At 37.7% G+C, this 144,179-nt stretch overlaps 2 protein-coding genes and 2 long non-coding RNA genes across 4 annotated transcripts; 2 read left to right on the top strand and 2 right to left on the bottom strand.

Annotated features, from left to right (window-relative positions):
- Positions 1–38,248: 38,248 nt before the first annotated feature.
- Positions 38,249–50,677, bottom strand: LOC128639582 (calcium homeostasis modulator protein 1-like). The gene is made up of 2 exons (XM_053691717.1): positions 49,767–50,677; positions 38,249–39,959 (listed from the first exon to the last, which is right to left on the bottom strand). The coding sequence occupies exons 1-2, from the start codon at positions 50,313–50,315 to the stop codon at positions 39,483–39,485; spliced, it is 1,026 nt and encodes a 341-aa protein (XP_053547692.1). The 5' UTR covers positions 50,316–50,677; the 3' UTR covers positions 38,249–39,482.
- An 842-nt stretch (positions 50,678–51,519) lies between these two features.
- On the top strand, positions 51,520–127,093 carry LOC128640102 (uncharacterized). The gene is made up of 3 exons (XR_008399290.1): positions 51,520–51,766; positions 126,048–126,200; positions 126,731–127,093. It is a non-coding gene; the product is annotated as an uncharacterized LOC128640102 (long non-coding RNA).
- LOC128640101 (calcium homeostasis modulator protein 1-like) lies at positions 69,224–80,621 on the bottom strand. The gene is made up of 2 exons (XM_053692445.1): positions 79,788–80,621; positions 69,224–71,034 (listed from the first exon to the last, which is right to left on the bottom strand). Exons 1-2 carry the CDS (start codon positions 80,334–80,336, stop codon positions 70,570–70,572), a joined length of 1,014 nt encoding a protein of 337 aa, XP_053548420.1. The 5' UTR covers positions 80,337–80,621; the 3' UTR covers positions 69,224–70,569.
- LOC128640103 (uncharacterized) lies at positions 100,289–101,509 on the top strand. The gene is made up of 3 exons (XR_008399291.1): positions 100,289–100,342; positions 100,840–100,893; positions 101,324–101,509. It is a non-coding gene; the product is annotated as an uncharacterized LOC128640103 (long non-coding RNA).
- Positions 127,094–144,179: the final 17,086 nt, after the last annotated feature.

The following is a 144,179-nucleotide window of genomic DNA, read 5'->3' as shown; positions in this document are numbered from 1 at the left end:
TGCCTGAAAAGAGGAAATAAGGACTTCAGTCTCTCGGTTTTGACTCAAATAGGACAGCCAAATGGTTTCTGTGGAGGCAAATGAATAGCTGCTTCAAAAAGAAAAAAACAAACGATCAAAAAACACTGTACATAGAACATTTAGGAAAGGCCTCATTAACTCCAGTCTGCCCCTACCTGTGAGAGGTCCTCAAGTTTGCATGCTGACACCTTTACAAGTCTTCAGTGATCTCTCATACACCACAGTAGTGATATTGTGCTCACAGATTATTCATGCAGTATGAAAGCCTTTCTTCAGGAGATGAAGAGTGCTCTATATACAGGGTAGCCTCTCCTTACAATGCTCTGAGGAAAAAAAAAAGTCAGATATGCCTTAAAGGGACAACTTACTCCAAATTGTTCTCCCCTTTAATTTGTTGCCAATTATCCACTTTACCTGCTGGAGTGTATTGAACTGTTTACAAGTATTTCCTTTACCCTTATTTTGGCATTTTTTAAATAGTTGATTTAGCCTGTGGTATCCCCACCTATTCTGAAACTTTCTGGCCTTAGGTCCAAGCTATAGATAATCTGTGTAAACCCAGCCAGCAGAATAAATGATCTATTCTATTTTATTAGGTTGTGGCTTCAAAACACAAAATCAGCCAGTTCATATACACAAATAAACCTTAATAAACAAATTCTAATACATTTTATACTCTGCAGCTGGTAAAAAAAGTAAATTGGAAACACATTAAGTGAAAAACAATTTTATAGTATACTGTCCCTTTAAGTGCCTCTGACAAAGTGGGGAGGAGCCCCACAAAACGCGTTAGGCCACGGCCATATTGACATACGCTTGGAGCTATTGGACACACAGCGTTCTAGCCGGCTTATGAACAACTGTAGGAGTCTGTTAGCAATTAGCGGTTTGTACACCCTTGTGTATGTTCAAAGAGGACACTGTAAGCAGCCAGAGACTTGGATTTTATGTCACAACCCTGGGGTATCATTACGGATATACGGATGTAAAGGTGAGCAGCACAGCTGTTCCTGCGGACACGCTAACTTTGAAGAGAACCGAAAAAGAGACTGATACTCTGGGTCCGTACATAGCTGCATTGGTCCTTCCTTTGATGTGCCGTTTTCATTCCTCATATGTTTAAGGTTAAAGAGTGTGAGTGTATTTTTATTGTGTGCAATTAAATTTGTTTTTAATAATACTACTCTTACATCAGTCCCTTGCGCTCCTGTCGCCTTTTTGTATGTTATCTAGCACCGCCCTCTCCTGCCGGTGTGTCTATAAAGGAGCTGCAGTGTGGACTGTAATACAACAATCAGGAATTTGGGAATTGCGCATATCCTTTTTTATATATATGTAAAGCCTGCTTTTGTTGTTAGTATAATTGTTGATGCAAGTATACACTCTCTGATGTTAGAGATACATGTTCCATTTCTATGGATATTAGTGGATAAAGGTTATAATTACCATCTTTTTATATAGACTGTGCATACCAGGAAAGTGTATATACTTTGTAATATTTAAAATTGGGGATTTATTTTATTTTATACTTATAACTATACTATTTATGCAATTTTTTCTGTATTTCCTACAAGTGGCGCTTTTTTAGTAGCAGACTTTAGTGTCTTGCAATAATTTACTGTCCCTTTAAGTACTTTTAAAACACCAACAACAACAAAAACAAACAAACCCCCCCCCCCCACAAACACCATCACAAAGAGAAACAGTCAATGCAGGGCATGAGGGTGTGTGTTAAAATAGATAAATCTTACTTTATTTAAAATCACAAGCTCTGAATAACAAAAACATAATTTGGGTTTCATCTCCCTTTAAAAATGCTCTTTTTTGGATCATTTAGATTAAATGAGTATCCCATTACCACAAATAGTGTACATCAGGACTTCTGTTGTGGTAAGACTGCTTACTGCTGACTACTGGCTGGGCTTGAGGGGGAAACAGCAAGAGCTTATCTTATCCTATAAAGTTAGGATCTCTTTCCACATGTTAATTAGTCTCTGTAAAATCATGAGACGTGGTAGAAGTTTCTTCTGGTTATGGAATATGCAGTGTAAGGTCATTGGCTCCAATTAGCTGGTGCTCTGGGACCACCTTCAGATTATAGATGTGTAAGCAAAAAACACCAAACTACACAAATAAGAATTGAACATTTACAAAGCAGGTGTCCTTCATTCAAGATGAAACTATATTTTAAAACAGTAAAAAGGCAAAATAGCTCAGCATTCATATTCTTGGTTAGGTCAAGGCTCCACCAACTTCTAGAATTTTGCCTGATTCCTAGCTTTCTGGTTTATTCTCCCTATTTATATACAAATTCCACGGTCTGGCTACTACATTTTAAACAGATTTGTTGACCCCTGGGTTAGACAATACTGATTTATAACAGTATGTATACTGATAGTCACATGATCAGCCTACAGGGAAACATTGAGATCAGCCAATAGGATTGAGCTCGCATTCTATTGGCTGATTGGAGCATCAGCCAATAGGATTTTTCCTACCTTAATTCCGATTGGCTGATAGAATTCTTTCAGCCAATCGGAATTGAAGGGACGCCAACTTGAATGATTTCATTTAAAGGAACCTTCATTCGTCGGTTAGTCGTCGGCCAGGAAGGATGCTCCGCGTCGGATGTCTTCAAGATGGAGCCGCTCCTCGTCGGATGGAAGAAGATAGAAGATGCCGCTTGGATGAAGACTTCTGCCCGGCTGGAGGACCTTTTCTGCCTGGATAGGACGAAGACTTCTGCCTGGCTGGGTGAAGACGGCTCAAGGTAGGGTGGTCTTCAAGGGGTTAGTGTTAGGTTTTTTTAAGGGGGGATTGGGTGGGTTTTAGAGTAAGGTTGGGTGTGTGGGTGGTGGGTTTTAATATTGGGGGGTTGTATTTCTTTTTTTACAGGTAAAAGAGCTATTTGTAATTTAGTATAGGGTAGGGAATTTTAATAATTTGGGGGCCTTTTTTATTTTATTAGGGGGCTTAGATTAGGTGTAATTAGTTTTAACTTCTTGTAATTTTTTTATTTTCTGTAATTTAGTGTTTGTTTTTTGTACTATAGTTTATTTTATTTAATTGTATTTAATTTTAGGTAATTGTAGTTAATTCATTTAATTTATTTAATGATAGTGTAGTGTTAGGTGTAATTGTAACTTAGGTTAGGATTTATTTTACAGCTAAATTTGTAGTTATTTTAACTAGGAAGCTATTAAATAGTTATTAACTATTTAATAGTTATTGTACCTAGTTAAAATAAATACAAAGTTGCCTGTAAAATAAAAATAAATCCTAAAATAGCTACAATGTAATTATTAATTATATTGTAGCTATCTTAGGGTTTATTTTATAGGTAAGTATTAAGTTTTAAATAGGAATAATTTAGTTAATAAGAGTAATATTATTTAGATTTATTTAAATAATATTTAAGTTAGGGGGTGTTAGGGTTAGGGTTAGACTTAGGTTTAGGGGTTAATAACTTTATTATAGTGGCGGTGACGTTGGCGGTGGCAGATTAGGGGTTAATACATTTAATAGGCTATGTGGGCTATGGCGGTTTAGGGGTTAATACTAGAATAGGTTTATTGCTGTGTGGGCTATGGCGGTTTAGGGGTTAATACTAGAATAGGTTTATTGCGGTGTGGGCTATGGCGGTTTAGGGGTTAATACTAGAATATGTTTATTGCGGTGTGGGCTATGGCGGTTTAGGGGTTAATACTAGAATAGGTTTATTGCGGAGTGGGCTATGGCGGTTTAGGGGTTAATAGACTTTATTAGTTATTGCGGTGGGGGATTGCGGTTGACAGGTAGATAGACATTGCGCATGCATTAGGTGTTAGTTTATTTTTCCAGGCATTTTCGGGAGTTACGGCTGCCTTTTATGGCGAGGTAAAAATGGAGTAAGATTTCTCCATTTTCGCCACGTAAGGCCTTGCGCTGGATATTGGATACCGATTTACAACACAATCCCATGTTAGCCTATGGGAGTAAAAATTGCGAGCGATGGGTGAAATATACGGGCGTAACTTGTATGCTACGCCCTATATGTGATACCAAAACAGCGCAAAAACCGGTGTCGCGGGCGACACTGCATATGTAATGGAGGCCATAATATCCCTTCAGATAATATTTTTAGCACATAGCCCAAAATCTGTGAATGTCAGTGCTGCATTTTTTCACTCACTAACTTATTCGCCACCATTAAATTTCCACTCGCCAATGGCTAGTAAAGAGTAGAAATGTTGAGCCCTGTATATATATATATATATATATATATATATATATATATATATATAGAAAACAAAAGTAGAAAGCACTCACTGGACTGTAGACAGCAATGTAAATCAAATAGAATTTATTGTGACGTTTTGGGACCAACAACGTCCCTTCCTCTGACAAACAACTAGTGAGAAAACAAACATTTATAGACCCATAAAACACTCTCCTAGGTGAACTGCCAATGAAAATGTGCCGTGTGCCAAACAGAAATGAGCCGTGTGCAAAACAGGCATAGCTCCCTATAATTAGGGTTAAAACAATCATGACATGGTGAACAATATATTAAATGTGTAAATGTACATATATATATATATATATATATATGTGACTCTACAGGGAGTGCAGAATTATTAGGCAAATGAGTATTTTGACCACATCATCCTCTTTATGCATGTTGTCTTACTCCAAGCTGTATAGGCTCGAAAGCCTACTACCAATTAAGCATATTAGGTGATGTGCATCTCTGTAATGAGAAGGGGTGTGGTCTAATGACATCAACACCCTATATCAGGTGTGCATAATTATTAGGCAACTTCCTTTCCTTTGGCAAAATGGGTCAAAAGAAGGACTTGACAGGCTCAGAAAAGTCAAAAATAGTGAGATATCTTGCAGAGGGATGCAGCACTCTTAAAATTGCAAAGCTTCTGAAGCGTGATCATCGAACAATCAAGCGTTTCATTCAAAATAGTCAACAGGGTCGCAAGAAGCATGTGGAAAAACCAAGGCGCAAAATAACTGCCCATGAACTGAGAAAAGTCAAGCGTGCAGCTGCCAAGATGCCACTTGCCACCAGTTTGGCCATATTTCAGAGCTGTAACATCACTGGAGTGCCCAAAAGCACAAGGTGTGCAGTACTCAGAGACATGACCAAGGTAAGAAAGGCTGAAAGACGACCACCACTGAACAAGACACACAAGCTGAAACGTCAAGACTGGGCCAAGAAATATCTCAAGACTGATTTTTCTAAGGTTTTATGGACTGATGAAATGAGAGTGAGTCTTGATGGGCCAGATGGATGGGCCCGTGGCTGGATTGGTAAAGGGCAGAGAGCTCCAGTCCGACTCAGACGCCAGCAAGGTGGAGGTGGAGTACTGGTTTGGGCTGGTATCATCAAAGATGAGCTTGTGGGGCCTTTTCGGGTTGAGGATGGAGTCAAGCTCAACTCCCAGTCCTACTGCCAGTTTCTGGAAGACACCTTCTTCAAGCAGTGGTACAGGAAGAAGTCTGCATCCTTCAAGAAAAACATGATTTTCATGCAGGACAATGCTCCATCACACGCGTCCAAGTACTCCACAGCGTGGCTGGCAAGAAAGGGTATAAAAGAAGAAAATCTAATGACATGGCCTCCTTGTTCACCTGATCTGAACCCCATTGAGAACCTGTGGTCCATCATCAAATGTGAGATTTACAAGGAGGGAAAGCAGTACACCTCTCTGAACAGTGTCTGGGAGGCTGTGGTTGCTGCTGCACGCAATGTTGATGGTGAACAGATCAAAACACTGACAGAATCCATGGATGGCAGGCTTTTGAGTGTCCTTGCAAAGAAAGAATATTGGTCACTGATTTGTTTTTGTTTTGTTTTTGAATGTCAGATATGTATATTTGTGAATGTTGAGATGTTATATTGGTTTCACTGGTAAAAATAAATAATTGAAATGGGTATATATTTGTTTTTTGTTAAGTTGCCTAATAATTATGCACAGTAATAGTCACCTGCACACACAGATATCCCCCTAAAATAGCTAAAACTAAAAACAAACTAAAAACTACTTCCAAAAATATTCAGCTTTGATATTAATGAGTTTTTTGGGTTCATTGAGAACATGGTTGTTGTTCAATAATAAAATTAATCCTCAAAAATACAACTTGCCTAATAATTCTGCACTCCCTGTATAAGTGTAAAATGTGAGTATAACTGATAGCCCCCAAAACATGACCGATCTACTACAGGCTGAAATAAAATCCGTAGCGCACATATGGTGAAGACAAGAACAACAAAAAGCCTGATAGGTGGGATATTACATACCCCCATTCTTTGATTGGCCAGACAAATTAGTCATCCATAACCACGTCTGTATCAATATTACAGGCCAAGTGTAACCATGGAGTGCATTGTGTAGAGAATGCCAACAAATGATCTGATGGGCTAAAGAGACGCCGACAAGCACGTCACACCGTAACTTACAACAACAACTCGGGCGGTTGCCCTGGCAACCAATGTAAACAACTCCGAGTGCAATAGTGGCCGAATATCGCCGCGTCTGCGTAAGCTCAGTCACACACTACAGCAACGCCGTAACTCACACCCACTCGGGTAGTTGCACTGGCAACTAATGTAAACAACTCTGTGTGCAGTAGTGGCCGAATCTCGCCGCGCCTACCCAAACACAGTCAAACACTACCGCACCCGAGGTCCAACCACATTGCCTACCCTATAGGAATAAGGCCCTGACCAAGGATTCACAACCAAGCTGAAACATGCTGAAACATCGCCGTATCTCCCTACCAATCAGATTGCTGCAATCCGCTACTCATCCGACTAAAAGGCTGCCATAGCAACCTGCACATACACATCAAAACACGATCATGGCCTCACTCTGCACTATGTACAACAGGACATAAGGGATCTTAAGACTCCAACCTGGCCACCGCGCTAGAGGTACAAATATGTGGTTATAACAATCATAATATGAAGGAATCCACACCAGTGAAAATACAAAATAGAGTTCTACAGCATAGATAAATCCTACACAGGTCCATCTGCTATACACTAGCATGTGACCACAGACCTATTATAAGAGCTGCACAAACTGACAAACGCTAGGTAAATTGTCATAAGGAAATAAAAATAAAAATATATATTGATAGACCCTCCCAAACAAATGTCAAAATACCTAATGTACATAAAAAGGAATGTGCCACTATACTTATAAGCGCTTACCCAAAAGTGCTTACCCATAACTAACACCATCTAACAGTTGTAAAGGGAACAACAAACCCCATCCCCAAGATAACAGATATATAATCCGTCCCATAAAAAGGACAAGCACAATCTACAAAAAAATAATAAAAAAGTAATAATAGAAATATACATGGAATGAAAGTGTGACCCCATAAGGAATACTCAAAAATGAGCCTACCCAAATTGGCGGTTCATAGTTGAGACGTGAACCCACTATACAAATAATGCCAAAATTTGGACCGTATAGTTCCCCCTAGGGAAGCTATATATGTCATAAATTAACGGCCACCAAATCCTAAAGATGACAAAAACATATTCACATTCCTAATGTGGCAAAAGCCACACTACCATACATCAGCCACATGTGGTAACCAAATCCCATACTAGTAAAGACACCTCACCGTCCTACAGCGATGTATTGCCAGGACCGTAATTAATGTATAGGGGGCACATCAGATATACTAAAGAATCATAGTGTGTGTGACAAGTGTAGTAACATATAACTATCATAAAAACAGGTTAAAAACATAACACACCTCATATATATACGTGTTGAAAGCTAAATTGATAAAAAACTGATGATAATGGAAGAATATGGAAGAAAATATACATGTTCAAGACTTAATTCCTGAAACATAGAGAACATGAGACCCTATTTCGGGACTAGTAATGCAACGACAAAAGACTAAAATAAACCAAATTAAACTAAATAAGTATAACTCAAGAATGGGAAGTGAACTCTCATTCCTTCAACTCAATTTAGTGCTGAGTCATAGACACAGGATCAATGGATCAATGGACTCTCATAGGACATGGTCCTTATAGAAAGTTCTGCCATCCCGTCTGGATGTTAAGGCCTCTCGGGGCCAGTGTGCATAGTTCATGAATCCAACGTGCTTCTTTTTTGAGCAAGATCTTGGCTCTGTTTCCTTCTCTTCTTAAGACCTACAGGACTTTATAAACTGATCCAACCCATCAATTGAAAAGACACATTGATGAAAAACTTGACAGGTGATGTGAGACGGGAAGTATTACCACACAAGAGCAGAAATTCTTGAAGAGGGATTATCCGATAACACCTATTATCTACACACTACCGAGCTATACCGGACAGAAGGGTATCAAATATATAATAATAGATTATCTACAAAATAAAGAAATATATAAAACTCGCTACAACCATAGTTTTTAAAATATGTACACAGTATCCTAATACAAAAATTGATTACTTTGGTCAGAATTTACATAAAAAATAATAATTATGTGGTTATAATAGTACAAATATTTAATATAAAGAATTTAGTGAATTATATTTAATTAGTCATAATAAAAGTTAGTGAATGTTTTCTTAAAAATATTTTTGTGTAATATAAATTAAATATGAGTCTAAAGCTCTTTTTTAAGAGGACCTCATAATAGGTTCCCTCTTGCAATCCTTAATAATAATAAGTGTAAGTGTTAATGGTGAATCAACCTTAAAAGATCTAACGGCTAGATTTAAAGTTTTGCGGCCAAAGGGGTGCGTTAGCTACGCGTGTTTTTTCCCCCGCACCTTTTAAACAACGCTGGTATTTAGAGTTTTCTGAAGGGCTGCGTTAGGCTCCAAAAAGGGAGCGTAGAGCATAATTTACAGCCACTTCAACTCTAAATACCAACGTTGCTTACGGACGCGGCCAACTTCAAAAACGTGCTCGTGCACGATTCCCCCATAGGAAACAATGAGGCAGTTTGAGCTGAAAAAAAACCTAACACCTGCAAAAAAGCAGCGTTCAGCTCCTAACGCAGCCCCATTGTTTCCTAAGGGGAAACACTTCCTAAGTCTGCACCTAACACCCTAACATGTACCCCGAGTCTGAACACCCCTAACTTTACACTTATTAACCCCTAATCTGCCGCCCCCTGCTATCGCTGACCCCTGCATTTTATTATTAACCCCTAATCTGCCGCTCCGTACACCGCCACAACCTACATTATAGCTATGTACCCCTAATCTGCTGCCCCTAACATCGCCGACCCCTATATTATATTTATTAACCCCTAATCTGCCGCCCCCAACGTCGCCGCTACCTACCTACACTTATTAACCCCTAATCTGCCGACCGGACCTTGCCGCCACTATAATAAATGTATTAACCCCTAAACCGCCTCACTCCCGCCTCAAAAACCCTATAATAAATAGTATTAACCCCTAATCTGCCCTCCCTAACATCGCCGAACCTAACTTCAAGTTTTAACCCCTAATCTGCCAACCGGACCTCGCCGCTACTCTAATAAATGTATTAACCCCTAAAGCTAAGTCTAACCCTAACACCCCCCCTAAGTTAAATATAATTTAAATCTAACAAAATAAAATAAATCTTATTAAATAAATTAATCCTATTTAAAGCTAAATACTTACCTGTAAAATAAACCCTAATATAGCTACAATATAAATTATAATTATATTGTAGCTATTTTAGGATTTATATTTATTTTACAGGCAACTTTGTATTTATTTAAACTAGGTACAATAGCTATTAAATAGTTATTTACTATTTAATAGCTACCTAGTTAAAATAATTACAAAATTACCTGTAAAATAAATCCTAACCTAAGTTACAATTAAACCTAACACTACACTATCAATAAATTAATAAACTAAACTACCTACAATTATCTACAATTAAATCAACTAAACTAAATTACAAAAAATAAAAAAAGATTAAAAGAATTTTAAACTAATTACACCTACTCTAAGCCCCCTAAAAAAATAACAAAGCCCCCCAAAATAAAAAAATGACCTACCCTATTCTAAAATAAAAAGTTAACAGCTCTTTTACCTTACCAGCCCTTAAAAGGGACTTTTGCGGGGCATGCCCCAAAGTCATCAGCTCTTTTGCATTTAAAAAAAACATACAATCCCCCCCCAACATTACAACCCACCACCCACATACACCTAATCTAACCCAAACCCCCTTAAAAAACCTAACACTAAGCCCCTGAAGATCTCCCTACCTTATCTTCACCACGCCTGGTATCACCGATCCGTCCAGAAGAGGGTCCGAAGTCTTCATCCTATCCGGCAAGAAGAGGACATCCGGACCGGTAGACATGTTCATCCAGGCGGCATCTTCTATCTTCATCCATCCGCCGTGGAGCGGGACCATCTTGAAGCAGCCGACGCGGATCCATCCTCTTCTTCCGGCGACTCCCAACGAATGAAGGTTCCTTTAAGTGACGTCATCCAAGATGGCGTCCCTTGAATTCCGATTGGCTGATAGGATTTTATCAGCCAATCGGAATTAAGGTAGGAAAAATCTGATTGGCTGATTGAATCAGCCAATCAGATTCAAGTTCAATCCGATTGGCTGATCCAATCAGCCAATCAGATTGAGCTCGCATTCTATTGGCTGATCGGAACAGCCAATAGAATGTGAGCTCAATCTGATTGGCTGATTCGTCGGTGGAAGAAGATGGCTCCGCGTCGGCTCGTCTGAAGATGGCTCAGCTCTGCTCCGGATGGATGAAGATTGAAGACGCCTCCTGGATGATGACTTCAGTCAGATGGAAGACTTCTTCAGCGCCTCTTGGATGAAGACTTCGGCCGCTGCGGATCTCCTCTTCTGTTCCATCGGTGATCGGCTGGCTGAAGACGGCTAAAGGTAGGATGATCTTCAGGGGGGTAGTGTTAGGTTTATTTAAGGGGGGTTTGGGTTAGATTAGGGGTATGTGGGTGGTGGGTTTTAATGTTGGGGGGTTGTATTTTTTTTTTACAGGCAAAAGAGCTGAATTCTTTGGGGCATGCCCCGCAAAAGGCCCTTTTAAGGGCTGGTAAGGTAATAGAGCTGTTAACTTTTTAATGCAGAATAGTGTAGGGCATTTTTTTATTTTGGGGGGCTTTGTTATTTTATTAAGGGCTTAGATTAGGTGTAAGTAGCTTAAAATTGTTGTAATATTTTTTAAATGTTTGTAACTTATTTTTTTTATTTTTTGTAACTTAGTTTTTTTATTTTTTGTACTTTAGCTAGTTTATTTAATTGTATTTAATTGTAGTTATTTCTAGGTAATTTATTTTATTAATTTAATGATAGTGTAGTGTTAGGTTTAATTTTAACTTAGCTTAGGATTTATTTTACAGGTAATTTTGTATTTCTTTTAGCTAGGTAGTTATTAAATAGTTAATAACTATTTAATAACTATTCTAACTAGCTAAAATAAATACAAAGTTACCTGTAAAATAAATATAAATCCTAAAATAGCTACAATGTAATTATTAATTACATTGTAGCTATCTTACGGTTTATTTTACAGGTAAGTATTTAGTTTTAAATAGGCATAATTTATTTAAGTATAGTGTAGTGTTAGGTGTAATTGTAACTTAGGTTAGTTTTTATTTTACAGGTAAATTTCTCTTTATTTTAACTAGGTAGCTATTAAATAGTTAATAACTATTTAATAGCTATTGTACCTAGTTAAAATAAATTGATATTTGCTTGTAAAATAAAAATAAATCCTAAGATAGCTACAATATAATTATTATTTATATTGTAGCTATATTAGGGTTTATTTTAAAGGTAAGTATTTATTTTTAAATAGGATTAATTTAGTTAATAAGAGTTATAATATTTAGATGTATTTAATTAATATTTAAGTTAGGTGGGTGTTAGGGTTATGGTTAGACTTAGGTTTAGAAGTTAATAATTTTATTATAGTTGCGGCGGTGTAGGGGGGGCAGGATAGGGGTTAATAAATTTATTATAGGTGGCGACGGTGTAGGGGGGGGAATTAGGGGTTAATACGTTTAATATAGGTGGCGGCGGGGTCCGGGAGCAGCGGTTTAGGGGTTAATAAGTTTATTAGAGTGGCGGTGGGCTCCGGGAGCGTCGGTTTAGGGGTTAATACGTTTATTATAGTTGCGGCGGGGTCCGGGAGCAGCAGTTTAGGGGTTAATAAGTTTCATTATAGTTGCGGCGGGGTCCGGGAGCGGCAGTTTAGGGGTTAATAAGTTTATTATAGTTGCAGCGGGGTCCGGGAGCGGCGGTTTAGGGGGTAATACATTTATTTAGTTGCGGCGGTGTAGGGGGTGCAGATTAGGGGTGTTTAGACTCGGGGTACATGTTAGGGTGTTAAGTGTAGACATCTCCCATAGGAATCAATGGGATATCTGGCAGCAGCGAACATGAACTTTCGCTCTGGTCAGACTCCCATTGATTCCTATGGGATCCGCCACCTCCAGGGCGGCGGATTGAAAACCAGGTACGCTGGGCCGGAAAAGTGCCGAGCGTACCTGCTAGTTTTTTGATAACTAGCAAAAGTAGTCAGCTTGTGCCGAACTTGTGTGCGGAACATCTGGAGTGACGTAAGAATCGATCTGTGTTGGACTGAGTCTGGCGGATCAAAGCTTACGTCACTGAATTCTACTTTTGCTGGTGTGTAGGGCTTGATAACTAAGACGAATTAGCCTCGCCACAAATACGCTGCGGAATTCCAGCGTATTTGAGGTTGACGGCTTGATAACTACGGGCCATTGTCTGAATTCCATATTCCCAAACTCTGATGAACATTTGGATCACTGGCTGAGTTAAGCGCTGATAGCCTGCCTGCTAACTTGCACCTTTGTCACATTGTTATACGGCTATTATTGATATACATTTACATAGCTGAAACTAAGAAGACACTATGGGGGATATTTATCAAAGTCTGGCGGACCTGAATACGCTCTCCGTATTCAGCATTGCACCAGGAGCTCACAAGAGCTGCTGGTGCAACGCCGCCCCCTGCAGACTCGCGGCCAATGGGCCGCCAGCAGGGAGGTGTCAATCAACCCGATCGTACTCGATCGGGTTGATTTCCGGCGATGTCTGTCCGCCTGCTCAGAGCAGGCGGACAGGTTATGGAGCAGCGGTCTTTGTGACCGCTGCTTCATAACTGCTGTTTCTGGTGAGTCTGAAGACTTGCCAGAAACACGGGCCATCAAGCTCCTTTCGGAGCTTGATAGATAGGCCCCCATATCAGATACCTTTTTTTAACGGCCTTTGTTAACGGCCTCATTGTGAAATATTTCCTTTTAACTTCCTCATTGTGAAATATTTCCTTTTAACGGCCTCATTGTGAAATGTATTAATTTGCATTTGGTATATTGTTTTGCACCTGATATATGGCTAAGATATATGGAAACAGAAACACTCACAGGAGGTAAAATTTCTACACATTGCCATCCCCTAAATTAACAGTGTGAGGATAAAAAAAATAGCAGAAATTAAGAGATCACTTTTTAAAGAATCATATTTGTAAATGAGCAAATAAAAATACTTATGTAAATTCAAAATTGTACATTATTGATCTGTCAGAAAGGGTAGCTGAAGAAAAGTACTTTTGAAAGGTTGACATATGTTTGGGTTCCCCCCCCCCATTTTCCCCAACCAAGAGCACCACTTCAAATATGTCAGCTGTACTTATGGATTTTGAAAATGCTGTACTCTATATGGTCTTGGTGGAACCTTAAGCTGTGGTACTCAGTCTCATACCATTAGATCTGGTTAAATGAAGGATTTAGGCTTGTTTGTATGTATTTCAAAATTAAGTCAGCTATAGTGTAAACTGAGCAGTGTTAAGTTAACCTGTCTCATTTCAAACACTGAGCAATCTTAGCCTGAGAGTACAACATTTTATGCAGATGTAAAAATCTTAGATAAAATGCCTCCTGGCATCTGGAACATCCTCACATAAAGGGGCAGTAAACTGGAATGTAATTAAAACATATATATAAATTTAAAAAATCATATCTGCCAAAAGGGCACCTACGATTTGTGTATTGAGGTGCAAGCATTTCTGGTTTTAAATATAGAATTTCTACAGCATTGTCAAATAATCATAAATACACTGCTGCATATTGCTTAAAACATGTGTTTTTATGGACCCCTGGCCCCACCATACAGCCATACAACTACCACACTGAATTTACAATCTGAAATTGCACAAATAAATAAAAAAACATTTACTAAGTAAGTCCTACTTACTCTTCAAATGAAAGTGACATCTGACTCAGGCACACACTGTACAAACTGAAGTGCCAAGTCTGTCTCACACTGTGCATAGTGGTTTAGTGCATACTCAGAAATCCTCTCAAATGCTAATGCTTTACTCCTTGTAATGATATTTCCCTACGCTCAATAGCACTCTGCTAAAGCGCCCTCTGGTGGCTGCCAAAATGTAAACAAAAAAATGTTTTTAAATAATAGTTGTGCTTGCCTCATGGGGCCCCCCTGGCCCACTGGGCCCCTGACAAGAGTCACCGTATTCACCCCCTGATGGCGGCCCTGCGTGAGAACCATTCAGGAAGGATTTTTTGTTTTAAGCCGCACGTTCTTTACACGCATCATTGCAGGATACAGAGTAAATTAGTATTTCAGTTGTTTTAATTAACCGTTTGCCATTTAAACCAAACAAAGACTACAGAATGTAACAAACTCTCACCTTAGTTTAATTTAATTATATGTAAATAAATTGATCGTGCTCTGGTCCATTGAAAATGTTTTTCAGTAAAGGTTAAAAAAATGTATATGATCAGATAGACTTATACCTTTATCTCATATGAATATGATTCTTAAACTTCCTCCCTCTCATACTTCATTATTTTTGTTTTGTAAGCTTTTGCATATGTGTCTCCTATTTACATATCTAGCTTACAATAACCCAAGATAGAATTATTGCAATAAGATATACAGAAAAACAAAACATTTATTTTAAACATTGTCAAACTAAAGTGTTTATGTGTGAGTTTTGCATGTAAATGGGTGAACTGTGAACATGGTACTGACCTATGTAGTTACTAGTTTTGTGGGGTATTTATCATTTTATATTTCATCTTTTTCTCATAGTCAGAAAATACTTATCTGTTGTGTGATCTGGAGAAGAGACTCCAATTATTGCAACATACAATTTAATACATTGCTTTGTCAGTTCCAAGGTCTGCAAATAAAAAGAGGTACCAGTAGATTGTAATAAAATAAACTAAAATTAACAGAACACCTCCCAAATTTTTCTTGCATAATTAATAATGCATCAAATCAATAACTACGGTCCCTCTATACCCCATTGCCTGCAGCCCTTCTCCAGAGCTTCCAGTGGCTGCCCCTCCATGTATTGTGTTTTATTAAAGGAATAGTCTAGAACCAGTGGTTCTCAACCTAAGTGACGTCAAGGCCCGGTAAGTTTTAACTGGACCTGTCCAGGGCCCGGTAAGCATCGGGAGTGGGTGTATATATATATATATATATATATATATATATATATATATATATATTTTTTTTTTTTACAGTGGTTTAATTATGTAATAATAATTGGGTATCAGTGGGATCTATATAAATATCCCACTGACACCAATGAATTATCATAAAATTAACCCACTGTAAAATATATATATATATATATATATATATACATACACACACAAACATTGCATATGGATCCCACTGACACCACTGATTTATCATATAATTATAATATATATATTACTGTGGGTTAATTATATGCTAATTCATTGGTGTCAGTGTGATCCATATATATATATATATATATATATATATTATACATACACACACACACAGTTTACACATACACATTGCTTTCCAGTGGCCGCCCTAAATATACACATTAGTGTCAGTGGCCATAATTATATGTCATTGGTGTCAGTGGGCTTCCTTACCTGTGAGCCAATGCGTCATGCTCTGCACGCTGCTACTCACAGTCTCTGCACGCCTCACAGTGCGCCACTACCCGATCACACTGCGCAAACAGACATGAGCAGTGGCACTCTAATAGGCCCGTCCGAAATTTCGGAGATGTGTAAAGGCGGGCCTGTCAGAGCGAGTTGACTAGGAAAAGAGAGGACGACGGCACTACTGATGCTGTGTTCCTGATATTATTGGTGTCTCATGTGTGTTAAATATACACGTAGAGACAATAGATAAATAATGTTTAAGGAACTAAGGTGCTGTACATTAGAAGACAACAACTAGAAAAGCACAATTGCTGAAAGCAATTGAAAAGAATGTACTTACATAGCACTCAACAGCATATTTAGGGCTAAGTACCGTAGGTGAAAAGAGCCCGTAGAAGGCTGATTTAAAACTTAACTTTTATTGACTTCTAGTAAAATTCAAAACATGGTTAAAAATATCAGCAGATGTGACCCGGAACGAATGGGATTGCTAGGGAGTGGAAACGTGGACCTCCCTAATCCCAGTGTGTTTAATATTGAACCCCTATATGGTCTCCTAAAGTACTACCCTGTGCCTCAGGATAAAGTGGATGAGGGTGAAAGTCAATTGTATTATGAGAATGCCCCCACTATCACTCTCTGTCTGAGTCAGGGGATCTCCACTTTACAATAACACCTTCTAAATTAAATTAAGAGGCACAGTTGTCTAAAGGAGATGTGAGCTAGCCACAAATATGATACTATAGGATAGGCTAATAAATACCCTGATAGGTAGAGTACTCCTATTATTAGTTAATCTGTGATTGCTGATAGAATTCAGCCTCTCATGTCTTCTATTTTGACTTGTATACTCTATTGGAGATGGTACTAGGAATACCTATATCTTGACTACCTATTTGTCTCCGTTTGTTCAATTAGTGTGACACCTGTGTAGCTGTTTGCCACTGGGAGGTGGATATGATTAAAGTGGTTAGGTCCGAGAGACAGTATAAAATTTAGGCTGGACAAAGTTTCCCTAGCGGATGGGAAATAGTCCAAATGGTCTCCTCTATAAGTGTTCCAGTTAGTAGAAACGTAATTCCCAGCAGGGTTGTACTGGCTATGTCCCCACAATTCTATTATTTAAATGTTACCTATATTGGTATAATAGTGTAGAGGAGTGCTTGGTGTAACATACTTGGTATAGTGGAACTGGGTGGGACCCTGGCACTTTAACCATATACCAACCTAGGTTGGTTTATTGTTCTCAGGTAGCGGTGTTGTTGTCAGAAGAACAGATTATTGTTGGAAACCGCTATTGTAATGCAACCAGTATTGCCCTAGTTTTGGTCCGGTAAATTATATAGCTTAGCAAAAATAAAGGCGTGACCCGGATTGCTACTAGTATCTGTTTTCACAGTTATATATATTAGACAGATATCTTGCACTCTAAGATCGTGCCGAGATTTAAACCTTTATTTACAGTTGAAAAGGAGAAAACCGTGTCAAAAAATAATGAAAACAGTGAAAAAAGGGGTGCAAAAAATGTATATTAAATTAAATTCATTTAGGAGTGTCGCTTATTTTAGGAAGGAAGTGACCAAGAGATTAGCTACATAATAATAGCCTAGAACTCTAGGTTCCTTCATTCTAGACTATTTTAGGTTGGCTTAGGTGGACATATATCCTAGTTTGTGCCTTAGCTTTAATAATGCGATTAATCTTAACCTATTATACATTATGTTTACTTTAGTGGTAAATAAAATTGTTCCTGTTGTGTATTAAGGAGATTTGCTCTCAATTTCCCCTTTTAGAGTCATGGATTGTAAACCCCCAGATTTATACCTTCATTAATGTTAGTGTATATTAATTTATTAGTTGTCTTATCTATTATCTCAATTGAAACTCAAAGATATTAGATTTTTATAGAAAACAGAAATAGTTGTTCTGTTCATTTAGCCCTTTGGGGTGTACACTGTCAAGTAGATATATCCATCTACATTCAGCTCTGAGTAGGGCCTGTTCCAGATTACCCCCTCTAATGCCCAAGGATATCTTTTCTATTCCTTGGCATTTGAGTTCTCTTGGATTGGAGTGATGTCGTTTTAAGAAATGAGATGCAACAGAAGATATTGTTTTGCCATCCTCCTGGTCTTTGGCAGCATTCTTAATATTTCTTATATGCTCCTGAACTCGGACCCTCAGTTGTCGGCTGGTCATCCCAACATAGATTTTGGGACAGCTGCAAAATAAAGCGTATATTATACTTTCTGTGATGCAGCTGATATAATTTTTCATTTTGTGAGTGTGACCAAACCGATCCTGTATCAAGTCCGTCTTGCGTACGTGCTCACATATAGAGCAAGTGCTGCACGGAAAAGACCCTGCCCGAACGGCAGTTCTGGTTTTAGCCAATTGGTAGTGGCTGTGGGATACCATATTTTTAATGTTCTGAGTCCTTCTGTATCCTATCTGGACTCTGTCTCCCACAATAGGCTTTAGATCTTGGTCTAGGGTTAGTAAATGCCAGTGTTTATTTAGTATGTGATTAACTGTATGGATCTATGGGTTGTATGTAAGGATCAATCTGACTTGTTCATCCTGTTTTTTGATTTTTTTGCGCAGTAAGTCCGAGCGCTCAGTTTGGATTGCCCTGTTTTTGGCTCTTTTGATGTTCCTTTTGCTGTACCCTCTGTCCAGTAATCTTTTTTCAAGTAATTCTGCCTGTTCATTAAATAGTTGTCGGTTACTACAGTTTCGCCTTATTCTTAGGAATTCACCAACAGGCAATGATTTAGTTGTTCCGGGGGCATGGGAGCTATTGCTGTGTAGAATACTATTGGTTGCTGTTTCTTTTCTGTAGAGATTGGTTTGTATTCGTCCTTCTGGGTCTTTGAATATATTAAGATCTAAGAAATTTATCTCAGATTGACTCATTGTATACGTCAATTTTATGTTTAAGTCATTCTGGTTAAGATTCTGAAGGAAAATATCTAGTTCCTCTCTGCTCCCCTCCCACATAAACAGAATGTCGTCTATGTAACGGATCCAAAAGGGTATTTTGTCTGTCGCTGCTGTATTGATATCATTAAATACCACATGTTTTTCCCAGAATCCTAAGAACAAGTTGGCGTAGGTAGGGGCACACGCTGTGCCCATCGCCGTGCCTTGGACTTGGAGGTAAAACTGATTGGCAAAAGTGAAAAAATTGTATCTCAGGACAAATTCCAATAATTTGAGGATGAACATGTCATGATCTTCCTCTTCCGCGGAGCCTTGAATGAGAAAATATTGTACTGCCCTTAGTCCCTTGTCATGTTCTATGGAGGTATATAAGGACTCTACGTCCGCCGTTACAAGCCAAGTTTCTTTTCTGGTGTTGATATTTTCAAGCCTTTGTAATACCTCCATGGTATCTTTGACATAAGAGGGCAGTGTCTCCACAAATTCCCTCAGTCTGTGGTCAACATACTGGCTGGCTTTTTCTGATAAGCATTCATTACCAGACACGATGGGTCTTCCTGGAGGGTTTGTTATATTTTTGTGAACTTTGGGGATGAGGTAAAAGGTGGCCACTTTAGGATACTTGACTGTAAGAAACTTAAACTCGTCCGCCATTATGATTCCCTTGCTGTTACCATCTTTGATGATGTTATTGTAGAGTTTACTATATGTCTCACTGGGGTTGTTGAACAGTTTTTGATAACATTGTCGATTTTTCAATTGTTTTTCCACTTGTTTTAGGTACATCGATAATGGCCATAGGACGATGTTTCCACCTTTATCCGCCTCCCTTATTATTATGTCCTCCCAGGACTTGATCTCTTTTAAAGCCTGTTTTTCAGTTGTTGTGAGATTCTGTTGTGAGTATTGTGTTTTTAATTGTGAGATTTCCTCACAAACCACTTGATTGAATGTTTCCAATTGTGTGGATAAATTATATTTAGGTACAAATGTCGACCTAGTTTTCAATTGGCTTCTCCAGGATTTAGATTGTGGTTCACTGTCTTGTAGTAGACTTTCTAAGTCCTGTAAACTCCTCCTCTCATCTTCTGATAGGGTGGGAATCATAATGGCGGACGAGTTTAAGTTTCTTACAGTCAAGTATCCTAAAGTGGCCACCTTTTACCTCATCCCCAAAGTTCACAAAAATATAACAAACCCTCCAGGAAGACCCATCGTGTCTGGTAATGAATGCTTATCAGAAAAAGCCAGCCAGTATGTTGACCACAGACTGAGGGAATTTGTGGAGACACTGTCCTCTTATGTCAAAGATACCATGGAGGTATTACAAAGGCTTGAAAATATCAACACCAGAAAAGAAACTTGGCTTGTAACGGCGGACGTAGAGTCCTTATATACCTCCATAGAACATGACAAGGGACTAAGGGCAGTACAATATTTTCTCATTCAAGGCTCCGCGGAAGAGGAAGATCATGACATGTTCATCCTCAAATTATTGGAATTTGTCCTGAGATACAATTTTTTCACTTTTGCCAATCAGTTTTACCTCCAAGTCCAAGGCACGGCGATGGGCGCAGCGTGTGCCCCTACCTACGCCAACTTGTTCTTAGGATTCTGGGAAAAACATGTGGTATTTAATGATATCAATACAGCAGCGACAGACAAAATACCCTTTTGGATCCGTTACATAGACGACATTCTGTTTATGTGGGAGGGGAGCAGAGAGGAACTAGATATTTTCCTTCAGAATCTTAACCAGAATGACTTAAACATAAAATTGACGTATACAATGAGTCAATCTGAGATAAATTTCTTAGATCTTAATATATTCAAAGACCCAGAAGGACGAATACAAACCAATCTCTACAGAAAAGAAACAGCAACCAATAGTATTCTACACAGCAATAGCTCCCATGCCCCCGGAACAACTAAATCATTGCCTGTTGGTGAATTCCTAAGAATAAGGCGAAACTGTAGTAACCGACAACTATTTAATGAACAGGCAGAATTACTTGAAAAAAGATTACTGGACAGAGGGTACAGCAAAAGGAACATCAAAAGAGCCAAAAACAGGGCAATCCAAACTGAGCGCTTGGACTTACTGCGCAAAAAAATAAAAAAACAGGATGAACAAGTCAGATTGATCCTTACATACAACCCACAGATCCATACAGTTAATCACATACTAAATAAACACTGGCATTTACTAACCCTAGACCAAGATCTAAAGCCTATTGTGGGAGACAGAGTCCAGATAGGATACAGAAGGACTCAGAACATTAAAAATATGGTATCCCACAGCCACTACCAATTGGCTAAAACCAGAACTGCCGTTCGGGCAGGGTCTTTTCCGTGCGGCACTTGCTCTATATGTGAGCACGTACGCAAGACGGACTTGATACAGGATCGGTTTGGTCACACTCACAAAATGAAAAATTATATCAGCTGCACCACAGAAAGTATAATATACGCTTTATTTTGCAGCTGTCCCAAAATCTATGTTGGGATGACCAGCCGACAACTGAGGGTCCGAGTTCAGGAGCATATAAGAAATATTAAGAATGCTGCCAAAGACCAGGAGGATGGCAAAACAATATCTTCTGTTGCATCTCATTTCTTAAAACGACATCACTCCAATCCAAGAGAACTCAAATGCCAAGGAATAGAAAAGATATCCTTGGGCATTAGAGGGGGTAATCTGGAACAGGCCCTACTCAGAGCTGAATGTAGATGGATATATCTACTTGACAGTGTACACCCCAAAGGGCTAAATGAACAGAACAACTATTTCTGTTTTCTATAAAAATCTAATATCTTTGAGTTTCAATTGAGATAATAGATAAGACAACTAATAAATTAATATACACTAACATTAATGAAGGTATAAATCTGGGGGTTTACAATCCATGACTCTAAAAGGGGAAATTGAGAGCAAATCTCCTTAATACACAACAGGAACAATTTTATTTACCACTAAAGTAAACATAATGTATAATAGGTTAAGATTAATCGCATTATTAAAGCTAAGGCACAAACTAGGATATATGTCCACCTAAGCCAACCTAAAATAGTCTAGAATGAAGGAACCTAGAGTTCTAGGCTATTATTATGTAGCTAATCTCTTGGTCACTTCCTTCCTAAAATAAGCGACACTCCTAAATGAATTTAATTTAATATACATTTTTTGCACCCCTTTTTTCACTGTTTTCATTATTTTTTGACACGGTTTTCTCCTTTTCCCCCCCAGACAGAGACCCACTCTGTCACCCACATTAACCTGACACCACATCTATTCATAATATACTTTACATCACCTCTATTTCCTTAGAAGCTCAGTCGAGCTTTTAATTTAGGATCCTATGTAATTTCACTGTCTAGGCACAGTAATGTTTAAATTAATAAGAATAAAAGTTGAACACATTTGTCACTCAGTGCGGTTTGCAGTATTGCAGATTACCTTACTATAGCAGGACCAACTAATCGAGGAAGTGAACAGCCTAACCCTTCTAATGATAACATCAAAAACGCTGGCTCAGATTTTTAAGAATATAGAGTCCGGAACCGATTGGTATCTTTAACCATATGTACGTTACAACGACTATATTTGCAACTATGTTTATTTGTAGACCATGTCCTGTAAATTAACCCCGGATTTTAATTTTCTCCCTTCTGGCATTTTCATTGTTAATTCAAAATCACACATATACATAAATATATAAGAAGCCCATCCGACTATGTTATAACTTGGAACGAATGATTTGAAACCCCCTCGGCAACAAAAAACGGATTAGTATATCCTAGTTTTATTCATGAAGATATAGAGATGCAAATACACATTCATCCAGCCCTGCAAATAGTATTACGATAACGCTATGCGGGTACGAGGGTTGAAACTAGTACGTGACACAAGTACACACCTCCGTAGCAACCTATCGAGCGCAAGCAGGGAGGAACCAATCAGATCAGCAGATAAGGGACAAGCCCCTCAGAGACCGGCCAATAAAAAGCCCCTTGAATGGCGGGCGCCCCACCTTTGACAAAGCCGTTTAGGCGAAACATGTCAGGGCCACAGGAGACTTTTTCTCCCTTTTAAAACTTTACAGCAGTGTGACTTGGTGATCGAATGGTTTATTAGAATTTAATTTAAACCTGTATGTGTGTGAGAGTGCCTGATCAAAAAATACTTTTGCGCTAGAACCAATACCCTGTAGTTTACCTTACCCTACTAACCCATAACTTCCAATTGTTAAACGGTAGTTAAAACCAGTGTGTAGCCGGAGATGAAATTTATTTTTAACTTCTAACTCTCAGCTTAGACCTGTAACCGCTACCTGTATACCAACAGGAACCGGGTTGCATTTGTCCACATATGGATACTGCTTCACAGTAAATTGTATCTGGGGAAAAGGGGCGAATATCTCCCTCTTAGACATACGAGATATCTGCACTAGCAGCCACAAATAGTGCATAACCGATAACAGTAGTAACTTGGGGAGTGAGCTAGAACTATCAAATGTTAAAGATTTAAAATTAATTCTCTCCCTGGCTATGCTGCGGTATGAATTACAATACAGATAAAACAGTCACTTCAACTGTAAATAAAGGTTTAAATCTCGGCACGATCTTAGAGTGCAAGATATCTGTCTAATATATATAACTGTGAAAACAGATACTAGTAGCAATCCGGGTCACGCCTTTATTTTTGCTAAGCTATATAATTTACCGGACCAAAACTAGGGCAATACTGGTTGCATTACAATAGCGGTTTCCAACAATAATCTGTTCTTCTGACAACAACACCGCTACCTGAGAACAATAAACCAACCTAGGTTGGTATATGGTTAAAGTGCCAGGGTCCCACCCAGTTCCACTATACCAAGTATGTTACACCAAGCACTCCTCTACACTATTATACCAATATAGGTAACATTTAAATAATAGAATTGTGGGGACATAGCCAGTACAACCCTGCTGGGAATTACGTTTCTACTAACTGGAACACTTATAGAGGAGACCATTTGGACTATTTCCCATCCGCTAGGGAAACTTTGTCCAGCCTAAATTTTATACTGTCTCTCGGACCTAACCACTTTAATCATATCCACCTCCCAGTGGCAAACAGCTACACAGGTGTCACACTAATTGAACAAACGGAGACAAATAGGTAGTCAAGATATAGGTATTCCTAGTACCACCTCCAATAGAGTATACAAGTCAAAATAGAAGACATGAGAGGCTGAATTCTATCAGCAATCACAGATTAACTAATAATAGGAGTACTCTACCTATCAGGGTATTTATTAGCCTATCCTATAGTATCATATTTGTGGCTAGCTCACATCTCCTTTAGACAACTGTGCCTCTTAATTTAATTTAGAAGGTGTTATTGTAAAGTGGAGATCCCCTGACTCAGACAGAGAGTGATAGCGGGGGCATTCTCATAATACAATTGACTTTCACCCTCATCCACTTTATCCTGAGGCACAGGGTAGTACTTTAGGAGACCATATAGGGGTTCAATATTAAACACACTGGGATTAGGGAGGTCCACGTTTCCACTCCCTAGCAATCCCATTCGTTCCGGGTCACATCTGCTGATATTTTTAACCATGTTTTGAATTTTACTAGAAGTCAATAAAAGTTAAGTTTTAAATCAGCCTTCTACGGGCTCTTTTCACCTACGGTACTTAGCCCTAAATATGCTGTTGAGTGCTATGTAAGTACATTCTTTTCAATTGCTTTCAGCAATTGTGCTTTTCTAGTTGCTGTCAGAGCGAGTGTCTGCAGGTTATGTCGGGTCGCTGCCCACCAGCAGGGCCGTCGCGGCCCGGTAGTTGAGAAACACTGGTCTAGTCAAAATTAAACTTTCATGATACAGATAGAGCATATAGTTTTAAGCAACTTTCTAATTTACTCCTATTATCAATTTTTCTTGGTATCTTTATTTGAAAAAGCAAAAATGTAATCTTAGGAGCTGGCACATTTTTGGTTCAGCACCTGAGTAGCGCTTGCTGATTGGTGGCTAAATTTAGACACCAATCAGCAAGCACTACCCAGGTGCTGAACAAAAAATGAGCTGGCTCCTAAGATTACATTTTTGCTTTTTTTAAATAAAGATACGAATTGATAATAGAAGTAAATTAGAAAGTTGCTTAACATTGCATGCTCTATCTTTATCATGAAAGTTTGATTTTGACTAGACTATCCTTTTAAGCCCAGGTGTTAAAGGGACAGTAAACACCCTGTAATTACAAGCTATTTCAGTTGTGTTGCTATAGAATAACACACCAGCAAAGTCTTAACATTTTTAAAACAAATTAACATAATTTTACTACAATTATTTTTCAATAGGCAAACTCCACCCACCATTTGCTTTATTTAGAGGAATCAATCTGGGCTTTAGTCCACAGATAGAACATAAAGGTAACAATGAGCGCCTAAACGTAAGGCTAAGGTAATCGAATTGCCTAAAACTTAAAATTATAAATTATTGAATAATATTAAAAGGAATAACATTTAATCTACCCACACATAAGAATAAAAATATATAAAAAACCTTAAAAATATATATAATAGACAGATAGACAATTCAATCATGGATCCATGTGACAAAATGAGCTCATTAGAATTAAAGTTAAAACCAAATAATAAAATCCAGTCCAGACATATGGAGTTTAAGTCTATCCCTCTTAGTAAAGGAATGGGTATAAAGGCCCATTAGAAGGCCGAAACGCGTTGAAAATATATGGTAAGCCTATTTCTAATATTACACATTGTTCTATAGCATTATTGCACTATTGTATTCTTTTTGCTTTTAGGTTGAGTACAAAGGAAGGAGATTTCTGGATAACTCTGGTCTTATCTCACCAGGTTTCACTAAATTTCACACCACCTCCCTATAGATAGGGACTCCTAACATTTTTTACATTTTTCAAATACATTTTTTTATATATTTTTTAGCACTCATTTTTATTTTTATTTTTTAAATTTTTTTACACCTAGGAATTTTTTCACTGTTTTTGTTTTTGTTGTTTTGTTGTTTCACAGGAGTATAACAGTTTCCCATTTTCACTGGATATCACTTTCTAAGGATTTATCTATCCAACACAGAACTTTTATAACATAACATTCCCCATTCCACATAACATTCCCCATTCCTTTACTAAGAGGGATAGACTTACACTCCAGGGGCGCGATCCGATATCGATCGCAGTTTGCGGCGCAAGCGAGGGAACCGGCGTCGCCCGCAGTTTCAGCTCGCAACTCGAGCTATCCCATATAGGTCGCCGTCAGATGCTAACGTGCCGTAAGTCTCACAAACCAGCGATGTCCAGAAATCTGCGTAAGTACAAATTTCTGGCGTCGCCAGTGACTTGCGCCACGTTAGAATCTGCCGGCGCCTATAAAACCTGACTAAAGTCTAAAACACCCGCACTGTCTAACACGCCTCCCTAACATAGCCCGCACTGTCTAACCCTCTATCCGCTATCCCCCCTCACTAGCCTAACAATAAAAATGCTATTAACCCCTAAACCGCCGCTCCTTTACCCCGCCGCAACCTAATAAAATTATTAACCCCTAAACCGCCGCTCCCGTACCCCCCCCGCCAGCTATATTATATCTATAACCCCCTAAAGTGAGCCCCTAACACCGCCGCCATCTATATTAAAATTATTAACCCCTAATCTAAGCCCCTTACACCGCCGCCATCTCTATTAAAATGATTAACCCCTAATTTAATCTACCTACCCTGCCGCCAGCTATATTATCTATATTAACCCTAAGTATATTATAGTTAATATAGGTATTACATTATATATATTAACTATATTAACCCTAATTATATTAGGGTTAATATAGTTAATATAGTTACTATAGTATTTATATTAACTATATTAACTCTATCTAACCCTAACACCCCTAACTAAATTTATATTAAATTAATCTAATTAATTTATAAACTAAAATATTCCTATTTAAATCTAAATACTTACCTATAAAATAAACCCTAAGATAGCTACAATATAATTAATAATTACATTATAGCTATGTTAGGGTTAATATTTATTTTACAGGTAAATAGTTAATTATTTTAACTAGGTATAATAGATATTAAATAGTTATTAACTATTTAATATCTACCTAGTTAAAATAATTACCCAATTACCTGTAAAATAAATCCTAACCTAAGTTACAAATACACATACACTATCAATAAATTAAATAAACTACAAATATCTATCTAAAAATACAATTAAATAAACTAAACTAAATTACAAAAAAAAACAAACACTAAATTACAAAAAATAAAAAAAAGATTACAAGATTTTTAAGCTAATTACACCTATTCTAAGCCCCCTAATAAAATAATAAACCCCCAAAATAACAAAAATTCCCTGCCCTATTCTAAATTAAACAAATTTCAAAGCTCTTTACCTTACCAGCCCTTAAAAGGGCCTTTTGTGGGGCATGCCCCAAAGAATTCAGCTCTTTTGCATTCAACAAATACAATCACCCTCCCCCCCATTACAACCCACCACCCACATACCCCTATTCTAAACCCACCCAAACCCCCCTTAAAAAATCCTAACACTACCCCCCTGAAGATCTCCCTACCTTGTCTTCACCACACCGGGCCGAACTCCTGATCCGATCCGGGCGATGTCGTCCTCCAAGCGGCAAAGAAGAAATCTTCCTCCGGCGACGTCTTCCTCCAAGCGGCAGCAAAGTCTTCATTCTTCCGGCGGCATCTTCAATCTTCTTTCTTCGCTCCGCCGCCGCGGAGCATCCATCCCGGCCGACTGCTAAACTTGGAATGAGGTACCTTTAAATGACGTCATCCAAGATGGCGTCCGCCGAATTCCGATTGGCTGATAGGATTCTATCAGCCAATCGGAATTAAGTTAAAAAAATCTGATTGGCTGATTGAATCAGCCAATCAGATTCAAGTTCAATCCGATTGGCTGATCCAATCAGCCAATCAGATTGAGCTCGCATTCTATTGGCTGATCCAATCAGCCAATCAGATTGAGCTCGCATTCTATTGGCTGTTTCGATCAGCCAATAGAATGCGAGCTCAATCTGATTGGCTGATTGGATCAGCCAATCGGATTGAACTTGAATCTGATTGGCTGATTCAATCAGCCAATCAGATTTTTTTAACTTAATTCCGATTGGCTGATAGAATCCTATCAGCCAATCGGAATTCGGCGGACGCCATCTTGGATGACGTCATTTAAAGGTACCTCATTCCAAGTTTAGCAGTCGGCCGGGATGGATGCTCCGCGGCGGCGGAGCGAAGAAAGAAGATTGAAGATGCCGCCGGAAGAATGAAGACTTTGCTGCCGCTTGGAGGAAGACGTCGCCGGAGGAAGATTTCTTCTTTGCCGCTTGGAGGACGACATCGCCCGGATCGGATCAGGAGTTCGGCCCGGTGTGGTGAAGACAAGGTAGGGAGATCTTCAGGGGGGTAGTGTTAGGATTTTTTAAGGGGGGTTTGGGTGGGTTTAGAATAGGGGTATGTGGGTGGTGGGTTGTAATGGGGGGGGGGGTGATTGTATTTGTTGAATGCAAAAGAGCTGAATTCTTTGGGGCATGCCCCACAAAAGGCCCTTTTAAGGGCTGGTAAGGTAAAGAGCTTTGAAATTTGTTTAATTTAGAATAGGGCAGGGCATTTTTGTTATTTTGGGGGTTTATTATTTTATTAGGGGGCTTAGAATAGGTGTAATTAGCTTAAAAATCTTGTAATCTTTTTTTTATTTTTTGTAATTTAGTGTTTGTTTTTTTTTGTAATTTAGTTTAGTTAATTTAATTGTATTTTTAGATAGATGTTTGTAGTTTATTAAATTTATTGATAGTGTAGGTGTATTTGTAACTTAGGTTAGGATTTATTTTACAGGTAATTGGGTAATTATTTTAACTAGGTAGATATTAAATAGTTAATAACTATTTAATATCTATTATACCTAGTTAAAATAATTAACTATTTACCTGTAAAATAAATATTAACCCTAACATAGCTACAATGTAATTATTAATTATATTGTAGCTATCTTAGGGTTTATTTTATAGGTAAGTATTTAGATTTAAATAGGAATATTTTAGTTTATAAATTAATTAGATTAATTTAATATAAATTTAGTTAGGGGTGTTAGGGTTAGATAGAGTTAATATAGTTAATATAAATACTATAGTAACTATATTAACTATATTAACCCTAATATAATTAGGGTTAATATAGTTAATATATATAATGTAATAACTATATTAACTATAATATACTTAGGGTTAATATAGATAACATAGCTGGCGGCGGGGTAGGTAGATTAAATTAGGGGTTAATAATTTTTATATAGGTGGCGGCGGTGTAAGGGGTCAGATTACGGGATAGATAAGGTAGATGGCGGCGGTTTTAGGGGCTCACAGTAGGGGGTTAGTTTATGTAGATGGCGGCGGGGTCCGGGAGCGGCGTTTTAGGGGGTAATAACTTTATTAGGGATTTGGGGGGGGGGGGGGATCGCGGTTGACAGGGAGATAGACATTGCGCATGCGTTAGGTGTTAGGTTTATTTTAGAAGATCGCGGTTGACAGGGAGATAGACATTGCGCATGCGTTAGGTGTTAGGTTTATTTTAGCAGCTAGTTTAGGGAGTTACGGGGCTCCAATAGTCAGCGTAAGGCTTCTTACGGCTGCTTTTTGTGGCGAGGTGAAAATGGAGTAAGTTTTCTCCATTTTCGCCACGTAAGTCCTTACGCTGCATATTGGATACCAAACTGCGCGGGTTTGGTATACCTGCCTATAGCCCAAAAAACTGCGGGCGACGGCAGAAATATACGCGCGTAACTTCTAGCTTACGCCGTATATAGGATACCAAATCCGCGCAATTCTTGGCGTCGCCGGCTTTTGCGGGCGACGATTTTTATCGGATCGACCCCCAGATGTCTGGACTGGATTTTATTATGTGGTTTTAACTGTGATTCTAATGAGCTCATTTTGTCACATGGATCCATGTTGATATATTGAATTGTCGATTTGTCTATTATATATATATTTAAGTTTATTTTAGATTTTTATTCTTATGTTTGAGTAGATTAAATGTTATTCATTTTAATATTATTCATTAATTTATAATCTATCATTTTAGGCAATTTGATTACCTTACAACAAAGCCAATTAGGGACAGATTTGTAGCAGCAATTTTTTCTTTCATGGTTTAGACAGAGCATGCAATTTTAGACAACTTTCCCATTTACTTAGTTTATCTAAGGTTCTTTGTTCTCTTGTTATCCTTTGTTAAAAAGCATACATAGGTAGGCTCAGGAGCAGCAATGCACTACTATCTGCTGATTGGCAGCTTCACATAAATATCATTGGTTTACCTGATATGAGCAGCTAGCTCCTAGTAGTGCATTGATGCCACTTCAACAAAGGATACCAAACGAATGAAGCAAAATTGATAATAGAAGTAAATTAGAAAGTTGTTTAAAATTGTTTGCTCTATCTGCATCATGAAATAACTTTTTTGGGTTTCAACTACACATTTTATATTAAGATCTCAAGGAGGTATTTACTGTCTTAAGGGTTTATCACTATTCACCACAGCAATTGACCGCTAACCACTAAGAATCCCATTGCAATAACCCTCAAACTGCTACTAAATCTTTTTACCCCCTGTTAAAATTACGATTGCAGTTAACGTCTTAACTAATAGACCTCTAATATTATTGACCCCTTAACTGCCATAAACACCAATGCAATCAATCCCCTAACTGCTAAGACACCAACTATAGTTAATCCCCTAACCACCAGAACAACTACTAACCAGTAAGACCCCCTGTCACGAATACCTCAGGAGTTAGCTGAGAAGGGGTTAATTCTGCTTAGTTGTGAACTACAGGGAGTGCAGAATTATTAGGCAAGTTGTATTTTTGAGGATTAATTTTATTATTGAACAACAACCATGTTCTCAATGAACCCAAAAAACTCATTAATATCAAAGCTGAATATTTTTGGAAGTAGTTTTTAGTTTTAGCTATTTTAGGGGGATATCTGTGTATGCAGGTGACTATTACTGTGCATAATTATTAGGCAACTTAACAAAAAACAAATATATACCCATTTCAATTATTTATTTTTACCAGTGAAACCAATATATCATCTCAACATTCACAAATATACATTTCTGACATTCAAAAACAAAACAAAAACAAATCAGTGACCAATATAGCCACCTTTCTTTGCAAGGACACTCAAAAGCCTGCCATCCATGGATTCTGTCAGTGTTTTGATCTGTTCACCATCAACATTGCGTGCAGCAGCAACCACAGCCTCCCAGACACTGTTCAGAGAGGTGTACTGTTTTCCCTCCTTGTAAATCTCACATTTGATGATGGACCACAGGTTCTCAATGGGGTTAAGATCAGGTGAACAAGGAGGCCATGTCATTAGATTTTCTTCTTTTATACCCTTTCTTGCCAGCCACACTGTGGAGTACTTGGACGCGTGTGATGGAGCATTGTCCTGCATGAAAATCATGTTTTTCTTGAAGGATGCAGACTTCTTCCTGTACCACTGCTTGAAGAAGGTGTCTTCCAGAAACTGGCAGTAGGACTGGGAGTTGAGCTTGACTCCATCCTCAACCTGAAAAGGCCCCACAAGCTCATCTTTGATGATACCAGCCCAAACCAGTACTCCACCTCCACCTTGCTGGCGTCTGAGTCGGACTGGAGCTCTCTGCCCTTTACCAATCCAGCCATGGGCCCATCCATCTGGCCCATCAAGACTCACTCTCATTTCATCAGTCCATAAAACCTTAGAAAAATAAGTCTTGAGATATTACTTGGCCCAGTCTTGACGTTTCAGCTTGTGTGTCTTGTTCAGTGGTGGTCGTCTTTCAGCCTTTCTTACCTTGGCCATGTCTCTGAGTATTGCACACCTTGTGCTTTTGGGCACTCCAGTGATGTTGCAGCTCTGAAATATGGCCAAACTGGTGGCAAGTGGCATCTTGGCAGCTGCACGCTTGACTTTTCTCAGTTCATGGGCAGTTATTTTGCGCCTTGGTTTTTCCACACGCTTCTTGCGACCCTGTTGACTATTTTGAATGAAACGCTTGATTGTTCGATGATCACGCTTCAGAAGCTTTGCAATTTTAAGAGTGCTGCATCCCTCTGCAAGATATCTCACTATTTTTGACTTTTCTGAGCCTGTCAAGTCCTTCTTTTGACCCATTTTGCCAAAGGAAAGGAAGTTGCCTAATAATTATGCACACCTGATATAGGGTTTTGATGTCATTAGACCACACCCCTTCTCATTACAGAGATGCACATCACCTAATATGCTTAATTGGTAGTAGGCTCTCGAGCCTATACAGCTTGGAGTAAGACAACATGCATAAAGAGGATGATGTGGTCAAAATACTAATTTGCCTAATAATTCTGCACTCCCTGTAAGAACAGTTGTTTGTTTTTTTAAAATAGCTGTATACTTCCTCCAAATGTTATTGTGTATGCATTGAGTCAATCTGTCAGCTCCAGAGATACCACAGTGCTTCTCCCCCATATCTTAATGAGGTCAATAAAAGGACATTGGTCTAATGCCTATATGTATTTAAAGACAGGGGGGTTTCTTAGCCCGCCCAGGAGGGTGTGGTCAGGCAACCTGATCTATGGAAAATAGGTATAAGAATCTTATTTTTCAGCTATGAGATGTCATTCTTACAAGGGGAGCTGCTCTACAGGGTAAGGACCATTGCTTTCATGCCAGCCCCTGGCACAGATCTTGGAACTAGAAAAGTATTCAGTCTGTTTTTCTCCCTTTTTATTTTTAACCTGTTTGCGTGTGTTATTTTATTTGTAACAACTTTTTATTAATAATGCATTGTGCATAATATTTTTGGCATAATTTGGCCTTTGTCTAATAATTGAACCACGTTACTGAAAGAGACTGGAATATTAGAACTGTATAATTTAGGTTATTTTCTGCTAAATTGTACTCATAGAGTTAATGTGTAAGTCTGGGTTTTTCTTAGGATTTTCCCTTTAATAAATCCTAAGTGGTGGCAGATAAGATATTGCAGTTAGTTTAGTGTGGGTGGCATTAAAGGGGAGTTTTGGGGCATTTCTTTTATGTCTAGTACAGACTGGAGAGTGTGGTTAACCCTTGCACCCACTGAACTAAATCACAAGCTGGCCTGGTGTGGTTAGATTTTGACCTATTAGTGAGAGTAGAAGGGGTCTGATAACCCTTTCTGTGCCAAATAAGTAACTGGCGCAGGGTTGTACAAGAGACCATGTGTAACTATGCCCAGATATGTGCTGAAGGGGAGGGGGGGCAGGGTGTGTGTGTGACGCAGCCTTTACCTGAACCAGACATGTTTGTAGGGCCCTGTGAAAATATGGGAGGATGCACTGACAGAGAGAGAGAGAGAGATGAATGAGAATGACAGTCTGTTGGTGTGTGAACCAATCATCCCTAAGTTCTAAAAGTGTGTAGAAGTAGTGCCAGAGGGGGAGGGCCCCTCTGTATCAGTGGTGACCTGACAGCAGTCTGCCCATATTAGGGAGCAGGGGGTGCTTCAGCCTGAGGACCCAGGGGAGAACACTGATAAGGAAGGTGGGGGGCCTCAAACAGCACAGCCACTAATAATTGGTCAGAGTCAGGATTTTCAGCAGGCCCAGGGGACCGATCCCACACTAGAGAAGATCAGGGACCTAGCTAGGCAGCTGCCTGCTGACTCTGATAAAGAGAGAGTGTACTGGGATAAATGGAGGTTGTACTGGGACTCCATTCCAGTGGAGGGACAGGATCCCTGGCTAGCTGAGAGACAGTTAGTGGTACCTAAACAGTTTAGAGCGCAACTGTTGGGAGTGGCCCATGAAATTCCTATGGCAGGACATCTAGGGGTACAGAGAACCAAAGCCCGGTTGTCCCATCACTTTTATTGGCCGGGGATGGGTACTGATGTTGCTAATTATTGTCGCTCCTGTCCTGCATGTCAGAAAGTGGGGAAACCTGGAGAGGTGGGACGTGCCCCTTTAATTACCCTCCCCATAGTGACTGAGCCCTTTGAGAGGGTGGCTGTGGATATAGTAGGGCCCCTAGCTATCCCAAGTAGTTCAGGGAAAAGATTCATTCTGATGGTAGTGGATTATGTGACCCGATACCCAGAGGCGGTGGCCCTGTCATCTATCAGGGCTGGCTGATGCTTTATTGGGTATCTTTGTAAGGGTAGGTTTCCCTAAGAAAATGCTAACTGATCAGGGCACGCAATTTATGTCTGGCCTGATGCAGAGTCTATGTAAAAAGGTGCAGGTAGAACACCTAGTGACTAGCCCATACCACCCCGAGACCAATGGCTTGTGTGAAAGGTTTAATGGGACCCTGAAGCAGATGCTCAAAACCTTTGTGGAGTCACAGGGGAAGGACTGGGAGCGTTACCTGCCACACCTCCTATTTGCTTATAGAGAGGTGCCCCAGGAATCCACTAGTTTCTCCCCCTTTGAACTCCTATATGGACGCAGAGTGCGTGGCCCCCTTGATCTGATCAGGGAGGAGTGGGAAGGGAAATTGGGTGCTCAAGAGACCTCGGTAGTAGACTATGTAATAAGGTTCAGGGACAGAATGCATAGTCTTGTGGGGGAGGTACAGGAAAACCTAAAGGCTGCCCAGTATAAGCAGAAGCAGTGGTATGACCGGAATGCCAGAGAGAGAGTGTATCATGTGGGACAGAAAGTGCTTGTTTTAATACCCATGAGACAAAACAAACTACAGGCTGCCTGGGAGGGTCCATGTACTATCCTAAAGAGAATGAATGATGTGAACTATGTGGTGTCTCTGGATGAGGAGGGTAAAAGGCAGAAAATCTATCATGTAAATATGGTAAAAACCTATTATGACAGAGAACCCATCGTGTTAACTGTGTGTAGTTTGCCTGGAGAAGAGCATGAGACTGACCCCCTTGTTGATTTACTGGCCCCCACCAGAAAAAACAACACCCTAGAAGCTGCCCAGATTAGTGCCCACTTAACTGGGGATCAGCGGCATCAGCTGTCTGAGGTGCTTAAGCCTTACTATAGCGTGTTCACAGGGAAGCATGGCAGGACACACTTAGTCACACATCATGTAGATACAGGGAATCACCATCCCCTCAGACAAACAGCATACAGGGTATCCTTGCAGGTCAGTGCTGACATAAAAAGGGAGATAGAGGAGATGCTAGAGCTGGTAGTGATTTGCAAGTCCCACAGCCCCTGGGCCTCCCCAGTAGTACTAGTCCCCAAAAAGGACAAAACCACTAGGTTCTGTGTAGATTACAGAAAGCTAAACTTAGTGACTGAATTTGATGCCTATCCTATGCCTCGCATAGATGAGCTATTGGACAGGCTAGCAGGGGCCAAGTTTCTTAGTATCATGGATCTCAGCAGGGGATACTGGCAGATCCCTATGACCCCAGAAGCACAAGAGAGGTCTGCCTTTATCACTCACATTTGGGTTGTATGAATTCCAAGTGATGCCCTTTGGGATGAAAAATGCCCCTGCCACATTCCAACGGCAAGTTAACCACTTATTGGAGAGGCTAGAGGGGCAAGTTGTTGCATACCTGGATGATATTGCAGTGTTCAGGGATACTTGGGAGGAACACCTCACACATTTAGCCAGTGTATTGGACCGAATAGCTACTGCTGGGCTAACTATAAAACCAGATAAGTGTCAGCTGGGCATGGGGGAGGTCCAGTACTTGGGTCACCTGGTGGGAGGAGGGGTACTGCGCCCCAAGCCAAGTGAAACTGAATCCATAATGGCCTGGCCCACCCCTAAGACAAAGAAACAGGTTATGTCCTTCCTGGGTACTGCAGGGTACTATAGAAAGTTTGTGCCACACTATAGTACCATAGCCAAACCCCTAACAGACCTTACAAAAAAAGCCTACCTCAAACAGTCAAATGGACCCCTGAGTGTGACAGGGATTTTAATTAATTGAAAATTGCCCTTACGGACTCCCCTATACTACAGGCCCCTGATTTCCACAGGAGATTCGTAGTGCAAACGGATGCTTCCAACCATGTGCTAGGGGCTGTGCTGAGTCAGGTGGATAAGAAAGGTGAGGAGCACCCCATTGTGTACCTCAGCAGGAAATTACTTCCACGAGAAGTGGCATAAGCCACTGTGGAAAAAGAGTGCCTTGCTATAGTTTGGGCCTTGCAAAAGCTACAGCCTTATCTGTATGGATGCCAGTTTACAGTGATAACTGACCACAACCCCTTAAACTGGTTACATAGGGTAGCTGGCTCAAATGGTAAACTCCTCAGGTGGAGCCTAGCTCTACAACAACATGAGTTTACCATCCAACATAAAAAGGGCAGTATGCATGGTAACGCTGATGGTCTTTCACGCCAGGAGGAGTGTCCTCTTTGATACGCAGCTGGAGTGGCTTGTAGCCACCCTCTTTTGCGTCTCTTATTGGGGGAGGTGTCACGAATACCTCAGGAGTTAGCTGAGAAGGGGTTAATTCTGCTTAGTTGTGAACTAAGAACAGTTGTTTGTTTTTTAAAAATAGCTGTGTACTGGGTTTGTTTGTGTTTTCTTTGATGTGCCAGAACCCCTCATAAATAGTTTCTAAAAAAACCTTCCTCCAAATGTTATTGTGTATGCATTGAGTCAATCTGTCAGCTCCAGAGATACCACAGTGCTTCTCCCCCATATCCTGATGAGGTCAATAAAAGGACATTGGTCTAATGCCTATATGTGTTTAAAGACAGGGGGTTTCTTAGCCCGCCCAGGAGGGTGTGGTCAGGCAACCTGATCTATGGAAAATAGGTATAAGAATCTTATTTTTCAGCTATGAGATGTCATTCTTACAAGGGGAGCTGCTCTACAGGGTAAGGACCATTGCTTTCATGCCAGCCCCTGGCACAGATCTTGGAACTAGAAAAGTATTCAGTCTGTTTTTCTCCCTTTTTATTTTTAACCTGTTTGCGTGTGTAATTTTATTTATAACAACTTTTTATAAATAATGCATTGTGCATAATATTTTTGGCATAATAAATAATCCTTTTATTAAGTTTGGCCTTTGTCTAATAATTGAACCACGTTACTGAAAGAGACTGGTATATTAGAACTGTATAATTTAGGTTATTTTCTGCTAAATTGTACTCAGAGAGTTAATGTGTAAGTTTGTGTTTTTCTTAGGATTTTCCCTTTAATAGATCCTAAGTGGTGGCATCTTAGATATTGTAGTTAGTTTAGTGTGGGTGGCATTAGAGGGGAGTTTTGGGGCATTTCTTTTACGTCTAGTAAAGACTGGAGAGTGTTGTTAACCCTTGCACCCACTGAACTAAATCACAAGCTGGCCTGGTGTAGCTAGATTGTGACCTATTAGTGAGAGTAGAAGGTGTCTGATAACCCTTTCTGTGCCAAATAAGTGACTGGCGCAGGGTTGGATAACCTTGGTTCGTCACACCCCCTCTGAAAATAAACCTCTAACTGGCCAGGCAACAAATCTTTTTAAATTTTAGGAGCCAGAAAAAATATTCAGGCGCCAGACAGTGGTATTTGTATAAAGATATATGGAGAAAAACCCAAAAAGTTAGGAGCTAGGGGTTAAATTCTAGGAGCAATTGGCTCCTTGGTTTGTCAAGCCCTGCTCTAACAAATCTCCTAACTGCTAAGATTCCCACTGCAAATACCCTGCTAACAGACCCCAAACATTATTAAAGGGATAGGAAAGTCAAAATTTAACTTGCATGACTCACACAGAGCATGTCATTTTCAAACACTTTTAAATTCACTTCTATTTTCAAATGTGGGAGCTATCTGCTGATTGGTGCCTGCAAACATTTATCTCTTGTGATTGGCTAACCAGATGTTATCAGCTAACTGCCAGTAGTGCAATACTGTTTCTTTAGAAAGGATAACAAGAGAATGAAACACATTTGATAGAAAAAGTACATTTGAAAGTTTAAAATTGTATGCTCTATCCAAATCATGAAAGAAAATGTGGGTGATTCTTGCCACTTTAATCCCCTAAATGCTCAAACTCCCATTTAAATTAACCCCATTACCACTAAGATCCCTAACCCTATTTAACCATTGTCATAATCCTCATTGCAGTTAACCCCCTGAACACTTACACTATTAATCCCCTAGCCACCATACCGCCTACTGCACAGACATTTTTAAATCATTTTATGTATTCCTTGTTTTAGCATATGAACATAGTCAAACGTTACTTTTTATATTTAAATTGTACCACTCTATTGAGAACAATGGTAATTTTTTTTGTAGAAAACACATACTAATTTACTTATTTCTAAAAATGTGGAACCAACACATTAGTAATTTGACTTAACCACATTAACTAACAGAGTTTTTTTTTATTAAAAATTTGAGTGCATTATGGGAAATACAGTGTAATGTAAGTTCAACAAATCTTGACATTTTCATCTGAAATTAAATATAATTTGTGAAAATTAAGATCTACAATAACAAACAATGCATAAAAACATCACTATATGTTTCAGATAATCTTTTCTCTGTAATACTGTCCCGTATACTAGATTTTATTTAAGCTTGGCTGATCTTTCTAAAAACTTCAGGCCTGTAAGACATGTAATTGGCCACCAATTAAGGGCTCGATTACAAGTGGAGCACTCATTTATTGCGTGCCCACAAACGTTTACGGATGCGTTATAAATAACCATTTATTGCTACCGCTCCAAAAATTAACCATAGGTCAGACCTCTGGTTAATTTTTTAAATGTGCCCCAACTACCCCCCCCCAAAAAATGTGTAGTGCCTTTTGAAAAATTAAAAAATTGAAGCATCTTTTTTTTGTTTTTTTAAATTACTGCACTAGGCAGTTTTTAGGGGCTGTGGGGTGTTAGAAAAAAAAAAAAAAAAACGGCACCGAAAAGTGCCTTTACATTGCTGTCTATGGGAACTGAGTGTTCCCTGAAAATATATATGTATATGCTTATATACATATATATTTATGTGTTAATATGTGTATATACACATAAACACATCAATATATATGTATATATTCATATGCATATATATTTAAAATTACTGCCCAATGCTACGCAATTTACCCCCTTCACAGCGCTTAGATGTCATTGGAGCATATGGAAGCACGCTCTTGTGAGCGCAATGCTTTCGTGCAATTATACCTGCCTCATAATACCAGCGCTGGTATTACAAAGTGGAGCGCATATATATCGCTTTTGCATAAGCGATATTTTAAGCTCCATTTATAATCTGTCCCTAATTTAGATATTCTGCATCACAAAATAGCACCTCTGGTATATCCAGGTCCTTTCCCCTAGTTTTCAATCTAAAACATTTTAATATAAATTACAATTTTAATTTAAAACAAATAATAGCCACATATGTTTATGCTCCGTAATACATAAATGCATTATACTAAAAAGAAGCACATTCTTCAGAATGCAGTGTGTGTATTTTCATCACATTGTAACAGTCCCCAGTATTACAGTATTCTGTTACTGTTCCTCTGGATTTTTAGGCATTTCACTTATCTCCCTTGTAAATGTTGGTAGAATTATTCCTTCTTTTTTACAAGTGAGCCAAATATTAAACCTTACTATAATAAGTTATAATTTCCTTCTTAGGACTGTTCAAATTATTTAACTCAATGTTTTCTTTGATGCATCCATTTCCATTATGGGTTTCATATTTGCTCAAGTTTAATGGAGGTTTACATTTGTGCCAGTTTTTCAGTACTTTATTCATTGTTCCTTGGTCTGTGATTCCCAAGAGCTTCTCTTTTTCCTCTTGTTCTGATGGTTTCTCCTCCGTTATATAAGGAGGTTCCATGTGATGTTCCATACCCATATCTTGGTTTATTGTCTCAAAGAATTGCTGAATACAAAGCTTGGCAAAGCTTTTTGCATGCTCTGTGCAGGTCTCGTCAAATAGCTTGCGCTCTATGTCAATGTAATGGGACCAGTATTTGCTCTTCAGGAAAGCGGCTTGGGTAAAACACGGTCGGATGGCTCTAACAAGGAATGCCATGAAGGTCATAATTAAAACAAAAGTCCATCCCAAAGCCTAGAGAGAGAAAGAAAATAAATTAGAACTCCCATGTCCATTACTTCTCATTATTTGAAAAATAAATACAAAATTGCCTACAAACCCCCCCCAAATTATTCTTACATGATTCAGACAGAGCATTTGATTTACAAAAATAAATAAAAAAAAATAATTTACTTTTATTATCAAATTGGCTTAATTATTATTGTGTTCTTTGTTGAAGAACATATTTAGGTAGGTAGTGTGCACATGTTTGGAGCACTACACGGACGCAAACTGCTGCCATCTAGTTCTCTTGCATTTATATAACAATGTTAAAAAAATTATTGAACAACTGCTGCCATATAGTGCTTCCGACACATGCGCGCTCCTGAGCCTACCTACCTAATTTTCAACAAAGGATAACAAGAGAACAAAGTAAATTTGGTAATAGCAGTAAATTGAAAAGTCTTTTACAATTGCATGATCTATCTGAATCATGGATGCAAAATATGGGGTTCATGTCCCTTTAAATCCAGACAAATGACTTGAACACAATGCAACTACCCAGTACATTTTATTTGACCCCGTATTCTCCCATCCACATCTACGTTTGTATCCACGTTTGCTACACACAAAGGGGCCGATTTATCAAGTGTCTGGCAGACATGATCCGCTGTAGAGTATCATGTCCGCCAGACATCGATAAATACAGACAGCATACGCAGTCAGCATTTATCATTGCACAAGCAGTTCTGGTGAACTGCTTGTGCAATGCCGCCCCCTGCAGATTCTCAGCCAATTGGCCGCTAGCAGGGGGTGTCAATCAACACGATCGTATGCGATCGGGCCGATTGATGTCCGCCGCCTCAGAGGCAGCTGATGAGATAAGACCGCTGCTTCATAACTGCTGTTTCTGGCGAGCGTGTAGGCTCGCGCGGAAACAGGGGTATACGGTGCTATTTGGGCCGTGAAAAATCGGCCCCAAAGTGTTCTTCTCTGTAGGTGGTTCATTCCTACCATAAAATTAAAGGATATATAGCTGTTATTTTATATATGTATATGATGGTTTGTTTGACTTATTTGTCATTATTGCAAACATTTTTCTCTTTAACAAGGTTGTTTATATGCCCAGTAAGTAAAACATATATGGCCTCCCATATGTAAAGAATGTATATCCCTGATCTACTATTAATAAATTGCAATTGAAAATGTTATTGTTTGTTACTACTGGTTACTAACAAGAAAAGTTTATATTGACATTAAAGTGACAGTCTACAGCTTAGTCATCTTACCTTAGATTAAGCTGCAAATAACCTCCTACACTCTTTATATATCATGCAGCAGTAATGGTAAAAAAGTTATTTTAAAATGACTATTGTTTCTGGTCGCTTTGAAATGGCTGCCAAGCTCAGCCCAATGATGACATCCCGATCTAGGCTGCAGACCTGGACTGAACATCAGGCATACCGGGCAAATGCCCAGTAGACCGCGCTGTAGTTTAGCCCCGCCCACCACAACTGCATTATCTTTATTAATTATTTATTCAACACATTTTTATGTGAATTATTATGATTATGTGAATTATTATGTATGTGTGTGACTGTGTGTATATGTGTGTGTATATGTGTGTGTGTGCACATGTGTGTGCGCATATGTGTGTGACTGTGTTTATATGTGTGTGTGTGCGCATATGTGTGTGACTGTGTGTATATGTGTGTGTGTGCGCATATGTGTGTGACTGTGTGTATATGCGTGTGTGTATGTGTGTGTGTGCGCGCATATGTGTGTGACTGTGTGTATATGTGTGTGTGTGCGCACATATGTGTGTGTATATGTGTGTGTGTGCATATGTGTGTGACTGTGTGTGTGTATGTGTGTGTGCGCACATATGTGTGTGTGTGTATATGTGTGTGTGTGTATATGTGTGTGTGTGTGACTGTGTGTATATGTGTGTGTGTGTATATGTGTGTGTACATATGTGTGTGTGTGTATATGTGTGTGTGCGCACATATGTGTGTGTGTGTGTATATGTGTGTGTGTGCACATATGTGTGTGACTGTGTGTATATGTGTGTGTGCGCATATGTGTGTGACTGTGTGTATATGTGTGTGTGTGCGCATATGTGTGTGACTGTGTGTATATGTGTGTGTGTGTGTGCGCACATATGTGTGTGACTGTGTGTATATGTGTGTGTATGTGTGTGTGTGCGCACATATGTGTGTGTGTGTATATGTGTGTGTGTGTGCACATATGTGTGTGTATGTATGTGTGTGCGCGCATATGTGTGTGTATGTATGTGTGTGTGTGTGTGCGCATATGTGTGTGACTGTGTGTATATGTGTGTGTGCGCACATATGTGTGTGTGTATATGTGTGCGTGTGCACATATGTGTGTGTGCGCATATGTGTGTGTATGTATGTGTGTGTGCGTGTGTGCATATGTGTGTGCATGTATGTGTATTTGTGTGTGCGCATATGTGTGCTTGACTGTGTGTATATGTGTGTGTGTGTGTGTGTGCGCACATATGTGTGTGTGTGAGAGAGAGAGAGATAAACAAAGGGGAATTTAGTTTGGGGTAGAGTCAAGTGAGTCTTGGAAAAAGTACAATTAGAACGGAAGAGAAAACATTTGCTAATAACTTTAAAAATAGAGAATTGAGAAATGCACTAAACTAAAGTGATGAAGATAAAAATGAGAAAGAGTCAGAGACCATGAGAAACTGAACTGGAAACAGAAAGGGATAAATAGAACGAGGGTCAGGATGAGAAGAAAAAAAAAAAAGGGAGATTGAAAAAAAAGAGGGAGAAGATGGATAAAAATAGAGCATAGGGAGACAGGAGAGTCAAAACTAGAGTGGTGCAAACGTGGGGCGCGATCCGATATAGATCGTAGTTTGCGGCGCAAGCGAGGGAACCCGCGTCGCCCGCAGTTTCAGCTCGCAACTCGAGCTATCCCATATACGGCGCCGTCAGATGCTAACGTGCCGTAAGTCTGATAAACCAGCGATGTCCAGAAATCTGCGCAAGTACAAATTTCTGGCGTCGCCAGTGACTTACGGCACGTTAGAAACTGCCGGCGCCTACAAAACCTGACTAAAGTCTAAATCACCCGCACTGTCTAACACGCCTCCCTAACATAGCCCGACACGTCTAACCCTCTATCCGCTATCCCCCCTCACTATCCTAACAATAAAATATGTATTAACCCCTAAACTGCCGCTCCCGGAGCCCGCCGCTACCTAATAAAGTTATTAACCCCTAAACCACCGCAAGCTATATTAAATCTATAACCCCCTAAAGTGAGCCCCTAACACCGCCGCCATCTACCTTACCTACCCCCTAAAGTGAGCCCCTACCCCGCCGCTATCTATTTTAAAATTATTAACCCCTAATCTAATCCCCCTACCCCGCCGCCATCTATATTAAATTATTTAACCCCTAAAATACTAAACTATCCCTACCACTAAACCTAAGTCTAACCCTGCAAATAGCCCTGAAAAGGGCTTTTTGCGTGGCATTGCCCCAAAGTAACAGCTCTTTTGCCAGCCCTTAAAAGGGCTTTTTGCGGGGCATGCCCCAAAGAATTCAGCTCTTTTGCCAGCCCTTAAAAGGGCTTTTGGCGGGACTTTGTCACAAAGTAAACTGCTCTTTTGCCTACAATCTACATCCCCCTACACCGCGGCCACCTATAATAAATGTATTAACCCCTAATCTAATCCCCTACACCGCCGCCAGCTATATTAACTATATTAACCCTAATTATATTAGGGTTAATATAGTTAATATAGTTATTATATTATATATATTAACTATATTAACAGCCAATAGAACGCAAGCTCAATCTGATTGGCTGATTGGTTCAGCCAATCGGATTGAACTTGAATCTGATTGGCTGATTCAATCAGCCAATCAGATTTTTCTACCTTAATTCCGATTGGCTGATAGAATCCTATCAGCCAATCGGAATTCGACGGACGTCATCTTGGATGACGTAATTTAAAGGTACCTCATTCGTCGTTCAGTCGTCGGCCGGGATGGATGCTCCGCGTCGGTGGAGAGAAGATTCAAGATGCCGCTTGATGGAAGATGCTGCCCGATGGAAGAAGACTTTGCTGCCGCTTGGATAAAGACATCGCTGGGATGAAGACCTCTTCTTTGCCGCTTGGATAGACATCGCCCGGATCAGATGAGGAGTTCGGCCTGGCGTGGTGAAGATAAGGTAGGGAGATCTTCAGGGGGGTAGTGTTAGGTTTATTTAAGGGGGGTTTGGGTTAGATTAGGGGTATGTGGGTGGTGGGTTGTAATGTTGGGGGGTGGTATTGTGTTTTTTTTTTCAGGCAAAAGAGCAGTTTTCTTTGGGGCATGCCCCCACAAAAGGCCCTGTTAAGGGCTGGTAAGGTAAAAGAGCTTTGAACTTTTTTTAATTTAGAATAGGGTAGGGATTTTTTTTTATTTTGGGGGGCTTTATTATTTTATTAGGGGGCTTAGAATAGGTGTAATTAGCTTAAAAATCTTGTAATTTTTTTTTATTTTTTGTAATTTAGTGTTTTTTTTTTTTTGTAATTTAGTTTAGTTTATTTAATTGTATTTTTAGATAGATATTTGTAGTTTATTTAATTTATTGATAGTGTAGGTGTATTTGTAACTTAGGTTAGGATTTATTTTACAGGTAATTGGGTAATTATTTTAACTAGGTAGCTATTAAAAAGTTCATAACTATTTAATAGCTATTATACCTAGTTAAAGTAATTAACAATTTACCTGTAAAATAAATATAAACCCTAACATAGCTACAATGTAATTATTAATTATATTGTAGCTATCTTAGGGTTTATTTTATAGGTAAGTATTTAGATTTAAATAGGAATATTTTAGTTTATAATATGAATTATAGGGGGTATAGGGGGTTTAGATTATGGGGTTAATAATTTTTAAATAGGTGGCGGCGGTGTAAGGGGTCAGATTAGGGGATAGATAAGGTAGATGGCGGCGGTGTAAGGGGTTCACATTAGGGGATAGATCAGTTAGATGGTGGCGGTTTTAGGGGTTCACATTAGGGGAAAATCAGTTAGATGGTGGCGGTTTTAGGGGTTCACAGTAGGGGATAGATCAGTTAGATGGTGGCGGTTTTAGGTGCTCACAGTAGGGGGTTAGTTTATGTAGATGGCGGCGGTTTAGGGGTTAAATACTTTATTAGGGATTGCGGCGGGGGATCGCGGTTGACAGGGAGATAGACATTGCGCATGCGTTAGGTGTTAGGTTTTATTTAGCAGATCGCGGTTGACAGGGAGATAGACATTGCGCATGCGTTAGGTATTAGGTTTTATTTAGCAGATCGCGGTTGACAGGTAGATAGACATTGCACATGCGTTAGATGTTAGGTTTATTTAGCAGCCAGTTTAGGGAGTTACGGGGCTCCAATAGTCAGCGTAAGGCTTCTTACGGCTGCTTTTTTGTGGCGAGGTGAAAATGGAGTAAGATTTCTCCATTTTCGCCACGTAAGTCCTTACGCTGTATATTGGATACCAAACTGCGCGGGTTTGGTAAATACCTGCCTATGGCCCAAAAAACTACGGGCGACGGCAGAAATATACCCGCGTAACTTCTAGGTTACGCCGTATATAGGATACCAAACCCGCGCAAAAATTGGCGTTGCCAGCTTTTGCGGGCGACGATTTTTATCGGATCGACCCCATGAGTTGGAAAATGGAATGAGTTATAGTGTAACAATGTATATTATTTTATAATATATAATTTTTAGTTTTACAATATAATAGTATAATATATAGTAAAATGTATATAATGGGGCGATTTATGGCTGGGAATGTGCAGGGGCGGTATTGCACAAGCATTTCACACAAAATGCTTGTGCAACGATAAATGGCAACAGCGTATGCTGTCGGCATTTATCGATGTGGGGAAAACATGATCCGCTACAGCGGATCATGTCCGCCTTCACATTAATAAATCGGCCACAATGTATACAGTATAGTATATTATAATATACCCGTACAAAATCAACATAAAGCTTGGATTTTTGAATAGTTTAGATTTTATTATATTTTGCATCTATAAAATGGGACTCCTTGGAGATGGGATAGGACCAAGAGTAAAGAATAACATAATATGTCAAGAGATTATTGCTTATATGTCATAATGTAGCTTATATATGTAGCCTAAAGTTAGTTTTATATCAAAAGTATACATAGTACCATCAGAAAAATTGTAAAGTATTGTAGTAAGAAAGGTAATAGTTGTTTTAAATAAATATAGACCAGCGTTTGCATTTTAGAACACACAAAAAACAAACCAAAGATGTAGGCAGAGAAGATTGTGACTTACTGGTGGAGAAAAATGGATGTATGGAATTCTGGATTTGGGGATTTGTATCTGTAATTTTAAGTTTATAGCAATAAAAATGTATATTATAATATAATATAATATATAGGCCTGCATTTATCAAGCTGTGAGCGAGCCTGCAAATGAAAGTTAGGAAGCAGCGGTCATAAGACCGCAGCTTTCTAACCAGTACACCAGTAGCTGGATTAAATCACCCCGGTACGTTCGCCATGGGGTGATTGACAATTACTTGCACACCTTTGGGCTAGCGCAAGCAGGGGGCAGCATTGCTGGCTATAGTATTTCGTTTTAAAATTGTGTAGAACATTATGGGGTTGCAAACATTTGTGGACACATATTTTCTTGAATATTCCTTTGCATTCTCACCCCATTATAGGTGCATAAATAAATTTCTGTATTAGCTCCATAAAGATTTACTATTAGTTTCTATTACATTAACATATAGAACATGGGCAGTTTATATATTTTGTATTTATGTCCTTATGGGGCAATACGGTAGTTTTAAACAGTCTTTGCTTTTTGGAAATTAATAACATACGTTAAATATTTAGGTGTCACCTTTGATTGATTTTAAATATGAATAGCAAAGTGGTTACTGATTGGGGACTTCATAGTCCACTACCCATATTTTTTTAAAATTTCTCTTCTCCCTACTTTACCTCTTATCCTTGCTCTGCGTATAGCAGCGGATATGTAAATACGGCATTACTCAGCAACTTAAAGGGACATTAAACCCACATTTTTTCTTTGATAACTTAGAGAAAACAATTTTAAACAACATTCCAATTTAATTCTATTTTCTAATTTGCTTAATTCTTTAGATATCCTTTGTTGAAGAAATAGCAATGCACATGGTGAGCCAATCATACGAGACATCTATGTGCAGCCACCAATCAGCAGATACTGAGCCTATCTAGCTATACATTTCACCAAATTATATCAAGAGAATGAAGCAAATTAGATAATAGAAGTAAATTAGAAAGATATTTTAAATTGCATGCTCTTCCTAAATAAGAAAATAAAAAAAATTGGGTTTCATGTCCCTTTAAGGGCAGCTGGCACCTTTGATGTTTGTGGGTGCCACAGTAATCAGTAGAGGTGAGGGGCATTTTACCAACCCGAGAACTGTCACTGATTTTACATGCCAATGACTCAATTGTTGTTAAATAACACTAATAGTCCTGTGAGCTGAGTTGTGCGATCAGTGCTGCTTATTAGTTCAGCAGTAGTTTCCACATTGGACCAGCAATTGGTTGCAGCTCCTCAGCTGTAATTTAACTATGTGTTTAACCCCTTCACTGTAGTTAAACCTATAGAGGTGCAGGGTTGTTAGTTTTAAAATTGCATACTCTAATGAATCAGAGATGAGATTTTTTTCACTGTAATGGACCTTTAATCTTCTTTCACATAAAGTAACTGTATAAAATCTTCTATAAGTTTGCTCTTATATAGGCCTAGATTAAGAGTGGAGCGCTAATTAACACTTGAGCATTAATTGAGCTAGAAGTAAGCTTTTTGTGCTTATCACAAACATTTGCACTCCACTCGTAACCTGGTCCATAATGTGCTGCGTTGCATTTTGCCAGGAGGTTAACATGTAAATTCATGTTCATATTTATTTTTTATTTTAAAGAACAGCCACTTGTAATAGCTGGTTATTTAAAGGGACACTAAACCCAATTTTTTTCTTTCATGATTCAGATAGAGCATGACATTTTATCAACTTTCTAATTTACTCCTTTTATCAATTTTTCTTCATTCTCTTGTTATCTTTATTTTAAAAGCAGGAATGTAAATCTTAGCAGCCAGCCCATTTTAGGTTCAGCACCGTGGATAGCGCTTGCTTATTGGAGGCTTACATTTAACCACCAATAAGCAAGCATAACCCAGGTTCTCAACCAAAAATGGGCCGGCTCCTATGCATCACAGTCCTGCTTTTTAAATAAAGATAGCAAGAGAACAAAGAAAAATTGATAATAGGTGTAAATTAGAAAGTTGCTTAAAATGGCATGCTCTATCTGAATCATGAAAGTAATAATTTGGGTTTAGTGTCCCGTTAACCTTCAACCATAAACAAGCAAATTTGCCCCTTTACAGGCGCACGTTAAGATAGTGCTTCACTCGTAATCTGGCTCTGTGTGTATTATATTGCATAATTAGAGCAGGATAAACATGTTTTTATTCTAACATCACTTTACGTCCATTAAAGCTTATAAAAGATATTATTTGCTTATACAGATAGAAAACCCTAGCTTTATTCAAACTGCTTGGGACTAGAAAAGGGTGGATTTTGGAATATTTGCATTTGTTAAATGGGACAGCTTGGAGAGGGCATGGAGCAAAAGCCAATATTTACATGTCATAATACAGTTCATACATCCCCCGAATGCATCCATATGCTGCTGTTTCCGCGTGAGTCTTCAGTCTCCCCGGAAACAGGAGTTAAGTAGCAGCGGTCTTAAGACCGGTGCTCCTTAACTCGTCGCATACGATCGGGTTGATTGACACCCCCTGCTAGCGGCCGATTGGCCATGAATGTGCAGGGGGCAGCATTTCACAAGCATTTCACGAGAAATGCTTATGCAATGATAAATGCTGACAGCCTATGCTGTTGGCATTTATCGATGTGCGGCGAACATGCACAGCTACAGCGGATCATGTCCGCCCACACATTGATAATTCAGCCCCATAGTACCATCAAAAATATAGTACAGTACTGTAGTCAGAAAGGTAATATTTGTTGTTTAAAATCAATATAGACTACTATTTGCATTTTAGAACACGAAAATCAAACCAAAAACACGGACAGAGAAGATTGTGACTTACAGACAGGGAAAAAAATTATTTTTTTTATTTTTTATATATCTTTTTTAAAATATTAATTAAAAGTTTGAATTTCAGAATAAGTTTGGATTGTAAAATTGTGGATTTGGAAATTTGTACCTGTAGTTACTTACGCCAATGTTTATTTTTAATTTTCAATTCCTGTGACAACAAACAGGTATTATATTTCATACACTAAATTAGCAAATAACTTTTTACAGGGCTTGATATTTTCAATAGTCCCAGACGTATAAGAAATCTCAGCAGACAAGTAAAAAATGTGACTTTTGCCTATCTTTAACATTGACTGGACTAGTAACTTTTCCCTTTCCGCTAGTAGCTTTTAACCCCTGAATAGTAAACTATAGTGATATTTTTTCCTCCCCTGTATGTATTATTTATCATTTTCATTTTCTGTAATGGTATATTGAGTTTATTTATTAGAGACTATTAGATAGATAGATTAGATACTTTGCTAAATAAGCACTGAGTAATAAAATACGCAGTAGAATTTAACTCCCTTAGATATACTTTATTAATCACATCTTCATTTTCCAGATACAGAACTATCATTTCCTTTTTGTTAAAGGCATTCTTAATAAAAGTAGCATAGTTATTTTCAGCACAAAAAAATAACGTGCCTTTAAATCAACCTTCTTACCTGGGAGATGCATCGCAGATACCTCGCTGCCACTTCTTGTTCAATAATGCTGTGCCCATCGTAAATGTCTTTGCAAGGAATCCTAGCTAACATTCTCTTAATTTCTTTCTCTGATAAGTCTACATCTGTCATATTACCAAGTTTATCCACAGGTACTGAAGTGCTAAACGCACAAATAAAACATTTGCCATCCAATAATGTCACTGATACCCAAACAGCTGGGGCGATAAATGCTCTCTGGGTCATCGAACACAACATATAACGTAAAACTGCAGGATCCTTTTGTCTCATACCTGTGGGTCTCTTCCATTCTTCTGCCAACATGGATACATTATTGTTCATTACAAACCCTAAAAGGAATAGTACTATAGGTGGAACGAATAGTACGCCCATGCCGTACGACATATTGTAGCCTGGTATACACGGGCAGTTGAAATCAAAAGCTGTATATAGATGGGCACTCGCAAGTGCCATAATACCGCATATTCCATTCATGAATGATTCCTGGTTGGACTGTAGGAACTGGAAGATCATGCGAAATTTATCCATTTTTGTTTCCTTTTTTCAGCAAATACAAATGACTTACTTGTTACTCAAAGAAAAAAAAAGTACATGTCTTACAGCATTCCTCTTCTCGCATGCAATTAAAAGCTTTGTTAAAGGATCATGTTTTTCATGTTCCGATTCCTAGTTTATCTCAGCTTTTAGTATAATATTCCGTTGTGTGCAGTCTGTGATGCTCTTCATTTTGGATTTAGTCAATAAATATTTAATTTGTGTACATTATTATTGTTTACACCTTTTTTGGTCCTCAGACCATCAGTGTTCTTCCTATACATGTAATTTTAAAAGCTCTTTGGAAATGTTTCAATCATTTAAAACACTCCCTCAGTCACTACAGTATGGCCCCACCTCGTAGCAGAGAACACCTATGCAAAAATATCTAGCCTGATCTGGCTAACAATAATTCACAAGACAAAGTACTTAGTAAACAGAATGTTATTTTTGTGTCGGACAAAAGAATTTTCAGTACGTGTGTGATTCAGAAGTGTCTCTGCTAGTATAATAGTTTTGCCCTTTTAAAGGGACCTTGTCAACAACAATATATTTAATTCATTTTTGTGAAGCATTAAAGGGACAGTCTACTCAGAATTGTTATTGTTTAAAAAGATAGAGAATCCCTTTATTACCCATTCCCCAGTGTTTTTATAACCAACATGGTTATATTAATAAACTTTTTACCTATGTGATTACCTTGTTTCTAAGCCTCTGCAGACTGCCCCCTTATTTCAGTTCTTTTGACAGACTTGTATTTTAGCCAATCAGCGCTGACTCTTAAATAACTCCATGGGACTGAGCACAATGTGATCTATATGGCACACATGAACTAGCTCTGTCTAGCTGTGAAAAACTGTGAAAATTCACTGAGATAAGAGCTTTGAAATTAGCATATGAGCCTACCTAGGTTTAGCTTTCAACAAAGAACACCAAGAGATAAAAGTAAATTGGCAAGTTGTTTAAAATTTCAAGCTCTATCCGAATCATGAAAGTTTTTTCTAGACTAGACTGTCTCTTTAAGCTAAATACATTGGTGTGAAGCAAATTAATCTATATACATTAATTTGCATATGCTGTCTGCATTGCATATGCTGTCTGCATTTAACATTGCACAAGCATTTCTAGTGAAATGCTTGTGCAATGCCGTCCCCTGCACTCTCACAGCAAATCGGCCGCTAGCAGGGGGTGTCAATCATCCCTAAAAGGTGGCGACAAGTTAAGGAGCAGCGGTCTAAGGAGCAGTTGGCAGATTGCAGGAGCAGCGGTCTAAGGTGGCTAATTCACATTAAAACTGGCTACATACATTTAACTTAAAATGTCCCTGTCCGAGTGCTAAAATAGACTCTATGGTTCAATCACAACCAGTAAACACTGTGGAAGCACTAGGAAGCAACACTGTGCTCTTCAGCATTACGTTGCACAATCCTGTTACACAACTTTAGGTGAGTAGCATTTTTGTTTTATTCCCATCCTCTCTGTTTTTTTTACCTTTTAGTTAAATGTGATGTTCTTAAAGGGACACTAAAGTCAAAATTAAACATTTATGATTTAGAAAGAGCATGCCGTTTTAAGAGACTTTCTGGTTTACTTCCATTATCAGATTGTGCACAGTCTTTTATATGCACACTTTCTGAAGCACTAGCTGCTACTGAGCATTTGCAAGAGTTTACAGTATATATTTATACGAGTATGTGATTGGCTGATGGTTGTCACATGATAAAGAGGGCAGGGAAATTGAAGAAAATGTTTAAACTTGTTAGAAAAATATCAATGACATTTAAAATTCAGAGTAATTGCTAATGCATTATCATTTTATAATGCACTTTTTGAGTATGTGTTTAATGGTCAATTAACTTGTGTGTATACTGGTTTTGCTTTACTTATTTGCTGATGTTAATAACATATTTTATAGATGTAGCTCACACTTGCATGTAGTTGTATATGTCAGTGTTTCACATATTTCTGGGGACACTTTTCAGCAGGTCAATCAAATATTTGGGTTATGGGAGTGTGATCATGAATATGGATAGATTACATAGCTCCATCCCACAAAAAACAATTGCACGCAAATACAAAAAAATATATTATTTTATCTTATTTGTAAATTTCAGGTCATTACCAGATGCCAGTTCTCCAAATGATATATATTATTTTATTAGTTTTCTATTCTAATGTTATGTAGAGGGGCGTATTTTGGCTTAGGCAAACAAGGCACTTGCCTAGGGCAGCAGATTTCGGGGGGCAGCACTTTTTTGAGTCTCACTACACTCACTACACCTACACATGCAATCGCACTACACACACACTCACTACACCGACACATGCAATCGCACTACACACACACTCACTACACCCACACATGCAATCGCACTACACACACACTCACTACACCCACACATGCAATCGCACTACACACACACTCACTAGACCCACACATGCAATCGCACTACACACACACTCACTACACCCAAACATGCAATCGCACTACACACACACTCACTATACCCACACATGCAATCGCACTACACACACACTCACTACACCCACACATGCAATCGCACTACACACACACTCACTACACCCACACATGCAATCGCACTACACACACACTCACTACACCCACACATGCAATCGCACTACACACACACTCACTACACCCACACATGCAATCGCACTACACACACACTCACTACACCCACACATGCAATCGCACTACACACACACTCACTACACCCACACATGCAATCGCACTACACACACACTCACTACACCCACACATGCAATCGCACTACACACACACTCACTACACCCACACATGCAATCGCACTACACACACACTCACTACACCCACACATGCAATCGCACTACACACATACTCACTACACCCACACATGCAATCGCACTACACACACACACACTCACTACACCCACACATGCAATCGCACTACACACACACTCACCATATACACAAACACACATAAACACACATGCACACTTGAACATGAACATTTAATTTGGAAATGCCATGAAAAAAGTCTAAAAAGGCCTAAAACTTGGGGGAGTGGGGGGGAAGCAGAGTTTTGAGTGCCTAGGGCAGCACAAAACTTAAATACGCCACTGGTTATGTACATTATACTCAGATGCCACAATATACAGAAAACTATATACATACTACCAAGACAGCCCTTATAGCTTATTTCCAAAGTGTGTCATCCATTTTTTTTATTTTAGCAATACAGGACAGACTCCTGGGACTGTTCTACTATTGTTCAGAAGGCAAAATCCATGACTTTCACAAGAAAATACGGACAGTTGGCAAATATGCTATTAAAGGGACACTGAATCCAAATTTTTTCTTTCGTGATTCAGATAGAGCATGAAATTTTAAGCAACTTTCTAATTTACTCCTATTATCAAAGTTTCTTCATTCTCTTGGTATCTTTATTTGAAATGCAAGAATGTAAGTTTAGATGCCGGACCATTTTTGGTGAACAACCTGGGTTGTTCTTGCTGATTGGTGGATAAATTCATCCACCAATTAAAAAGTGCTGTCCAAAGTTCTGAACCAAAAAAAAAAACTTAGATGCATTCAAATTTTCAAATAAAGATAGCAAGAGAACGAAGATAAATGATAAATTAGAAAGTTTCTTAAAATTGCGTGCTCTATCTGAATCATGAAAGAAAACATTTGGGTTCAGTGTCCCTTTAATGACATATGTACATAACTCAGGCTCAGTCACAGCACCTTTTTATCTTCTTCATTCATAGTAATTTGATCCTTGTTGGCTGACAGCTGACTCATGCACAATATGTTAACTATAATACAACCTACTTGAGCCCTTTGTTAGCAGCATTAACGGGATATGAAACCCAAAACATTTATTTTGTGATTCAAACAGAGCATAGGATTTTTTTTTTAAGTTTCCAATTTACTATAATCAAATTTGCTTTGTTCCAATGATATTCTTTATGGAAGAGATACCTAGGTAGATGTCTTGAGCACTACATGGCAGGAAATAGTTCTGCCATCTAGTGCTCTGGCAAATGGAAAACATTCTAACAAAACAGCTGCTATATAGTGTTCCAGACACATGCACGCTTCTGAGCTTAAGTCCCTATTTTTCAACAAAAGATACCAAGAGAACAAAACAAGAAAAGAAAAAGATAACAGAAGTTACAGTGCCATAAAACATGTTGAGATCTGTGCATATCCTAAAAGGGCTAATTAAGTAAAAATAGTTTGCAGTTATTTTTTTTTTATTCTCGGCACGTGTTTTAAAATAATTTTCAAAAATAAGCAAAATTAGTTACATAGCCATGCTGTCTGGAGTAGTCCGATCCACCCCCCCTATCAGTGTTTAGCATCAGAAACACAAGCATTGTATTTCAACTGAGTTCACAGCAGATTATTTGTCCTAGGCATGTTCCAGCAGATAATAAGTGTTAAAGTTTTGCATTCTACCAAAGGTAGATATAGCTGCATACAAGGAATTGTGTGGGGGGAGTTAGAGCTGTACAAGTCGGAATCTTAAAAGAAAGGTTTAACCCCTTAATGACCACAGCACTTTTCCATTTTCTGTCCGTTTGGGACCAAGGCTATTTTTACATTTTTGCGGTGTTTGTGTTTAGCTGTAATTTTCATCTCACTCATTTACTGTACCCACACATATTATATACCGTTTTTCTCGCCATTAAATGGACTTTCTAAAGATACCATTATTTTCATCATATCTTATAATTTACTATAAAAAAAAATTATAAAATATGAGGAAAAAATTGAAAAAAACACACTTTTTCTAACTTTGACCCCCAAAATCTGTTACACATCTACAACCACCAAAAAACACCCGTGCTAAATAGTTTCTAAATTTTGTCCTGAGTTTAGAAATACCCAATGTTTACATCTTCTTTGCTTTTTTTGTAAGTTATAGGACCATAAATACAAGTAGCACTTTGCTATTTCCAAACCATTATTTTTCAAAATTAGCGCTAGTTACATTAGAACACTAATATCTTTCAGGAATCTCTGAATATCCATTGACATGTATATATTTTTTTTTAGTAGACATCCCAAAGTATTCATCTAGGCCCATTTTGGTATATTTCATGCCACCATTTCACCGCCAAATGCGATTAAATACAAAAAATCGTTCACTTTTTTACTAATTTTTTCACAAACTTTTGGTTTCTCACTGAAATTATTTACAAACAGCTTGTGCAATTATGGCTTAAATGGTTGTAAATTCTTCTCTGGGATCCCCTTTGTTCAGAAATAGCAGACATATATGGCTTTGGCGTTGCTTTAGTAATTAGAAGGCTGCTAAATGCCACTGCGCACTACACGTGTATTATGCCCAGCAGTGAAGGGGTTAATTATGGAGCATGTAGGGAGCTTCTAGGGTTAATTTTAGCGTTAGTGTAGTGTAGTAGACAACCCCAAGTATTGATCTAGGCCCATTTTGGTATATTTCATGCCACCATTTCACCGCCAAATGCGATCAAATTAAAAAAAACGTTAAATTTTTCACAATTTTAGGTTTCTCACTGAAATCATTTACAAACAGCTTGTGCAATTATGGCACAAATGGTTGTAAATGCTTCTCTGGGATCCCCTTTGTTCAGAAATAGCAGACATATATGGCTTTGGCGTTGCTTTTTGGTAATTAGAAGGCTGCCAAATGCCGCTGCATTTCACACGTGTATTATGGCTAGCAGTGAAGGGGTTAATTATGTAGCTTGTAGGGAGCTTGCAGGGTTAATTTTAGCTTTAGTGTAGAGCTCAGCCTCCCACCTGAAACATGAGACCCCCTGATCCCTCCCAAACAGCTCTCTTCCCTCCCCCACCCCCCAATTGTCCCCGCCATCTTAAGTACTGGCAGAAACTCTGCCAGTACTAAAATAAAAGCTATATTTGGGCTTTTTTTGTGTGTTTTTTTAGCATATTTACATATGCTGCTGTGTAGGATCCCCCCTTAGCCCCCAGCCTCACTGATCCCCCACCAAAGAGCTCTCTAACCCTCCCCCTCTGCCTTAATGGGCGCCATCTTGGGTACTGGCAGCTGTCTGCCAGTACCCAGTTTAGTGAAAAAATGTGCCTTTTTTTTAAAAAAAAAAACCTTTTCTGTAGTGTAGCTTCCCCCCCCCCCCCCAAGATCAACCCCCCACCCCTTCCAGATCTCTTAGCTGTTTATTTACAGCTTTCAAAAACTTATTTTTTTTTACTTTTGAAAGTTTATTTTTCTGTAGTGTAGCGGTTCCCTCCCGCTCCCGCCCCGTGCACGCGCCTGCCCGCCGCCCCCCGTGCACGCGCGCGCTCCCGTGCGCGCTCCCGCCCCTCCCGCCCCCGATCCCGCCCCCCTCCACTCCACTCGGCACATGGATGGCCGCCCACCCGCCTCCCAGACTTGCTCCCACCCACCAACGATACCGGCCACCGATGTCCGGTGCAGAGAGGGCCACAGAGTGGCTCTCTCTGCATCGGATGGCCAAGGGGGGTTATTGCAGGATGCCTCCATATCGAGGCATCACTGCAATAACCGGAAAGCAGCTGGAAGCGAGCAGGATCGCTTCCAGCTGCTTTCCAGACCAAGGACGTACGCCACACGTCCTCGGTCATTAACTGTATTTTTTTTGAGGACTTGTGGCGTACGTCCTTGGTCCTTAAGGGGTTAATGGCGAGGCACTGCAGTATAAATTTACAGGTAAAGTAATTAAAGTACATATTATTATATTTTGTCTCTGTCCCAACTTGTTTTACTAGAAAGTTGTTTTAAATTGCATGCTCTATCTGAATCATGAAAGAAAATTCAAAATTAGTGCTAGGTAATTTCATCTAGTGTTCACTAATTGCATTTATTCAGTAGTTTTTATTTTCAGGGTTTGTTGACATATTAAATAGACCAATAATATCTTGTATTGTAAATACATAAGGCTCCATGTACAAAATGCAGTGCGGACAAGGTTATCAAGTTGAGTACCTAATAACTGTTACTTCTTACATTGCGGTAAGCATGCTCACATGTGTGAACCTGCCCTGTAAGGGCTCCAAAGCCGCTTATACTGCTTAGTACATGGAGTTCACAGAGATCATTGAATTGTATAGGCTTGCATGTGAGAATACATACACATGGCTTGTGAAAGAAGGTGTTAATATGTTGTTTAAGTATTACTTAATCTATTAATACTTGAAGGATTTTTTTAGCCTGGTAGTTCTAAGCAGGGATTGGTGTGTACTAAACACCCTCAATTCTTGTAGCAATCCCTATTCTCAAGGTGTCAACAGCTATAAAATAGGAAAGCAGTTCCATATTTACATGTCGTTTGCTCTAGCAGGGTATTGAAAGAGGGGTAAATGGGGACATAGCGGAGATCAAAATAGGAAAATGAATTCCCGAACTCTAACCATAGCTAGCTACAATTCGACCAACCCATGCAACGCCTAACCTTGCCCCCTGAACGGGATTAGCAGGCAATATGGCAGCGTTGAGCTCCTTTTAGCTCCATACCGCATACAAATACCAGCGCTGCTTTGAGCTGGTTTTACATGCTCGTGCACAATTTTCACATAGACATCACTGGGGAGAGCTGGCTAAAAAAAAAGCCTAACACCTGCAATAAAGGAGCGTAAAGCTCCGTAACGCAGCCCCATTGATTCCTATGCGGAAAGAAAAGTTATGTTTACACCTAACACCCTAACATAAACCCTGAGTCTAAACACCCCTAATCTGCCTCCCCCGACATCGCAGACACCTACATTACACTTATTAAGCCCTAATCTGCTGCCCCCACACCGCTGACATCTACATTACACTTATTAACCCCTAATATGCCGTCCCCAATGTCACCGCCACCTACATTACAGTAATCTGCTGCCCCCGACATTGCCGCCACCTACCTACACTTATTAACCCCTAATCTGCTGCCCCCAACGTCGCCGCCACTATACTAAAGTTATTAACCCCTAAACCTAACCCTAAGTCTAACCCTAACGTAACCCTAACCCTAACACCACTAACTTTAACATAATTAAAATAAATATAAATAAAAATTACAATTAATACCTAAATAATTCCTATTTAAAACTAAATACTTACCTGTAAAATAGAACCTAAGATAGCTACAATATAACTAATAGTTACATTGTAGCTATCTTAGGTTTTATTTTTATTTCACAGCTAAATTTGTATTTATTTTAACTAGGTAGACTAGTTAGTAAATAGTTATTAACTATTTAATAACTACCTAGTTAAAATAAATACAAATTTACCTGTAAAATAAAACCTAACCTGTCTTACACTAACACCTAACATTACACTAAAATTAAATAAATTACATTAATTAAATAAAATTAACTAAATTACACAAAATAAAAAAGAAATGATCAAATATTTAAACTAATTACACCTAATCTAATAGCCGTATCAAAATAAAAAAGCCCCCCCTAAAATAAAAAAAACCCTAGCCTACACTAAACTGCCAATAGCCCTTAAAAGGGCCTTTTGCGGGGCATTGCCCCAAAGAAATCAACTGTTTTACCTGTAAAAAAAAATACAAACAACCCCCCAACAGTAAAAACCACCACCCACACAACCAACCCCCCAAATAAAATCCTATCTAAAAAAACCTAAGCTCCCCATTGCCCTGAAAAGGGCATTTGGATGGGCAATGCCCTTAAAAGGGCATTTAGCTCTTTTCCATTGCCCAAAGTCTCTAATCTAAAAATAAAACCCACCCAATAAACCCTTAAAAAACCTAACACTAACCCCCGAAGATCCACTTACAGTTTTTTAAGACCGGACATCCATCCTCATCAAGCCGGGAGAAGTCTTCATCCAAGCGGGCAGAAGTCCTCAACGAAGCCGGGAGAAGTCTTCATCCAAGCGGCAAGAAGTGGTCCTCCAGGCGGGCAGAAGTCTTCATTCAGACGGCATCTTCTATCTTCATACTTCCGACGCGGAGCGGCTCCATCTTCAAGACATCCGGAGCGGAGCATCCTCTTCTTTCAACGGCTACTGAAGAATGAACGTCCCTTTAAGGGACGTCATCCAAGATGGCGTCCATTGAATTCCAATTGGCTGATAGAATTCTATCAGCCAATCGGAATTAAAGTTGAAAAAATCCTATTGGCTGATGCAATCAGCTAATAGGATTGAGCTTCAATCCTATTGGCTGATCCAATCAGCCAATAGGATTGAGCTTGCATTCTATTGGCTGTTCCAATCAGCCAATAGAATGCAAGCTCAATCCTATTGGCTGATTGTCCGGTCTTCAAAAACTGTAAGTGGATCTTTGGGGGTTAGTGTTAGGTTTTTTAAGGGTTTATTGGGTGGATTTTATTTTTAGCCTAGGGTTTGGGCTGAAAAAGAGCTAAATGCCCTTTTAAGGGCAATGCCCATCCAAATGCTCTTTTCAGGGCAATGGGGAGCTTAGGTTTTTTTAGATATGATTTTTATTTGGGGGGTTTGGTTGTGTGGGTGGTGGGTTTTACTGTTGGGGGGTTGTTTGTATTTTTTTACAGGTAAAAGAGCTGATTTCTTTTGGGCAATGCCCCGCAAAAGGCCTTTTTAAGGGCTATTGGCAGTTTAGTGTAGGCTAGGGTTTTTTTTTATTTTGGGGGGGCTTTTTTATTTTGATAGGGCTATTAGATTAGGTGTAATTAGTTTAAATATTTGATAATTTCTTTTTTATTTTGTGTAATTTAGTGTTTATTTTTTTGTAATTTAGTTAATTGTATTTAATTAATGTAATTGATTTAATTGTAGTGTAAGGTTAGGTGTTAGTGTAAGACAGGTTAGGTTTTATTTTACAGGTAAGTTTGTATTTATTTTAACTAGGTAGTTAGTAAATAGTTAATAACTATTTACTAACTAGTCTACCTAGTTAAAATAAATACAAACTTACCTGTGAAATAAAAATAAAACCTAAGATAGATACAATGTAACTATTAGTTATGTCGTAGCTAGCTTAGGTTTTAATTTATAGGTATGTATTTAGTTTTAAATAGGAATTATTTAGGTATTAATTGTTAATTTTTATTTAGATTTATTTTAATTATGTTAAAGTTAGTGGGTGTTAGGGTTAGGGTTAGACTTAGGGTTAGGTTTAGGCGTTAATAACTTTAGTATAGTGGCAGGGATTTTGGGGGCAGCAGATAAGGGGTGAATAACAGTAATGTAGGTTGCGGCGATGTTAGGGACAGCAGATTAGGGGTTAATAATATTTAACTAGTGTTTGCGATGCGGGAGTATGGCGGTTTAGGGGTTAATATGTTTATTATAGTGGCGGCGATGTCAGGAGGGGCAGATTAGGGGATAATAATTTTATTTTTGTGTTTGCGATGTGGGAGGGCCTCGGTTTAGGGGTTAATAGGTAGTTCATGGCTGTTAGTGTACTTTTTAGCACTTTAGTTATGAGTTTTATGTTACGGCTTTGTAACATAAAACCCATAACTACTGACTTTCAGTTTACGGTACGGATCTTGAAGTTATAGGCTGTACCGCTTACTTTTTGGCCGGACAGATAAACTCGTAATACCGGCGCTGTGGAAGTACCATTGAAAAAGGACTTTTTGAAAGCTGCGGTAGTTACGTTGCGTGACGGACAAAAAAGTGTGCGTTACAGCTGTACCTACAAGACTAGTAGCGGTAGTGAAAAAGCATTGTTATGAGGCTTTTTCACTCATAACGCAAAACTGGTAATCTAGCCGAATCTAGCAGGAATAAGAAAATCAGAACATTTAAAAAATGGAAAATATTTTCAGTAGTAGTACATACTTTAACCTGTCTTTCAGAAGACATATTTTTTACAGAGTAGCTTTTTTTTCATCATGTCACATGATTTTTGCACCAAAAGTCCTTTAATATGCATGGGCAAGAAACTCACTGGAGCTAGTGCATTTGTCTCTTAGCAACCCCTTACAAAGGGGAAGCTCCTCCTTTGCCCTACTGAGGAGACTACAGTCCCCTTGTGGGGCTGTGACAGGAAGTAATTGACCTTGCATACATTAATTTAAAGAAATTAAAGGTAATATATTTTTTAAATGATTAATAATACATATTGCAATTATTTCTATTAAGTATAATCCACTGCTTAGTGTATTTTTTATTACATCTATGTTTATATTACTTTAAAATACTAAAGTTAAATAAAACCTCTACAAAACAAAACAAATAAGCACAGCTGCTAATGATACCATAATGACCTGCTAGGATTTTAAAATGTACTTTTCACTGTAAAAATTTATGTATGACTTCTTTTCATTCTGTAAGAGGAAAATGTGGCTTAAAGGGTTATTAAACTTTGACAAATTAACCATATAAACAACGTCTTCTGAATAATAATCTTATTGCCATTTAATTGCACATTCTTGATTTATTAAATGAAGCTTCTATCATGATTCAAATTTATTTTTAATTTCCTCTGATGACATCATCCTAGCCAGCCATCGAAAATGGTTGTGTCTTCTTCATAACATATTTCCAGTCTCAGCACATCGCATGCCCAATTTACTGAAACTGATTTGCATGCACATTAGATTTACCTAACTCCATGTAACCTATGTTATTCCACTCCGCAATGATGGTGACATTGGTAATTATGGAAGAGCCATCTAATCTACAACCCAAGTTGCCCACCGTGATTGGACAAGGTCAATAAGTTCCACAGTGGATTTCATTCTCTAATTGTGGAGAAAGTAGAAAAAAAAGATAACACAAGGTACTTGACTACATTTTTAATTTATATAAAACTCTGTATTAGTTAGTATAGATAAAGGGGCATCAACGTGATGGTAAAGCCGAGCGTTTAAAAAATGCTAGGATTTACCATCACTAAAAATAAACTACTTTGATTCATAAGTTGCTTAAAAAAAGGGTGCTAAACTTACCCTTTCTGTGCTGCGGCAGCTCGCTAAAGTCAGCGGCTCTGGCTGCCCACGGCACAGTACTCTTCTTTAATGAGGTGATGTTTCCACCTCTAAACCAGTAGCAGTGAGTGTCATCTGTCATCCTAGCATGGCTATTGGTTTAGAGGTGGAAACATCACCTCATTAGTTAAGAGCATTGAGCCGTGGGTGGCCGGAGGCGCTGAGTTTAGCGAGCTGCTGCGGCACAAAAAGTGTGAGTTTAGCACCCTTTTTTAGTAACTGATAAATTAAACTACAGTTTATTTTTAGTGATGGTAAATAGTAACGTTTTTTAAACACTTGGATTCACCATCACTTTAAACGTTATTATTTTTGTAAAAGAGAGCATTGTCAAATATATTGCAGTTTTTGTGTTTTAAAAATGCTTTTTGTCTTTATGCTTGTGGGCTGTGTCAATGTTTAACATCGGAGCTGTGGGGAATGTCCTTATGTCCTTAGTCACGTGTGGTGTTCCCCAAGGTTCCATTCTCGGCCCCCTACTATTCACATTATTTATAAATGATTTGCCTAATGTCTGCAAATCCTCAACTGTACACATGTATGCAGACGACACAGTAATCTATGAAAACAATTCTGATCTGCCGCAGCTTGAAGCAGTGCTCCAAGACCAGTTCACAGAGACAGAAAAGTGGATCTCAAAAAACAAAATCTTCCTAAACACTGACAAAACAGTCACAATGATCTTTGGAACGAGACCTAAATTACACAAATTACAAAATTCCCATCTACGCATCAAACAAAATCCAATTGCACACTGACCGCAGTCCACTCTTTTAAATACTTGGGTATGTTGTTAGACCCTAATCTATCTTTTGGCCTCCACATAGAAAAACTTGCATCTAAACTTTATCCAAAACTAGGTGCCCTGTACAGAAACAAATCCTGCCTCAGCCCTACAGTAAAAGAATAGATTGTACAGCAAATGCTGATGCCTATCATGGATTATGGGGACGTAGTATATGCACCTGCACCACAAACTCACCTTAATAAACGTAATACATTGTATAACTCATTCTGCCCCTTTGTGCTACAATGTAACTACAGGACCCACCATTGTGACATGCTAAAAGAACTAAACTGGCTGTCGCTGGAATCCAGACGCACCCTCCATCTTTCCTGCCTTGTCTTTAAGAGCCTTTCTGGGAAGCTCCCACCCTACCTGAGCAGAATGCTCTCCCCTGCTATTCCCACCTCCTATAACCTCCGATCCAGTACCAGCACATTATTTAGCTTGCCTCAATACAAAAAGAAAGCAGCTCGATCCTCCTTTTCCTACAGAGCACCACAATTATGGAATGACCTCCCTCACACTTTAAAAACTTCCCCAAGCCTAAAATCCTTTAAGAGATCCCTCTATACATATCTCAAAACAGAATGCTCCTGTCATGGTTGATTATATATTTCCTACCTGTTCTATGTTAAATGTTTGCATATATTGTGCATTATTATTATTATTGTTTTTGTATTTTCTTGTACCCTATTGTATCAATGCAATGTTTTGTGATCCCAGGACATACTTGAAAACGAGAGAAATCTCAATGTATCCTTCCTGGTAAAATATTTTATAAATAAATAAAATAAATAAATATAAGGCAACATGAATGAGCACTTCTTGTTTGTTTCAGTTTAAAGGGACAGTAAAATAAAAATTAAACTTCCATGAACCAGATAGAGCATACAGCTTTCCAGTTGACTTCCACTGGATTTTTTTTTTTTTAAATATCATGCTCTATCTGAATCATGAAAAATTATTTTCATGCAATCAGATATTGTTAAAACATAATATATGTACTTTTTATTTCAATATCCCTTTAATATTGTAAAATAGGTAAAGCACTCACCAGGAGATATTTGTACACAGATCTGCATGATTTGATGATGTGACTTTTCTTAGTTAACATTTTTGTGGAATGCTGTCTTGCTGCTCAGTCATTGCATATGAGCTATGGAAACAAGCAGTGGTGCGATTCTTAAAGGGATAGTAAACCCCCCAAAATTTTCCTGATTCAGATAGAACATACAATTTTAAACAATTTTCCAATTTAATTCTATAATCAAATTTTCTTCATTTCTGAAGGGACAGCAATGCACTACTGACAGGAAACTGAAAATCTATTTAGCCAATCACAAGAGACAAATGTGTGCAGGCACCAATTAGCAGCAGCTCCCACTAGTGTATGATATGTGCATATTCATTTTTTAACAAGGGATACTAAGAGAACGAAGCACATTTGAAAATAGAAGTGAATTTAAAACTGTCTTAAAATGACATGCTCTATCTGAATTATGTAAGTTTAATTTTGACTTTCCTATCCCTTTAATTTCTTAAAAATGACAGCTGATCAGCATTATTATATTTTGCTTCTGTTAAAGGGACATTATATGCCTCTTGCTTTTGTGTACAAACGTTTACCATGCTCCCTAAAGAGACCATAAAGCAAATCTTGAAACCTAGGTTTATAAAATGTTAAAAATCAAACAGGTTTGGCAATTTGCAGAACCTTTGTTACAGAATTTGATTTCTGGCTTCTTTAGGGAGTGTGGGTAAAGCACAATATACACAAATTGAGGTCAAGCACAATTTGTTTAGACAAAAGCAAGAGATGTTTAATGTCCCTTTTACTTTGAACATTAAGCAGCTCCTGCCATGGCTTGTCTATTTGTACCTGGGAACCATCTGTATGGAGTATTTGCCTATGATTTGCTTTGAAGCTGTTGAATGCAGAACAAAGTGTGATGTTTTGGCTGGAATGTAGTCACTTCTATGTATCTGTATGTATATGCGTGTGTGGTAGCCAAGGGGTTAATCAGTGCTCTGCATGTAGCAGACATGGGATAACCAGTGCTATGAGTCTAAAGACCTATGGGTTAAAATTAAATGGAAATCAAAATTAAACTTAAAGCATAATGTATTTTTTATTATCAAATGTACTTCTTTCCATTGCGATCCTTTCTTTAAACTTAAATCTGTACCACACAAGCCATATCAATATGTCCCAAGGCTTTGAGTTCTCTTTAAAAGACATTAAACATTTCTTGCATTTGTGTAAAAACTGTACTTGCCCCACATTCCCCAGAGAAGTCTAAAAGCAAATTCTGTAACCTAGGTTTTCAAAATGCTGAAAATCAAACAGCTGGTTTAGGAAAATCATTTTCACCTAATAATCATTTCCAGGCTGGAGGAAAGGAGATTTAATCTTCCCTAACGTAAACGTTTTTTGCACGTTATTAAATTGTGGAACTCATTACCTAAGGAGGTAGTAAATGCCAATACATTTCTGGCTAGAGACAGCATTCAGGTATACAATTGCTGGTGTTAAATGGGTCACCTTTTTAATGGAATTAATTTAAGATCAACTGAAGCTTTTATTGTAGATAAATTAAGATTTGTATTGGTTAAACTCGATGGACTGTCTTTTTTCAACCTCCTCTATTATGTTACTATGTAACAATGTAAAAGGGAGTCATGAATGATATTGGGTTGTAGGGTGCATATATGACAACAATCTGGCTTTTTTTTTTTTTTTATTACAAATGCATATAATTTAATCCTGAGAATAAAAAATGCGGAAAAGAGCATCCCAGTAATTCCCTTGAGAAAAATGGTGTGTGTGCATTCTACAAGCTCAATGGAAAATAGGACCAGTTTTTAATTTTTTCCAGGGCTGCTTTTTATTCCCAGTCCAACCCTGATGAAGGTTCCAGTATGCTTTACGGATACATGGTCGAGGTGTATCCCATACTGGAGTTAAGTGCAGATTTTGATGAGAAGAGAGAGAGGGCGCTTCTTAGTGTGTTATGTTAAATTCTACACAATGTGGAAAACACAAAGATACCCTCACCCGGTGTGACGAAACCCATATCGGAATTGGGTGCAAATGGGCTGGCTAACACTCTCAGGGGTTAGCACACTGATCACGGATGTTCAATCAGCTGATCACCAAAAAATCTTGGCACCTGGAAGTGTTCACCAAGTCGTTGCAGGAAGCGGGTAGTTCCAGGATCCGCTCAGAAAAACGCTCAGTGCAAAGTGCTACAGGGCTGCTGTTAGTCTTGAGAAGAGAGTAAATCCAACTGAGGGTCAGGTCTCCGTTAGATATAAAGCATTTAATTTGGTATGTCATAAAATTGCAATGCGTTCCTCTACCATTCTAAGGTCGTTTCATCAGGCAAAAAAGTATATATATTATATATATTATACTGTTTTTGCCTGATGAAACAACCTTAGAGCGGTCGAGAAACGCGTTGCAATTTTATGGCATACCAAATAAAATGCTTTATATCTAACGGAGACCTGACCCTTAGTTGGATTTACTCTCTTCTCAAGACTAACAGCAGCCCTGTAGCACTTTGCACTGAGCGTTTTTCTGAGTGGATCCTGGAACTACCCGCTTCCTGCAGCCGACTCAGTGAACACTTCCAGGTGCCAAGATTTTTTGGCGATCAGCTGATGGAACATCCGTGATCAGTGTGCTAACCGCTGAGAGTGTTAGCCAGCCCATTTGCACCCTATTGCGATACGGGTGCCATTACACTGGGTGAGTGTATCTTTGTCTTTTCCACATCGTTTAGATGCAGCGGTCCTCGGCTGCGGTGGTCCTCGGCTGCATGGAGGCTCCTCTCCATCCGATGTCTGTCGTACACTAAAGATTGAATGCAAGGTACCGCATTCAATTTGGGGTACCTTGCATTCCTATTAGCTGAACTTTTGAAATCAGCCAATATGATTAGAGCTACTTAAATCCTATTGGCTTTTCAAATCAGCCAAAAAGATTTCAGTAGCTCTCATCCTATTGGCCGATTTCAAAATGTCAGCCAATAGGAATGCAAGGTACCCCAATAAATATGGGGTACCTTGCATTCAATCTTCAGTGTATGATGGACGATCGCATGAAGAGGAGCCTCCACCCCTTTGAGGACCGCCGCCTTTGAGGACTGCTGCTAAGGTCCCTTACATGGTGGAAGCCAGCTCCGCACCTCCTCTTTGCACCGCCTTCACTCTGGATTAAGATAGAAGATGATGGAGCTGCCTGGAAGAAGACCTTCTCCGCTGGACTTCAGGAATGGTGAGTATCTATTTGGGGCTTAGTTTTAGGATTTTTATTTTTTTATTTTTAAGATTAGGGATTTAATGGGCATGAAAAAGAGCTGATTGCCCTTTTTAAGGGCAGTAAAAGAGCTGAATGCCCTTTTATGGTCAATGTCCATACAAATGCCCCTTTTAGGGGCAATGGTTAGTTTAGGTTTTTTTAGTGGTAGGTTTTTTTATTTTGGGGGGTTTGGTGAGTGGGTTTTTTTTTACTGTTAGGCGGACTTAGTATTTATTTAATGTAAAAGAGCTGTTTAACTTAGGACAATGCCCTACAAAAGGCCATTTAAATGGCTATTGGTAGTTTAGTTTAGATTAGGGGGTGTTTTTATTTTGGGGGGCTTTTTTATTTTCATAGGGATTAGGTTTCATTTTTTTAATTTTTGATAATTTTGTTTATTTTTTTACTGTAATGTTAGACATTTTTATTTGTTGTAATGTTAGATTAATTTTTTGTAATTTAATGTTAGGATTTTTTATTTTAAGTGTAATTTAGTAGTAATTGGGGTTAATTTAGGGGGTGTTAGGTTAGGAGGCTTAGTAATTAAATTAGTTATTTGCATTGTGTAGGGTTGGCGGTTTAGGGGTAATATGTTTATTAGGTTTATTGCGATGTGGGGGTTTGTCGGTTTAGGGGTTAATAGCATAATTAGTTAGTTGGCGTTGTCGGGTTTGGGGGTTTAGGGGTTAATATTGTAATTTATTGAGCTGGCGTTGTGGGGTTAGGCGGTGTAAGGGTTAGGTAGTTTCTGTTGTGGGAGTTTAGCGATTTAAGGGTTAGTTTTTTGTTAATACTTAGTATGGGCGGTTATGTTTATTTTTTTTCTTAATACTTTCTGTGGGTGGTTAGCTAGTTTTTTAATACTTTGTGCGGGCGGTTAGTTTTTTCGGTTATGTGTTTTTTAGTTATTTTATGCAGGCGGTTGCGTGTTTTTTTTTTTTTTTAGAATTCGTTTGCCTACGCTGCATCCAGGTGGATTCCAAAAATGGCAGGGTGGTGAAAGAATTTCTTTGAGAATGCGTTCGCCACTGGCGACGGATGCCTTACAAACATGATTATAGTATAGGTACGATAGAATTGACAGTCTTGTTGGCATAATGTCTCCAGAATAACATCCCTATGTACAACTAACAGTTGTCACCATTTTGTACATCACATTTCACATGCAAGAACCTATTAGCGCAATTTTATAAAGGCCATAAAATTAAGAAAGTAAAAACTAATGAGAACAAATTATTAAGCACTTAAAATTATAGTTTGTTCTCATTAGTTGTCATTTTGTTGATTTCATGGTATATATTTGCGCTACAAAACTGGCAACTATAACTTCTAAATATTTTGACTGTGTATGGATCTGAATTACATTTTCAGGTCTCATGTTGCGATATAAAAGGGGCAATAAAAATACTTGTACTATATCTCTGTTAGAGCATTTAACACAGTTTGGATCCTAAAAATCCTTGGAACTCTCCTTCTCACTGTGGCAAATAGATGTGGCAATAAAAAGCAACCAAGTTAAATCAGTCTCGCCATTCTATTCTGAGGTGAAAAGAAAATATTACTATTGTTTGGTGAGGAAAAGATGGCACATTATGATACATATTTGCAGGGTGTGAATGTCTAGTTACACTAATCAGGATTTCTGTTGAAGTCGGTGTGGCGTTTAGGCATTTCCAAACAACATATGCGCCATTTGCAAGGCTGTACAAGTGATGTTACTCGCCTACTAATTCATGCCTTGTTTTCGGTGCAATTACTTTTCTCAAAGATCTAATTTGTGCGTTTTTATTGAGGCGAGTTGTGTGAACTTTACTTTGATTCATTTTGGGCTTAATCCCAGCATTAGTCTAGAGTGTTTGAAGCAATTATCACAGAACACAGAAGCATTTTCATTCAAATAAATATTATTGTAGTCTCTCAAAACTCACATATAACATATACAATGTACAGTGGCAGTCTTACATATACATTATACAGTGCAAAACAAAATTACATTTGTGAATATGTACATATGTTTTGGTAAAGTTATAAAAACAAGTTGAAATTGAGTCTGGTTGAAAGGCATTAGGATTAAAATATAAAAGTCTCTACAAAAAAACACTATATTTTTATGGACAAAATGTAGTTACCATTTCCTTTTTTTTTGCTGGATAAATTAAAATGATTTATGCTTTTTTTTATTCTCACATCTCTGAATTTACCCTTCTTCCTACTGATATTTCTCTTTGGTTTGGTCACCATTTCTGGCTTGCACTTCACATCATTCTGGGGCAACAGTTACTGTATATGATTGTTCTTTTGAGTTTACGTGTGATATATTCTACGTGATACTTCTGTATAAACTTCAGTTGCAGTACTCTAGTTTTCTAGCAGGTAGTTTGGATCTAATATGCTTGGATATGTGTTGTACAAAGTAACACAATATATCCTTCTACACAATCTTATTCTGTTTTTTGTATATTAGTTTTCATATTACAGTTTTGTGTCGCAAATTAATATACACATATATACTGTTGAAGGCAAAAGATGTCCCATTATATTTGTTTTATTTAATGTACTTTTAATTAGGATGGAAGAACATGGCATACTTCTTTGGGGTGCATTACTAAAGGTATGAAAAATAATCTTCAATATCTGAGATGATCTCAGCAGGGGCATACTGAGACCAATCAGGGCCCTGGGCAAAATTTATGCAAATGAACATGGTAGTCTTCCTGCCATGCCCCCACCAGGCCCCCCAAACTCCAGGGCCAGGACCCCCAACATCAAGGGCCAGAGACAGTACCCCCAACCTCCAGGTCCATATCCCACACTCCATGGCCCTCACAGCTACAGACCCCCAACAGCACAGCCCCTACTCTAGGGCCCCCGGAGCAAAAAACCCCACATCATGGCACAAGGCCCCCCATTAAACCTACACTTAATTGCTTAGTTACTGATAGGACAGCTGTCAGCCCCAGCTTAAGCAGCACACCAGGAGCCATGGAGATGCCATTTGTGCCCCCCCCCAATAGGCTGGGCCCTTGGTCCAGGTCCTATTTGCCCAGCTGATCAGTCCACCCCTGGATCTCAAGGCAGGCCATAATATGACTTTAAGTGCATCATGGGTAAATTGCAAAATGGTAGCATTTTGCTTGTTAATGTAAATATTATTTGTTGTTCATGTTGGTACTCTTGGCTTCCTGTTAGCTTCCGCTTTGAATATTTAGAAGATTCTATCCTTTTCCAATTATTAAACTTTACTATAATAAGCTATTACTTCCTTCTTAGAACCGTTAAGGTTATTAAACTGATGATTTTCTTTAATGCATCCGTTCCCATTATGGATCTCACGCTTACTCAAGTTGAGAGGTGGTTTACATTTGTGCCAGTTTTTTAGTAACTTATTCATTGTCCCCTGGTCTGTGATACCCAACAGCTTCTCTTTTTCTTCTTGCTCTGTCGTCTTTGCCTCGGTGAAAATCGCAGGTCCCAAGCCCATATCTCTGTTTATTGTCTCAAAGAATTGCTGGATGCACACCTTGGCGAAGCTCTTTGCATGCTCTGTGCAGGTCTCATCAAAAAGCTTGCGCTCAATGTCAATGTAATGGGACCAGTATTTGCTTTTCAAGAAAGCTGCTTGGGTAAAACAAGGTCGGATGGCTCGAACAAGAAACGCCAGGAAGGTCATAATTAAAATGAAGGTCCAGCCTAGTGCCTGAATGGTAAAAAAAAAAAAAAAACGTATTATTGGCATGTCGACTTTTAATTATTGTTTAGCCTAATGTACACATAAGGTTTCAATCAATGAATACAGAGTTTTGCTTCATGTTACATACTAACTTGATTTACATTTGCCCAGCGGCATTACCAGCATAATGGTTGACCCCTATGTACCCCCAACTATGATCATACCTCATTGTTTTTACCATCGCTCTACCAGATCCCCCTTTTCCCCTGGCCCTGCCAGTGACACACCACCTCTCCCGCAATACACCTGACCCCAATCATGGCATGCCAATCCAACCTCCTTTGTCGCCACCTGGCCAAAAATAACCAATGTTCCCCCATTTGTCACATCTGGAGATGCCACTGCATATACTTGTTTAAAAATTTCAAAAATATATTTGTTGAAAGACAAGAGAGAAGCAAAATGTTAGACAAGGCTACAGGAAAAATGGCTGCTCCAATATATATGAAATTTGAGAGGGTGATGGATTTTATGGGTAATATATATATAAATATATATATATATATATATATATATATATATATATATATATACAGTATATATATTTGGGTTGAAAAATTATGCTATAATTTTGTGTGTGTGTGTATGTGCGTGTGTATGTGTATGTGTGTGTGTGTATATGTGTGTGTGTGTGTATATGTGTGTGTGTGTGTGTGTATGTGTAAAGAAAGCTCATGTTAATGCATTTGTGTATTGGTAGTTTTTAGACGCAGCACTATACTGGTTTTCTAACAACTGATTGTTTTTTTGTTATAAACTATCCAAATCATCACAACATTAATGTTCAATTGATTTTCAAATGTTTTATCAAACTGGAAAGAACTTTTCAGGCTTTTTGCATTTTAATTTTTTTGTAAGAATATTATTTTATCTCACTTTTAGTTCTGTTACTTTTCATTTAGCAATTGTGAGTTGTACAATTTTGCAGTGCAAAAGGAATGTTTTAAAATAATTTAACACTGCCATTTAGGGATATAACACTTTTTAAAACCTTTGTTCTGTTTTAACCAATCAATATATAGGGGCCGAATTATCAAGCTGTAAATGAAGCTTGATGCCCCTGATTCCGCGCGAGCCTTCAGGCTCGCCGGAAACAGTAGTTATAAAGCAGCGGTCTAAAGACCGTTGCTTCATTACTTGTCTGCCTGCTCTGAGGCTGTGGACATCAATCCGCCCGATCCTATACGATTGGGCTGATTGACACTCCCTGCTAGCGGCTGATTGGCCACAAATCTGCAGAGGGCTGCATTGCACAAGCAGTTCACAAAAGCTGCTTGTGCAATGATAAATACTGTCGGCATTTATCGAAGTGCGGCGGACATGATACGCTACATTGTATCATGTCCATTCACACATTAATAAATATACCCCATAGACTACTAAAGACACGTGCACACTCCTGAGCTATTATGAGCCTACCTAGTTTTACTCTACAATAAAAGATACCAAGAGAACAAAGCAAATTTGATAACAGAAGAAAATGGGAAAGTTGTTGTAAAATTGCATGCTCTAAAACAATATTTAGATGTGTTTTACAATGAAGTCAGGAAAAATAAAAATGAATTACTATTGCAATTTGTACTTGGAGATGAAATGTTACATTTAATGTTAAGTCCTTTTAACCGAGTAAACACTAGAACTACAGTGTCCTAAAATTAATGAGAAAACTATTTACTATTTATGAATACTTTTATTATTAAAATTAAAAATGTTCTTATTTTTACTTCCTATTTTTCCTTGCTGGAGACAATGGGGCCCATTTATCAAGCTGCGGATAGAGCTTGAGGGCCGTGTTTCTGGACCGCTGCTCCATAACCGCTGCATCATAACCCTGTCCGCCTGCTCTGAGCAGGCAGACACACATCGCCGAAACTCTGCACACACCCCCTGCTGGCAGCCGATCGGCCACAAATCTGCAGGGGGCGGCGTTGCACCAGCAGCTCACAAGAGCTGCTGGTGCACTGCTGAATACGAAGAGCTTATTGCTCTCCGCATTCAGCGAGGTCTGGCGGACCTGATCCGCACTGTCGGATCAGGTCCGCCAGACCTTTGATAAATATCCCCCAATGACTGGAAACACTGCCTTGCAAATGTATGGCTGTTTACACTTTTGACTATTGTGGGTGCTTAAATTATGATTGGCGTAGTTAGCGCCCATCTACCACCACCAGTAAATGTTAAAATTGATACAGGGAAATACAGGCAGCAATGGAATATGCATAGAGGAAATTTAAGTTACAAACATTTCTATTTATCTCTATTTATATAAATCAGAGATGGCCAGTTAGTGGCCCAAGGGCTACAAGTGGCACTTAGCACTAGTTTTTGTAGCCTTAACAATTGTGCTGTAGGTTATGTGGCCTAAGGCAAAAGTAGAACTAACTCATACATTTATATTTGGTTAGGACGGGGGTTATCACTGATGCAAATCATTGATCAGGCTCTTATTTGTTTGAACATACCTTCCAACTTCCCATAGCTTCATCCCAGAACTGGGGGTGGAGTATTGGAAACCTGGAGTAGGGCTTTCTGGGGGTGTGGCTGTGAGGCCTAGGGATGGAGTCAGGGTGACCAGAGGGAATGGTCTAGTGGTCCCAGGACGGTAGCAATCTGGGGGGGGGGGGGGTGAGTATTTATTTTGAAAGGGAGGAGAAAGTGCAGCAGCAGGGGGACAGAACTCCCAAACCAGAACCATTCTGCACTGCTGGTTTTGTTTGTGAATAGATAGATGGATAGATAGATGATAGATAGATAAATAGATAGATAGATAGATAGATAGATAGATAGTATTAGTGGGCATCTTTGTTTACTTTGCATAATTTAAAAGGACATTACATTTCAAAATTAAATTCCCCATAAAAGGGTCTATTCTAATCTTGATGATGGTGTTTATCAGCTTATGCGGTTTTCAACATTGCAGCAATCACAATGGAAAAATATTGGATTGGATATAGGAAAAGTCACCCATATGATTTATGGACCGGATTGACTTCGAAAATCAAAATCTACTGAATTCAACAGCCACATTTTTCCAAAATGAACAGATAATTTCAGAAAGATTGAAATCAAACCCAAAACGTTTAATTATGCAAAAAAAAAAAACTTTTACAGCACACTCCTTTATTTGTTTTGCTTGCCTTTCCTGTAATTTATCTCTGAACATTGTAGTGCTTTCACTCTGCCCAGAGAGGCAGGAGAACATCTTATGAAATACAAAATCTTGACACTCCTGCATACTGCACAGTGGCCTCAGTAAAGTAAGATGAACAGCAAATAAAATGTTTATTTATTCATAATGAAACAACTATGCAGTATATTTTCATTATTTATTTTGCCCCTTTTCTTGTAATTTAGCCCTGAAAATGTAGCAGTTTCTTATAGATGAACTTGGAATATTCCTGCTGACTTCTAAAGGCTAACCTTACTTTGGGGGCAGATTACGTGGAGCGCTAAATATCGCTTTCGCGAAAGTGATATTTGCGCTCCACTGAGTAATACCAGGACATGCTAATGTGCGCTGGTATTACAAGTTAAGCGCAATGCACGAGTGCTGGGAAGCATTGCGCTCATGAGAGCGCTCTTTCATAGGCTCCAATGGGAGCCTCATTCTTATTCAGTGAGAACGGCATGAGAACTAGCACAGCAAAGGGGGTAACTCGCGCAGCGATGGCAGCAAATTGTAAATATATATGTATATAAGCATGTACATATATATTTACAGGGAACACACAGTTCCCATAGACCGCTATGTTAAGGCACTTTTCAGTGCCATTTTTTTCTCTAACACCCCAAACCCGCCAATATTTAACCCCTCATAACTGCTTTTTGCAGTTATTTTATTAAAAAATAAAGATGCTACTATCTTACACCGAGATTATGAGTTTGGCGTTAGCCTTAAAAAGCAGGGTTGAGAGGTCCCAACGCTGCTATTTACCTAACGCTGGTATTATGAGTCTGGCAGGTACAGGCTCACCGCTCACTTTTCTTCCGCGACTCGAGGCTACCGCAAATCCCCTTACGTCAATTGCGTATCCTATCTTTTTAATGGGATTTGCTTAACGCTGGTATTACGAGTCTTGGAAGAAGTGAGCGGTAGACCCTCTCCTGTCAAGACTTCGACCGCATTTAAAAAAGAAAAATACAATACCCCCCAACATTAAAACCCACCACCCACATGCCGCTTGGATGAAGCCTTCTGCCGTCTGGAGGACCTCTTCTGCCCCGATCGGATGAAGACTTCTGCCGTATGGAGGACCATTTGTGCCCGGCTGGGTGAAGACGGCTCAAGGTAGGGATATCTTCAGGGGGTTAGTGTTAAGTTTTTTAAGGGGGGATTGGGTGGGTTTTAGAGTAGGGGTGTGTGGGTGGTGTGTTTTAATGTTGGGGGGTATTGTATTTTTCTTTTACAGGTAAAAGAGCTGATTACTTTGGGGCAATGCCCCTCAAAAGGCCCTTTTAAGGGCGATTTGTAATTTAGTATAGGGTAGGGAAATTTTATTATTTTGGGGGGCTTTTTTATTTTATTAGGGGGATTAGATTAGGTGTAATTAGTTTAAAATTCTTGTAATTCTTTTTTTATTTTCTGTAATTTAGTGTTTTTTTTTCCGTAATTTAGTTTATTGAATTTAATTGTAATTAATTGTAGGTAGTTTAGGTAATTTATTTAATGATAGTGTAGTGTTAGGTGTAATTGTAACTTAGGTTAGGATTTATTTTACAGGTAATTTTGTACTTATTTTAGCTAGTTAGTTATTAAATAGTTAATAACTATTTAATAACTATTCTACCTAGTTAAAATAAATACAAAGTTGCCTGTAAAATAAATATAAATCCTAAGCTAGCTACAATGTAACTATTAGTTATATTGTAGCTATCTTAGGGTTTATTTTATAGGTAAGTATTTAGTTTTAAATAGGATTAATTTATTTAATTATGTTAAATGTATTTCGTTTAATTTAAATTATATTTAAGTTAGGGGGGGTTAGGGTTAGGTTTAGACTTAGGTTTAGGGGTTAATAACTTTAATATAGTAGCGGCGACGTTGGGGGTGGCAGATTAGGGGTTAATAAATGTAAGTAGGTGTCGGCGATGTTAGGGACGGCAGATTAGGGGCTAATAAAATGTAACTAGTGTTTGCGAGGTGGGAGTGCAGCGGTTTAGGGGTTAATACATTTATTAAAGTGGCGGCAATGTCCGGTCGGCAGATTAGGAGTTAATAATTGTAGGTAGGTGGCGGCGACGTTGGGGGCGGCAGATTAGGGGTTTATAAGTATAATGTAAGTGGCGGCGATGTTGGAGGCAGCAGATTAGGGGTTCATAGCTATAATGTAGGTGGCGGCGGTGTCCGGAGCGGTAGATTAGGGGTTAATAATATAATGTAGTTGTCAGCGATAGCGGGGGCAGCAGATTAGGGGTTAATAAGTGTAAGATTAGGGGTGTTTAGACTCTGGGTTCATGTTAGGGTGTAAGGTGTAGACATAACTTTTATTTCCCCATAGGAAATAATGGGGCTGCGTTAGGAGCTGGACGCTGCTTTTTTGCAGGTGTTAGGTTTTTTTCCAGCCAGCTCAGCCCCATTGTTTCCTATGGGGAAATTGTGCATGAGCACGTTTAGCCAGCTTACCGCTACTGTAAGCAACGCTGGTATTGAGGTAAGATGTGGAGCAAAATTTTGCTCTACGCTCACCTTTTTGCGGCTAACGCCAGGTTTAAAAGAACCTGTAATACCAGCTTTGGCTTGAGGTAGCGTTAGAAAAAAAAGCCTCGTTAGCAACGTACCCCTGTTAACGCCAAACTCGTAATCTCGCCATTAATTTTTTAAATAAGGAACATTAAACTTTATTTTGGGGGCATTTGGTGGATATTTATAAAATTAACCAGAGATCTTATCTCTGGTTCATTTTATAAGCGCTAATTGCTACCACAAGCTTGCGGTTACAATAACAAGCCACTTGTAATGGCTGATTAATTATCGCACGTCTGCAAACAGGCAAATTTGTTATCTTTTTTCTAAAGACCAAATTGGCTTCTATAAATAAGGCAAATGGTAGGTAGAATTTGGTTATTAAAAACTAACTGCAGTAACAAGGATGTTCATTTGTTTTAAAAACATCAAGACTTGGTTAATATGTTATTTTATAGCGACACAACAAACATGTCTTACAATTACAAGGTGTTTACTGTCTCTTTAAATTTAATTCAGAGCATAGTTATATATGCATATAAATAAATATATGCACACTTTTATGGTTTTAATATGTGTTAGAGTTTTGTGTGTGGAAATGAATATGTGCATATTTATGTTATTACATAGACATGTATCTGTATGGGTGTGTGTGTATGACACATTTTTTCTGACATTATTAAGTAAGAATATTTGTCTACCCTTTTTTTTGTTATAGAAAATTTTAGTGACACCTAATAAATTATACTACTCCCCTTTTTCTTTAGATTTACTTTATTCTGACCCACAGTTTAATCCTAATACTAAATTGAGTTATATCTGTACACTATGGGCTAGATTTATTAACGCCCTACGGCTACAAGTTCTCACAAGAACTTGCTCGCCGTCATTTATCAAGCAGCGGTCACCAGACCGCTGCTTCCTTAGCCTCTTCGCCACCTCTAATGTGGTGAAATTCAATCTCCTCGGTCTAGTCAGACCGAGGAGATTGACAGCTCCTGCCTGCGCGTGATTGGCTGTGCGCGGGCAGGGGGCGGGATTGCACGCGAGCGCAAAATTGCGCTTGTGTGCAATGCCGAATACCTGCGGGTATTTTCGCCCCGCCACAGATGAGCTGAGGCGTACAGGGGCGCGTATACGCGCCCCTGTACACCTCAGCTTTAATAAATCTAGCCCTATGGGCTCCATGTACGAAGCAGCGAAAGCTGCTCCGGAGCCTTTGCGGGGCAGGTTCACATATGCGAGCCTGCTTCCCGCAATGTAAGAAGCAGCGGTAATTAGGTGGCGAAGCAAAATCACAGAGAGCACGCTTGCTCTTGGTGATTGACAGCCCCTTCAGTCGCGTGATTGGAAGGGGCGGGCATTACACACTCCGATGAGTGTGTAATGATACATACGGGCAAGCGGATCAACAGATCCGCTGCCCGTGTGTAGCGGAGGCGGGCGAACAGCTTCGCGAGTTAAGAAGCTGTCTGCCCGCCGTTTAGTACATGGCGCCCTATATGCACTAGCTTCCCATCAAACTATAAATTGCATCACTTCACTATTCAATATAACAGATTTATTTCTGGCTAAACATAATCATTATGCACATAAGTAGAGTTCTATGCAATTTGGAGCCATCAACATAATTAATTAAAAGTTTCTAGCTTCATTATAAAGTTCATATGTCAGTTGAAATGCCCAGGAAATCAAATTGCATGTCAATATTAAAGGGACAAAAAGGTCAAATTTTAAATGTGTGTGGCGGTATTTCAATTTTAAATAGAAGAATTTTTGCAATATACTTCCATAAACAAAAATGCTTCTAGTAAAATGTATTATTGTTTCAGTGGCATACGCACATATGCTACGTGTGACCAGAGCATCAAGCTACAAACACCATGCCTGCTCAGAGAGCTGGCGGCCGTGTGTATTATGTCAGTGAAGACTTAAAGGGACAGTAAAGTCAAAATTAAACTTTCGTGATTCAAATAGGGCATGCAGTTTTAAACAACTTTCCACTTTGCTTTTATCATCAAATTTGCTTTGTTCTCTTGGTATTCATTTATGAAGGCTAAACCTAAGTGGGCTCAAATGCTAATTTCTAAGCCCTTGCAGGCCGCCTCTTATCTCAGTGCATTTTATTAGCTTTTCACAGCTAGACAGTGCTAGTTCATGTGTGAAATATAGATAAGATTGTGCTCAATCCCATGGAGTTATGCGTGAGTCAGCACTAATTGGCTGAAATGCAGGTTTGTAAAAATCATTGAGATAAGGGGCAGTGTGCAAGGTATTCACAGCGGTAAAATGTATATTAATATAACACTGTTGGTTATGCAAAATTGGGGAATGGGTAATGAAGGGGATATCTATCTTTCTAAACCATAACAATTTTCAAGTAGACTGTCCCTTTAATTTGTGTCATGCAAGACACTTCTGCTTTAATGCTGGTGCACGGGAGACTCACTGCATATGTACATGTTTTGCTGATAAATAGTAACTTTTACTAGAATATTTTTTTTGCTAATATAAGTTTTGCAAAATGTTTCTATTTAAAATTAAAATGCACCCATGCAAATTTAATTTTTAACCATTCTATCCCTGTAATTTGCAGTATTACACAAAAATATTTTGTTTTTAGGCATGACCTTACGTTATTTCAAAATTATGCAAAGAGAATATTTATCCATGAGTTGGTTTATATCAAATCAATTTTTATATATTTAAATAAGAACATACAATGATTATACGGACTTCAATGAAACAGAAAAATGTAAAAGAAAGCAAAGTGTAGCTTCACATTTCCCAATAAAATGAATATTACAACTATAATCATATAAAAAAAGCAAATGTATTGACATTTTGTACACAATTATTCTTAAAATAACAACATCTATTCAATATCCTGTTGTAAAATACATTATGCGGACATCATTTCCTTTATTAGTATACAAGCAAATGTGGCAGAAAGAGTTTTTCATCAGTTTGTGATTTTGATCTACAGAAAGATGCAATATTGTGTAGAATATCTATTATTTTTCAAATTCTTTCCTACCTGAGAGATGCATCGTATATACCGTGCCGCCACTTCCTGTTCAATAATATCATGTCCATCATAGATATCCTTGCAAGGTATCCTGGCTAAAATTCTTTTAATTTCCTTCTCAGATAAGTTTACATCTGTCAAGTTACCAAGTTTATCTAAAGGTACAGAGGTGCAAAAAGCACAAATAAAACATTCACCGTGCAGTAATGTCACTGATACCCACACAGCTGGGGCAATAAATGCTCTTTGGGTCATTGAACACAACATATAGCGTAAGACTGCAGGGTCTTTTTGCCTCATACCTATTGGCCTCTTCCATTCTTCTGCTAACATAGACACATTATTGTTCATTACAAAACCTAAAAGGAACAGTACTATAGGTGGAACAAATAGTACGCCCATGCCGTATGACATATTGTAGTTTGGAAGGCACGGACAATTGAACTTAAAAGCTGTATAAAGATGGGCACTTGCAAGTGCCATAATACCACATATTCCATTTGTAAAAGATTCCTGGTTCGACTGGAGGAACTGGAAAATCATACGAAATTTATCCATTTTTTTTTCTGTCTTCTTTTCACAACAAAAAATAAAGTCTTAGTGGCAATGCGGACTACGAGAAAAGAAACCCCAACTCTAAATATTTGACAACATTCCTTCTCTTGAAATATAATTACACTGTTGTTGTTAAGAGATCTTCTTTTTCAAGTTTAAGTCATACTCTCCGTTTTCTCTGCATATTCCCCTTAGGCACAGATTATTCTATATTTAAAGTTTTAGTTCTCATGTATAATTTAGTTTAAAAAAAAGTCTTAAGATCACTCTTCATTTAATTATTTTGTCTGTTCTATCCTTGTATTTCTGATATATGATTGTGAAGCTGTTTGCTAATGATTCAATAATTTGTTCACACCCACAGGAACCACACAATGGCCCTAACTTGACCCAGAGAATACCTATGCAAAAATATGGCTATCAATTCAGAACACTCAGTATCCAGCAAACAGAATGTTGTTTAATAGCTGGAATAATGAATTCTTATTAGGATAATTCTTTAAAAACAAATTACAAAACTCGAATATATCCTCATTTAGAACTATTGAACAAACCTATCAACTGTGTAAGCTTGTACTTAAAGGGACACTGTACCAAAATGTTTTCTTTCATGATTCAGATAAAGCATTCAATTTTAAGCAACTTTCTAATTTACTCCTATTATCAAATTTTCTTCATTCTCTTGGTATCTTTATTTGAATGCAAGAATGTAAGTTTAGATGCCGGCCCATTTTTGGTGAACAACATGGGTTGTCCTTGCTGATTGGTGGATAAATTCATCCACCAATAAAAAAGTGCTGTCCAGAGTACTAAAACCAAAAAAAGCTTAGATGCCTTCTTTTTCAAATAATGATAGCAAGAGAACAAAGAAAAATTGATAATAGGAGTAAATTAGAAAGTTGCTTAAAATTGCATGCTCTTTCTGAATTACAAAAGAAAAAATTTGGGTTCAGTGTCCCTTTAAACATAATATTTCTTACTCCTTATTAATTTCTTTTAAAGAAAACCAAGACAAAAATTATTGTATACAATTGACTTCAAAAGCATGATGGTGTCTAATTTCCATGAAATTCCATTAAATAGACAATAAAGTCAAAATCAAACATTCATGGTTTAGATAGAGCATGCAATTTTAAACAACTTTCCAATTTATTTCTGGTAACAAGTTGGCTTTGTTCTCTTGGTATTCTTTGTTGAAAAGTAACTCTAGGTAATCTAATAGGAGTTTAGGAGTGTGCACATGTTTTTAGCCTCCTGTGAAAGCAGTGTTTGCAACTATGTCTAACATTACTTTAAACATTGTTGCAAGAACGCTAAAGACACGTGCACGCTCCTGAGCTCACCTAGGATTATTCTTTAACAAAGAATCCCTAAACAACTAAGCAGAATTTATAATAAAAGTTAATTGGAAAGTTGTTTAAAATGTCAAGATCTATCCAATCCATTTACTTTTAATTTTGACTTTACCATCCCTTTAAAGGAACAGTAAAGTAAAAAATAATCTTAAATGGTTTCTCATAATAGAGTGCCTGGCTGTATTAATCAGCATGCATTACCAGCAGATATTCATTAGAAAAGCTTCTGACATCTAAAATGTGTTAATGTAACTGAAGGTTGAAGAAATCTGAGTGTCAGAACACTGATAATATATTACGAAAGAAGCCAGTTTGCATAGACAAATGCAACTATAATTTGACTACTGCCACTGTTATTGTTAAATCTCTAGTCGCATACCATGGCACGGGCATTTAATTGCTTAAAGCAATACTAAACCCAAATTTTTTATTTCATGATTTAGATAGAGCATGCAATTTTAAGCAACTTTCTAATTTACTCCTATTATCAATTTTTTCTTCATTCTCTTGCTATCTTTATTTGAAAAAGTAGGAATAAAAGCTTTGAAGATGGCCCATTTTAGGTTAAGAACCTGAGTTGCTCTTGCTGATTGGATGGCTAAATGTAGCAAGCAAGCCCTATCTAGGGTACTGAACCAAAAATAGGCCGGCTCTAAAGCCTTCATTCCTGCTTTTTCAAATAAAGATACCACGAGAACGAAGAAAAATTGATAAGAGGGGTAAATTAGAAAGTTGCTTAAATGTGCATGCTCCAGCTGAATCATGAAATAAAAAAATTGGGTTTACTATCCCTTTCAAGGACATAAACAGGAAATGGGCACCCCAATAGTGTAATATCTTCAGACTTCAAAAATGGTTAAGTGACAAAGAAACATACTCACAGATTCATACGCACCCAGATAGTGCTGATTGTGCAGGCTGAACTGTTAGAAGCCACCCAGCTGGCTTAAACCACCCGAGAGATCCCTGGTGTAGCTAGTTTTCACAACTGCTAGTATCTGAGAAGGATATATAGCCCAAACCAGATACTTCAGGATGATTGATGGTACTCCTTCTTCTGAAACAAACTCAGATCGGCAAATAAAGTGTAATAAAAATACTTTAATTAAAATTTGCTAAAAGCATAAAATTGTACTTAGCTCTCACAATGAATTTCTCAGATTTACCATTTCGTCAGGTGAGTAATACGCTATTGCTGATCTGCATTTAAAGAGACAGTCAACATCAGAATTTTTGTTGTTTTAAAAGATAGATAATCCCTTAATTACCTATTCCCCAGTTTTGCATATACAACACAGTTATAATAATTCACGTTTTACCTCTGTAATTACCTTGTATCTAAACCTCTGCAGACTTCCCCCTTATTTCAGTTCTTTTGACAGACTTGCACTTTAGCCAATCAGTGCTCACTCCTCGGTAAATTCACGTGCATGAGCTCAATGTTATCTATATTAAACACTTGAACTAACACCCTCTAGTGGTGAAAAACTGTCAAAATGCGGCCTTCAAGGCTTAAGAAATTAGCATATGAACCTCCTAAATTTAGCTTTCAACTAAGAATACCAAAAGAACAAAGCAAAATTAGTGATAAAAATAAATTGCAGAGTTGTTTAAAATTACATACCCTATTTGAATCATGAAAGTTTATTTTGGACTTGACTGTCCCTTTAAATACCCCTCTTCAGCGTCCCCTTGATCACACTGCGCATGCATTAATGATGTCATTATATGATTACCAATCAAAGTATTAACAGCTAGAGGTAGCCAATTCACGCCTACGCTGTGTCATCATGAAAAGTTACAATCAGAGGGATGGTACATAATTGATCACATTGTGCATGCGTGAACCTTGTCCTTGATTTACACCAAACAAAGCAATACGCTAATGCCGATTTCCATTTGTATAACCCTTTTACAGTGTTCCCTTAATCATGCTTGGATGATCCATATGATGTCATTACATGACCACCAATCGCAGTGTTGGAAATCAGGGATATCCCATTCACGCCTATGCCCTGTCATTATAAGAATATCCAATCGAAAGTGTGATGAACAACTTATCACGTGGCGTATGTGTGGGCGTACTATGTGGCGTCATTATTTGAACTCATTTAGCAGTTCGAAATAGCTCATTCATGCTTATGCCTTGTCATCACAAAAATATATATACAATCAAAGGTTTAATATTTTAAAAAACAATAACTTTATATATGTAGGTGTGATCAATATACAAAAACGAATGTGCCTAAATTAACAAAATTATACCATAATAAATTCTGACATTCCAATGAATATACTATGCATGTGCGAGCATCCTATCAGGAGTTAATCTTACATAACCAATTAATGTCTATGCATATACGGGGTATATACATAGTCTATCTAGACATGTAGTTTGTCAGCATGAGGGCAAGAAGGAGTCAATTAGTATCACTCCTATAGAATGGATTCCTATATACTGGGGGTCATTTGCAACAACGACAAACTTATTGGGTTTGGAAATTACGAGCTTTGGTTCCGTTTGGTCTTAATGAGAATGTTGATATGGTGGCTTTCAATCATTGAGACGACACGGACTTTAGGTCTCCATATAGTTTAGCTTGAACCTCATTTATAGACATATTTGCAAATTCTCATATGGTCAATAGGGTCTTTGGGTTGATGACACATCTAACATACACTGCATCATTGAGTGATCATAGACTTGTTCAGTACTACATGTCAATGTGGATAATCAGTTTAGTTTTATTTGTAGACTGATATTTGTTTATTTTAGATACACATTTGTTCATTTTAGATACATATCCAATAGTCACATGTATTGTAGCCTTTTTGTTGCCTAGAGACCGTATTGCACAGGGTACTGTGTTATCATTGTCATGCATATCTTTATTTATTTTTATTTTTTTTAAAACATTTTTTATTGAGGTTATGGAGATAGTACAACATGTGAGAAATACCATAAGATATAGATTCAGGGGGGCGGAGCCGGCCGTCGAGAGTAATGGCCGCGCACTAGTGTGAGCTCCGGGAGCCGATGCCCATATCTTCATGAGGCGCAAAGCAGAATACCAGTAGCAGCCTTGTAGCCACTCGTAAACCGGTGGGGACCAGATACCGGACAAAATTAGGCGACACTAAAGACTCAGAAGACATAAATGCGCTGACTTCAATAGCGCTCAGCAATAGGGCCTAATCAACAGCGGCCATCTTTCTCCACACGGCTGTAAATTTTCAACTGCGCATGAGGCTAAAGCAGCAGTGGCAAGGGGTAATACCCGATTAAGGACTTTACCAGACAAAAAAACTGGCCAAAGGTAATTACGGCAGTTGCCGATGGGGGTTTAAAAAAAACAAAAAATCAGCACAAATGAAACTTCTGGGGACTCTTTGAAAAAAGCATATGACGAGGTACTATAACACGAGGGGCTAAGAGCTAGAAATCTTCACTAACCCAATTCACCTGCAGCCACATAGTGATGACACAATTAAGTGTCAACTGGTAGATCACACTAACTAGGTTACCTACAGAGATGTAACGGACGCTTCTTAACCTGATCACAGCCCACTCTGTGGGGGAGATTCTATAGTACCCACCAGCACTAGATGCTGAAAAGACCCTAAATAAAATACCCTTTACTCATCTACAGATTTATTGAAATTTTAATAAACCAACAAGCACCTATTAAAGAGGAATAGAGATGTCACCAAAGAGAGCATCAAAAGTAGGCAAAGACATTAAAAAACCTGCTGCTGCACACAGCTCGGTGAGCTCCTTTTTTAAAATGCCAGACACCCAACATTCTAGTTTGACAGCAGAACCATCACAACAACCCACAGGATCTGCATCAAGCAGTGAAGATAGCGACACAGACACTCCAGTTCAGCTTTCTAAAGCGTTCCTGGCCACCATACCTTCTAAGAATGACCTTGACAATATTGTGGTAAAAGTCAGAGAGTGTATCAAAGAGGAGATGGCCAGCTTGAGAAAAGATATCACAGAAGTGGGAAATCGGGTTGAAACGCTAGAGGAAGATGTAGAATTTAACCAATCTGAGATATCCACATTGCAAAATACCACACAGACACACGACTTATTAATTATGCAGCTACAGGACAAACTGGAGGACCTGGAGAACAGGGAACGCCGCCAGAATCTACGTGTTAGAGGGATTCCAGAATCTGTCTTACCAAACACCATCCCTGAGTTCCTGAAAGGCCTTTTTGTGTTGCTACTAGGCTCCACAACCGAGGTGGACATGGAAATAGATAGAGCTCACAGAGCGCTCAGGCCTAAACCGGCAGATCAAGCACCACCACGCGATGTGGTCCTTAGACTTAAAAGCTATCAAACGAAAGAAGAAATACTTAAAGCGGCTAGACAGATTAAGGACATAACCTTCCAAAATTTCCATCTGCAGATATTTGCGGACCTAGCCCCCCGCACTTTACAGAGACGCAGGGAATTCCAACCGCTAACATCTATGCTCAGAGCCAAAGCTATTCCGTATAGGTGGGGGTTCCCCTGCTTTCTCAACGTTTCCTATAAAGGAGTAAAACACATCTGCAAAACACCAGAGGAAATCCCAGAAGTATGTGCAACTATGGGGCTGGACCCCCCACCCTCTGTGGCAACCGGGGGTAACCCTGAATACACCGGACCAACGAACCCCACAAGACCATTGAAACCGCCTTGGCAAAAACAAAGACCCAGGAAGACTGGGAAGATGCAGGAGGTTCTAAATTCAGATAACACCTGAAGATCCAACTCTACAACTGGGTGAGGTAGATTCACACTTTTTGCAGAGGTAGACCAAGATAAACATTTGGCCCTCTCTTTTTCCTTATAGTCAGAAATGTTTAAGTTCCAAAAATGGTTTACTTGTTAAAGATCTAAAGAGAAAGAACTTATTGACTGCTACACCACATAAGACTATCTAGTTCTCTAAATGTTCATTAATATAAAATGGGATAGGCTATTCTTTCCCTATTGAGTGACATTTTATGTCATTTTACTTGTTTTTGTTTAGGTTTATATTGTTGTTTTGTTGTTTGTTTGTTGTTTCTTCCCACAGGATACAGAGACACGCTAAACTGCTTTACATGAGGTTTATCCACACCATAACATTAACGAGAACACCTCTTTATCAACATGATAGGATCAGAGTTACAAAGTTCCCTACTACATCTCCCCATAGGTCAGCCCTGGGTATTCGCTGAACTATGACAAGCAGAAAACAGGTTAGATTCATGTCACAGAATGTTAGAGGGTTTAACAATCCCCACAAGAGGCGGGTGGCTTTTGCTGACATTACACATAGGCAAATTGATATATTATTTCTACAAGAAACCCACTACTTGAAAGAACAGGAACCTAAATTCTTCACAACCCTATATCCCACCCATTATCATAGCAGCCATCCAGATAAAAAAATCTCAGGGGTCAGTATCTTAATACACAAGTCATTACCATTTCATATGCAGCAAGTGGAAAGGGACAATGAAGGGAGATATGTGGCCATACTGGGGCCTAGATTTAGAGTTCGGCGGTAGCCGTCAAAACCAGCGTTAGAGGCTCCTAACGCGGGTTTTTTACGCACTCCGGTATTTAGAGTTTATTTACCGCGACTCAAAATACACCTAACGCTCAACTTTCTACCGCCACCTCAGACCCAGTAGTAAACATATACCGCACAAAAAAACATCCACGAATCACAAAACAAATATTACACAAAGTACACTTACACTCATACAAACACAACACTATCTTTATTTTTCGTATTTTTTATTTTTTCTTTAAAATACAAAGGATTAAAGTTGCGAGATCTCGGGTGTTTGAAAAAAATCCACACAAATCCATTTTCCCATTGACTTACATGGACATACGGGAAAAGACCCTCATATACCTACATCTAACGAATAACATTATCACAAACATACACTCATCGATGCATACAAACAATATACACCACATTACATACACAAAATATTTATTTATTACAAAAAGAACACGATTTAGCGACTTTTTCACACAAGCTCATGACGTCACTCACTTTACGAGGAAAACCAGTCTTAGAAAAAAAAATATAGAAATCTTTGGAGCCTCCATTGACTTCTATTGGGAAGACGTGCTCGTGCACGCGAAACCCTCATTTCCCTAACGCACGCAAATAGCGTAGACTGAAAAACTCCAAATACCAGCGCTAGAAAATACATGATTTCATGCGTTAGACCCAGCTATGATAAATAGATAAAGAAATGACTATTTCCCTATGGTGGACTTATGTTTTTTAATATTAAATATTCACCACACCATAAATATTTTTAACACTTTTAGATTACATCAACTACAAATCCCCATCACTAGTAACACATTATTATTTCAATAAAATTACATTTACAATTAAAATAAAAATCAATACACATTTCTGGATTCACAAACACTACACAATGGGAAACATCTCTCATTTACCTTTATTATTGCATTTCTGTTATTCAACTCATATGCTTGCAGCAACTGCATATCTACATAGGCTTAACACATGATCACTCATGGATGCACATACATTACTTTTAACATTCACTCATACATGTGCATTCAAATGATGGGGGAAAAACACATTACATTCTCTCTAGGAATCACAAAACACAACATATGGATTTTACTGTACTTTTAACATCATGATTCCATCACCAGAAACCATTAGGAATTACGTACAACAAGAACATCATTACACCAGATTACAGATGTCACTTTATGGGAAGGAACAACAATGCCAGACCGCTATATAGAAGTCAGCATATGTGGGACACAATCACAATATATACGTACATGTACATAACACGCATCACCCATCACGCAACCACAAAGCACACATTTAGATTTTATTCAGCACACAATAACAATGTAGCACAATACAACAACACAATGAGGATTTCACAACTACATAGGCAGGTTAATAATATCATGACGTCATTAGAAGATTCAACCATACACATCACAGATTCACCACTGTACCGCCCCTTTAGGAACTTTAACACTCAATACTACAATACAACATATACGTAAAACACACTTTTGAACAGCATTATTATGGAGATTTCAATGGGACAATTCAGAAATATTGTCAGATCGCACATCAATTATATATATAATACTACAGATGACAGCCGGAAGTTATTCAGTATTCGTGCAATTTTTATGGGACGCATACAATATCGTCAGATCGAAAATCAATTATATATATAATACTACAGATGACAGCCGGAAGTTATTCAGTATTAGTGCGATTTGAAAGGGACGCGTACAATATTCACATCTCGGCAATCACTTATATATACAATACTACAGATGACAGCCGGAAGTTATTCAGTATTAGTGCGATTTGAAAGGGACGCATACAATATTGACTGCTCGGAAATCACTTATATATACAATACTACAGATGACAGCCGGAAGTTATTCAGTATTAGTGCGATTTGAAAGGGACGCATACAATATTGACTGCTCGGAAATCACTTATATATACAATACTACAGATGGCAGACGGGAATTTCGGAATTATTATTGCGATTTGAAAGGGACGCGTACAATATTGACAGCTCGGCAATCACTTATATATACAATACTACAGATGACAGCCGGAAGTTATTCAGTATTAGTGCGATTTGAAAGGGACGCATACAATATTGACTGCTCGGAAATCACTTATATATATACAATACTACAGATGACAGCCGGAAGTTCTTCAGTATTATTGCGATTTTACAGGGACGCATACAATATTGACATCTCAGCAATCACTTATATATACACAATACTACAGATGGCAGACGGGAAGTTATTCAGTATTAGTGCGATTTGAAAGGGACGCATACAATATTGACATCTCGGCAATCACTTATATATACAATACTACAGATGGCAGACGGGAATTTCGGAATTATTATTGCGATTTGAAAGGGACGCGTACAATATTGACAGCTCGGCAATCACTTATATATACAATACTACAGATGACAGACGGGAAGTTCTGAATTATTATTGCGATTTGAAAGGGACGCATACAATATTGACAGCTCTGAAATCACTTATATATACAATACTACAGATGTTACTTTATCATTTACAAACAATATTGCAGCAACATTGATCGATCACATTCGATGCACATTATACACAACTATGCACTTTCATTCATGTTAGCCTGGACGTGTGCTTGTTACTATAACATCGCGTTTAGGAAATATTGATTACGCATATGATCAAACATTACAAACATGCACTGTATGTGTGATATTTGACACTTTCACATTGAGAATCATTGTTTGAAACTAACATTTCAGCAAACAACAAATAAACGCCCACTGTCAAAGCATTCGCGCCGCTCACATACAAACAGGTGAATACAATCAGCAATCATTACAAACTCACTACCATTGGACTAATTGTACTATAAATCCCCCAAACAACATGGCCAATGCATCACTTGTGATCCACATCAGATCAAGTGCTTACCTTGTTACGCTGTTTTGAAAGATGGATGACGATGACATGGTAGACGCTGCTGGTGGTGCTATTGGCGAACTAGCTGTTGGTCGAATCAGGCAGCCTCGGCGGCTCAGACCGAGACGAAGGGGTCGTCTGGTTCGAGGTCCTCGTGTCTACAGGGTGAGACCCACCTTGGAAAACATGAGTGACTTTGAGGTTTTTGATAAGTATCGGCTCGATCGCGAACAGCTCATTGGCCTTTACGATCTTCTTAAACCTCATTTGGAGCCACGTATACAAATAAGGACTGCTGTTCCCCCCATGAGTAAGATGCTAAGCTGTCTATACGTCCTGGCCTCCGGGAGTTTTCAATCCGGAGAACTGTACATGCATGGCCTGTCTCAAGGTACATTCTCTGGGGTGTTTGATAACTTTCTGAACGCCATGGTACGTATCAGTAAGCAATACATAGGATTCCCACAGAATGATGGTGATTGGAGGCGCCTGAAGCGGGAATTCTTTGATATTGCTCAATTGCCCAATGTCTTGGGAGCCATTGATTGTACCCACATTGCGCTGCGTGCTCCAATTGATGACTTGCCCTTCAGAAATCGCAAACATTTTCATAGCCTCAACGTGCAGTATGTTTGTGACGCACGGATGAGGATTATGCATGTGTATGCGAATTTTGGAGGTGCTTGTCATGATGCCCGCATCCTCTCTCTGTCGTCCCTGTGGAGACAGTTTGAGGAAAGACAAATGCCCCCTGGTTATCTCGTTGGTGAGTATTAGTGCACAACATGGTTAATTATTTTGACAATTGCCCCTGTATTTTTTAACTGTTAGCGTCATGTTCAGCTATAGGATTAAATTTAACCATTTGTTATTTACCGACGCTAATGTCTATTTTTATTGAAATGCAGATATGTAGCATGTCTTACCTTAAGTGTTCAGATAGAGAATGCAATGTAAACATGTAGTTAGCATTTTACACAAGGTTTGGTTTAGGAGAAATACGCATATGTAGCATGTCTTAGATGAAATGGCAAGATATTATCTCATGCAATTTAACCCTGTCATTGTCTTTTTCTGCTAATGTCTAGTTTTATTGAAATGCAGATATGTAGCATGTCTTACCTTAAGTGTTCATATAGAGAATGCAATGTAAACATGTAGTTAGCATTTTACACAAGGTTTGGTTTAGGAGAAATACGCATATGTAGCATGTCTTAGATGAAATAGCAAGATATTATCTCATGCAATTTAACCCTGTCATTGTCTATTTCTGCTAATGTCTAGTTTTATTGAAATGCAGATATGTAGCATGTCTTACCTTAAGTGTTCATATAGAGAATGCAATGTAAACATGTAGTTAGCATTTTACACAAGGTTTGGTTTAGGAGAAATACGCATATGTAGCATGTCTTAGATGAAATAGCAAGATATTATCTCATGCAATTTAACCCTGTCATTGTCTATTTCTGCTAATGTCTAGTTTTATTGAAATGCAGATATGTAGCATGTCTTACCTTAAGTGTTCATATAGAGAATGCAATGTAAACATGTAGTTAGCATTTTACACAAGGTTTGGTTTAGGAGAAATACGCATATGTAGCATGTCTTAGATGAAATAGCAAGATATTATCTCATGCAATTTAACCCTGTCATTGTCTATTTCTGCTAATGTCTAGTTTTATTGAAATGCAGATATGTAGCATGTCTTACCTTAAGTGTTCATATAGAGAATGCAATGTAAACATGTAGTTAGCATTTTACACAAGGTTTGGTTTAGGAGAAATACGCATATGTAGCATGTCTTAGATGAAATAGCAAGATATTATCTCATGCAATTTAACCCTGTCATTGTCTATTTCTGCTAATGTCTAGTTTTATTGAAATGCAGATATGTAGCATGTCTTACCTTAAGTGTTCATATAGAGAATGCAATGTAAACATGTAGTTAGCATTTTACACAAGGTTTGGTTTAGGAGAAATACGCATATGTAGCATGTCTTAGATGAAATGGCTAGATACAGATTTATATATAATTTTTATTAATTTTTTTATGTTTCTGACAACTTTTAATATGGATTATGGTTTTTAAAAAATATATTTATACAACAATATACTAGTTTAAGTATTCTGTTTGAATTATGTTCTGTTCTAAATTTATAGGTGATTCTGGGTACATGAGCCGGCCTTGGCTCATTACCCCCTTGCGTAGCCCAACTGATGTGTCTGAGGAGCGCTACAATAGGGCTCATAAGAGAACCAGGGCGGTGGTTGAAAGGATGTTCGGGCTCCTGAAGATGAGATTCAGGTGCCTGGACCGTTCTGGAGGAGCACTCCAGTACAACCCAAAGAAGGTGGCTAAGATCGTTGTAGCCTGTAGCGTCCTGCATAATATTGCACAGCGGGCTGGGATGCTGCAGGCCGTCCCGGTGGACAGAGACCTCCTCAGAGATGAGGAGGATGATCCTGTTCTAGAGGGGGAATTCCAGGACGAGGGACTTGATGTCAGAGCAGACGTCATCAACCGCCACTTTAGACGGTAAATAATAGAAGTTACACTGGAGTATTTTCAATAGATGTGAACTCTAGGGAAATGACAAGTAGAGAATTGTGCAAACATGTTAGTATTGATCAAATGTTAGAATAATATTTATTTCTCATAATATAGGTGATGCTCTGGGCATTGGGTCCTATAGCGAGTCTTTGCCACCTGGTTTTTATAGAGGACATCAGATGGTAAGTAGAAATGTATGGACTGTTGCTGGCATGATTTGTACACAAATACATAATATGGCATACATTTTTAAAAATATAACTTTGTTTACACATTACTTATGTACATAATCAGAAAGGGATACTCTAGAATGACTATGGTTCAATGTCACACAGAGGTTTGTTCTGCTCAATATGACTCATCTTCACACTTGATAGAAAATAACACAGGTTCATACACAGGCTTAGTAAGCTAGTGATAGATATTTATTATGAAATGGGGGGTGGGAGAGGGGTACAGAACTGATTCACACACTTGTATGAAATCTTTATATATAATTTCTTACATTAGGGAGATGACTTAATATAAAGACTGAAAGGGAACAATTTGAAGCCTGACAGTGAAGATTTCCAAGACTGACAGTGGGGAAAAAGCCAAGATTGAAATTGAAGTATACCAATGGGATCATGTCTGGCATATTTAAATTCTGCTGACCTTGAAAACCATACAAAGACATGTTCACATGGTAAGTGCAAACTATTTGATAGAATAAGGCTGTGGAGACATCCTATTGGAGACACTTAGATGATTTTCTATTTTGTAGATGGTATTTCCCAGTCCTCTATTTAATGAACTGATGAATAAGACACCTATTGAAGATCAACTGTTTACCCCTGAATTGACATTCAAAGACCATGCATTGTCCAGGTTGGTGTACCAATGCATGCTAGTGAAGACTGTAGAATATTAGTAGCTTACATACATTAGTCATATTTAGTTCTTAATTAGATATTTAGGGATCACAATCAGACACTTAGATGATTTTCCTTTTTAGATGGTATTTCCCAGTCCTCTATTTAATGAACTGATGAATAAGACACCTATTGAAGATCAACTGTTTACCCCTGAATTGACATTCAAAGACCATGCATTGTCCAGGTTGGTGTACCAATGCATGCTAGTGAAGACTGTAGAATATTAGTAGCTTACATACATTAGTCATATTTAGTTCTTAATTAGATATTTAGGGATCACAATCAGACACTTAGATGATTTTCATTTTTAGATGGTATTTCCCAGTCCTCTATTTAATGAACTGATGAATAAGACACCTATTGAAGATCAACTGTTTACCCCTGAATTGACATTCAAAGACCATGCATTGTCCAGGTTGGTGTACCAATGCATGCTAGTGAAGACTGTAGAATATTAGTAGCTTACATACATTAGTCATATTTAGTTCTTAATTAGATATTTAGGGATCACAATCAGACACTTAGATGATTTTCCTTTTTAGATGGTATTTCCCAGTCCTCTATTTAATGAACTGATGAATAAGACACCTATTGAAGATCAACTGTTTACCCCTGAATTGACATTCAAAGACCATGCATTGTCCAGGTTGGTGTACCAATGCATGCTAGTGAAGACTGTAGAATATTAGTAGCTTACATACATTAGTCATATTTAGTTCTTAATTAGATATTTAGGGATCACAATCAGACACTTAGATGATTTTCCTTTTTAGATGGTATTTCCCAGTCCTCTATTTAATGAACTGATGAATAAGACACCTATTGAAGATCAACTGTTTACCCCTGAATTGACATTCAAAGACCATGCATTGTCCAGGTTGGTGTACCAATGCATGCTAGTGAAGACTGTAGAATATTAGTAGCTTACATACATTAGTCATATTTAGTTCTTAATTAGATATTTAGGGATCACAATCAGAAAAAGGAATACATATTATAGTTGATATAGAGGTATTTGAATGGACATGAAATATTACATTTATGTTCAGCATACATATATTGTTTACATGTGATATACATTATTATGTATAAATTTTATTTTTGAAATTTAAATATTATTTTTAATCAACAATATAATGGTGTATGTATTTCATTAATTTAAAATGAATGTAATGATTATGTGTAAAAAATGTTGATCAAAGTTAGAGCATAGACACCATATGATTTTAAATGTATTTTATGAATATTTTACAACGTGTGTATTAACTTTGTTCCATTTTTATTATTTGTCATTTCAGATTGGCATCTGATGACTTCATGGAATATTTAATTATTTTCTATTAAATATATATTTTTTTTTTTTAGCAGATTCTAATATATATCAATATAATCTGTAAATAAATAAAACTTGGACTCCCATGACTGATAGTTGGCTATTTGACAAGCACATGCATAAGAGAAAATAATGCATTAATAGTAGAAAATAAAATTCTTCAGAGAATATTAAAAGATATATTTTAACATTAATTGGGGAGTCATATTCTTCAATGCTTTTATATTGAAAAAGTATATATTAAAAATATTTAGGATATGTATTAATATTATGATTGTTTTAACATTTAATAAGGTGAAGTGGTTCAATTACATGAAAGTGACAGTGTTGTTGAATGTAAAAAGAATTGTATAAGATCATGTATCTTCCTTAGGTATCTCAAAACATTATTAGAAAATATTTTACAATTATTACATTTATAAATGGTAGGTCATTTAACTTTATAATTTTTAATAATTAGTTATTGGATGCCAGGTTAATCTATGTAATTTTCTAGTGGAGTCATTTAACTATACTTAGTAATATTATGTATTTATTACAATCTTACCTCTTGGGTTAGACATCAAATATCTATATAGAATGTAATTTCCCCTTTAGTTTATTTTGTCAATGTTAAATCAAAATACAATATGTTTGGGTCCTTAAAGGGGTCATTCAAAATGTATATTTTGTATACATTGTTACAAATATCATACAAGAATTTAAACATATTTAGAATGTACTATAGAATTACATTCAGTCTTTAAATATACTTGTTAAAATAAAAATAAATGCACATATCTTAGTCAATGATATAAGGCATCTATATGCAAACAACAATCAGCATCAAAATAGCCTATGTAGAGATGTATTTAATCCACGAATATATATAATTACAATATAATAATTGAATAACAAAACATATAAAGTTGGTCAAATATAAGATTATGATACAAAATGCATACATAACATATAGCTTAATGTCCCTCTACGCTGAAGGCTAAAAAAGACCTCATTTAATAAATATATTTCAGTCAGTGTGTAAAACAATCTAGAAGTTAATCTAAATTTGCTTTACTCATATGTTAGACTCATTTAGCAAAAGGAAGGTGCCTAGGTTTATGATATATTAAGCATTATTGTGAAATGTTTATTTAAAGGGACATGAACTCAAAATATACTTAAAGGTAGCCATTTAAAAAAACAAAGATTTATACATTCTGAATGAGTATTCTATTTTAATCAACTTTAAAACTTGTCTCATATTATGAATGCTCATTGTGATGTTGCTATCATTACTTTAGAAATAAGGCAGTAAATAGCTAATTTATTTGCTTCAGTACTCTGGACAGAACTTGATTGTTTGGAATAATTGATGCAACAATCGTCAAGGACAACCCAGGTTTTTATTAAACAATTGTCCGTAATATAAAATATCATTATTGTTTTTCAAAGAAACATAACAAGATAACTTAACATTTGATAATCGTATTAAATAATAAAGTTGATTAACATTTCATGCTCAATCACCAATGGTAAATTTTTTTGGACAGTGTCCCTTTAAGAGCTTGAAATAGTGTATTTACTTCTCTTCCTATCTTTACATACTTTGCTTGAAAAGCATATCGAGATAGGCTCAGTAGATGAAGATTGGTGGATGCACAGAGATGCCTTATGTGATTGGCTCAACCATGTGCATTTAAATTTCTTATGTTGAGGATATATAAATACTAAGAGAAAATGATTTACATTTTAAAGTCTAAACAATCTTCTATCTCTACAGATCATTTGATACAATTGTTTGTAATGTCTCTTTAAAACTAAAGACGCCATTGCACAATAACATATATGAGCACTTCAGAGAAATACAAGCTCGAGGTTTATTTGCGAATAACAAAGCTGTAGTTTAACATTTATAAACAGATTATCAAAGTTACTGACATTCTTCCCGGAATTTTAACATTAATAAATATTGCGTGGGAAACGCATCTTCAAACACCAGATTAGCATATTTAAACATTAGTGTAATGTCACGCAATAGCACACAATCAATGTGCATTATAAATACATTTAATAGAGCAATGTCAATACTTCACAATAAATTTATTTAAAGAACAATAAAGACATACAATATTAAATGTGTATTTGTATTAAAGAAACAGACCGTTATTAAACCGAGAAATGTCTACAACATTAATAATGTGACAGGATTAGATTTTAAAGAGTATTTAATCATTAATATTTCACGGATCACGGATATTAAATCTGCGTCACACATATCCGCATGACAGGCCCATGAGTTACAAATAAGTCTACATGAAAAATGAAGTTACAGCACCACCAAGCGGTATGTGTAAGGAAGTTACTAAGATATGAAACATTAAGGAACGGCCAATCAGAGTTCATCACACAAACACAACTTGAGTCAGGATGGTCTCACAGACATTATAACAATATTTCAAACTTTTATCCAATCAGATGTACAGATAAATTGTCCCATGGTGCATCTCATGTTTACTTCACCATATAAAAGTCCATTACACGTTGCCATCTTTGTCAGTTCTCTAATGCCTGCAGGCAATATATATTATTATTATACAACCCAGCAGGCATGTCAGTTCCCAGGTTCACCAAGGAGGAGAGCGCTGCACTGGTCCACGCCGTCAAGGACTTTTATCCCCAGCTGTTTGGGAACAAGAGGAGCTCGACAGATGCGCCTGTTAAGAAGGCCCTCTGGGAGTCTATCACCAATGCGGTTAGATTGGTGTGTGACGTCCAGAGGACCCAGGATCAGATCATGAGGAGATTCGGAGATATGAGGTTGCGTTTATCGAAAAAAGTCAACCTCATAAGGGACTGGGTACAAGCCCGTAAAAGAGGGGGCCAAAGAAAGGCCCCGCGGAAACTGTACCTACTCCCTTATGAGGTGACTTTATGCGAGCTCCTCAATCTCCGGGTCCCCAAAAGATTTAGATCCTCGCCATCCTCGGCCTCCTCTTCTTCCCTCCCAGCTGCGGGATCTGAAAGTCCTGACGCGGGGGACAGGGCAGATGCTTCTCCGTCCGGTGGCCTGGGAGGACCCGATAGAGAATCTGAACCAGGTAATTATCCAACTTCATATAATATTTATAATGTTAAAAATCCAAAATGTGTATTTAGTCAGATACTAAACCTATACAGATCTCACAACATACACTACATATGATGTTTAGATATCTGATTTTACATTAGTGATACATGAAATTGGAATGATGTTTCTTGCGCTCTACAGAATATGCGTCACAGAGCGGAAATGTAATTTCGCATCCACGTTAACATGGGTTTGCGGAAAGTGGCATTGCTTTATACATGTTGGTCAAATGACGGATGCGTAATTCCGCTTGGAATCATTGCGCAATGATCGCGAAAATGGCATTTCTCATCCACGTTAACATGGGTTTGCGGAAAGTGGCATTGCTTTATACATGTTGGTCAAATGACGGATGCGTAATTCCGCTTGGAATCATTGCGCAATGATCGCGAAAATGGCATTTCTCATCCACGTTAACATGGGTTTGCGGAAAGTGGCATTGCTTTATACATGTTGGTCAAATGACGGATGCGTAATTCCGCTTGGAATCATTGCGCAATGATCGCGAAAATGGCATTTCTCATCCACGTTAACATGGGTTTGCGGAAAGTGGCATTGCTTTATACATGTTGTTAAAAATTAAATGGAAAATCTTAGATTAGTGAAGAATACAGTATTCTTATTTTAAATATTATATCTAATAAAAAACGAATAATACTAATAAATTATAACATATGGCCATCAATTGATGATTATGTAATAACAAGCATATATTCTTAAAGATACAGTAAACAACACAACTGATTGAAAATAAGAGTCCAGGATATATTTATCATTCATTTAATTGCGGAAACTATTAACTCATGGGACTACCAAAGGATTAATATTTTTCTATTGATTTGTTATTAATGTAAATATTTTAAACATGGCATGATTAGTATTAATGATATGCAATCCTCATTTAATATATTACAGATATGGATGTGGCTGCTGGATCCTCAAGCCAGGGCTTGTCACAGTATGGTATGTCTCATTTTAATTGACATTTGTCTTAGAAACATGGAATGAACATTACATACTAAATACACATTGTTCTATATTTATATGTAATGTCTATTTAATAGATGAAAATTATATAATTATTCGGATATACTTAAATAACATATTTGATTTTAATTGCATGCTCAATACCATTCATTACATCAACATATGGAGTAGATAATTCATTAACAAACAACAACATTGTGGAATCTATTTAATTTTAGATTAAAGGGATACTGAACTACAATTATTAATATTGTCTTTCACATACAGTATGCAATATTAATAAACATAAAATATAATACTATCATCATATGTGACATATTCTATTGCTAAATGTAGTTTAAAATAAAGAAAGTACGTTTATGTGCATCTAAATATTTGTTGACCAACCTGGGTTTATATTGATGATTGGTGGATACCTTCAACAAACAATATTTATTGAATCCAATATTCCTTATCTGCCTTTAAGATTAATATCGAACAACATTCGAATTATAATAGGAGTCAATGTTAAATCATTTTTTACAGTTTGAACATAGAAATCAATTATTTAAATTAATCATGTCAGTGTCCCTTTAAGACAAAATAGATTCATTCATCATTACATTATTTTTATTAAAAACTATTGATATATAAATCTAATTATCTGTTGGAGTTACTTTATATATATCTGCATACTCTAACAGCACCATGATTACATATTAGTAATAATAAAGTTTGTTATGTATTGTGATAAATATGTGTTGTGTCCTAAACAAGATTACTGTACATTGAAAAAATGGCTCGATGTGACACATGTTTGTTTAGATTTGTCAACAGATGCTCCTCAATATGTGGTTTGTGTGTATTCTTGTAACTTCTTAAGGACATATGACGGAATTATTCCGTCATAAAACAATTGAGCTAAGTGAAAGCTGTGTCCTTAAAGGGTTAAGAACATTGATCATTGGGTATATTTAGATATGCAATAGCAGCATCTGAGATGAATTTGATGTCTAATGTAGTCTGACATTAAACATATGTTGAATACAGATATGTTTACAGAATCCCCTTGATTCAATCAAGCATTTTCTGGTGTAATGACTGCTCTATTATTCACATTTTAAAGTTGATTAATGTTAAAATTCTAGACAGATGTGATTTAGTGATATCCAAAATGTGTTTAATAATATATATCTATATCATTCATAGAGAGAGTTGGTGTGGGGAGCCCACAGGAATCCAGCAGTGACATAGAGCCGCCTTTGCGGGCTCCTGGTAAGTCCATTGACTCATTTATATGTAATTGAAGGTGTATTGCTAATCAATATTATGATCATGATTCCGATGAAGCATAACATTATAAAAAATCATAGAATTTATCTTCTGATTATATATTTATTTTTTATATTGAGCGATTAATAATTTCTACTTTATTATTCTACACATTTGTTATTCATAAGATGTCTAACATATGTTTTTTTCATTTTTTAATTTTTTTAACAACAGTCATCAAGTGATACACACATGAGAAATCTTAAATGTTCTATGTACTATGCTTTTATGAATTTAACATTAAGACAAACAATACATTAAGATTCTGATTTATTGACAATAACAAATCTATTGTCATTTGTATGCTCCATCAAAATGATGTAAATCATAACTTTGTGTGTGTATATCTTTAATGCAACATTGATGTGCGTATTTGAGCAACAGTAACATATGTTATAATATCTGATCTTAAGGTGTACACAACATGTTATGTTTTACAGAGATTGATGTCACATGTGGGATGGAGGAGGAAGAGGCTGCCTTGGAGTCTGATGGTATGTGAAATATATCTATCATGTTTCCAACATGTTTCTTTTTTTGAAATCATTTTATTGAAGACATTCAAAGTCTACAGCTTTTTCCCTTTAAAAAGGAATATTATTTGTCTGTTCAAATACACTACTGCCCCCTTTCTATATCAGGCAGCATGAAAATCTGCTTGTATATCTTTTTTTAAGAATATATAATTCATGCCATCATTATGTCACATGCATATTCCATGCCAAAACACAATAATAAGTTTCACATTGTACAGACAGTCATTGAGATTCATCTGAGTGCCTATATAGATACCATATCCTCATTTCAGAATAGTTTACAGATTCAAACACACTTCGAGGTATATTGAAAACATAATCAATTTTAAATGCGTTGATTTGATGTCAGGATGTATGAGATGTTAATATATTTATTTTACATTTTCAGATGGATCCACCACTTCTGGTCATCTGGATTCCGCCCCTGCCCAGTCACAGACCCCTCCCCGTGCACACACCCCTGACCATGGCCACACCTCTGCACACACCCAGAGCCCTTCCCATCACCAAACCCATGACCATGCCCCGACCACTGCCAGCCCTTCCCATATTTCATATCCTGTCCCTCCCAAAAAACGCCCATACACCCCCCTTCGCCGCTCTCCCCGTATTCTGGCCCGTACAGCTGCCCAGACCCAAACTCCCCACTCCCCAGCTGTACGGCCTACCCTGGAGCAGCAGCTCACTACTCCCCAAGCCATTCCCATCCCTCCCCGAGCCAATCCCATCCCTTCCCCCTGTTTAAACCTTCATTGTCCTGGGTGTCAGATTGTCCTTCCCAGGCACAGCTGTAAGTATCATTCTAAATACACTTTATAAGATACTTAAAGGTACAGTGAAGTTAAATTGGTTAAATTGTGATTCAAATCCAGCATGCAATGTTAAGCCAATGTATCATAGAATACTCTTATGAATTATTCGTCATTCTCTTGATATATTTATTGAAAACAACTTATTCCTATAATTAGTTTAAACAATAAAATAAATGTGGCCATCATTTCTTTATTGTTGGATGAATGTATCCATCAACCAGCATGCACAAACAAGGTTCATCAACAAATATTGGCTTCCATAAAAACCAACATTCTTGCATTCAAAATATAGCTTGACAATTAAAACATATAATGAATATGTGTAATTTCTAAAGATTTGTCATGTCATGCTCTATCTGAATCAGTCCATTAAATATTTATGTTCAGTGTCCCTTTAATTGGATATCACTACATATACCAAACACCACTACTTGGATCCAAAATTTTATGTCCAAATGTGGATACATTATCTCTTGTCTAACCCAGTGGGAATGTAATTTCTTCTGGTTGCTATGTTTACACAGCTTGTCCTCAATGCCAAAATGTTTAAGGATAGGTGTGCCTACCACAGTCTAAATTGAATTTTTAAATTGCTGATGTAAGTACAATGTAAATCCTTTAACAAGATTTGATACACTCAAGCTGTATAAGTGGATCATCTAAAACCAATTAAAGGGTTCAACATGTTTGAGTAACATGAGCCTTTAATGATTTCTGTCTGTCTGAATAACCTAATTCATGTGTAAAGAATATATGAAAAATAATTGATGTAAATAATTATTTGTCTTTATGATGACAATGTATGTATTAAAATCTTTTATTCTGTTGTGTAATTATCCTTAATATTAATTTTTATTTTATTTTAGGCTGTGACTCAGCATGGCTCATGCTAGAAGGGATAGCAAGAGTAGAGCAGGCCGTGTTGAGGAACGCAGCTGTCCTGAGAGGGATGAACGACACCATGCAGGCCCAGCTCCGGGTTCAGGACTTGACTCTGCGTGAAATTATGCAATTACGTTCAAGGCCTGAATCTGGAGCTGGACATGCACAGGACAATGAAGAGGATGACCAGTAAGTGGAGGATCTGGATATGCTCCATGGTGGCAGATAATAATCCTCCGTCCACATGTTGAATTTGTATTTATATTGTTGCCCTTTGGCCTTTTTATCAGTTTTTTGTTGTGCCTGTTGCACTCTTTTACCTTGTCATGTGTCTCCAATGAGGCTATGCTGGCCCTTGGCAACTCTCTTCATGGACTGTGATGCACTGTGTTACCTTGTCATGTGTCTCCAATGAGGCTATGCTGGCCCTTGGCAACTCTCTTCATGGACTGTGATGCACTGTGTTACCTTGTCATGTGTCTCCAATGAGGCTATGCTGGCCCTTGGCAACTCTCTTCATGGACTGTGATGCACTGTGTTACCTTGTCATGTGTCTCCAATGAGGCTATGCTGGCCCTTGGCAACTCTCTTCATGGACTGTGATGCACTGTGTTACCTTGCCATGTGTCTCCAATGGGGCTATGCTGGCCCTTGGCAACTCTCTTCATGGACTGTGATGCACTGTGTTACCTTGTCATGTGTCTCCAATGGGGCTATGCTGGCCCTTGGCAACTCTCTTCATGGACTGTGATGCACTGTGTTACCTTGTCATGTGTCTCCAATGAGGCTATGCTGGCCCTTGGCAACTCTCTTCATGGACTGTGATGCACTGTGTTACCTTGTCATGTGTCTCCAATGAGGCTATGCTGGCCCTTGGCAACTCTCTTCATGGACTGTGATGCACTGTGTTACCTTGTCATGTGTCTCCAATGAGGCTATGCTGGCCCTTGGCAACTCTCTTCATGGACTGTGATGCACTGTGTTACCTTGTCATGTGTCTCCAATGAGGCTATGCTGGCCCTTGGCAACTCTCTTCATGGACTGTGATGCACTGTGTTACCTTGTCATGTGTCTCCAATGAGGCTATGCTGGCCCTTGGCAACTCTCTTCATGGACTGTGATGCACTGTGTTACCTTGTCATATGGCTCATATATTCCTTATTTTTAAAAGATTATTTATAAACGTTGTGTATGTTTTCTTACATACTAATAAAATAAATTTTATTTCACAAATCTTTGTCCTCATTCTTCCTGTTATTTTTTGCAAGCTCTAGTTTATGTTGTTTATCCTTAAAGGGACCTAACAAATCTATTTGTTATAATGAAATCATATATGTAAGACAATAGTAAATGACTTTAAGATTAACATCTCCAATGTAATCTTATTATTTGTGTTTATATTATTTTCTCTTAGCTCTATCATTGCCTGATTATGATTAGCAGAGTAATTTCTTTATATATGTATATATATTTTTGTATTTGTGTATATATGTATATTTAAATGTTCATATCCATGTGTGTATTTATAAACTCTGCATGAATTGATGCACCTTTACAAAATGATCTGAGTATTGATACAATGATATAATCCCTGTAAAGTGTTCATTTTATTTAAATAGTATTGACTATGTGTATGCTCTTTTTAAAAACAAAATAATGTCCCTTTAAGTGATGTTGATCACTATTGTAAATGAATGTATTTCCATTTGTAAAGCGTTTTTGTCCTTTTTACAAGAACAAGGACATATAATTTTATTAATAAACAATCTTATTGTAATGTTGACAGCACCTGTATTTCATTTTCAAATCTATATTATTGTCAAAGTGTAACCAAATCAATCTCTGTGTGTAATACAAATAATGTAGATGATGAATATTAGTTAACTAATATGTTAACAAAATACATCTCCTCCCATATATGGCTATAGGTAGGCTGACCATAATTAAACTTGAATAAATGACACGTTTAATCAATACATGTATAACTATTGTTATTCAACAACAATCCAAACATATCTTAAAACATCAATGGCATATGTATTTCTCATGTGTATCTTTTAAATGTTAAAGATATACACCATAGCTATAGTTCAAGGGACAGTCAAGTCCGAAAAGATGATTCATGATTTGGTGACATTCCTAGATAGCAATCTACACACATACTAGTTCATAAAATATAAATACGTTTCTTAATGATATGCCAAGATGTCACTGAGTCCTTGTATTGTCTGCGGTTTTTCAGCGATCTCGGATGCGCCATTTTGCTTAAGACGTCACCTGCCAGGCTGTCCAATGATTCCTTGTATTGACTGACGTTCTTACGTGATCAGGAATATGCCTTTTATTGGATTGCGTTTTGACGCGATCAAGGATGCGCCTTTTTTTTTTGGGCGTTCTTACGTGATCAATAATGTGCCTTTCATTGGATGGCGTTCTTACGTGATCAAGGAAGCGCCATGTTAAGACGGCACATGTAAAGTTAAAAAAACGTGTGATTGGATTGCGTAGTCCCGCAATATTTGTGCACGTTAAAAACGTTTGTGACTGCATGCAATTTTAAAAAGCTTGCGAATATGTATTATTTGCATCATGTTACATTGTTGACCCGTAGCTGATAAAGACCAACACATTCTCTTTTGCTGGATGTCTGGTTGAATCAACGAACGAAAGCAAAATGTTTTCATGCATAGGATATTTCTAGGCAAGTGCAAATCTCTACAGTCCATGTTTAATATGTTTGTCAACAATGTTCCTTTTTCGTAAAAATTAATGTTGTGTTTAATGTTGAACATATCTAATTAATAAATATGCGCTATTGTGTTTGAATAAAGTAATCAATATGCATTTATCATATGCTAAATATATGATGCCGACTTCTTCTAAATGTAATTTCGTTGTATATTTTATGAAAGGTTCATTAGACACTCACATTATAAATAAAAATATTTGATTTTGTCTATAGTTAGATAGTCCATTGTTTAACCAATAGGTTTATTTTGTCTTGTGTTGTAAGAAAATGTAAGTTATTTTCTTACTCCTCGCAAAGCCAATGAGTTTCATGTGAGTACCATCTCCAGCTTTGTCCAGTTTGTGTAAAGGTTCTTTTCATATGTTAATGATGGGGTATTGTGTTTTACGGTTGTAATGGTGGTTCATCTATATTTAAAATATAGCTAACCCTATTTTATTTGCAAGTGTTTGAAGCTTTTTAATATTGCTATCAGTATATGTTAATCTTGTTGTTTGTAGTAGTGTCTATTACATACAGTTATGTAAAAAATATAGGATACTGTCCCTTGAATGCAAATGTTGTTTTTTTGTATCATGTATGAGATCCACATAGTTTAATCTTCAAATATATTTTTGTTAGCATATTTCACCCCCCCACTCCTAAAAGGAATTTAAACCATATTCATTGTTAAAATAAAAATAGTTACAATAAAATATTAACACAATAATGTCTCTTAAAGAAAATAGACTTTATTTAACACGTCAATATAAATGTGATTTTCAAATTTTTTTTTGGAAAAAGTACATGTAGATATAGCAACAAGCTTAAAATGTGTTAGCATATGTAATGTTGTTAAAGGGACAGTTTCGAAAAAAATTTTTTTAACATTATTCGAAAAGTAAATTCTGTAATAACAAGGATATCAAATGTTTCTCAACAATTGAACATTTGTCTGGGTTTATTTAAATTTGCTATCTAAACCTATGAGGTTGGTGTGCTCATTTCTTAAATCTTGAAGAGTGCTTGTAATCATTATACAATTTGAGCACTAGAGGGCATTTGGATAGCATTTGTATATGTAAAACCTTGTGCTCATACAGCATATTATTGACCATGTATTGATCATTGATATCTAAAATGTTGTTATGTCAGAACAACAAATAAGTGGTCATTTTTCATAGTCATAGATACAAGGGTAAGCACATAAGTCACACATGTATTTCTCCATGTTTTGTTGTTTCAAACTTTATAATGCGTAATACAGTGTTTTCTTTGTAATCAATAATTTTCTGACTGTCCCTTTAAGCTGTGTTATTGGCATTCAAACAGTAATATGCCATCATGGATAATTGTTATGGTAATTTAGTTAGCGATTCGGGAAACAGTTTGGACATCACATCACAGAAACCAATCAATATCATGAACAAGGATAGGTATGTGATGATGTGGTTTTCACACACTTATAACCCACACTCTGCAAAGAATCTTCCTCCATGGACCCGGTCCCATAGAAGTCGATTATATACAGAGTGTGGTCCACAAGTGTATGAAAACCACATCATCACATACCTATCCATTACCCAAAAAAAATAATTTAAGATGGAAAAAAATACTTACTTCCTCTTCCTTCCCCTCTTCCCACGGGGCTGAGGCTCTGGGAGAGGCAACTGCCGACTCCGAAGAGTCCTCCTTGGAGCTGTTGTGGGAGGAGTGGAAGGAAGAGTACTGGGACGACCAAGGTGAGGAGTAGATGGCTGAGGAGGAGGAGGAGAAGATGGATGAGGAGGAGAAGATGGCTGAGGAGGAGGAGGAGTAGATGGCTGAGGAGGAGGAGGAGTAGATGGCTGAGGAGGAGGATGATGAGATGGGCCGGCAGGAGGAGATGGCCCAGCAGCAAGAGGCCCAGCAACAAGAGGCCCAGCAACAGGAGGTAGACCAGCATGCGCCTCCCGGAAAAATGTGAACATTTCCTGATGAAGATTGAACATTCTTGTTTGTCCTTCTTGTATTGTATTCAGTATACTGATTATTTCATTTTGGCCTTGAATTATTTGATTCTGCCCATCAAGTATTCTGCGCCGTCCTTCTATGTTTTCTATCCGGGAGGTACGCATCTGGTCTATGTACTCCAGTAGAACCCGCACCTCCGCTATTTCTTCTTGTTGTGCCTGTTGAACCCGTGCACGGCGGGGTGCCCGTGCACGGCGGAGTGCGGGTCTTTGAGGGACCTCGGGTTCCGCGGGTTCAGCGGGATCCTCCTGTGCTTCCGGGGCCTCTTGATCATCTCCCGTGCGCTGTTCGTCACGGGGGGCCTCTTCCCTCCGAAGTGGGAATTCCTCACCACCACTCTCATCCCGGGGAGATGCAGGAGGCTGTGCTGCCTCGTCCCCAGACTCTGTATATTAAAAAAAAAAGAAAAAAAGAAATGTATATATTAGCATATTTGCAAATAAAGTTTTAAATGACTTAGCTTACGATACAATTACAAATGCAGAATCATTAATCCACTTTGAAATCTAACAAACAATCAATTCTATTTCCGCTTTTTCTAAACAGTGTTTGTGATATCTGGTCAATGTGAATGTTTTTGCGTTTGTTTTCAGTCTGTTTAAATGCACACCTAACCTATAGCCTAGATACTGATGTAACCGCTAAGTAATAGAATGCGTGTAAACAGCGTAATAGCATTAATCTGATCCTTAACACATGAAACCCAATGTTTTATCTTTCATGATTTATAAGCATACATTTAGTATAAACTTTCGAATGTACTTTTGTTATCTAATTAGCTTCATTCTCTGGATATTCTTTGCTGAAAAGCATATCTAAATATGTTTATAAGATTCTGATTGTTAGCTGAATATAGCTGCCTCCTGTGATTGTTTCACCGTGTGCATGGCTATTTCTTCATTAAAATATATCTCAAGAATGAATCAAATTATGTAATATAAGTACATTTGAATGTTTTGTCAAATTGTATTCGCTACCTCAATCATGAAAGTAAATGTTTGCGTATAGTGTCCATTGAAATACATTCGTATGTGAAATTATTGTTCAATGAGCTTACCGTCAGATGAGAGTGGCAGGTTCCCGGTATCGATTCCTCCGATACCGACTACTTCCACCTCGGAGATGCTGGGCCGCAACATTTCCTCCCATCTGCAGTACTCCATTTCAAGGGCAGGGCCGCCACCGGTCCCTGCAGCATGTCGGGCCTCCAGGCTTAACTTTTTTTTAAGTTCAAGTTTACAGTCCCGGTACCGATGTTTGATGGAATCCATATCCCGGTTCCGGCCACCCACTGCATTGACTGCATTCCGAATCTCGTTCCAGAGCCTCCTCCTGTCAGTCGGGGTAGTCTTCTGGTGCTGCAGCATCCTATACCTGGCCATATAGGCCTCTACGAGGGCCTCCTTCTCCTCCATCGTAAACCTCGCCTCCCTAGTCGCCTTGGCCTTCCCCTGTGACGATGCCCTCTGTTTCCCGGACTGTGAAGCCCTACTCTGACCGCCACTGGGCCCAGCCACTTGGTCATCTTGAACCAAGTGGCTGGGTCCACCCACCGCTTCCACCCCCGCTTCCTGCCCCCCTTCCTGCCCCCCTTCCTGCCCTGTTCCTCTCCCCCTCCCTCTACTCCCCCCTCTACCTGTCCCCTGCCTGGCCTCCATCTCCTCCCTAAACTAAACCCCAAATAATCAAAAAAAAGTGAGTGTGATGAAATGAAAGGGGGTCAAAATAAAGAACTAAAAAGACAAAAAAGGTGCTTAAAGTGTGAGGGATGTAAAAAAAAAAGAGGGTAAGGAGTATTTAAATAAACGAAAAGAATAAGACTAAAAGGAGGATATGTAAACTAAATGTAACTAGGGGATGGGTATGGGATGGGTATGGGGTATGGGATAAGAGTAAATGGGATGAAAGGGAATGGGACTACAAGGAATGGGGTATGGAGTGTAGTATGAGGGGGTAGGGGGTATGGAGTGTATGTAGTGTTATTGATAAGTGTATGTATGTATTGAATGTGTTTGCGTGTAAATGTGTTAAGTGTACAGATAAATCACTCGCTCGCTAACTAACACTACTTCTAATTCTCAATAACAAACACTCCCACTAACGCTCACTAACTACCACTAACTGACGCTCACACTAACAACTATCACTAATAACTCCCACTAACTCACTCACGCTCCCACTAACAGACTCTCTCCCACTCCCGCTAACTCCCACTAACTCACTCACTCTCTCACGCTAACACTACCAACTGACTATCTCACGCTAACACTACCAACTGACTCTCTCACGCTAACACTACCAACTGACTATCTCACGCTAACACACTCTCAAAAATTCGCAAAATCTCTATTCTTAAATCTCCAAAGACCCACCAGCAACACAGTCAAAGAAGCCCTGCTTGTGTGGTGCTTATATACCCTGTGTAAATGTTTAATGATGTCCCAATTTCCATTGTAATTAGTGTTCAGGTGTGCTTTATTAGCAATTAATATTATTGCAATGTGTATTAGGTGTGTTAATTTGCGCATGCTCATTTTGAGTTGGTATTTGTGGAATGTGTAGAATGCGATGATGTCATAGTGGTCGTTTTCTCTAACATTGTCCAATAGTATTCTTTTTAAATGTGAATTTGCGATGGTGTGTTCTTCGTGAAGTGTTGTATATGTATGTTTTTCATAATATATAATGATATTGAATGCGATTTTTTTTTTAGTGTATGTATATATTTTTTATTCCTTGTTGTTATTGTGCGATTTTCCGCATCTTAAAGTATATGCGTATTACCCGTATAAATAGTATTAAAACTTCCCCCGCTTGTGAATGTGTAATGCTTGTGTGCTTTGTTGATTGATTGATGTTGTGACATTTGCGGCGTGTTATTGTTGTGCATGATGTGGTATGCGTCATATGACCGAGCTGTGCGTATTCTCGCGAGATCGAGTGTTAGGTAAAAAAAGCTATTTTTTGCCTTTCCCATTGATCTCTATGGGAGACTGTCTAACGCGGGCAGGATTACGCGTGTGACATACACGCGTTAGGAGCATCGTTAGATGGTCTTATATTAACTCTAAATACCGGAGTCAAACAATGACGTGCGTTAGACATAAAACACGCGTGGCGTTAACAGCCCATCTACCGCCGAACTCTAAATCTAGCCGTGGGCCTGCTATATGGCAAACCAACCACGTTAGTCAATGTTTATGCCCCCAACACCCACCAGGCAACCTTTTTCCGCAATATTTTTAATAAAATTTTAGCTTTCCACAAAGGTTCATTAATTATAGGGGGCGACTTTAATACACCATTAAACCCACTTTTAGATAGTTCAACAACTCAAACCCAGCTATCGAAAAGAACGCTTAAATCTATTAGAGATGACCTACTGTTGCTAGGAGTACACGATCCATGGCGTGTTCAAAACCCTACTAGTAAAAGTTTTACTTTTTATTCAGCATCTAAGCGCTCCCATTCACGCATTGACTATATCCTCATAGACCACCTAACTATATCTTCAGTCACACATACTGATATCTCCCCCACTGCATGGTCAGACCATTCGGCTGTCATATGTACCGCACAATGGACTTCCCTTCCTTTTAGGCCCTTCCAATGGCGTTTTGATGACGCCCTACTTAATGATGCTCCTACTTTTCAACAAATAAATGCAGCACTAACTGAATACTTCTCAAGCAACAATACACCGGACATTGCCCCAAATATTCTGTGGGAAGCCCATAAATGCTTTCTAAGAGGTGAGATAATAAAAATTAAGGCCGCACAAAAAAAACATCTTAGAACATGCCATAAAGATCTCACCTACAAATTCCAGCAGCTTGATAGGTCCCATACACTGAACCCCCAAGATACATCACTAAAATCCAAAAGAGATCAAGCTAAAAGCAACCTTATGACATTCTTAGAACACACGGCACAAACACAAGCTTTAAAACTATGACAGAAGTTTTTTGTGGAAGGTAATAGACCTGGCAAATTACTGGCGAGAGCGCTTAAAACTAGGCACACTACAAGATGAGAACAGAGACACCACAGTAGACTCTTACAAAATAGCTGAGATATTTAGAGGCTATTATGCGGCCCTTTATAATTTGATCCCCAATAGAAATAAAGAGAACCATAGAGCACAATGCCTTGAGTACCTAGACCGGATAACTGTACCTACTATCCCATCTGACGACCTAGAGTCCCTCACCGCCCCAATCTCAGTAGAGGAGATTAATACAGCAATACAGTCCTTGAAGGCAGGGAAGAGTCCAGGTCCTGATGGACTCACAAACTCCTATTACAAAAAGTTTAAACACCTGTTGTTACCACATCTACTCTCTGTCTTTAATCAGATCGACCAAGAACCTAAGCTTCCACATTCCATGCTTGAAGCTATAGTGACTGTCATACCTAAACCAGGTAAAGACCCCACAATCCCCTCAAACTACCGCCCGATCTCACTTCTAAATGTAGACGTGAAGATCTACGTGAAGATCCTAGCCACCAGAATCAATAAATTCTTACCCCTGCTGATTCATCCAGACCAGGTGGGCTTTGTGCCGCAGAGAGAGGCAAAAGACAATACCGTAAAGGTACTTCAATTAATGCAATACGCTACTAATCACAACATACCCTCTATTCTACTTTCAACTGACGCTGAAAAAGCTTTTGACAGACTGGACTGGACCTTTCTGACTTTGACTTTAAAAAAATTCGGCTTCCCTGACAGCTTCATCTCCAGAATATTTGCCCTCTACTCTAACCCGACGGCCAAAATTAAAGTAAATGGGATCCTATCTACCTCATTTACTATATCAAATGGCACCAGACAAGGCTGCCCATTATCCCCTCTACTATTTGTCCTTTCAATGGAAATTCTAGCCACAAACCTACGACATAACCCTGATATTCACGGATTTAACATAAGCACCACCCACCATAAACTTGCACTATACGCAGACGATTTACTGTTGACTCTAACGCGCCCATTCATGTCTCTCTCTGCGGTTCAGAGCTCCCTGGCGGAGTTTGGCAGGTGCTCCAATTATTCGGTCAATCATACTAAATCAGAAATCCTTCCTATTAACCTAAATAACACAGATATTCAAAAACTTCAGTCCCATGTACCCTATCAGATACAACAGACAGCTTTAAAATATTTAGGTATCCACCTTACCAGCGACAAACAAAAACTAATTGATCTGAACTATGAAACTTTAATGGCCAGTATCCATGGGGACACATCCTTATGGTTACACAAACAAATATCGTGGCTGGGCAGAATTGGGGTAACTAAAATGACCATTCTCCCTAAGATACTCTATCTATTTCAGACTCTCCCTATCCCGCTCCCGGAAGCATATGTTTCTAGGCTTCAGACAGTACTGAATTCATATATCTGGAGAAAACGCCCACCCAGAATTGCCAGAACTACCCTTTACTTACCAAAAAAATTTGGGGGCCTAGGAGTACCAGACTTATCTAAATACCGAAGTGCAGTGTTTCTGAGAAGAATAGTAGATTGGTGCACACTCCCCTTAAATTATAATAGACTTTGGGTTACACTGGAACATGATCTCACTAAATCCGTTCAATTAGGGTCATACTGTTGGCAACCCAGGGGAAACCAACCACTATTGACTAAAGAATACCCAATAATAAAAGAAACATTCGAAGTATGGCTACAAGTGCTCCATAGGCATAAACACATATCTACGATCCCCTCTCCCTTGACAACTGCACTGTCTAATGCTGACTTTCCAATAGGGATATCCTTAACGCCGAAAGTACAGAGTGGTTTAGACTGTCTGCTCCCATTATACACTTTAATTGATGAGGGAAAACTGGTCTCCAGACAACACCTAGAAGAGCTGTCTACCACACGTTTTACAAATTGGTTAAGATACTTACAGCTTAAACACTTTATAGACTCCCATGGACACAAACATCTGATCATAAGAGACCGTACTACACTAGAGAAATATTGCACTCAAGACCTTCCACAGACACATATGATCTCCTCTCTATATCAACTCTTACTCATACCTCAAGAGCCTTTAAAATCACCAACAATCAGCTCATGGCATAAAGAACTCCCATACACTCTTACAGAACAAGAGTGGCTACTAGTATTTCAAAATACAGCAAAATCTGCACACTCAGCAACCTTATTAGAAACAAACTATAAATTTTTGCTACGCTGGTACCTTACTCCACATAGGCTAAAATTCATCTTCCCTGCGGCGTCAGACAGATGCTGGAGAAGATGTACAGGCAAAGGGACCCCCTTCCACATATGGTGGGAGTGCCCTAAAATAGGAAATTTTTGGAAGAGTATCAATGATGAGTTATGTAAGTTGCTGAACTATGATATTCCATTAGACCCCATGGTGTATCTCTTTCACGTTACTCCTAAATTCCCCTTCAAACAGCACACAACACTCTTCCAATTGGCTATATGTAGCGCAAAACAAGTTATCCCCAGGCTATGGAAATCAGAATCCGAACCAACATTATCAATGTGGCTAGCGCAAATGAGAATTAACTTAACGTTAGAAAGGTTTTATTATTATAAAGTAGGAAGACTAGATTATTTTGCAGAAATGATGTTTTTTTGGGAATCACATTATCACCTTAGAATATAGCAAAACAAGGGGTACACATGCACTGATGCGGCATTCCTCTCCCCCCCACCCTTTATCTACCTTATTTACCTTAGCTACCTTCTTGAAATTAGTAGGCCCTGACACAAGATGTTACAAGTCAAACAAATATTTTGGAAATTACTTCATATATATATATATATATGCGTGTACTTTTTAAGATGCTCACTGCATAAGAGATGAACATTGAAAACACTTCACTATCTTGAATTTCTAAGTATAATGCTCCCTAACTGTTCTGGAAAATAAATATATGACACAGTTCTCAATTGATACAGGGACCCAAGAGAAAAACTTTGTACCAAAGCAGTAACTCTGATGGACTTGAACAATATTCTACTTCCTGTTTTTGTTTTTGCTTTTCTTACTTTTGTGTATATTGTATCTGTTTCTGTGGAGAAACCTTTTGTTTGTATGTGTATTTGTATTTGTCTTTTGACATCTTGTACACCTTTGATATATCTCAATAAAGAAAAGATAAATATAAGATATAGATTCAGATTATATAACAAACAGATATATATTGATGAAATCTTAAGTAAAACATTAAATCTATATGGCTAGACAACTTGAACCTCTTTTATATATTATATTTCGAAATGAATTCCTCTATGAAAACAAAGGGTTACTTTTGAACCCAACAAAACTGATGAACACAGAGAGAGGAAATAGGCATTGAGAATGGCCTCTTTTGGGCCTAGTACTGAAGAAAGCCAGATGGGGAAAATCAGCAGACCAGAGCTGCTTTAGAGGAATGAAAAAAAGGGGGAGAAGAAAAGGAGAGAAGAAGGAAAGAGCAGGAGGGGTGGGGGGGAGGAGGAAGGGAGATTGAGCCCCTATTAAAAACGTGTGTTATCTGAGATTTAGGAAATATAAAGAGAAATAGGGGGTTAATGAAACTCAACAAGTATAGATATTCTGAGGAATGATAGCTTATACGGGATCTGGGTCTGTGGTAACTAGCATAGTATGGTTTTTAATTGTTAAGTAATACCAGAGCACGAACCAGCGTCCTGCTAAACCCTATTAAAGGCAACTCTGGGGGGGGTGCCCAATATCTAATATGGAGGCTAAAATCTGTAGCAGGGGACTCTCTAAGGTAGAGTAAGTGAGAGAGCCTGTGAAAGTCAGTATATCATATCTCAACTGGATGTGATGCTCCAAGCTAAGAAGGGCCAGGTTCCAGAAATCATGTGCAGGGGACCTTCCTATTTGATAGAGAGATTAACCCCACCGTGAAGTAGGAATAATGTATTACCATGAGAGAACCATAGTAAGTTCCCATCAGGCAAAGGGACATATATAAATCAATGTTGGCAGAATATAGATAGAGTGAGAGTATAAGTAGGTATCCAAGATCTCTCATCGAGCTACATTTTATCAGGGGCTGACAGTGATAGAGTGTGAGGGACAATACCTCGTGTGTAATAAGTACTAGTGATTGCTAACACAACTTAGTTAATATCTAATGTTGAAAACCTTAATATAGGATGACTAGAATAAATGTAGGGAGATTCTTAAGGGTTTAGATATAAATATGGTAGAGTGTATCTCTCTCCCAATAGCAAGGGGTGCAGCGATATGACTTATGATAATTGAGCAGGATGGAGGTCTCAAGTCATATTCCCTAAACCAATCTAGTGGTTATTCAGAATGTAAGCTACCATATAATGCTAAAAATACCTCCACATAGGTTATGAAGCTGAAGAACCTCTATGAAAGTGTAAGTACCCACACAATAATGGCTATCATAAGAGGCAGTTATATGCTGAGAGCTAACAGTTAGACAATAAATCAATGCGAATATATATGTTGTATAATACATAGCATGAACTACATATGGTTAAAAATTAAACAGCTAATATTCTAACCGGTAAGAATGGGTATCTAATATATTCATTGCAAGGCCTCAAACTCAGCATCAGAGTGGGCTGTAAAATGTGGAGGTATACTAAGTTGAACTACATAACTTTCACTTGTAATAGGAGTTTCATCAGTAGGATATATATATTAATCAGTAACTTTCATAGCTTATACATACAGTAGAGACTATAATCTGTAATCATGTGAGCCAGCAGCAAGAGTATAAATATGCTCCATGCAAGTGACACTAAAACAAAACCATTGAGTTACATAGGCAAATAATAGTAAACATGTAGTAACACTAAAACGTTTACCCTATACAGAAGTTAATAATAATTAGGGGTATAGCGTATTCAAACGTAAATAAACCAAACCTCCAAGTATAAAAAAAATAACTGGCATTGATAATATTAAAGGGTATGGTGCATATGAGGTCTTATAAACTGGGCTTTAGAACCTAAGTACCAGGGGCTAGAAATTATGAGGCAGACAAAAGTGGTCAATAATAATCCACTGTAAATGTTCTCATATCCTTTGCAGATTACCCCACACCATGTCTTGCAGGATTCAATTCACAGGTAGTCTCAAATGTGAGGAGAGAGCACTTTGACTTGAGCGGCGTGTAACTGCCTGACCGTTCATTGAAAGGGAGCCAAGATTTACTAAGTCCGCACTGAGAGTCCTGTTGTGCCAGCGGTGTTACCGTGGTGAGTATCAAAAGGCTTCCATATTCTTTAAGGACGGCCTTGAGTGGGGAGAATAAGTTCTCCGTAACTTGCCTGCCATAACCGCCTACGCCTTCCGGGGACTTGTAGAGAAAAGGTAGTAGAGCCTCTTGGTGTCGCTGATAGGTAGATAGCCGAGTCTGGGGAAAGTTCACGGTAATGGTCGGAGCCGCTCTCACTGGATCCGATGAGACAGCAGTGGTAGGCCTCGGGCATTCAGATCATGGCTGCATCAGGTCACGTCTACCTGCTCCCGGCAAAATATCAGGTGAAGCCTGTGTAGCGAGCTGTTCCTGCACTTGTGTACATGAGAGCATTGTTGGTGACAATAAGTCTTCTGCCGGGCTTTCTACAAAGGTGTCACAACAGGCTGGGTGAGCAGCGCCATCTTGGTTGCGCAGTTCCGTGAAGATAGACCGTAAGTCGTGAGACTGTCTATCAATTTTATTGCATAGCCCTTCTAGTAGCGCAACCAAATGTGCAGGAAGCTCTTCCATCTTCAGCACCCTACAGGGGTATTATCAACCGGCTCTGATATAGAGTTATGCTTCTAGTCACAAGTTGAGCTGGCTAGTCTCTGCGTCGGTTTCACACCCGACAGGGAATATCCTGAGCTCTTGGTATAAAAGCTACGCTTCAATAAGTGTTGTGAGCTGGTTGTAATAAGATAGAAATTCTTAGAGCGCCATAATATGGTAATTTAATGATAAAGCTTCAGGAGCTCTGTAATGGCGCGTCTAACTGCTTTGGTAGTTGGCTCCTCCCCCGCATATCTTTATTTTTATATGTATATGTGTAGGGAACAATGTTGGTTTGTTATATTTTAGGTTATTTTGTGATGTATAGACATCAATTGGTTATTTAAAAGTAACTCCTGATATTATGCCCACACATTTCACAGTATGATCATTGGAATGTCGGAATAAATTATGCTATTAGTTTGTGAATTTAGTCACATTCTTGTTTTGTATGTTGATCACATCTGCATATGTAATGTAATTGTTTTTTTAAATATTACACCTTTAATTGTATATATATTTTTGTGATGACAAGGCGTAAGTGTGAATAAGCAATTAAATTAAAAACGTAACACTTTATTTAACATATATGCAGACAGACAAAAAATGGCTCTAATTGGAGATGGGTAATGTCACAACCACCTCATAATTCACAATACTCCAATTGCAAGTCAAAAATTAAATACAAATAGGTCATGTGGATAGGGGAGAGAGATGGTGTGGAGTAAACAGAATGTATAGGGATAATGAGAATCAGCAGTCATGCATTCAAATATCAGACACACTATGCGCTTAAAGGCGACCTCCTGTCTGAGTACTGCTTTAATGTAACAAAGTCAGCCGATTGCTATCTCAGTCCCTATTATTAATCCATCATTCACATATACATATAACAGTCCCCGTATAGGGTTAATGTACTAAATAAGTTCCTCCTAATTATACCAGCAAAAATAGTCAGAATTGCTGACCCACAAGGCCTCACACAAAGGCTATTAAGTATGGACAAGAAACTAAGTAACAGACAAGTAAACAAACAAACTTGCCCACTGGCTACGCCCACCGACGTGTTTCCGTCACTAGTACGTGACTTCCTCAGGGCATAGGCTGGCCCAGCGTTCATCTCTGCTGTATATACCCATCTGTTGCCAGGGTCACGGCATTCAAATGCTGAAGTGTTTTACCGCATAGCGGGTAATAATAAAACTCATGAAGAATTGCTTATGATAGTATGCAATTCTTTTTGCAATTAAAGCAATCTATGTACAATAAATGGGATGTTTTTTATTTATACAGAATGTATTGCTCAGATTTGCACAACCTTTAACAGGATGTAATGCCTATTTGAGATACTATTAGGTGCTATATTAGTTCACCTAAAAAGATAAAATTACTTATTAGGAATATATTAGACATTAACCCTGTAGTAGTCACTCAGCTGTTTGGCCTTAACCTGGTATGCATTGGTTGTGTACTCACAATACTGAAAACTCATTATTTATGTGATCTTGAACTCAGTAAGTTTATTCGTTCACATATGTATAAAGCAAAAGACATATGTTTCAAGATCAATTGCTACTCTTTGCTTTAAGGATATTTTTCATAGATACCATAGTTTAAAGTTTGTCTGATAGTATGTCTTACTTTAGAATGTGTACACCGGTTATCTCAAAACTGTATAGTGAAGGGTTAATGTCTATTCCATCAAAATATGTGTCCCTTTTTGGACAATTGTATGGGGGTTATAGGAAACTTTTATAGGAGATAGCTTCATTTAAGCCTTTGGGGGAAGCTAATTGCAATTCATGAATCCAATGTGATGTTACCACTTCTCCCTTTAAGTTTCAATTGTTCAATCGCAAAAAATGAAATATCGTATTTGTTCCCTCGATGTACTGTATTCATATGGTGGGCCACGGGTACGTTACAGTTCCATTTTATGTCCCCTATATGTTCGAGTACTCTAGTAAGTAATTCTCTAGAGGTTTCACCTACATAAATCAGGGGACATTTGCACATTGCAACGTAGATCCCTCTCTGCAATCTGCTGTTCAGAAAGTCCGAGATTTCATATTTCTTATTTGTTTTGGGGGGGGGGTGAAGATTTTTGTGGGGGCCACATTTTGCGTGCCTGACAACGTCCACATTTAAAGAAAGCTTTTGTCTCTTTCAACCATGTTCTTGGTTGTGTTTGTGAGAAATGACTGTTTGTTTTAGATTTTCTATTTGTTATTATTGGTTTATCTGTGATAACCTCTGTAAGTTCATCATCCTCTTGGAGCACAAGCCAATGTCTTTAAAAGATATTATGAATCACATTATTCTTGTCATCAAAGGTTCCTATTATTCTGATTGTTTGTTCTTGATCAGGCTTCATTATGTTATTTGGCTTATCCAGGAGTAGTATGGATCTCTCTAGAGCCTTTGTTCTCTGGTAAGTTTTCTTCAGGCATCTATTTGGATAGCCTCTTTCTTTAAATCTTCGCCTCAATTCTTTTGCCTCAAGTTCAAAATCTGCTTCTGTGCCGTAAATATTGTCCAAAAGGGATACCCATCCTTTGGCTTTTTGGGTGATAGCTTTCCTATTGAAGGAGACTATTTGTAGATGTGTCTTTTCTATACAATTTCGTACTTAAAGATCCATCTTCCTCTTTTTTAATTTCCAAGTCTACAAAGGAGATACAAATTTCATCAATTGTAGATGTGTATCGTATCCCATAGGGGTTATCATTTAACCACTGCATAAAGTTGGTAAAGTCATTTCTTGTGCCCGTCCACAGAATCAGCACGTCATCAATATAGCGGATATATAAATTAATGTATTGCATAAATGGATTCATGTCTTGATTGAGAACACTAATGCTCTTAATCCAACCCAAAAACAAATTGGCATATGTAGGGGCACAGCATGTGCCCATTGCTGTACCCCTGTTTTTTCAAATATATCCAATTGTTAAACAGAAAATAATTGTGCTTGAGCACAAAATCTAGCAGGTCAATGATAAGATCATCTTCTGCATTGCCTGTCGGATTCACTGATTGTACAGCTTCTCTACCTAAAGTATGTGAGATATTAGAATACAGACTCTCTACGTCAATACTGGCTAGTAAGGTATTCTCCTTTACTGTGATGTCTGCCAGACACTTCAGAACATCTTTTGTGTCTTAGACGTAATATGTTAGAGTATAGACAAAATCTCTTAGCTTTTTATCAATAAAGACACTAATGTTCTCTGTGAGGCACCCATTGCCAGAGACGATATGTCTGCAAGGTGGTTATTTTAGGTGTTTATGAATTTTGTGAAGACTGTAAAAGGTAGCTATTCTTGGTGTCATGTTACACTTAAATTGGTACTCTGCTTTCATGATCAATCTTTCTCCAAAGCCCCTATCCAAAATTGACTTTAATTACTTTATGAACACCTCTGTAGGGTCATGTTTGACTACTCAATAATTATCTGTATTATTTAAAATATCCAAACACATTTTAAGATATTGTATGTTGCTCATGATGACCATATTGCCGCCCTTATCGGCACTTTTGATTGTTATATCTGGATTGTTTTGAAGATCAATCATGGCTTTCCTTTCTTTAAAGCTTTTTTCCTTTTTGATCTTACTTCTATTATTTAGTGCTTCAGGTTCAGTGGTAACTAAAGAAACACATTTGTCAATGATTGGATATTTAGAGATTGTAGGCATAAAATTGCTCTTGAGTTTAACTATGCTGCCTTTAGTGATATCTTTGGGGTATTTATTTTCATTAATTAGTGTTAACATTAAGTTTACCATTTCATGGTCTTCTTCTTCAATACCCATATCACTTAGACAGTTATTATTTGAGGCTTTGTGAAATTTATGTAATGCCAGTTTCCTGGCAAATAAATGTGTGTCCTTAATCCAATTAAATGTGTCAAAACGTGGAGTAGGTATAAAGCAAAGCCCTTTGGATGAAAGGGTGTAATGTTCCTTTCTTAAATCAATATCAGTCAAATTAATAATCTGTAAATCACCATCTTTTATTTCTGTTTGTTTGGTGGTTTTAATTTGTTTAATTGCCTGGTTCTTATAGTCCTTTTTTGGGGGAATAGGTCCCTCTCTAAAAAAATCCTCGTAATTGAGAGTTCCGTAGATGCAGTAATTACATTTGCTGATGGTGTTTGAACTTGTTCCTCATCTGAGGGTTCTGAATCTGTGGAGGAATTATCTGATGTGCTAATTTTACCCCTGGGATCCTGTGTATATCTGAGATTTCTGCGTCTATAGTTTGCTTTGTATATGTTCCCTTTTTGGTGGTCAGACCAATCTCTCTGCAGTTTTCTATTTTTAGCCTCACTTAATTCTTCCTTCAGTTTGTCAATGTGAAACTTGAGTTTTGGTCTAGAGTTTGGAAATCTTTGTGTGTTGTAAACTTATTTGTTTGAATTTTAGCTTCATCTACTAATTTGGTTAGTTGTTCATATTGTTTCCTCTCATACTCTAGTGTAAGTTTCATTAAATCTAAGGAGCATTGCGTGAGGATTTCCTGCCATCTTAATACAAAATTTTTGTCAGAAATATGAAAAGAGGGTGCTATTTGTATCCTGGTATTTGGGTGAACTAATATAGCACCTAATAGTATCTCAAATGGGCATTACATCCCATTAACGGTTGTGCAAATCTGAGCATAACATTGTGTATAAATAAAAAACATCTCATTTATTGTACAAAAATTGCTTCAATTGCAACTAAAATATCGCCTTCTTTTGACTTGCGACATACTATCATACACGATTCTTCATGAGTTTTATTATTACCCGCTATGCGGTAAAACCAGTGGCGGCTGGTGAATTTTTAAGATGGTGGTGCACAAGACCCCGCCCCTTTGAAAAAGTCACACCCCTTTGAAAAAGCCACATCCATTTGAGAAAGCCACGCCCATTTGAACCAGCAGTGTTTTTGGTTGTTGTCTTGTTGAAATATCCAGACCCAGTGTAACTTCAACTTTGTGACTGATTCCTCAACATTATTCTCAGTTTGTAGGACACAGTACACCCCTGTATGAAAAGCAACAGTGAATTGCACTTCCCCATTTCCACACAGGACATGCCTTACTCCACCCATAACACACCCAGGATGCACTACCATGACCCCACAACTTTAGCTAAGGACCCATCCATAAAACACTAGTGATCCAGCTGATAAGTCTAATGTTAATCTTAGTTACTGTGTTTCAGAGTAAAAGATTTTTGTATTTAATTAGCACGCATTACAAATTTTTTGATTGACATGCCTGGCTGACATATGTATTTAGTACTTATGTACTAAATACATATGTCAGCCAGGAGTCATGTCAATCAAAAAACAAGGAGTCTTTTAGAGATGAAAATGTATTATTAAAAGGGTAGAAAAATGTACAAAGGTTACCTAAAAACTGCCAGGATTCTTAAAACCATTGGGGTGTGCGTGACCCACGTGCGGTTAAATAAACATTGCAATGTGGTTAAACACATAGGTAAACATTGCAATGTGGTTAAACACATAGTAAAGTCCCATAGGGAGCAGAACAGATGGTTTTTGGCAGTTACATGGAACTTCTTCTGATTGGGTGAGCAGCCATGCCACTTACCATCTCCAATACATGGAACTTTACCCATATGTTTAACCCTTTTGTGAAGGGTTAAACTGATTGTGATGGAAACATAACATGCTCTAACAAATGAACACAGTAATTAGAATATCCCTTTAATAGCAACCAAATTATTAGTGTGTAAGCACATATAAGGTAAAGATTTTCCAATATAAATAGGCATTTCTTCAGAATATGTATTATCATAAGAATAACATATTGAAACAGCTGCACAGAGGAGTAATCATTACAATAAGTGCCACTAATTTTTCATTAGAACAAATTAAGAAGTAAAAATGTAATACAAGAAACTACCATTTTAATTCACTTGTGATAAAGGTATAAAACAATGCAAAATTAATGAATCAGCAAGTTCCTTTTTAAAGTGCATTTTCAATTGACTAATTCCATTTAAGATTTTGAGATACATAGAAGAAAACAAACTCTGGGCCTCTTAGTTTGTGCGGTCAAAATATATTCAACTATTTATGCTTCAAATCAAATTAATTACAAATAAAATGTCAAAACACTAGTAGTATATATATCAATACTGTGACCATTACAAACGATCCATCTGTGTAACTGACACAGCATTATGCTTGTGCTGACATCTGTGCAAGCTTTTATTGAGTGCATGTGCCAGCACACAGCAGCTAACTACTAAAATTAGCCATATCACCTTGCATAAAGAGGGTGCAGTGCAGTTTCCCTGACAGACACACAATGTATACGATCTGTATACTCACACTACAAGCCTGGAGATAATCCTTGAGACCATGGTGGCGTATTACCAGGAGATGCGCCTTCTAGACAGGAGGATCTGCTGCGGTGTGCCTTGTTCTATTTGTCAGCAGACACGGAGGATCCCTCAGCCATTAGTGTGTGTGAGGCGAGCAGCAGCAGATAACGGTGTGTGCAGTGTCTCTGAATCTCTCTGTGACCTGTCTCACACAGTCACTCCTCTCTGCTCAATGGCTAACTCCAAAATGAGTTTTTCGCACTGTTGATGTGGGGGAGGAGCCCTGATGACGTATCCGGCATTGCGTGGTGCAGCCTATCAGAGCACAGGCTGAACTTGAACATGTCCCCACTCGCACAGTTCAGCCTGTGTGATTAAGCATCATACGGAATCGCTTGGAGTCTGGTCCAGATGCCTGCAGTGAACATACACATCACTGACAGGCATGATATAGGGCTCTACCGAAAGTGCGATTTAAAAAAAAAAAAACAACACACATAAAAAAAAGTTTTTTTTTTTTTTAAAAAAAATCAGAATTTTATATTTTGGGGTTAAAAATAAAATATAATTTTTCCAATAGGGGGCTATTGGAAAAATTATATTTTATTCAGCATAATTTTTTTCCCCTCATCATCTTGCCAGGGGGGCACGTGCGGGAGTGCACAAATGGAGGAGCCTACACTGGGTAAAACACTTCCGCATTTGAATGCCGTTACCCTGGCAACAGACGGGTATATACAGCAGAGATGAACGCTGGGCCAGCCCTATGCCCTGATGAAGTCACGTACTAGTGACGGAAACGCGTCGGTGGGAGTTTGTTCTTTTGTTATGTTACAGAGTGGCTAGCGGTCTCATAATATCGCTCCGCAGATACATACTAATGGTCTTTCAGATTGATATTATCTGTTACTTAGTTTCTTGTCCATACTTAATAGCCTTTGTTTGAGGCCTTGTGGCTAGTATAATTAAGAGGAACTTATTTAGTACATTAACCCTATACGGGGACTGTTATATATGTATATGTGAATGATGGATTAATAATAGGGACTGAGATAGCAATCAGCTGACTTTGTTAAATCAAAGCAGTACGCAGGCAGGAGGTCACCTTTGAGCACATAGCGTGTCTGATATTTGAATGCATGACTGCTGATTCTTATTATCCCTATACATTTTGTTTACTCCTCACTATCTCTCCCCCCTATCCACATGGCCTATTTGTTTTAATTTTTTTACTTGCAATTGGAGTATTATGGATTATGAGGTGGTTGTGACATTACCCATCTCTGATATCTCCAATTAGAGCCATTTTTTGTCCATCTGCATATATGTTAAAGTGTTAAGTTTTTAATTTAATTGGATATATTTACAGTGTTTAATTCAACACTTGGCTTAAATGCCAAAAATCCCCTAATCCCCCCAAAGTAAGTGTGAACAAACAATTTCAAACTGCTAAAAAATGTCTGATTGGTGTTCAAATAATAACGCCACATAGTACGCCCACACATACGCCATGTGATAAATTGTTCAGCACACTTCCGATTGGATCTTCTTATAATGACAGGGTGTAGGAGTGAATGGGATATCCATGATTTCCAACACTGTGATTGGTGGTCATGCAATTACATCATATGGATCATCTACGCATGCGCAATGTGTTTAGGGGAACGCCATTAAAGGGTTATACAATTGAAAATCGGCATTAGAGTATTGCTTTGGTGTAAGTCAATGACAAGGTTCACGCATATGCAATGTGATCAATTATGTACCATCCCTCTTATTGTAACTTTTTATGATGACAGGGCATAGGCATGAATAGACTACCTTTAGCTGCTAATACTTTGATTGGTAATCATATAATGACATAATTCATGCATGTGCAGTGTGATTAAGGAAACACTGAAGAGGGGTATTTAAATGCAGATCGGCAATAGCTAGTACTATTTTATGTTTTTAGCAAATTTTAATTAAAGTATTTTTATTACACTTTATTTGCCGATCTGAGTTTGTTTGAGAAGAAGGAGTACTATCGATCATCCTGCAGTATTTGGTTTGGGCTATCTATCCTTCTGGGATACTAGTAGTTGTGAAGACTAGCTACATCAGGAATCTCTCGGGTGGTTTAAGCCAGCTGGACGGCTTCTAACAATTCAGCCTGCACAATTAGCACTAACTGGGTGCATATGAAACTGTGATTACATTTCTTTGTCACTTAACCACTTTTGAAGTTAGAAGATATTACACTATTGGGGCGCCCTGTTCCTGTTTATGTCTTTTAGATCAGATGCCACTTTGTTCAAGCAAGAGTATATTTGATGAGAAAGCTACCTCTGGGGATTTGATATCTAAGACTTTATCCATCATCTTTTAGATTTGTATATGTTCGCCCTCTCATTCTACTTGTGTTGATTGCTTAAAGGGTTGCCTAGTGCTCTTTTACTTTACTGGAAAGTAGATTTTTTTCAAAGAATATAACATTCATCAAGTGTCTTTCTTTAAGAATGTGATGCATTTGTTTACTTTTTAAAGTACTTCTTTAAGTATGCATGAATGTTGTTTTTGCAGATACTCAGCTTTCATCTCATCATATCTAGCCCTACAGCTGAAGATTATGAAAATACCATCAAGTAATGATTATTTCAATAAACATCAGAATGATCAAGATGCTAAAAGATCTAAGGGGAACAAAAAATGCCCTCAGTGACTACAGGAGAAGATGTAAGCAACCAAACTGTACATGTCATACAGAAACACACACAAGAGGGCAATACATTTTACAATATATGAGTAACGATTAAATAAGCAAAGCTTGTGATGTTTAAATATAAATACATATTAGACTGACCCTGAAGACAACCTTAAGAATATTGTCCCAAATCAAAGGCCTCAAAAGATTGGCAAGTCACTCTAAATATGTGCATTATGAATACTTTGTTGGAAGGTTGCAAATACATTCTGTATACACATGACAGGATCACACAGTACTAGCATACTTATGATCACAAAGGTAGAAGACAAGTCAGCAAAGCTGGGGCAATGCCACCAAGGCACACAGCAGAAGGTGGACCCTTCCATAAATCACATTCCAGTCAGTTACCACTACTGGTTCAATACTGAAGTGGAAGAACTTAATTTCAACCAATTGTTCAATAGAAATTCAGTAATTGGCATTTCAATTTACATATTTTTAACATCTACAAAGGTCCTGGGGCTGTAAATTGTAATAGTCCCTTTGCCTTCCTTTTCAGCTGATTCCTAGAAAGCAAGCCAAATATGCTGCATTTAGTACTCTGTCTGGAGACTCTCATAAGATCTGACAATTGGGGCAGGAAACTAAAAGTTACTTTGGATAAGTGAATTGAATTGCTGTGAACATTGAATTACTCTAGGAGTCTGTAACTTTTGTCAAAGATCATAGTGATACAATTATTCTGGTAGTGAATTTACTGTCTAGAAAACGTAATCATTGACCTAGTGTTTGCAGCCACCATATCATCTATTGCATCACTCACTATAGAGTTCCAAATTGCCTCTGGAAGCAGCATCAGCACAAGAACGTGCGTCGGGAGCTTCAAGAAATGGGTTTCCATGTCTGAGCAGGAGCAGCTGTACACAAGCCTCACACCAACATACTAAATACCAAGTGTCAACTGTAGTGGTGTAAAGCACACTACCACTGAACTCTGTAGCAGTGGAACTCTGGCAAAAACATATTTCATTATTTTCTTTTTACTGTTAGTACATAGATGACCTTGTAATTATTTGGATATTTAAAAGTAAATGAGATGAATATTAGCTTCACTATGGTTGTTTTCTAGGAAAGCAATTCCATATTTGGATGTAATATTAAGTGTATAGAGGTAAATCTGTGTAGGAAACCAACTGCAGGAAACACATCGTGTCATCAGGGGCATAAATTAAGAGATGTTAGAATATATTTAGCATTACTGACGCCATTTTATGTAACCACCATTTTGAGATGTGTTTATTATATTTCATTATAATGTAGCTTATTATGTGAAGAAAATAGGCTGATGTTAGAAATTTTTGTATCTCAAGAATGGCCTTGTAATGACCTTGGCGATGCGTCTGGATACACCGTTATCTAAAACTGTTAGTTTCTCTGCATAATTTTGTTTTTCTAAAATTTTACTGTGCCCCTTTGTTCTAACTCACGCTATGTAAAATGGTGTGATTTATGATACGTCATTGTTTAACCCCATATACTGTAACCATTTTCTATAAAAGTATGGTGCGCTTTTTAATAAACAGAAAAGTGATTAGATTTTACTTGCTGTGTGTCTAGAACAAACTGACACCCCCCCTCTTAAAATAACGCCTAACAAGAGCAATCCCAAAAGGACAATATATGCAGGTACAAATAAATTCTACCTCCAATGAAGGATATAAAAAACAAGCAGATTATATGACACTAAGGTTTCTATGATGAGGATGCTATTTAGGCCAACTAGAAAAAGCTAGGACACAGGATGATCATATGGAATGAGAAAAGCTATTGACTCCAAAAATAATAGAATAACAGGGATACAATTAAAAAACATTCTTTGTCACTACTTTGATTAAAGAGTATAGGTCCATATGCATGATAATTAGAAAAAAAGAGTGGAGCGCTAATTAAGGAAGGGGAGTTCTATAAGTAAAACAGCTATTTCAGATGCAAAAATCTCTCTCTTACTACAGAAATAAATAGCTAGTTAAAATTGCTAGATATGAAATATGAAAAAAAAAATGCATTCATTGTTGGATAAGACTAGTACTGTATAAGAAGACAATGTAAAATGAATAAATGTATTAATTGTTGAAATGGAAACTCGTATTGTATAGGTAGGTAGGCAATGCAACACTTATTTATTCAATAACAATATTTTTTGCATTCATAGTATAGGAAAGAATATGTTGTTTTCAACTAATTATGCAGACAGTAATGTGTAGCATTAGTGTGGTGCTACTTGGTTTGGATTGAATTCTAACAGAATAAAGCTACAATTTGTCGGCAGAGTTGTAGCCTCTGCCCACAGATGCTGGGTATCCACATTATGAGTAGACATGTGCGATTCGGTTCAATTCGGAAAATTCGGAGATTTGGATCGAACCGAATCTCCGAATTAAAATAGTGCAGAATCTACCGAATAAATCCGAATTACTTCGGATTTATTCGGTAGATTCGGATGGCCATGGATTACACTAGTATTGTACAGTATATTAGGTTATATCACTCTGCTATGGGTTACACCTAATGTACAGTACATAATACTAGTCTAATCCCATCTAACACTTACCGAAATTCCGAATTTCCGAAACGAACCGAACCGAATCCAGCCAAATTTATTTGAATCCGAATGAATCCGTAACAAATCCGAACCGAATTTATTCGAATCCGAATGAATCCGAAACAAATCCGAACCAAATTGATTCAAATTTTTCCGAATTCGAATTGCTCCGAAACGAAATTCAAAAAAATCGGAATTGATCCGAACCAAATTTTTTCGCCATGCACATGTCTAATTATGAGTCTTTGAGAAAGTTACGTGATCCCTAACGAAACATGTTTGACTCTTTATTACTGCACCTTGTTGGATTGCAAATAAAGAATTTGCTTTCACTTTTTTTACCCTGACTGGCTAAAGTCGTCATTCTGTGTGCAATAAACATTTCAGGATTGTTACTAATATACTGTACTACTCTATCTGTTTCAGATACATTTAAACAGCAGGTAAAAGATTAGAGGCTTCACTTTGATATGGATGACAGATTACTACTATTTTTTTTTTTAACATTTTGTTTTTGTTAATGGAATTTAACAGCATTTATGATGTCTGACAGTTTCAAAAGTCAAAGATTACCAGAGCAACTTGAAATAGATACATCAATGACATCATGAAACCAAACAGGAATAGTGTCTTTTTTAAGATATATTTATTTATTGAGTTTTCAAAGATAGACTATATAAAAATTAACAAGACAATAAGCATAAAACAAATATTACGTAGCAATGAAAAAAAACATGACATGCTGTATTACAATCTTTAGAAAATGACACAATAAGAGCCTGAAAGTTACATTTTATAAAGAGGGTTCACTAAGGCATAAAATATACCCACGTAACCAGTGAAACTATTGTAAACATCAGCACAGGAATGTAAACAGAAATAACTAAGGTTTGCATAATTGAAGGCAGATAAGAAAGACTGTGGTCACAAGAGATTATATAACACATTCTATGAACAATCAAAACCATGGGGCATATTTATCAATCTCTGTATGGAGCTTGATGCCCCTTGTTTCCGGCAAGACTGAAAGCTCGCCGGAAACAGAAGTTTTGAAGAAGTTATGAAGCAGCGGTCTAAAGACCACTGCTCCATAACTTGTCCGCCTGCTCTGAGGTCGCGGACAGAAATAAATCCGATCGAATCCGATCGGGTTGATTGACACCCTCTGCTAGCGAATCTACAGGGGGCGGCATTGATAAATGCTGACTGCGTATACTTTCAGCATTTATCGATGTGCAGCGGACATGATACGCTACTTCGTATCATGTCCGCTCGCACATTAATACATATGCCCCCATGTGCGAACAAGTATATGATTTGATTATTTTTTAACATAAGGACAACATTGACAAATTAATAAAAGGGGTAAAGTCATATTGGGTATCAAATCTCGATCCAAGGTAAGGGGGAAGCAGGCTCCACTATAAGGTAAGAGAAGAGAAAAAAGGGAGGTTTCTCTCTCCTCTTGTCTCCGTTTTCATAATTTTTCTCATTCTGTTTTCTCTCTTCTTCCTTCTTTTCTTCTTTTGTCAGAGTAACAAACAATGATAGCACTCCACAGTGGGGCCTTGCCTGACAAACTTCATGCCTTACCGATGTTTCATCAGAGATCTGATTCAGTGTTATGGCTCTTTGTATACATTTGTTTCCTGTTCTATAGTGTTTAAGTGTATGAAGACTGTGCACAAATAAAGATTATCTTACACCGTAGCTAATTTTTATTGAAACTTCTTTTTTTTGTAAATAATGAAGTTAGGCAACTGTCTGATGGATTTAAAAGGACATGAAAGTAAAAATTAAAATGTTAGTTAAATAGAAGCATTTTTGAATAATACTTACATGAGAAAAAAAAGTTTCCAACAAAAGTGATCACTGTTTCAGAGGGATATGCACATCCATACCTCCCAACTGACCCAGATATTGTAGAGTTGGGAAGTCTGTTCACTGTCTCTTCCACAACAGGGCAAATGTGTTGGTTTCCAATGACTGCCCAGCTCTGCCCCCACAACAAACCTATATTTTGTCTATCTCCAGCCACAGTACTCCCACGGGCTCCACCCCTACTGCCACAGCTCCACCCACAAGTCATCAGTGAACCACTGCTCACAAGTTCCCTTCACCTCCCTGTCCCTGAAATAATCTGGGAAATGATACTCTAAAGGTGGGAAAGACTTTTCTGCAAAAGAGAAAGGCTTTAAAACGTTTACATTTATACTATTAAGACAGAAATGTTTTGAAAGTTTGAATTTAAATTTACATTATTCAATAACAATTTAGTAATTTCTTAATCAGTTGATTGCGGTGTAAGCCAATACGCATGTAAGCTTTAATTTTGTTCTTAGCCAAACCTGACTCCATTAAAAAATTTTAAAATATTTTTAAAATATTTTTTGTGCTGCTGCTGGCTTGTAGAAGTAGTACTAGCCACCACTTTAATTTTATTTAAACTTAGTCTCCTGTCCAGCTGCTCCTTTGCTGGCCTGAAGACCATCTCCATAGAAAATAGCAAGTAAACAGTTTTTAATTAACAACCCCACGAGTAAGTATTGGACATATAGAAATATTTTTTCTTTCTTGTGAAGAACGATACATCTAAAACAAAATATTTGCCTGTGCACAGTTCTATCAATTATATTTCGGTGTCAATAATTAGTTGCTTTAAATCAATTGTTCTAACTACTAAAAAAAGTTGCACAATGGGATCAATATTGTTACAAACTTAAGGCCAGATTACAAGTGGTGCGCTAATAATAACTTGTGATGCAATAAGCAATATCGCTGGACTACGCTAACATTAGTCTGCACCTTGATATTACAAGTCTATGGTGTATGGGGTGGGAAACTATTCATGATTTCATACACAAATAATGAATCAATAGTCAATGTATAAGCAGTTAATATTACCACTTTGCTTATTAGAGAACATATATATATATATATATATATATATATATAGTATGCATACATGTATTTAGTATATACACATATTTTAACAAATATGTGCCTTTATTAGCAATGCATTAAAGAATTAAGTTACACTGTTTCACATGTTTCTCACACTGTTTTCTCTCTCACTGCCGTGTTCTCACAGAAGCGTCCTTATTTAGAAGGAGAAGAGGGGGCACATTCCAATGCTGGGCACTCTCTGTGAGATATTACACAATTTAGTTTTATAAAAAGCTATCAGTTAACTAACACAATTGATAAGTAATTTGATTGACATAATACATAGACACACCTGCTATACTGTTTTAATTATTAGACTTGCTAAGCAGGGTCGGATTAGCTTGGAAGGATTAGCTCGATGAAGTTCTTTGGGGGGGGGGGAGTTTCTGGCAACTTCTAAGAGAGAGGTCTAACATATGCCTTATTCTAAATCTGAAGATAAGTAACGTTTATAATCTAATCATCACCTTGCTATTACTGTTTTATGTTATTGTAATAAGTTAATAATAAACACTACTATTATTATACTGCATTCTCGTCAATTTCCGTTTCTCAGAATTAGTGAGAAGCGCACCCTTGTTTGTCAGGACATAACACATGGTAAATACCATTTACCAGAGAATGGTTAGCTAACTTGAGACCTGAAGTAAAGTGTAAGGGTTAAAAATAATTTTTCACAGGCGGCAGAGTTTACTATCTGAGCATCTTTGGGTAGCTCCCGGTTCCAACTTAAAGAAATTGAGATATTTTAACCAGTTGCCTACAAAATTTGCTTTTTGTTGACCTTCCTTTACACCCTTGGCAATTTATATACTGGGCAAACCCATGAAGCAACAAAAGGAAAACGCTGTTGCACAAACCTCCTGGATGAGGCAAACAATCCATTCAAACTGTGGAGAATACATTCCTGGCTTCAAAGGCGGCAAAGCCTTTAGTAAGGATATTTTTTTTATTAACCAGAGGTCTGGCCTAATTAATTGCACTCAGAGCAAAGTGCTACCGCAAGCTCACAGTAGCATTAACCAGCCACTTGTAATGGCTAGTTATTTAACGTGCTCCCGTAAGTGGGCAAATTTGCTCCTTTATGGGTGCACATATAAAAAGCGCTCCACTTGTAATCTAGCTCTAAATAAGTATGAGTTGTTTGGGTTCTTCATTTATATATTATAGTGCATTTTAGGTAACCTTCCTTACCAGGGCAAAGCTACTTAAATTGCTATTTTGCCTGTAAATAATAATAGTTGGCATATTATCTATAGAAGGCCCTATAGCTTTTTGCCCAATAGCTTTCAACTGACTTAGAGGTCCAAAAGTGTCCACTTTTGTGTCCATTTCTCCTATTCCTAGGTGACATATATTATGCAGTCCATCTTGTCAAGGGAGGTCTGACTTATAATGAGGTTATTAGGGTTCAGTTAGAAACACACCTTTCGTTTACATCTTGTACATTTTTAGGGACAAAGAAAGAAAAATTAAATAAGAGGTTTAAACAGCTTGTTCATATGAATAGACTATGTGAAACAGGCATAATATATGTTAGTTTAAATGTATAATACTTTTTCTTTTCCTGTATCTTTATATTTAGTAAAAGGGAAGCTTGTATTATCTATGTACTGTTGAAACCTCATTGAAACATAAATAAATCACAAAACACATAAAAAATATGCATATGTGGGTATGTATACATGCCCATATAAGTGTATACATGTGTATGTATGTGTTTATAGGTGTAAATATATATAAAACCCCCATAAATAAACACACACACACATATAAATATATACATATATATATATATATATATATATATATACACTGTATATATAAATATATATATATATATATATATATATATATATATATATAAAGACAGTTTGTGGAGGCTCCACACTCACTTTATACTTTTCAACTCCCCAGGGTGCATTCAATAAGGAAAAAATATATAGTGAAACGGTGTAATTTTACTAATACAAGGCCCCTTCAAATGTAATATATTAATTAGTATGAGTACATTATCTTTCTAAAACCAGTTAACTACACTGGAAATATATACAGGGAAGGGGGGTGCTGACTGTCTATTGAGTATAGGAATAAACAAAAGAAAAAGTTGACAGTACCCAGCACTCACATAATACCATAGGATAGCGATGATACCTGAAACCGGGTCAGTGTCAGAGACTGGTAGTGTTATAAAACTTAACTTTTACTATTATCAAGGTAAAATTGGTAAATTGTACCAAAAGGGGTACTACATAGAATTGTGTAAACACATACATTTAAAACTTAGAGTAAAAAAGAGGATAAGGACTGTTTATGTGAGACACAGGAACAGAATTATCTCCTGGGATAACAATTGGCCAAACATTGTTTTTGCTGTATGACAGCTGTCATATTGTAGTAAGGAATTTGTTGCTGTCTTTTTCCTGTATAAATCTGTTTTAAGTGTATTTCTCTCATCCTTATAGATCATGATGTCAAGGAATTCTACTTTTGATTCACTTATATTATAGGTTAGTTTCAGATTAAGGTCATTATTATTTAATAATGATATGAATTCTTTAAATTCATTGACACTCTCTGTCCAGATGATGAACAAATCATCTATGTAACGATTCCACATGCTTATATGTTTAGTGTATTGGGACATATCCTCTCCAAATACTTTTTTACGCTCCCACCACCCCAAATAGATGTTCGCATATGTAGGGGCACAGCTTGAGCCCATTGCGGTCCCCTGTACTTGTAGATAAAATCTATTGTTAAATACAAAATAGTTGTGTTTTAGGATGAAGTGTAATAGTCTCATTTTGAAATCATAGCGTTCTTTTTTATCATTAGATTGCATGTCCAAAAAGTATTTAACCGCATTGCAGCCTTTGTCATGTTTTATAGACGTGTAAAGTGACTCAACATCACATGTTATTAACAATGTTTGTGCGTCTACAGTTATGTTGTAAATTTTTCCAAGGATGTCCATTGTATCCCTGGTATAAGAAGGGAGTGAAATCACTATATCTCGTAAGTATAGGTCAAGAAACCTGCTAGCCTGTTTACATAAACTCCCTATACTTGAGACTATAGGTCTACCTGGTGGTTTATTTTTATTCTTGTGAACTTTGGGTAGAAGGTATAGCGTGGCAATTTTAGGGTTTTTAACTTCTAGGAAACGGTATTCCTTTAGGCTAATGCTCCCATTGATTTTAGCTTCTGTTATCAATTTGTTGTAGCTCACAACAAACTGAGTAGTTGGGTTCGAAAATAGTAGTTTATAGCATTTCTTGTCATTGAGTTGTTTATTTGCTTCCTGTATATACTCCTCCTTATCCCAGATAACTACATTACCCCCTTTGTCTGACGCCTTGATCACCACATCTTCCAATGTTTTAATTTCCATGAGGGCTTCACTCTCTATTTTACTCAAATTGAAGGTTTTCTTGTCATCGTTTATTTTCAAAAAATCAATCATGACCATATTTAGGAATACTTGTAGTGGGGGTACTTTATTAATTGTTGGCATAAACTTGGATTTGATTTTAAGTTTATTATCCAAAGTAATATCATTGGTCTGGGATACAATCCCCTCACTTTCATTCCAAAGTTCCACTAACGTGTCTAAAGTTCTTAACTCATCAGTGGTGGGGTCATTTTCAGTACTAAAAATCTTTTTCAGTGACAGTTTATGGCAGAACATGTGGAGGTCCTTAAGTAATTCAAACTTATCAAGGGATGGCGTAGGTGAGAAAGATAGGCCTCTGGCTAGAACTTTAATATGTTCTTGATTCAAAGTTCTTTTAGATATGTTAATTACTTGTAATTTATTTTCTTCTTCTACCACTTGGGTCTCCTGCCCCAATCTTCCCTCCTCATATGTTGGTTGTCCTTGACATACCCCCATCTTGTTCTGTCCCTTAGTGTTCGGTTCCCTCCCCTTGCCCCGTCTTGTTGTTCTTTTACCCCTGATTCCAATTGATCTGGTTTGCGACCTAAAAAATGACTGCTAGTAGTATTGCTGTGTTCAGTGTCGCTATCCTCCACAGTGGAAGAATCATAGTCTGATTGTGTGGTATCTTTAGGGGGCGGTAGACTGTTTACTGGTCTACGTCTGGGCATTTTTTCATCCCACGTAAAGATTCGTCCTTTCTCAAAGTCCTTTAAGTCACTTTTCATCTTACTGCATTTAGTCTGTATAATTTCCTTTTCCCTTTTGTCCAATTTGTCTCTCAGGTCTTTATAAGCCTGTTTGTCAATGTTGTAAACTTTTTGTAATGTTATGTTATAGTCCTCAATCTCTTTATTGAGTTCTATCATTACCTCAGCTTCATAATCTGATAAAATGGCAACCAGGATCTCTGAGCAATTAATAAGGGCTTGTTCCCACCTGTCTTTGTAGGAGTCTATATGGAAAGCAAAGGAGGGGAATAGGCGTACCCTTAAGCCTCTTGGTATAAGATGTTTAGCAAGGTACTTATCGTAAGCACTTTAATTCCAGAATGATGTGGTATGTTTTTTAATTAAGTGTCCTAAAGATTTTAATCCCTCCTCCCAATTATTAATTACAGTATCAATGTTACTTGTTTGGTCTTCAAAAGCTGCAAATGTTTTTTCAATGTCCCTCATGCGTTGATCATGACGGGTTTTGAAATCTTGTGATAGGCTAGAAGTCATTTTTAAATTAGTGTGTTTGATGCTAAGGATTCGTATGAATTATTAAACACCAAAAAAGAGAAAAACTGTCTTGAACAGCTAAGGAGTAATAGTAAAAATATATAGTGAAACTGTGTAATTTTACTAATACAAGGCCCCTTTAAATGTAATATATTAATTAGTACGAGTACATTATCTTTCTAAAACCAGTTAACTACACTGGAAATATATACAGGGAAGGGGGGGTGCTGACTGTCTATTGAGTATAGGAATAAACAAAAGAAAAAGTTGACAGTACCCAGCACTCACATAATACCATAGGATAGCGATGATACCTGAAACCGGGTCAGTGTCAGAGACTGGTAGTGTTAGAAATGTAACTTTTACTATTATCAAGGTAAAATTGGTAAGGTGTACCAAAAGGGGTACTACATAGAATTGTGTAAACACATACATTTAAAACTTAGAGTAAAAAAGAGGACAAGGACTGTTTATGTGAGACACAGGAACAGAATTATCTCCTGGGATAACAATTGGCCAAACAGTTCAGTTCAAAACTCGCACAAATGCACGGATTGCACTAAAACTATCTACAAAAGGGGATTGACCCCAACACCGTTATCTATACTGTGCAATACTGGCATAGGGAGAAAGAGCAGAGCTGTATGACTATTTGCTATATGAAGGAGGCAAGTGCCTATAATTATCAATTATACATTCCCAGGAGATACACAAATAAAGGTCTCACACGCACAGACAACGCCTGATGCGCATTTCGCCGCTAGCCCGGCTTTCTCAGAGGCTAACCAGAGTCTAATCATTAGCCCGGTATTTGTATTGTGCTCTAACAATCAGAAGTGGTTTCAAACACACACCTCTCGATTAGGCCTATCACGTGAGGTCTCCCGTCATTGGTCAGGAGTTGATCACATGTCAAAATGACGTTAGACTTGGTTATAGTAATTTCAGTAAACTCAGTTACGTTGACTTGTATAGCTTCGCAATGTATGCAAATTAATGGCTGATCATCTGTACTTCCAATAGTATGTTAGGCTTACAGGAACATTTAAGGAGTCTGATCATGGGGGTGCCGTTTTTGTTTTTGTTTTTTTTGATCCGTTATTTTAGAGTACCTGTGAAATATGTGAAATATTTGTTACGGAGTGCTCTCCCATCCTAATCACAAATTGTGTTTTCACACAGAGTAGGGATTTATCTATTTCAAATCCTATTACAAACTATCTCGTTGCATTATCCCACCATTGGTCAGAAGTTTTTCTCTTGTCTGATCGGAGTTACATATATCAGTTGTCATGGAGATATAAGTAAACACTGTTTGCAGGAATAGAGGATTATAATGTCAGTACTAGACTAGAAATTGATGACAATTATTTCAAGAATGTGTATGTCTTATCCTCAGATGACATAAAGAGGTTATATAGTAATGATATTTAGTCATTTTTAATACCGTATAAGTTTGCTGGAGTATATGTAGGGAGTTTAATTTTTAGATATAATTATTACTGTAACCACAAAGTCTTTATTAATTCACAAAGAATATATTAGCAAAGTGATAGATTATATATCCGACGAATAACCGTTCCTAGTATGTAACGGAGTATGTACTCATTTAGATCACAGATTGTATTTCACTGAGTACAGAGTTATATAATTCCGATACTAATGAAACAATGTATGTCGTTGTAATATAAAACCATTGGTCAGACGTTTACCATCTATTCTAATCAATGTGGCATATTTCAGTTATCATGAGGATCTAAGTGAACACTGCTTGTGGGAATAAAATATTGTCACAATATTTTGGCACGTTGGAAAATATTGTCACGATATTTTGGCACAATGGAATGCCAATCTTATCATTTTTCGCGTATACCCTCTCTCCCTCAAACGTAGTTTGAGTTCTTTTGCTCTCTTGAGGAAGACCGATTCATCTGTACAATTTCTCCTGATACTCAGGAATTCTCATGTAGGGATGTCTCTTTTTGTTTGTGCTGTATGACAGCTGTCATATTGTAGTAAGGAATTTGTTGCTGTCTTTTTCCTGTATAGATCTGTTTTAAGTGTATTTCTCTCATCCTTATAGATCATGATGTCAAAGAATTCTACTTTTGATTCACTTATATTATAGGTTAGTTTCAGATTAAGGTCATTATTATTTAATAATGATATGAATTCTTTAAATTCATTGACACTCTCTGTCCAGATTATGAACAAATCATCTATGTAACGATTCCACATGCTTATATGTTTAGTGTATTGGGACATATCCTCTCCAAATACTTTTTCACGCTCCCACCACCCCAAATAGATGTTCGCATATGTAGGGGCACAGCTTGAGCCCATTGCGGTCCCCTGTACTTGTAGATAAAATCTATCGTTAAATACAAAATAGTTGTGTTTTAGGACGAAGTGTAATAGTCTCATTATGAAATCATTGCGTTCTTTTTTATCATGAGATTGCATGTCCAAAAAGTGTTTAACCGCATCGCAGCCTTTGTCATGTTTTATAGACGTGTAAAGTGACTCAACATCACATGTTATTATCAATGTTTGTGCGTCTACAGTTATGTCGTTAATTTTTCCAAGGATGTCCCTTGTATCCCTGGTATAAGAAGGGAGTGAAGTCACTATATCTCGTAAGTATAGGTCAAGAAACCTGCTAGCCTGTTCACATAAACTCCCTATACTTGAGACTATAGGTCTACCTGGTACAGAGTCACTTTATTAAGAAAAAAACGAGCAACAAAAGACTATGTGGAACATATACCTGTGGCTCATGCAGTTTCTGTCAATATATTCATGATGAAAGAGAATTCTCTACACGTACTGGAAACAAGCGGATGCTTGGTTTTGCTAACTGTAGGACCAAAAATGTAGTCTACTGTCTCCTATGTGAATGTGGCATGAGATATGTTGGTATCACGACTCGAGAACTACGCACCAGAATAGGTGAGCACATTAATAGCATAAAAAATTGTGTAAAGGATAGAAGTAAAAACAAAACACTCACTCCGGTAGCAAGGCATTACCTAAAAAAAACACGGTACCAGACCACTTCTGAAAGTTTCTGTATTACAGGTCGTAAAACCTGGCATCAGGGGAGGTGACATTGAACAAATGCTACTCCAATCTGAATGTCGTTGGATTTTCTGGCTCAATACCCTTATACCGAATGGACTTAATGAACAAGATGGTTTCTCAGCATTCTTGTAAATAGTATCTGGTTGATTAACATGATACTAATAAATTCATGTACTTCCATAATTTTGGCAGGATTTTTATAATTATAGACTTGTGAACACAAATTAACAGCATCAGTTGTATTCAACTGTATTAAATTGAACTCTGATTTACTGGAATTAAGTTAATCACAATTCTGTTATTTGAAAAAATTACTGATGTAAATATTATCAACTGTGGAACCATCTCCCAATATATCATATTTTTTGAATAATCAGTCATATCAATATAATTGGGAAATAGGTTTTCCTTCATTAACTTATCTAATATATACATCATCATCTTGTTAATACATATCCTTTGTGAACCAAAAAATGTGGGATTACATTAGGAATTATGATGGATTATTAGGGGCGTTGTAATAATATCACAATCTATTTGTTCAATATATGGAACGTACATTTTGGGTCTCAAGAATCCAAAATTCTGTTCAAAACTAAATACCTGATTTTATTTATTTCTGTAATATTATCCAATATGAGCTATGATATGTCGCTAAACTATTGCATATCACGGGATTAGAAATTATCAAACACTGTTACCATGATAAACCTTTCGATGCTACTATTTGAGGAGTAATGCATACAAAAATATTTTTTTGAAATTTAAATGTAATCAGTATCTAGTGCAGCACTGTTAATATATCGTGACAATATTTTATTCCCACAAGCAGTGTTCACTTAGATCCTCATGATAACTGATATATGCCACTTTGATTAGAATAGATGTTAAACGTCTGACCAATGGTTTTATATTACAACGACATACATTGTTTCATTAGTATCGGAATTATATAACTCTGTACTCAGTGAAATACAATCTGTGATCTAAATGAGTACATACTCCGTTACATACTAGGAACGGTTATTCATCGGATATATAATCTATCACTTTGCTAATATATTCTTTGTGAATTAATAAAGACTTTGTGGTTACAGTAATAATTATATCTAAAAATTAAACTCCCTACATATACTCCAGCAAACTTATACAGTATTAAAAATGACTAAATATCGTTACTATATAACCTCTTTATGTCATCTGAGGATAAGACATACACATTCTTGAAATAATTGTCATCAATTTCTAGTCTAGTACTGCTAAAAGATTGTGACATTATAATCCTCTATTCCTGCAAACAGTGTTTACTTATATCTCCATGACAACTGATATATGCAACTCCGATCAGACAAGAGAAAAACTTCTGACCAATGGTGGGATAATGCAACAACATAGTTTGTAATAGGATCTGAAATAGATAAATCCCTACTCTATGTGAAAACACTCAATTTGTGATTAGGATGGGAGCGCACTCCGTAACAAATATTTCACATATTTCACAGGTACTCTAAAATAACGGATAAAAAACCCCCAAAAAACGGCACCCCCATGATCAGACTCCTTAAATGTTCCTGTAAGCCTAACATACTATTGGAAGTACAGATGATCAGCCATTAATTTGCATACATTGCGAAGCTATACAAGTCAGTGTAACTGAGTTTACTGAAATTACTATAACCAAGTCTAACGTCATTTTGACATGTGATCAACTCCTGACCAATGACCTCACGTGATAGGCCTAATTGAGAGGTGTGTGTTTGAAACCACTTCTGATTGGTAGAACACAATACAAATACCGGGCTAATGATCAGACTCTGGTTAGCCTCTGAGAAAGCCGTGCTAGCGGCGAAATGCGCATCAGGCATTGTCTGTGCGTGTGAGACCTTTATTTGTGTATCTCCTGGGAATGTATAATTGATAATTATAAGCACTTGCCTCCTTCATATAGCAAGTAGTCATACAGCTCTGCTCTTTCTCCCTATGCCAGTATTGCACAGTATAGATAACGATGTTGGGGTCAATCCCCTTTTGTAGATAGTTTTAGTGCAATCCGAGCATTTGTGCGAGTTTTGAACTGAACTGTTTGGCCAATTGTTATCCCAAGAGATAATTCTGTTCCTGTGTCTCACATAAACAGTCCTTATCCTCTTTTTTACTCTAAGTTTTAAATGTATGTGTTTACACAATTCTATGTAGTACCCCTTTTGGTACACCATACCAATTTTACCTTGATAATAGTAAAAGTTACTTTTTATAACACTACCAGTCTCTGACACTGACCCGGTTTCAGGTATCATCGCTATCCTATGGTATTATGTGAGTGCTGGGTACTGTCAACTTTTTCTTTTTTTTATTCCTGCATTCAATAAGGTAATCCAGAGTCGCATAAACGGAAGCACTCACCGGGTCTTTTTAAGTAATAAATTTAATCAAATAAGTAACGTTTCGGGGCTGTCAACCCCGTCTTCAGACTACATAACAAAAAAACAGGCACATACCTTACTTTTCTTATACCCTCCACCATAACACCCGTGCCGCAAACCGGAAACTCCCCGGCGCTCTTGCCGAACCACTGTGCAGGCTCAGCTCGTTACCGTGGTAACCGGAAGCAGCGTCATCTTCCTGTGAAATAAACAATGGCTGAATATAGCAATACTAGTATTTACACAACCAGTGCATACTATGTTAACACAACAATAATATATTACAAGGACTTCTTAATATACTGCTTCAACAGCTTAAGCCTATATTGTCCTATTTGTCAATACGCATATAAATATATCTTGTCAATATTATTAAACTAATACCCTATTCAGAGAAACCTAAAAATTTATAGAAACTAACTAAAGGGAGATAATGAAATAATTGCAGAATATTGGAGAATAGCATTAGTATAGGAGCACTAGCATTTTACTATACGTAATCTAGACCTGTACTGTAAAGATCCCCGGCTATGTTTTTTTTTGTACAACTACACTGCACCATAGAAACAATCAGTTACCCAAAGCTATATACATATTTTGTAACTTTTACAAAAAACCGTGCCAGTCCAGGTGGGTATTCAAACCCCCTGGGATAAGGGTTCCCAGGTTAAAGATCCACCTGGACTCGCACTGCAGTAACATTCTGGATCTGTCACCCCCTCTGGCTGGGGGGGGGGGGTGTGTGATCTATAATCACATACCTTAAATCCATAACGGGATGGCCAGCCATCGCAAAATGACGGGCCACCGGCTGTTCAGAACCATTTTTTGTTATGGCAGCTCTAATTGCAGTGCAATGGTTGGCCATCCACGTACGGAGGTCATCCACTGTCTTACTGACATAGAATAACCCACACGGACAGTGTAATAAATACACTATAAACGTCGTAGTGCAGGTTACCCTATGCCAGATAAAAAACTTACGATTGGTACCTGGATGGGTAAAAAATTTGGTAGTTAGTAAGCCGTTGCAAGCTGTGCAGCCTGCACATCTGTAACAACCAGTTTTCACTGGTTGTAACTAAGTCATCTTTTTGTAACACTGTATTGGATCCACTTTTACTAGACAGTCTCAAATCAATCTAGACCTCCTAAAACCGACTCTTGGGTGCTTTATTCCTCTGAAGGGCAGGTTCTTATCGGTTTCGATAATGTGCCTGTTATTTTTGATCAATTTTGGTAGACCTCCATTGTTCCTTGTATACGCTGTAGAGAAGATCATTCTTTCATCCTCTTTGGGTTTATCACATTTCTGCATCGCCATATCCTAGGTCATATTCACAAACCTCTTAAAATGTGGTTGAATGTATCTATCCGGGTAGCCTCTTTGTAAGAACCTTGTTTTAATTTCTCCTAGTTGAATTAGAGCATGGCTCATGTTGCTATTATTTCGTATCACCCTTTTGAATTGGGAAATGGGAAGTGCCCTTTTTAGTGATGACGAATGACAACTAGCTGCTTCATGCAAGGAATTCCTGTCTGTGTCCTTACGAAAAAAGTGGTGTGGAGTTTACCCTCCTCAATGCTGATTCTTAAATCTAGGAAGTCCACAGATTTCATATGGCAGGTCATCTTGAATTGTAATGTAGGAATGACATTATTCAGAGTGTTGAACCATTCTAATAGCTCCAATTCCGTGCCCCTCCACAACAAGAACAAATCGTCTATGTACCTCTTGAAATACATAATCTGATGGCACTTAAATACAGGGAGTGCAGAATTATTAGGCAAGTTGTATTTTTGAGGATTAATTTTATTATTGAACAACAACCATGTTCTCAATGAACCCAAAAAACTCATTAATATCAAAGCTGAATAGTTTTGGAAGTAGTTTTTAGTTTGTTTTTAGTTATAGCTATTTTAGGGGGATATCTGTGTGTGCAGGTGACTTTTACTGTGCATAATTATTAGGCAACTTAACAAAAAACAAATATATACCCATTTCAATTATTTATTTTTACCAGTGAAACCAATATAACATCTCAACATTCACAAATATACATTTCTGACATTCAAAAACAAAACAAAAACAAATCAGTGACCAATATAGCCACCTTTCTTTGCAAGGACACTCAAAAGCCTGCCATCCATGGATTCTGTCAGTGTTTTGATCTGTTCACCATCAACATTGCGTGCAGCAGCAACCACAGCCTCCCAGACACTGTTCAGAGAGGTGTACTGTTTTCCCTCCTTGTAAATCTCACATTTGATGATGGACCACAGGTTCTCAA

This window comes from Bombina bombina, chromosome 9, assembly GCF_027579735.1.
Source record: "Bombina bombina isolate aBomBom1 chromosome 9, aBomBom1.pri, whole genome shotgun sequence".
NCBI lineage: Eukaryota > Metazoa > Chordata > Amphibia > Anura > Bombinatoridae > Bombina > Bombina bombina.
This window is presented reverse-complemented; position numbering and strand designations above follow the sequence as displayed.

Excerpts from the sequence above, each read along its gene's own strand:
- LOC128640101 (XM_053692445.1), bottom strand. The coding sequence starts at position 80,336 with ATGGATAAATTTCGTATGATTTTCCAGTTCCTCCAGTCGAACCAGGAA. Across the intron at positions 71,035-79,787 it reads ATATACGATGCATCTCTCAG|GCACTAGGCTGGACCTTCAT; the intron begins GTAGGAAAGAAT and ends TTTACCATTCAG.
- LOC128639582 (XM_053691717.1), bottom strand. The coding sequence starts at position 50,315 with ATGGATAAATTTCGCATGATCTTCCAGTTCCTACAGTCCAACCAGGAA. Across the intron at positions 39,960-49,766 it reads ATCTGCGATGCATCTCCCAG|GCTTTGGGATGGACTTTTGT; the intron begins GTAAGAAGGTTG and ends TTCTCTCTCTAG.